The sequence below is a fragment of the Diabrotica virgifera genome, chromosome 1 (assembly GCF_917563875.1).
Source record: "Diabrotica virgifera virgifera chromosome 1, PGI_DIABVI_V3a".
In the NCBI taxonomy this organism is placed as follows: domain Eukaryota; kingdom Metazoa; phylum Arthropoda; class Insecta; order Coleoptera; family Chrysomelidae; genus Diabrotica; species Diabrotica virgifera.
Window position 1 is genome coordinate 31925013 of NC_065443.1, and position 144179 is coordinate 32069191.

Genomic DNA, 144179 nt, shown 5'->3' on the forward strand with positions numbered 1-144179 from the left:
GTCGGCCACGCAGCGTTCCGCCCCTGGAGATTTTACTTAGTTACGTCATGACCTACTTATTCCCAAATTTTGGTGCACTATCTCGATCATGAGCGTCATAAAAAAAATAATAAAATCCGCGACTTTGACCCCTTATACCTACCCTCGGCCCCAACTCTGGTTTCCGGCCGTTGGTGAAAGTCATGTACACAACTAATTCAACATATCCCCGTATAGTTTTTCCATATTACTTATCACGCACAAAATCCGCTTCTATCTCTCCGACTAGAATTGACATTCAACAATTAAAAACAAATTGTAGTTTTTTAGCCAGAACCAAACATATTTTTTAAAGTTCGAAGGTCATTTAGGTATAGTCCATTGACATGTTACATTTCCTAGTCGTTAGCTTGCATTTCTTAGAGGACGCAATTTTATTTTTTTAATGTATAGGAGGGATCAGTAGAAGCTTAAGTTCAAGTTTGTGGGGTCGCCACCCTTGTCACCTGGCCGCTGTCTTGGAAAAAGGGGTACAAAGGGTTTTTGCGCTGTATCTCGTAAACTAGCCACCCTACAGAAAATTTAATCAAACATAAAATGTAGAAAATCAAATGTTCTATAATATATTTTTATTAATTTTTATCGACAAGTGACCAACAAAAAAGCTATAAACAAAAATAAGTGAAATTTTTGTAACGAGTTTCCTTTTGGAGGTTATAACTTTTCTTTAGTTTATTTTACAATAAAATGACATCATAGTAATTTTGTAGAGAATTTTTCAAGGAACAATTTTAACTATAAAGTTGTTTAATTTTAAAAATGAATAACCATTTTTTATTTACATTTACTCTGTGTGGAGTATGATCTCGTTGGAACTTTACCGCGCTGAGCAGATGTGACGTGAATTGCAAATTGTAGAATTCCCTCATCTTCCTTAGTCTCAGCATCCGTATGGCTTGCAAATTGTAGAAGCCTCGGAGGTGTAACCAGAGAAGGTTCCCATTGTTTTCATTCTGGTGGGATGTAGAATAGCATTATGTGGTTTTATATGCCATTAGAGTGAAAACTTAGTCTTTTTGTTTAATTTTATTTATTTATCTAGTAGGGGAGTGCATTTAGATTTTCACTTCGAAAAAAATCAAACAAGATAAAACTTTTTGTAATTTTATTAAGAAATGTTTAATAAACAACATATCAAAAAGTTCTACTCGAGAAGTGGGTGCTTCATTTTTTATTAAACAAATGAACAGCGAAGTTAGATGTTTTTTAAATAACTCAGAAAATGTAATTTTTAGAAAAAAACTGACTTGACCATTGAAAAATTCAGAAAATTTTACAAAAAAAACCTCATATAAAGATTTTTCTAAAATTAAATCTCTAGCTTCTGTAATTTTTTATTTATAACGCTAAAGTCACACTTCTCACACACATTGGCACACTGTAAACTAGCGTTGGAAGAAGTGCACGGTTGAGTTTTTTTAATGTAATTCTTTAACTAATGGATCAAAAGAAATTTTACAAATTGGACCTGAAAGAAGATCAAATAAGCTATCTTCTGGTTGTAATAAAGAGAAATAAAATGTATGGACATAAGTACGGTGTGGGCGGAAAATGAGCCTTACATGAATTTTGTTTAAAAATGATTTAAAAATGTGTAACTAATACAATTTTACTTATAAAACTCTCAAATTTGCACAACTTACCTCTCAATCATCTTACTAAACGATGTTTAATTAAAAAAAAAAAAGTCTCAAAAATTTAATTGAAATAATACGATGTCTCAAAAAATGTAATTTTTGAAAACTTCGTAGTTTTACAGAATTCCCACCACTTTAAGATGGTATTACTCAAGCTTGAATAAATCTAATACAATTTTTTTGATATCTTTTTAAAGCTTATGATGTAATCTTTAAAAAGCATGGAATTATTTTAGTTTAAAAATCAAATAAATAATTTCTTTTTGAGAAAACTAAGAAAGATAACAAAAATGTAATACAAAAACCGAAAATTACCAGCTGAAAAAATGTATATACAGAGTGATCAAAACTTTTTTCTGTAAAACTTACCTAAAATACATTTAATAATAAGCTTCAACAATAATAAATGTTCAACAAAAAAAATTTTTTTAGCTCTTATACAGTATGTCTGCGTAACTTGGAACCTATTGATAACTTTTTTAATATCAGTTTTACGAAAAAAAGTTATTCTTTATAAAATACTCTGCATCGTATATAACATAAGATGCAACCATCAAGTATCAAATTTTGTTAATTTTGTACGAGGTATTTTAAAAAATGTGAATTTCACTCAAGAGTAAAGTACCTTTATATTTCACAATATCGAAAATTTTTATAAAGAAAAGTTTTTTGGAATTGAAAACTATGTTCCAATACGTAATTATATCCTTCTAATCGAAAATTTGTTTTTTTTTAATATTGTTTCAAATTAATTATACCCAACAGCATTAAATTTTCACTTATTATTTAAGATAACTGTTTTATTATTAATTTTATGAAGAAAGTTATTCGTCATAAATAGCTGTGCATGGTCTAACACTTAATATGCAAATATAAAATATTATATTTTATCAATATTATTCTCATTGTTTCGGACAAGACTGTTTGAATTGTCCCGTTTTAAATGAACAAGAAATTGAAGAAAGCGAAGATGTCAGCGTAGTTGTAGGTGATATTGAAGATATAGATTTTGAATAATTTGTTCTTTCTTTCTAATACATTTTAATTTTTAATATTATTGTGAAAATTATTTGTTTATCTTTTTTTTAAGAACGAAATTCCATATTTTTTTGATTGGATTCTACTTGTTTTTCATTTAAATATCCGCCATTTTGGATCCGCCATTTTGACAACCTGTTAAAAATAAAGACAATAAATGTTTTAGAAAAATGTTATTTTTTATGTTCTTTTTAGAAAATCCGCATTTTGGATCCGCCATTTTATAGTTTGTAATGTTAACATTTAAGTTAGGTTTATCAAAGCTCTCAGAAATAAATATATGTAGAAATAAATACATTTTGTAAAGAAATTATGATTTTACAACTATTTTTTAAGTTATCCGCCATTTTGGATCTGCCATTTTATAATTTAAATTATCAAAATTTGATTCAGGTTCAGCAACCTCTCAAAAATATCCACATATATGTAAACAAACACGTTTCATAAAAAAATTAGGATTTTACAACTACATTTTAAGGATTTTTAGGAAAAAATCCGCCATTTTGAATCCGCCATTTTGAATTTGCAAATTGTAATGTCAAATTCGGGTTCAGCATAATCAAAACTAAAATAAAAACATTTTTTTATCAAAATAAAATGTTGAATTCACCCATATTCTTAACATTATTTATACAAAACAATTGTTATTGTTTAAACAATTAATAAACAATTAGCGGCGAAATTTGTGAGTAGAACTTTTTACTTTAACATATTTATAAACTAACAAAAAAAGTTTTAGAAAAATATAACCTTGTTTGATTTTTTCCGAAACATTGTATCTTTTCGTTCTAATTGCACTCCCCTACAGGTTTCACAGTGCTTCCAACTTGACCAGATTCACGAATGCTTATAGCAAAGACAATAAAACCAAAACGTTAGGCTTACTTTTCTATCTATATATTTTTTGAAATTATACTTATTTAGCCGCGTTTGGGAGTAAATTTATATGTGCGCGAATTCATCAAAATTCTTGGTCCTGGGCGCAGCTCAAACGTTATACGGGCTCTGATTGAGTGTTAAAATGATCTGTCAATAATTTTTCAATATGGAGATTGTGGGTAAACAAATGTTGTGTATATTAGTTTTTATTGTTGTGAGGACAGAAACAAAAGCAAGTTTATAATTGTAGTGACTTTTTAAGTAGTTTTTAAAAGCAACAGGTACGTAATTGTAAATGTTTCAGTATTGTAATAAAAAATTATCTACATACCTATTTGGAAAATGTAAAAAATAATGTACTTACTTATTAATTTGCATAATTTGATTACGAACAAAATTTCTACCAATCTTCATCAAATATATTGTTTGCTTACTATATGTTTTGTTGTATTTTAATATTTTAATCAGAAGATTATTTATTTTTGAAGGAATCGAAAAATTGCGCTAAAATAGCAATTCCGCCAGTGGTATAGAATTTGGGATGGGCCATTCACTTTCCGCTGTTCCACGCCTTTCGTGGCGGCCAGAAACGTTTAATTAACATAATTAATTAGGGCGTTCAGTTCCTACATTTCCTGACAAATATGACAAGGATATGGCAAACGGTTTTAAAGTAGATACTCGATACAAATAGTTTTTAAATTTTTAAATAAGAAAACACCCTGTAACTCAGAAAAGAGCCACATTTTGTTTAAATAATTTGGATTAAATACTAATATTTTAAGCAGAGCAATCTGCAGTTAAAATATTTTCAATTATTAATGAAACACCCTGTATATCTTGTAAATATAGCAACGCGCACCAGAAAGTGCGTGCATTGTTCATTCATTATTATGAATGTTTGTGTATTGTAGATGTAGACTTTGTAGACGTAGACGCCGTAAATTGTTTGTATTATTGTTATGATTAGCTTTTAATTGAATGAAACTACCTAGCATAAAGCCAACATAAGGTTGTTATTAAAAGACAAATAGATGGAAAAATCTTTGGAGTAAAATTCCAGTAGAAAAATATGTAATCTGATTTTTTTTAAATTTGTTCTCATCGGATCATCAAAACACTAGGTACATATGTATACATACAAGAATTAATAGAAAGAGATCCTAATATGAGATCCGGTATGCAATATTATAGTTTATGTGAATATCCAAAGTCATTTTTAGACGATCCAATTTTACCACTCATGAAACATTTCCACTTCATCATTCTATCCTTCCGTGCCCACTGCTGAACATATCTCTCCAATCATATCTTGGTTTCCACTTCAGGATAACCTTTCACTATCTTGATTGTTCGTTTCGTTGATCCGTCAAACATTTATTTAATGTTTCTAGTCCATGAGGAAAAATGGAGAACACTTCATCCACAAATCTCCACCATACTGTGGATTATTTGTCTTGTTTGTGTATTATTCTGAAGCTATTTCCTTGTAGCATAATTATGTAACTTACTGTTTTCTTTGGGAAATAAAGTCACAATTCTAGTTTGAAATTAATTATTAACGTTATTGTAAATTAAACAAATTTTAAATAAATAAAAATGTATACCATTTTTATTCAGTTGCAATGCGAAGATAAAACAACCTTATTTTTCACTTAGAATACGGAGCGCAGTCCAGCACTCTGAATCGGCGATTTTCGACTCTTGTTGGAGTCATCCTCAGAGAGGCGTAGGCCTGCTGCTCCATACTCGAAGTGACCAACCATGAAAGCTTATCCCCACATTGAAACTGACGTGTAAGGATTAGTTGACTAGGGTCATCTGGCAATAGAAAGGTAAAGTTTTCAATCCTAATAGCAACATTAATAATATTGAAAAATATTAAAAATTTTACTAAAAGATTTTTAAATTGAAAACTTTTTGGTCCATTTCCCTGGTGACACCTCCAAGGCTTCTACAATATGCAAGCCAGATGGATGCTGCAGTGAAGACAAAAGGGAAGGAATTCTACACTATGCAATTCACAATCCCCGTCTGCAGCTTGGTAAAGTTCCAACGGAAAATGGGCTTTACCTTACCCCTCTTTAAACAAATTTTGTTTATGTTGCTTGGTAAAAAATTCTAATAGTATAGTTATTAAGGTACCAAGGGTATTATAAAGATAATAACGCTTGAGGTCAATGGTGTATAGTTGACCGAAAGCGTTATTATCTATAATACCCGTGGTGCCTCCAACGTTTAATGTCCGACTAAATTCTTCTTTATAATATGCAAAAAATTTGAATGCATTTTGAATTAATTAGTTTTCAAATAAGTACATTTAGCAGCAATAGTCGCAACGTAATTGTGGTAATCATAGTTTTACTTAGGTTTTTATTTGTCAACTTGACGGTATTTATTAACTAGTTATTTAAATTTAACGCCAAGGGCGTTATTTTTCAAAATACTTTAGCCCACATGCTACGGGTACGAGTACCGAGTACCTTATTGAAAATGTACTCGGCTACTGGGTACTGAGTACCGACAATGTACTTAGAGTACAAAATTTGGGTATTTGTAGACGGGTATTTCCCAGCTCTGATTCAGAGACATGTTAAAAATAGACCAGGCTAGGGATATGCCACTCAATGCATCGGGGTGTAACGCCAATATCAAGTACAGTGGTCTAGCTATCTTTGTCTGTCGTGCGAGTGTGAGCATATCTACCAAGAGGTGGGAGTAATGGAATGACACAGACACACAGGTGGCGGCCGTCATATGCTAGAGAGAGAAAGCTAAGCGCCGGCGCCGGTAGAGAGTTATAGATAGACCACCGACCCAAACTGCTCCGCGTTACGCTATTTTTCGGATCTGGCCTAATCTATGTGTTATTATATCTATGACTAAATTGCTCTCCCGAGATGTTGTTTCGTTTGATACAGTTAGGGTCGATTTCTCATACCTACGGTAATCTATGGTTCAGTTGAACCAGGTTCACCGGTGAACTTCGGATTTGTTTGGAATGCATTTCTCATTGCACGTTCATGTCAGTGCACGTTATACAGCGTTCGAGAAATACCAATAGATGGCAAAAGGTGAAAAACTGTCGCCATTTTGAACTACCTTTTTTATGCTGTTTTTGAATAAAGTTAAATTGAAATATTTATAGTAAAATAGTCATTTTAATAATTATAACTAAATGTTATAAAAACAAAAATAATGTTATCTTTTATCGTTAATCTTGATATAATAAAATAGTTTATATTATATTACGACAGCGTTTCGTGTTAATACAACGCATGCGTAATCCATGAAATCATCTGAACGGGGTTCAGAAATCTTGAACGGCCGAATAGGGCTTTTCATTCACAGTAATTTGTTTCGAGGTTCTGTCATATGTCGTATAATCCGTGTATATTAATATTATACACAGAGTATACAACATATGACAGAAGCTCGAAACAAATGACAATCGATGAAAAGCCCTATTCCAGCGTTCAAGCATCGTTCAAGTTTAAACTGCCATCGGTTGAACGTGAATTGAGAAAGACGATTTTGACTTTAAAGTGACGTTCACTAAAAGTTCAGGTTAAACTGAAGTTGAACTCGATATGAGAAATTGGCCCTTAAACGTCAAGCTGAAATATCAATATATAAATAAATATTATTTATTAATATTAATATAGTTAATGCTAAATGGTAGCCTACTATTTTTTTTATTTAAACTGTCTACCTAATGATATGTATTATGTATACTAAAATGCATATATTATACACAGAGTGTCTACTGAAGTTAAACACATACATATATTATGGGAAACATTTTTATTTTTAATTTTACGAACAAAAGTTATTCTTCAGAAAAAGATCTGTATGGTCTAAAATCTAAGATGCAACCATCATAATATCAAATTTTATCAATGTTATTCGAGGTAGATATGTCAAAAAATAAAAGAATATGAAATTATCTCAAGAATGAAGTACCTTCATAGTTCACAATATTTAAATGAGAAGGAAATAATAAATTGTACATTAAAACATAGTTTTTAATTCTAAACAACTGTTCATAAGAGGCTACATCAGCGCGTCATCAAAAAGGAAAACGCGTTCCAAGATTGCAACTTTAATTTTGAATATTTTGCTGGGATAGTTGGCACACATATTTGTAATATAGTAAAGAATGACGGTACAGAGCCCAATTTGAGAAATATGTTAGTATGTGCAAATTACTCTCTAATTAAATAAAATATTACAAAAACGATACGGTACCGCCATTATGAAGAACAAAAAAATACACTTTTTTCAAATAAACTTTTTATACCATGCATAGATTTTGTGTCACATTCGAACTACTAAAATTGATTATCTATAACAAGAAATCGAAAATAATATCACTAATACCTGATTAGGCAACATAGAGAAATAGTTACTGTCATTTTGACAAATCTTCGTCGGTTTTCTAAGTATAATAGCACGATTCTCTTATCTGTTCAGTGCAGCAGTGTATTATTTTCTAAGATATTGGAATTCGTTAGTGTTGATCCATAGGGAAGTAGTCTTTGTTTATAATTTGTATTTGAAAATATAGATTATTATTAATTGTGAGTTTTATAGGTACGTATATTTTACGTAAAAATAGTTCTAATTCTATTGCGAGTATATAAAGTTTTGGGATGATTTTTTATTCTAGAAATATCATCAATAGTTTAAAATTTAAAAATGAATAACCATTTTCAATTTCGTTGCAACACGAAACTACAGCCGCATCATAATTCCAGTTTAATCAGAGCAGCAAGCACCTATACCGGTTTCGAAACTTATTAGTCTCTCATCAGGAGGCACATATGCTGCTCTCTCTGACCCAACTAGGACAAACTCCGGTCACGAATTGCAACGAACGAAATTGCATGGATGCCCTAGCGGCAACTGCTATCAAAAAACTAAGTTTTCAATCTAATAGCACATAGAACAACATCCAAAAATGTCATTCTTACGTTATACCAGACTGAAAACAATGGGAACCTTCTCTGGTAACACCTTCGAGGCTTCTACAATTTGCAAGCCATAACGGATGCTGAGTCTAAGGAAGATGAGGAAATTTTACTGTTTTTAATTCACGTACAACGAGTAAACATAAATCAAAAATAAATAACCATTTTCAATTTCGTTGCAACACGAAACTACAGCCGCATCGTCATTTCAGTTCAATCAGAGAGTGCAGCAAGCACATCTACCGGTTTCGAAACTTATAATAAGTTTCGAAACCGGTAGAGGACTAATAATTAGTCTCTCATCAGGAGGCACATATGCTGCTCTCTCTGACCCAACTAGGACAAACCCCGGCGTCCAGTCACGGATTGCAACGAACGAAATGGCAGGGATGCCCTAGCGGCAACTGCTATCAAAAAACTAAGTTTTCAATATAATAGCACATAAAACAATATCCAAAAATGTCATTCTACATCCAACCAGACTGAAAACAATGGAACCTTCTCTGGTAACACCTCCGAGGCTTCTACAATTTGCAAGCCATAACGGATGCTGAGACTAAGGAAGATGAGGGAATTTTACAATTAATAATTCACGTCCCATCTGTTCAGCGCGGTAAAGTTCAAACGAAAATGGTTCCCTTCGTACTTCAATGGGAGTAAACATAAATCAAAAATGAATAACCATTTTCAATTTCATTGCAACACGAAACTACAGCCGCATAATCATTCCAGTTCAATCAGAGAGTGCAGGAAGTACCTCTACCGGTTTCGAAACTTATTATTCTCTCATCAGGAGGCACATATGCTGCTCTCTCTGACCCAAGTAGGACAAACCCCGGCGTGCAGTAACGGATTGCAACGAACGAAATGGCAGGGATGCCCTAGCGGTAACTGCTATCAAAAAACTAAGCTTTCAATCTAATAGCACATAAAGCAACATCCAAAAATGTCATTCTACATCCTACCATACTGAAAACAATGGGAACCTTCTCTGGTAACACCTCCGAGGCTTCTACAATTTGCAAGCAGCCATTTCGTTCGTTGCAATCCGTGACTGCACTCCGGGGTGTGTCCTAGTTGGGTCAAAAAGAGCAGCATATGTGCCCCCTGATGAGAGACTAATAAGTTTCGAAACCGGTAGAGGTGCTTGCTGCACTCTCTGATTGAACTGGAATGATGATGCGGCTGAAGTTTCGTGTTGCAACGAAATTGAAAATGGTTATTCATTTTTGATTTATATGTTTACTCTGATTGGAGTACGAAGGGAACCATTCTCGTTGGAACTTTACCGCGCTGAGCAGATGGGACGTGAATTATAAATTGTAAAATTCCCTCATCTTCCTTAAGTCTCAGCCGTTATGGCTTGCAAATTGTAGAAGCCTCGGAGGTGTTACCAGAGAAGGTTCCCATTGTGTTCAGTCTGGTAGGATGTAGAATGCCATTTTTGGATATTGTATTATGTGATATTAGATTGAAAACATAGTTTTTTTTTAATTTAAATTTTAAATTTAAATAAAAACATTCAAATACATGTTTTTAATAAAATTTTCACCCATTTTGGTTTATTTTTATAAATATTTATTCACTAATAATAAAATTGTTTCCGATTACTTCCATTTAGCGCGCCTATGAGTATATTGTCACAATGTTGAGCCTTCATAGATAGTGTCAAATACTGCCGATGCACTGTTGCAAGTTTCGCAGAACTTTTAAAAAATGGTGTGATATTATGTCCCGAATTAATATTGATGACACGCTGATGTGGTCTCTTAATAGCAATTTTTCATATTATGAATTTAAATACGTAAATAAACAAAGTTTTCGTTACGATAATGCTCGCATTTTTAGCTTGTTTGATTTTAAGTTAGATTATTTTCAGAGATAAGTAAGCCTTCGTGGGATACCTTGTATATAAATAAAAATACAAAAATATATAATAAAATTATTGTTCATTATTTAATACCTTTGTAAATTTTTAAAGCCAAACGCACATACAACCCAAAAAATTAAAATGTTCTTGTATCCACATTGCAAACCATTCGCCAGACAAATTTTAGACTGTTGCTTTACCGGCCTAATGTGAGATGCCAAAGCGCAAACTCTAATAGAATGTTTTGAATTGAACAAGGCAGGAAACAGGGAGGAACACCCCTTGCATGCTATCAACAAGGGTGCGTAATATTCTTTTGGTCTTACGCCGGGAAAGCGACTGATTTTCCACTACGGGAATACGGCGGATTTCCCTGGATTGACGGCCGGTAAAGAAAATTAAAGTGAGTGTCGCGAATGTACCGAAAATATTTTGAAAATTTCGTGTCAGTGATTTGTTAGTGACGGTTCAAAGTTGTTTATATTGTCGTACAGGGTGAAACTAAGAAAGGAAATTATTTTTTACTTGAAAATAGCTTTACGAGATTACTTTTTGTGTAATTTTATTTAAATTTTAAGATTACAATGTTTTTTCCTTTCTATATTTCTGCTTTCCCAGATTCTTTTAACAGGTATATTATCACTCATTCTTTGAAGGTGTCCCCACCAACCCAACTGTCTTTCTTCTATATAAGTTTCTACTGGTTTTATTTCTAATTCTTCTCTTATTTTTATATTCTTAACTCTATCTCTTCTTGTCACTCCCATTACTCTTCTTAGATATTTCATTTCTATTGCCTGCACGTTACTTTTATCTCTTTTTGTCAATATCCACGATTCACATTCATATGTGAGTACAGGTCAATACACAGTTTTGTATACACTCATTTTCGTTTTTCTTGATATTCTATTTGTGTTTTGTATCCTATAATTTATATCTATTTCTTGTTTTCCGTTTTCTTCAAATATTACACCTAAGTATTAATATTTACTGACTTGCTCTATTTCTACTCCATCGATTTGCACATTTATCCATTTCCTATTTCTATTTATTACCATTGTCTTTGACTTACTCTCATTCAATTTCATACCGTATTTTGTTAATACCTCATTCCATACTATCAAGCTTTCTCTTAGGTCTTTCTCGTTCCCTGCTGTAATAACTACATCATCCGCACATGTGCATCAAATGCACATTCTGTCATCCCTATTTGTTCTAATTTTCTATATCCTATGTATATTGGTTTAGTTCTTTGTTTTGTTTCTCTTATTATTTGATCCATAAATGTTATGAATAGAAGCGGACTCTTCCTCGGAATAGAAACCCCCTCCCTGTCTAACTCCTACATTTGTAGCAAATTTTTCTGATATCATATTATACCTTATTACACAGTTATTTGTTTCTTTATATAAACTTTGTATTACCCTTATTAGTTTATGATCTACATTTTTCCTTTTTAAACATTTCCAAATAATGTTTTAAACATTTCCAAATAATGTTTTAAACATTTCCAACTCATTCACTATTTACTATAAATAAATATAAATATACCTACACTCCCCGGCACAAAATTCCGTCTCTACAGACTTTTGATTAAGTTTGATAATTTCTAACTTTTTATTTGTATTCCGATTTTCAAGACCATTGCATCAGTTTGTAGGTACATGTATGGACATAGTTTGTTATTATTCTGGTAATAAACAATGTTTGCTTAGATGGCATTATACAGAGTTAATAGAAGCGTTGCATTTTCTCCTAAATTTAAAAAATTGTGTGGAAAAGAAACTTAATCAGCTGATTATTATCCCGGAGGCATCCATAACAATTTGTTTTTTTGAATTATCCGAATATTCCTTATCATGTAAGAGCTGCACAATTTCTTATAAATAAAAACATCGATTGACCCATAAACATGAATATTCTAAATATTGGTTGAATTGATACGATTGGAAATTGGTACGATTGATACGCACGTAGCCCAGATCTCAATCCTATCGAGCATTTATGGGATGAATTGAAAATAGCTACAGTAGGAAAAATGAAAGAATACCCATGAACGAACATATAAAACGCGCTGTATTTTCCTGTCACCATGTCACACAAAAAATTGGCCAGCGCAAGTACATATAATAATTATTATTACATGTACTTGCGCTGGACAATTTTCTTTGTGACACGGGGACAGGAAAATACAGCGTGTTTTATATGTTCGTTCATGGGTATTCTTTCATTTTTCCGACTGTATTCACCTTCATCCTAGGCCTCCACAAAATTTGGTACAGTTAAGGTTGGCGCTGGTAGAGAAATATCGGGCTATTCCCCAGGCAATGATAATAAATCTAAGTCATTCGATGCCAAACAGATTGCGGGCAGTCATTGCTGCGATACCCGCTATTGAATTGTTTTGTTGTTAATTTTGTTTTGGATTGATAATTTTAGTTAGTTTGCTATTTTTAATTAAATAAACCTTCAAAGCAATGTTTTATTTACAACTTTTACAAAAAAGAGATACTCGGATAATTCAAAAAACAAAATCTTAGGAATGCTTCCGAGATAATACGAAAGGGCTACGAAACAAAATCGGCCCTTCAATAATTATCCCACAGAATTTTTTAAAGTTAGGAGAAAATACAACGCTTCAGTTCACCCCAGTATAATGTCATCTAATCAAAAATTTTTTGTTACCAGAATAATAACAAACAATGTCAATATATGTACATACAAACTGAACCAAGAATCTTGAAAATCTGAGTACAAATAAGAAAGTTGTAAATTGTCAAACTTAATCAAAAATTTTTAGTGGCGGAATTTTGTGCCGGGGAGTGTATTTGTGTACACACTTTTTTTAGTTTGATAACGTATTTGTATAGGTAATTTTTCATACATTAATTATAGATTTATTCTAATTGTTGGTATCTCCGATTATACATTTAAGATTTCACTAGATACACTTTAGCCGGTTTTTTGAAGTTTTGAAGTTTTTTGAAGAGTCTTTAATAATCTTCAAAAAACTGTTTCCATTTAAAAGGTATCTGTTGTCTTAACTTTTCGCTTGTTACGAGTGTATCTATCTGTTCTTCTTTTTGTTTTGTAGGGGCATGCTTTGTCTCTTCTTAAATAATTTCAACGTGTGTATTTATGTTGTTTTCGTGGTTGTTCTACTGACTACCTTTTAGAAGATTAATCTGTTGCAATTTATCCAAAGCTGATCTTTTTTCCAAAGTATTCCAAACCATACTAATTTTTGTCAACTTCTTTTTGACAAACAAAAACTAAAAAGTTTGCAACACATTATTTATTATTAGAGGATTAGTTCCTTTTTCTGTCACTTATCATTATTTTATTAAATATGTGGTTCGTTTATTTCTTATTTACTTTTTTGACTACCGCATTTTTCTTTTCAGCGTGCTACTTAATAAATGCTAATACATCAAAAGAAAATAATTGCAGAAAAATATTGATTTAATATAATAAGTTAATATTTTTCTTTTTAGTTGCCAATACTCTTTATTTCTTTGTCAGTAGTTCCGGGTTTGGCTTTTGAGAGCATTTCTCAGCATTTCTATTTTTATATTTTTCAGCCTTCACTTATTTTTGGGATAGCTGTTTACATTTGTTTCTTCTACTGATCTCTCTCAAGTGGTTTTGTCATTCACGTTGTTGTTTTACAGTTTTGAGTTAATCACAAAAACTGTTTTTAAAGCGCTGTAGGAAAATAGTTATTTTCCTAACAAGTGCAGAAAGTCATACTTTTCCGCAGGCGACTGCAGTTTGACGACGCGAAGCGGGAGTTCGGCAAGCAGTCGAGTGCGAAAAAGAGACTTTCTGCAAGCGTTAGGAACAATATTTTTTCTACGAGTCTTTAAAAAATGACCAAATCTTAATCAACTTATTTAATTAATATGAAAATACATACACAAATTAATTCTTTGACAAGGATGTCAAAACCAAACTTTCAGCATAATTGGTTAGCATGACGACGATCTTGGTTTTCATGACGAGATTTAAAACCACTGTTATTGTCTACTGATTTGACTTTCGAATATTGTCAAAATTATTTTATTTCGTCGAATTCTCGCGTTAATTTCATTAAAACATGAACACTATAAGATATATTTGAAATAAATTAGTAAATAATATCTAAATATTAGTTTATTGCATGTATTATAATTACTTTAAGGCCATATTAAATCTAAATTAACACGCATGCGGAAAAGTAAAACGCGTGCGGAAAAGTAAAACGCGTGCGGAAAAGTAACACACGTGCGGAAAAGTAAAACTTTCTAAACTAATACGCGTGCGCGAAAGTAGACATTTTTGCACGCTCGTAGAAAAAATACTTTAAAATATTTTTTACAATAATATTTCCCAATCCTGTAAAATTATTATTATTATTATTTATTATTATTTCCCAAATTTCTCAATTCTGTTAATTTTTAAAATTATACCAAAAATGGCAATTTCATCAGTTATTCTTTTTTACATTTCTAAGATTTGATAATCTGGTATAATTCTCTTGTAATAAAACTTTTTATTTTTTCCTAGTTGAATACAGAGAAACCTGTTAAGTCAACATCGTAATTTTTGTACGATATGTAAGTACACTAGCATCTAATTCATCAAAACCAATCTTAACGCTGGTAAAATGGAATCACTATACCTAATCGTGATACTATTACTGGATGTTTTTGGCTGTTAAGTTCTCTACCTACAGCCTGAGCATACGGTACATACTATATTATATACCTATGTACTACATACCACGAAATCAGTTGCCTAAATTTATTGTAAACATATTGGGAGCCAAAACTTATTTTAGCATCTTATAAAATATATTTATACACGAAACTTCTTCTTCAACTGCCATCTCCGTGACGGAGGTCGGCAATCATCATAGCTATTCGGACTTTAGAGATAGCTGTTCTGAAAATTCACTTAATGTACATCCGTACCATTCCCTCAGGTTGCGTAGCTACGATATTCTGCGTCTCCCTACGCTTCTTTTTCCTTGAGTCTTTCCTTGCATAATCAATTGGAGCAAGTTGTATCTCTCTCCACGTGTAATATGTCCGGATATTCTAATTTTCTTGTTTTGATGCTATTTAAATTTCCATTTCTTTATTCATCTTTTTCAGAACCTCTCTGTTTGTAACGGGTTCTGTCCTCAATATTTTCAGAATTCTTCTGTCCACCCATAGCTCTTATGATTCTATTTTTTTCAAAAGACTAAGTTCTCAATCTAATAGCACATAAAATAATACTAAAAGCAATTACTCTACAACCCACCAGACTGAAAACAATGGGAACCATCTCTGGTTACACATCCGAAGCTTCTACAATTTGCAAGCCATAACGGATGCTGAGACTAAGGAAGATGAGGGAATTTTACAATTTATAATTCACGTCCCATCTGCTCAACACAGTAAAAAAATGAAATTGAAAATGGTTATTGATGCCGCATTCAAGGTCCAAGCATCCATTCCAAAAAAGCGAGTCGAGAAAACGTAGCACCTAGCCAACCTAACTCTTAGCTTTAACTTCAAATCTCTTGTGCAGAGCACTTTTTACAATTTGTCTTCTTGACTTTTATTGCTAGACCGTATACTTGTCCAAACTCCGCTATTCACGTCATCCGCATATCTAATGTTGTTAAAGGAAATTCCATTTACCTTTATTCCATCTGATTCGCCATCAACAGTTTTTTCAAGATCTCTTCCGAGTAGGCATTAAAAAGAATTGGCGAAAACACGCATCCCTGTCTCACCCCACGTCTGAGTTCAATTTCCTCTAACAGCTGTTCGTTAACACGTACTTTTGCTCGTTGCTTACAGTATAAATTTGATATAATCCTGAGGTCATTGTAGCCGATTTTCTTTGACTCCAGGACATGCATTAATTGTTCATGTCGTACTTTTTCAAATGCTTTATTACAGTCGATAAAACACGCATACATATCTTGATTGACGTCCTGGCACTTTTGTATTAGTATATTAAGTGAAAAAAGAGCTTCACGCGTTCCTAGTCCTTTGCGAAATGAAACTGCGTATTATTAATGTCTATGTCCAGTTTATCAAATATTCGGTTATGGAGAACTTTCAAGTAGCAAATTTAGCACATGGGCCACCAAGCTGACATGACGGTGCGGTAGTCACCGCATGTTCTTGAGTTTTTCTTTTTCTTTTGCGTTTTACTTTTTGAATGTATGACCATCCTTTAATATCATCCATTAGTATAATTTCTGGTTTGTAGTACACTTCTGTATTGTATTTGAGCAGTAACGTAACGATCCGATTGTTGTCATTTATTTCAATTTGAAAGTTGTTGTTACGATGTTTGTTTTACATTTTTCTAAATTGAATCGTTTATTTCCCAGCAAACAGGTTTGAGCCCAGTTACGTGATGATTACGTTAAATTTACGGCAAATTTCAACGAATACGTAACTCGTTGATTTATGACGGGAAAGAAACGTATTTCAGTGCCAAATCATTCACCTATATATTAGTGCTTCCTTTATACATGTTTGACATTGGAATAATATAAAATCATAATGACGAATATAGTACATGTTTTTATAATAGGTGTGAATGTCGGTTACATCGCAAAGGTACGTTTGTTTCACGTAATGATCACGAAACAGAAATAACTTCCTTTGGTTAAGTTTTGAGAAATATTTTGGAAATCAAAATTTTACAACGGTGTTGGTTAAATACGTATCGCTTGAATTTTACTCACTGTATTTTATGGACGTCGAATAATTAGATGTATTTCACGTAAAAGTAATGTAAATAATACCAATATTTAAACAAAAAGTTTATGATTTCGCTTTTCAAAATAATTTAGCATAACTATTTCAATCCAACCTTGATTTGAAGCTATTTTTGCTATTTTTTTTTCTTTAAGAATATCACAGGAGCTAAAATGATGTTGAGTCTAATTTTCAAATCGCGCGTGGTGATGACGTACTACCATGCCTTTCTCCTCCTTTAAATACTATCACCTGACCACAGTACCTGATTAACATAGTTGGTTCGAAAACTAAATTAATCGATTTATCGAATAATAGATACGTTTCGATAGGATTATTTTTTTATATTATTCTGGTATTGAAATAGATTTTTAGTAAGACCAAAGAATACAGCACCCAACGTAAGACCAATTAGTTAATAGAAGAAGTAATTTAAAAACAAAAAGAAAATACGTAATACTAAGTGAAAGTAAGTAGAATAGTTTAACTGTAATTTAAAAATAATCGATTTTTATAATCGATTATCATAACCTCTAATATCAGCTTCTCACATTTCTCACAACAAAAAGTGAAGTGAAAGTGAAACGTGAAGGGCTTTATTTCCCTTGTTTTATTTTTTATTATAATAATGTCTTTTGTATTAACGTTTACCTCACTGCTCGAGGGTTGAAGTGCCGATGATGCAATTAAAAAAAAAAAAAAAAGAAAGTGTCCTCCTCGAAATAAAAAGAGACCTGTGTTTTGTTTTGTGTTGGCAAATTTTTTAATGCGTCTTTAGGTCGGCACCATTTTTGGTTCATTATCTTGTATAATAATTATACAAGACAAATGTTTTAAAGTCTCTAAATTTTACTAAATAAATATATTGTTAATACTTTATATGCTTGTTTTATTTATATCATATGAGGATAATAATTACGTGATTCATAAGTTAATTAAGGTCGAATTATTTACGTGAACCGATGACGTATCTTTCACGTGAATACTTATATATAAATTGCCTAAAAGATACGTTAATCAACACGTATTTGCAACGTGAATTTCCCGAAACATTTTATTGCTATTTAAGGTAAATAACACGTCTATTGAAGACGAGTTATTCACGTCATTTAAATACGTATTTTCAATGTGACATTCCAACCAAATTTTCACGTGAAATTCACGTAAGAAATTTACGTATATTGGTGACAAATGTACCCAAAATTCATGTAATTAACACGTCGGTCTGTTTGCTGGGTTCAGAAAGGGGTCAAGTGACAAATCTTGACAAAATGAGTGCAAAAAATTAATTTTTTTTCTTAAACAAATTAACAAGATATATTTTTAAAAAATACAACACTTTTTGACAAATACTCCAGGTTGTTAGGTAGAATTTTATTTTATATAAAGTGATTGTTTGTTGAATGTAAACAGGGTGTAAAATTGATTTTCTCAAAAGTAGATACTTGTGACTTAACCCCTTTCTGAAATAAACGATTCAATTTAATTTTAAGCGCGTCGTATTCTTATTATCTTCAATTAGTTGTTCCAATTTAGTTTCCTGAATTTTTGTTTTATAGTCGTCGACCTAACATGGAAGGAGGCATATAGTGAAATTATTTATGGATCTGACTTCTTTGTACTACTTGCTGTTGATCTTTCCAATGGCATGCAAAAGACATAAATTTCATCATATATTTGTTTTTGGGGTATCTTGGTATAAAGCTTTAAATTTTAGAGAGAAATGAGAAGTCTCAGATCTAAACAACAAATTTGAAAATTCTCGAGGAACAAATTTCTGGTAACATCCATAATCTAGTCTTTTACAATTTATAAGGCAAGGAGACGACGAATGAAAAAGACGTAAGAGACTCTACAATATACAGTAACGTTCCGTCTATTCGCCTAGAAAAAAATTTCAACAAAAGTTGATTCAGTGTACTCAAAATATGAGTAATATGAACAATTAAAAACAGCTTATGTTTCATTTCAGTTCAGAGACGACCGACCCATCATCCCCATACGTCCGTTTCGGTTTCTCCAGACCTCTTCATCTCTGAAACGAAATGAAACATAAGCTGTTTTTAATTGTTCATATTACTCATATTTTGAGTACACTGAATCAACTTTTGTTGAAATTTTTTTCTAGACGAATACCTATATGGAATGTGACTGCATATTTTTTTTTATTTAAAAAAGACAAAGTCGCATCCACCCAAAGGTTATTAGCGACATTTCTGTAACATTTGTAACAATATTAAATCAAAAATTGGTAAAAACTAATTACAATTTGTAAACAATTAAACCTTTGGAGCAATAATTGGATTCCACGCACTAACACTTTATTTTTGAAATGGAATTTCAGATCGCTAGCGACACTCCGACACTCTCTATCTGATACATCATTAGTGATAGCGTTACGCGCACTAGTATTCTGCTTGTTCATATTTCCTTCTATGCCTATGTGGGATGGTATCCACAGGAAGTGGATTCTTCTGAAACTTTCTTGAGCTTCCATTAGTTCGGCCTTGATTCTTATCTCAATGGGGGTGTTTATGGTATATATTTTGCATAGCTTTGACTATGCTAAGAGAGTCGGAAAGGACTAGACAACAAGGGAGGTTTTTAACATTTACACGTTTGATGGCTTCAAGCAAACCAAAGAGCTCTGCAGTATAGATGCTGAAATTTAGAGAAAAATGTTGGAGCATAGCAAGGCGATGGAAAAACCCATCAATATTCTTTTGAAGTAGAAACTTGAATCTTAATGTTGACTTAATTGAGATGTGTCACTATCCCAGTCCGATGCCTCACTACCAAGGTGTTTATAAATGTTTTTCCTTAAGGACGTAAATTTGCATCTTATAGATCTTTCCTTTAAATGGGGTTAAACTTCAGTAAGCATATCGGTCAAGGCTGGTAGGTCTGTGGTATATTCTTGAATCGTGGCTATAGGATCTGTTGATCCCGTGATATTCGTTAGGAGCATGTTAAGTTGATCAAAGTTTAGAGGGAAAGGTAGAGGGTGATTTTCTATGAAGTTCTTGGCAGGGTCAAGTAAAAGAGAAAATGAGCGTTCAGAAGTGCTTGCTGAACTAATTTTAGCTTTTTTAAAATTTTGCTTGGACTTTAGGTGGTGGAAAAATGTTACGTTCTTTTGAAGATGGATCTGCTTCAGGTGAAATAATTTCATCAAAGTTACGTTTTGGTTGAAAAATTATGTGACTGTCCTTATTTGATGCATCTACTTTGTTCGATATCTCCGGGACATTAGAAATAGACATTTGTTCACACTGAGAAGGGTTTGTATCATTGGGTGCTCGCGAAGATATATTTGTTGCGCTGGATACCGATGCTTCATTGTTTTGGTTGGGGTTTAGTTGAGCTAGTGGTTCGGGGCACTGTGATTCAATGTGACCTGGCTTCTTGCATCTAAAGCAAACTAAACTGTCTTGAGAAATGAATATTTATATAAATATCGTGTTATCAAAAACAAGAGTAAATGACTTTGATAGTGTTAGACCGTGAGGACTGATATAGATTTGTCTTCGAAAACTAAGGATATGATTGTACTCAGGCATAGAAGCACTAATTTTGAGGAATGTTATGGGGAGACAGGAACTACACCGATTTTTTGTAACTCATTGATTAGCAAGTCGTGCGGTATTAAAGGACATACGCTGGAGAGCACAATTCGTTCTGCTGGTGTAACTAACCTTCTTGCTCTGACAATTTCACCTTGTATTTATATTTGACCATGATTATTCATAAAATCATCCACTATTTGTTTATTGGATAAATACATACATATGCGATTATTATTAGATAATCTAGAAGAGAGGATTATATTTTTCGGTTGGATTATATTTCCAAGTGGAAGAAGGTAGTCTTGAAGTTTGGTGTTTTCTAAGGCACTAAAGATAATTGCTTGGGACTTTAAAGAATATTGCACTCTCGACGCTGCCAAAGAGTATGACTGTGATGCGTTTATTTGACTTTGATGGTCTTGTATTTTAGAACTGTTGTGTGATTTCATGTTTGAATTCATTTATATAATATTGTTATATATGAAAGCATAATGAGAAGTAAATAAACATTATTATTATTATTTCGATAAACGTTAAGTGAAAAGTAAGTCCGACCCTGTACACCTGCTAAAACAGGTATATCGGTCTTTACCATAAGCGGTTATTTTGCTGGTAAAACTGGATTTGTTTATTGACAACAATAACAAATAATGGCAATTTGCTGGCTTTAATGCTAATTTAACTGGATATTATGTAAAGAGTTTGTACACTTAGAGTTTATTTCAATATATCACTGAGATTTACAATTTATAACTTATATTAAACTTTGTTAATATTAAAAATATTTGGAGCCCACATTGAATACAACATTATAGTTATCGATGCAGGATCTGTCTCCGTTACTGCATATTGTAAAGTCCCTTTTTTCGTCTCCTTTATTTCTAGTCTCCTTGCCCTATAAATTGTAAAAGGCAAAGATTAAGGATGTTACCAGAAACTGGTTCCACGAGAACTTTCAAATATATTTTTTAGATCTGGGACGTGTCATTTCTCTAGAATAGAAGTCACTACCGCTACTGCGTCCACTACGCAGAATTATTTTCATAATTGAGGCCATGAGAGCCAGAGTGGCCTAACTGATTTTAACATTACTTTACATAATCAAAGAAAATGATCAGAAGCTAACAATGTCCGATTGTTTTATTAGTTTTATGTTGACCAAAAATTATTATTGGTCAACATCCAATTACTAACACAATCAGACATTGATAGCTTCTCATCATTTTCTTTGATTAGGTATGTAAAGTAATGTGAAAAGCACTTAGGCCACTCTGGCTCTCATGGCCTCAATTCTATTTAAATAGACAGCTTGGGTTCGTTTCGATTCAGAGGTGTTTATGTAGCTCCACTGAAGAGGTCTGTAGATACCGTAACAGACGTATGGAGATGATGGATCATCTCTGAAAATAACTGAAACATTAGCTGTTTTTAATTAATACTTTAAATTCCTGAAAAATCAATATTTCGAAAGTTTTTTTCTATCACTGCCTTTTTACACTTCCATTGTAATAGTGCCACATTAATAGGGTATTTAAACTTTTACTAATCTCTTTACTTTCAGCTAAATGGCTGTTTATTCTTTCTGAGTCATCTTGGTTTAATAAATGTCACGAACCATATAGAAGCGCGTTGTAAGATCGTCTCCCGCAGAGCAAAACAACCCTCTTGATAGGTTACCATTTATTATCTCTCTTTATAGCATAAAATTTATACAAGGTGTTTAAAAAAAGCGTGACACTGTCACTAGGATAGGTAAAAAACTGAAAAATATTTGGGGTTTGCTTAGTAAAAAATTTTTGTAGCACCATTCTTTTTCAATATAAAGGACGTTAAAGAAAAAAATACACATTTTTTACAATTTTGCCGAAACTACTAGCAGCATTGTAATGTATTCCAAAATGTTTTGGAAGTTGATATATCCCATTAATTTGTTTTTATATCAGACTCTCATAGAGGGCGCTAGTTACAAGGTGCGTACTGAATATAATTTATCATAAATTTTTTCAGGGTAGAATTACTTAAACTTAAACTTAAACATCTTACAATCTCACACCAAAACGGTACTCTTGGTAAACTCGATGCGGTGTACCGTTTTCGGAATATTTTGATTTAAAAATTTTAGTTATAACCGATGCTGGTATAATGTAATAAAGTTCTAATTCACGATGTTAAGTCACAATGACAATCTCTCGTGTATTTCAGCTGAACTAGCTTCAAGGGTCTTTTCAATGTCAAACGCTGAGCGCACATGCATTTGAATCAAGTAGGTAATATTCATTATTGAAGTGAAAACTTCTTTAGGGACGTTGTGCGATTTTTGGATAGGAGAAAAAGCATTGAATTCGCAACCGTCATCGCGACCGTCACCGCGACCGTCATTGCGACCGTCATCACCTATATATTATTTGTATGTATAGGTATATAAATTTTATAGAAGTATTTAAATTTAAAATAAAAGTAAAACCTAATTTAGAATGGGGAAAAGGATTTATTTCGCGACCGTCATCGCGACCGTCATTTCTTCGGCGAAATAAATTTTTAACGTATCTATATTATGTGTATGTATACATAAATTGTATATGTAGAAGTATTTAAATTTAAAATAAATGTAAACCTATTTTTGGATGAGGAAAAAGGATTTATATCGCGACCGTCATCTCTTCGACGAAATAAATTTTGTACGTATATTTATTAAAGTGAAAACTTCTTTAGGGACATTGTGCACTTTTTGGATGGGAAAATGTATTAAATTGGCGACCGTCATCGCGACCGTCATCACTTCGAAGAAATACATTTTGAAGTGAAAACTTCTTGAGGGACGTTGTGCACGTTTTGGATGGGGAAAAATATTAAATTAGCGACCGTCATCGCTTCAACGTAATAAATTTTTGGAGTGAAATTTTTTTTTATTGACGTTGTGCACTTTTTAGATGGGTAAAAAGTATTGAATTAGCGATCGTCATCGCGACCGTCATCGCTTCGAAGAAATAAATTTTTGAAGTGAAAACTTCTTAAGGGTCGTTGTGTCCATTTGGATGGGGACAAAGTATTAAATTAGCGACCATCATCGCTTCGACGAAATAAATTTTTGAAGTGAAAATTTCTTTAAGGACGTTGTGCACTTTTTAGATGGGGAAAAAGTATTGAATTAGCGACTGTCATCGCGACCGTCATCGCTTCGGCGAAATAAATTTTTGAAGTGAAAATTCCTTTAGGGACGTTGTGCACTTTTTGGTTGGGAAAAAGTAATAAATTAGCGACCGCCATCTCTTCGACGAAATAAATATTTTAAGTGAAAACTTCTCTAGGGACGTTGTGCACTTTCTGGATGGAAAAAAGTATTAAATTAGCGACCGTCATCGCGACCGTCATCGCTTCGACAAAATCAATTTTTGAAGTGAAAATTTCTTTAGGGACGTTGTGCACTTTTTGGATGGGAAAAGTATTAAATAAGCGACCGTCATCGCGGCCATCATCGCTTCGACGAAATAAATATTTGAAGTGAAAAATTTTTGAGAGACGTTGTGCACTTTTTGGATGGAGAAAAATATTAAATTAGGGAACGTCATCGCTTCGACGAAATAAATTTTTGAATTGAAAACTTCTTTAGGGAAGTAGTAAATGGGGAAAAGTATTGAATTTGCGACCGTCATCACTTCGCTGAAATACATTTTGTACGTACATAACGTAATATACGTGTATGTATACATAAATAGCATGGGGCATACGCATCGCGTATATGATATAGGTGGGGAAACATCTTTTTGGATGGGGAAAAAGCATTGAGCTCGTAATTTATTTACTATAAGAAGTTTTCACTTCTATCGGCACTCCCACGAGTGCCTTCAATTTTTTTTATATTTACATATTTTGAATTCATTATTGGGTAATATAAAATAATTAACATTTAGTCTTTACATTTCAATAAAAGTTGGCATCAATGTTGTAAATACAATTTGTAAAAAAGAAACATGGAACAATAAATGGTGAATATTACCTACTTGTTTCAAATGCATGTGCGCTCTGCATTTGAAATTAAAAACCCTTTCGAAGCTAGTTCAGTTGAAATCCACGAGAGGTCGTCATTGTGACTGAACATCGCGAATAGGAATATCTCGATTTTCTCCAAGTTTGCCATGGAAACTGTCATTCATTGAATAAAAATGTATACCATTTTTTGTCATTTATTGATTTATATGAGGATAAGTCAACAATATTAAGATTATTGAAACCTTTTTATTTGCAAAATTCTCTGGTAACATAAAATATCTAGATCTGAAAGATTCTGTACAAGTATTTGAAAAATATTTTTACAGTGTGGTGTCGCCTTTGTTTTAAAATCCCATTATACTTCTCATCTGGAAAGTTGTTCCTAATAAAATTGCCCAATTTAAAAATTTCAATTTCGTCGTAAATATTACAGTATTGGATTTCAAAGATATTACCTATCCATTTACCTACAACGACTATAAGGCCAATTTTCATACATTGTCTCCTTTTTATAGATTTAAAATAATATTACCTTTTGATCAGCATTTTTAAATTTTAAGGTTATTTACGTAATATCACATTTTTTTTTCTAAATGTGTATGGCATTTTTGTCTTTATGTGGTGTTAATAGCCGAGTGAATATAGGATCGGCAAGAAATACTACTTGACGTTGAGGTGTAGGTAGGTAGGTAGGTAGGTATGTTTTATTGTCAAAAAATTTTTACAATTTGTGGACAAAGCTTATACAAAATAAAAAATACAATAAAAAACAAAAAATAATAAAAACAATAGATCTTAGTGAAAAAACTGCTTACTTGATGTATAAAAAAAGAAGACGATACGATGGTCAGAAAAATACAAGAGTATCAATAAAACCTAAAAACTAGCTGGAGAACATGTAAAAATAGATATTCTAGACAGATTGGAAATCTTTGAGTCTAATCTTTAATTCAGAATTGAACGGATGTCCACTTCTGGACATACCTACGTCCCAATTTCATGTTCCTCTCTTAAACTTTTTGGTGCCAATTCTCCCTGTATTAAAGAAAAGTCTTTAATGTTGTCGATCCGACTATTTTGTGGTCTTTCTAAGCGATAAAGCGACCGTATAATATGTGCTAGTCTCTATCTCTTGTCGTTTCCCCATTACTGAGGATCGTGATTTCTTCCAATATTCCTTACAATGTTTCTCCATTGGTCTCTATCTACAGCTGCTCTAAGAGCTTCACAGAATGAATTTCCAGCTGAATGCTTTATTTGGCCAGACCATCTATTTGGTGAGCGTCCTCTTGATCTTCTCCCCGGAACGTTTCAAGAAACAATTAATCTCTCCAAACTGTCGTCACCTCTGCGGACCACTTGACCAAAGAATTGCAGAATTCGTTGCAGACATATTGTGGACAGCCTTTTTTTTTAATTGAGTTGGTTTAGAATGGAGACGTTTGTCCTATTCGCATGCGCGAAGAGTCTAAGTCTCTGCTCTTTATAGAAATATTGAGAATACAAGGGCATTCACCAGTCTCATCTTGATATTTTGAGCTAGTGGTCGACATTATACATATTAGTTTCTTTGTTCACTTCTCTGCGCTCTCTCTTGTAATATGTCCAGTCCATTTCGACTTAGATTTTGCGATAACTTCGATAACACCTTCTACTTTGCTTTTTCTTTTAGATTTTCGTTTTTCATATGATCTTTTAAACATCTTTACCATGAATCTCTCAGTAGCTCTTTGAGTTGTTCTAACTATATAAATTGGAGAGTGGTTGGTAAGTGTCGTTGTCCCCATTCCATAAGTTATAACAGGAAGAATACATGTGTCAAAAACGTTGTGTTTTATATTAATTGGTATTTTTGTACCTTTTATATTAAAACTTAGTTTGCCTACTATTACTCAGGTAATGTCCCCAAAACAAAATACATTGAAAATCTACTGAATATTGAATAGTTAATAAGGTTTTTTTACTGAACATAAGAGTGATCATATTTTAATAAATAAAAATGTGTATCGGTAATTTGAAAAACATATGCAATATTTTTTTTTAATTAGAAGAATATGTTGCATATTAAAACATAGCTTTTTACAAACAACCTTTTACTATAAAAAATTCGATATTGTGAAATATGAAGGTATTTTGCTCTTTAGCGAAATTCATATTTTTTGACGTATCTTTTATAAGATTGATACAATTTGATATCTGATGGATGCATCGTAGGTTTTAAACCATGCAGAGATTTTATGAAGAATAGGTGACTCTTTTCGTAAAATTAATAATAATAGAGTCTCCCATATGATTACAATTAACGTAGACATACTGTATATACGTTTATATTTCAGCTTATACATATACATGCTTATACCAAATTTTTCAACAATAATATTGCTATATATCTTAACTTTCAACAACAATACTCAAATTTCTGTAATTGCAAAATTTTTGCTTTTGTTGCCTCTCATTACTCAACTGTTTTATAATGAAAGCAATAAAATAGTTAATTAGAAGATAGAGTACTTGGAATCGGATTCACTACGGTTTGCCAAACGACTCCATCGTATGTTATAATTCTTTTTCCTCCCTTTTCTCAACTTCAGTTAGTATTGAAAGTTAGAACTACATGAACATAAAAGCTTTCCCTAATGTCTCCGTTTATTATGCAATTTTAATTGATCTTTCATAGCATGTATGATGTCTTTTTTATTCGTATAAATTATATGTTAAATCGGAACGGTGGGTCATAAAAATCATAAGGATTTTGCATACCAAGTTGAAAATGTAACATGCATATGACCGTGTATTTCAAATTTGAAATTGTGTCTGGATGTGGCCAGCTTATATAATGACTAATGACTATCTGACTTTATTGAGCGTTTATGAAAATTGAATTGAAAAATTTGATCTGGTGATGCGGTTACTAAAATCAGGCAGATCATAAAAACCATTGGAATAGAGTATCATGCCTTACCGTTAACTGTGATAGATGTACAAAAGACCTACTTAATGATGTACCATTGTGGTGAGCCTTTATTCAAATAAAGGAAAACGTAACGATAACAAATCTTCTTCTCCTTGATGTGTCTATCCGTGATGAATGTTTGCGATCATCATTGCAGTTCTTATATTATCTGTAGCAGCGCGACAAAGCTGCACAGACCTCGCTTTCTAAATATTTTTCCCTGCCGGATGGTTTGTAGGAGGGCACATCTGGATTTATTTCACATAAAGTGTCCGAGGTATTGTAATTTTCTAGATTTGATGATGGTCAGTACTTAGGTATTGGTTCTTCTTCATTCTTATGAGGACCTCCTCATTTGTGACTCGGTCATTCGGATCTAAGTATTATCCGATATAGCCAAATCTCAAATGTGTCCAATCTTCAGCAAATATCTACGTTCAAGATTAACTATTTAACACTAAAAAAGGAAAAAAGACGTAGCATCGCAGCATTCTTCATTTTATAACAAGAGAGAGGTTGTGTCTCATGAAGAAGGTCCCCATCCTCTTGAAGGCGGATCTAGCTTTTCCGATGCGCGCTCTTATCTCTTGGTAATTGGCCCATTCTTCAACTATTATGGTGCCGAAATAGTTGTAGTGCGTCACTCTTTCTACAGGGATTTGCTTGATGTTGAGTTGACCTTCTCTTATCTTTTTCTTGCTAATGATCATAAAGTTTGTCTCCTTTACGTTTATATCGAGTCCGAGTATTTGCATCATCTTGACGTGCTGTACTCAATCAAATGCTTTCTCGTAATTTACCAAACATGCGTATACATCGTAATTGACGTCCCTGGAATAAGTCTTGTATTGAGAACAAACTTTCTCTCATACCAATAGCATTTACGAACCCGAACTGGCTGGGAGAAATTTGACTTTCACACAGCTTGTAAATTTTTTGCGGATAATCTTAACCATCTTAGGAGATGACGCGTTAGTCTTATCGTACATTATTCTTCGAATTTTTTGGCTCCTGATTTTTTGGAAGTTTAATAAACTTAGAGTTCAACAATTCTGTTGGTATTTCTCCAGTTTTAGGAGTTTTATATGTTGTCGGAGCGTTTCAATATTTCTGCTTGTTTATTATCGGGGCCTGTTGCTTTGCCATCGACAAAAAATAGTAAGTAAAAACTAAATATCAGAACCTATACCTACCGGTCCAATGTGCTTCTGTCTAAAGGTCTCTTCTATTTAACTTCAATATGAACGTAATTATTGACAAAAATATTGAAATGAAGTATAAGTTACTTGTAAATTTTACTAGCAAAATGGACAAGTAAATTAGTTCTAGTATATTTTATGTAGACAAACCGACACTCATTACAGATCATGAATCATATAAATCATTTAGATCAATTTAATCTAACACAAAGAAAATTAAATGTGATAATAACAATGAATAGGATAAAAATATGGTAACTATTCAAAATATCATAGAATGGAAATTAGAAGTAAATCGTAAAATATTTTAGCAATATAGTCCTGTCGCCAGTAGGGGTACAACGGACTCCTTAATTCAGATGGACTTACCCAAGTTTTCTTTATGTATTTTGACCCGTAGAACACGAATTTTTTGGGTAACAGTCGATCCGGATGTCGATAAGATTGTTATAAACAAAGAACTTGAGGAATCACATAACAGCGATTTTTCGCAAAACAAAACATGTTTTTGTATTCTTTGGGTCATTCTAAGCAAAAATTATTTTACAAATTTTTTGGTATGATGCATAATTTTCAGCATAAACGGGGTTGAACTTTCAAAAAATCGAAAAATTGCAATTTTTGAACCCGAATAACTTTTGATTGAAAAATAAAATAGCAATTCTGCTTACCGCATTTGAAAGTTCAAGTAAAATTCTATCGGTTTTGATTATTTTCATTGTTAGAAATTAATTTTTTTATTGTTAAACAAAGCTATCAACACATAGTGATTGAATGATGTTTTCAATGCATTTCTAATTTGAAATTGAACGAGTAGGCGCGCATACAGAATTTCTACGTACATTACGTCCATTAAAACGCATGCATTGGGCCCGGGAAACACTATGTGTTTATACCTTTATTTAACAAATAAAAACTTATTTTTTAGCAATGCAAACAATCAAAACCGATAGAATTTGACTTGAACTTTCAAATGCAGTAATCAGAATTGCTATTTTATTTTTTAATCAAAAGTAATTCCGGTTCAAAAATTGCACATTTTCGATTTTTTGAAAGTTTAACCGTGTTTATCTCGAAAACTACGCGTCCTACGAAAAAACTTGTAAGACCATTTTTTGCTGAGAATCACCCAAAAAATACAAAAAAATATTTTGTTTTGCGAAAACTCGCTGCTACGTAATTCCTCAAGTTCTTTGTTTATAACAATCTTATCGACATCCGGATCAACTGTTACCCAAAAAATTCGTGTTCTACGGGTCAAAATACATAAAAAAAACTTGGGTAAGTCCATCTGAATTAAGGAGGCCGTTGTACCCCCCTGGCGACAGGACTAATACTAAAATTCTTTGTTTAATACTTTGTTTAATGTTATTTTAAGTATTTAGATACGAATACTAGTGAAAGATTTATATGTAGAGAGACACTGATGATACCGATTGTGACATACAGGGACATCTTGGATATTAGTGCACCCTAATATGTCTGTGTAGATTTTGGCATTGGATCCGACCATCACTTATAACACCGTTGCCGTATCCTCTATTTTTTCATACTATCACGTTACAATTTTTTGTGATATTATACACGAGCGGGACACCCTCAAAAAAGCGCTTAGTTTTCGAGATACTGACCACGGAGGGGTGAATGGCTAATTTTATTCATACTTTATATTTTTGAGGGTGCTGAAAACGAAAATGAGGTTTATTTTGAATTTTATGTGGGGGCACATTGTCAAAATCGCAATTTTAACCTAAAAATAAAAAAAAAATGAAATCACGTTTTTTGCGTTTACCTCGCTACAACTCTGTTCCATTTTAATATTTTTTTCTAAATTTTTTACAGTATATAGCTCTAACATTTCTGAAGACAAAGGTATCTGCTTCAAGTTTTTATTCTTATAATGATAAAGGTTATGAATTCTTCAAAGAAAAAAGTGCGGATTTGTGCATTGCAAAGTTTAATCGCAAAAGTTGTGTGACGAAGTTTAAAATGTAGCTTCTTAATCACGTTTATTTGAAAGTAGAGAGTACAAAGAAGTTTTCTGGTAAGTTTTAGATCAAAATGTTTTATAGAAAAAAATAGTACAACTTTTAATGTCGACATTAGAAATCCCCAATATAACGCTTATTTTTTGAGGGACAGACAATCTAGGTCTAATTTCTCACCTTTAGTACTATTCTTGGATTATAAGCTTTCATTTGACACCTCATTTGTTATTCTACCTAGTATAATGACGGAGAAGTAAACGTTCTTATTATATTATTCTTGTAGGTACATTTAACATTGATTGAAATTATGAAAGAAATGGCATTGCAACACTGACGCACAAACATAAGATTCAGCTGTGCGTTACATAGGGTGCACTAATAGTCAAGATGTCCGACATATCGTGCAAAGGAAAGAACAAATTCGTTATTTCCTAAACCGGCCATTTTAAGGAAAAATCCCCGAAACAGGTCAATTTTTATTTTTACATTATGATATTTTGGCATATATATTAAACGAGTAACGTCATCCATCTGGGCGTGATGACGTAATCGGTAATTTTTTTTTTAGATAAAAACTAATGATCCCGTGCTAGCTAACTGAAAAGTTAATTTAATTTTCTATTCAGTAATATAAACACTAACGTGATCATTTATACAGGGTGGCCAAAAAAATTATTTTTTAATCAAATTAATTGACAAAAAAAGAAGAATGTATAATTTATTTAATTCAAAATACAGTTTACCGTTGTCAGAAATCAGAAAATATTGTTTATTTCACAAATAAACATTGCTTTTCGTTTAAATTAAATGTTTAAACTTCCAACAGGCAGGTGTCTGGCGGGAGCTGGCTTTAACATTAAATTTAAGCGAAAAGCAATATTTATTTGCGAAATAAACATTTTTTTCTCTTTTCTGGCAACAGTAAAATGTATTGTGAATTATTACATACATTTTTCTTTTTTTTGCTCACTAATTTAATTAAAATTTTTTTGGACACCTTGTACAAATATGTATGTTAATGTTTGTACTACTGAATAGAGAATTAAATAACCTTTCAAATGAGCTAGCACACCACCCCTATTTTCATTAAAAAATCATCGATTACGTCATCACGCCTAGATGGATGACGTCACTCGTATGACATATTTACGCCAAAATATCGTAATTTAAAAACAAGAATCTACCTGTTCGGGATTTTTCCTTAAAATCGTCGGTTTATGAAATAACGAATTTATTCCTTTCATTTGCACCATACTGTATATTGCAAAGAAAATGTGTGAAATACATGTAGGTAACCGCAGATATCTTAAGTAAAACACTATGTTGCAGTGATATTCTATATATACACACTATATAATGTTATATAAAATAATACTCCCAGGTAAAAAATAGTGTAACACATAACACTGATAAAAATAATTGGAAAGCACAATTTGTTACAATACCTTTAAGGCTTAAACATTACAAGAAGGCAAAGAAAAAGATACTGAAAATCTACTGACAATCCAAAAAGAAGATGAGTTAGAACCTCGATATCCAAAAAAAGATATAATACGAAGATGGAATTAATAGGTACAAACTTATCAAACAAGTAGAAGTAGAAAGATTAAAAATGATGTCTGTTCTCACATTCCATTATAACTGATTATTAGAAATTAAATCTGTGACAGAACAACGACGATAAAGGAAATTGACCTTTATTTACAAGAGCCAGCCTTTATTTACAAGGTTTTAAATCCGGAGATACGTATCATTGTTCAAATTAGTAGTAAAGGATAATGCATAAAGCAAAATAAAAATTATGAAATATATAAATTAACCACAAATAACTAAATGTAACGTCAGACAATTGAATAAATATAAAATAAATAAACAAAAGTGAGATAAAAACATCTTTTATCTGGTTCTGCTTTTCTGTTGCCTCGTGTATTCTAAAATTTATTTCCATGTCTGGATATTATTTTGCAAAAATATGTCTATTTTAGTACAGCCGATATTTCATTCATACACTCTTTTTTGAGTTATAAATAAGCCTCTTCAGGCTATTCCTTTTCCTTTACTTTTTCTATATAAAGGTTGATCCCCATTAAACTAAAAACCAAAATATATAAATTTTTGCTCTCAGCGAACTATTTGTTTTGTCACATAAACAGGATATTTCAGTAAAAAATCATCTTTATGTTGTTGTTCTTTGTTTCTTGTCTTTTATAATATATAGGAATTATCTCTAGGTCAAATCCAAACAAAGATATAATTAAGAATCCAAATATTTCATAAAATAAAATTACCTTCCCAATATTTTAATTGTTGTTTTTCATATCTTCATTATAATATCTTAGACTTGATCGACAAGCGATGTTTTTTAACTGATCACTTTTAAGCATTACAACATTGTATTGAAAAAGTAACGGAAATAGTGAAATAAAATACGTTGGAATTACATTGCCAAGCTACGGAGACCAGGACAAAGAAGTGAGGAATCAAATACAAAAAGCAATTAGACTGGCAGGATGTCTTAATAACACAATATGGCGAAACCGACATATTAATCTTGAGATGAAGTCAAGAATTTATAAAGACAGTGTAAGACCAGTAATAACGTATGCGTCAGAAATAAGACCCGATACAGCCCCGACACAAAGGCTGCTGAAAACGGCGCAGAGATGTGAGTACTGAGAAGAATTACAGATACGCTGAGAGATCGAAAGAGAAGTGAAGATATTAGAAGACAATGTAACGTACAGTGTATAAACGAATGGACACTAAATGAAAAAAGGAATGGAATAACCACATAAGCAGAATGGGGAAAACACATGTGGTCAATATAGCAAGAGATAAATCACCAATCGGTAGAGGAAGTATTGACCGACTACGCAAAAGATGGAGTACCAACCTTCCATAGAGGTATCAATCCGCCAATGAACAAGCAGAATTGCTTATAAAAAGGAAGAAGACTTTTAAGCATTATTTAAACATGAGCTTAAGTATTAAATCTTTGTTGTTAACTGTAGCTGGATAATACTAAGCTCTTTTAATCGAACTGGAACTTAAATCTCTTTCTCTTGTTACTGTTATAATATATTTTAATTTATTAAAATTTCCTATTTATTAATAATAATTGCAATAAGTATAACAACAGTTTATTTTCCTTTCAGATTGATATCATACTATAATAACCATTAAGAAAAATAATTTTCTTTCTTAAATCTTGTGTCGATTATTGTGAAACATTTTGTGCTGTGTGTAGTTTGAAACAAATAGTATCTAAAAACAACTAAAGATTACGACATGGGGTGCAATACAAGTAAAGAATCAGTACCAGCAGAAAATGAAAATAAGGAAAACCAAGACGGAGCAGGCGAATCAGCTGTTGAAGATAGAACCGAAATCAAACTTAAGGATAACAGTACAGGAGCAGTAGATAATCATGTTGAAGGTGAGTTTGCGATTATCAATTTTTATAAAAATGTACATATTTATTAAATTTCTAATAAAACCAAAAAAAAAATAGAACAAAGCCAAGATCATTAATTTGGAAACAAGCCATTTGGACAAGTGGAAACTGGCCATCGCTAGACGCGGAAATAGAAAAAAGTTTTTAGTAAAAGTAAGCTGAACCGAATGTGGCATTATAAAAGTATTAAATTGATACATATTGTTTAGGTTTGGATTAGAGATACTCAACTGAATTAGGCGCTAAAATTGGCAACATTGCTATCATTGTATAATGACATGATACAAAGAATACAGAAGATATAATCATGCGCATGACGGTAAAGTAGGTGTTTTTATGGTGTGACGTTGTGACGTCAGTGGAGAGTGAAAACATAACCTGGCTTAAATTTAGCACGCTTATTGCCGTAAGAAGGTGTCATTTGCTTTTATTTTGAATGTTTTCTTGTATTTTAAGAGGTTTAAATAGTGCAATTGTGTGTTTTTAAAACTTTCGATTATCGAACTAGTATTTATTAGTGAACTGTAGGTTTACCATTGAATTTTTGTAAGCGAAAGATACTCTTTTCGTTATTTCAAGATGAGGTGTTCAATAGCTCTATGCAATAGTGACAACCAAAGTAAAATGTTTCACAAAAACTTTATGTTTTTTCGGTTTCCAAACGATCCAAAGATGACAAAAATTTGGATAGATGCATGTGAACGAAAGGACCAGTTTCTTCCTAATTGTTCAAAACATTTTACTGCAGATAGTTTCACGAGGGATTCACCAGTGTTGAATGAACGATGGGCTCCCTTGCTATTTAGTTCCCGGCCCCAAAAAAATATTTAATCCGGCGTTTAATATCACATTCCTTGCAAAAAAAATAATAAAAACATTTAAACTGACGAAACTAAAGCAGTCCTTCCTTGTATTTTAAGAACGCCACTCTCCACTGACGTCACTGCGCAGAACAGGCGAGATTTGGTCACGCTGTTGACCATATCTTCGTTCTCATTGTATCATAGTATAATGACGAATGATTGAATGAATCATCGCTGATTAAAAACATATACCTACTTTTTTATCCTCTTGGTGGGAAGAGGGGACCGTCTCGTTCGTACGCGACGGTTGTACGACGGTCGATTATATTTTTGGGTTTTGTAAATAATGTAGACTTTGTTGCAAATCTGTTTAAGTGTATATCTCTTTGTTTCTCATACGTATTTTTATGTACTATAATGTATACTAAAAATGAATCGATCCAAATCAGAATTTCATATCGTATCGAAAAATAAATTTTCAATACTCCTCCAGGGAAATAACCTAGAAATAGACCATGTTCGGAACACTCAAAGATCGAGGTAGCTGACTACTTTTTAGTTATTGTAGACCTATAGGAAGAAAACCTACCTGTTTCCTGCCTAGAGTTCGCGTCCGTTTTTAATTATTAACAATTTAGTGCAAAAATCGCGATTTTTTCGATTTTTTGCACACCATTCAAAAGCTAAATAGTTGATATACAATTACAAAATTTAATGTTTTATAACATTGAAGAACCTTCAAAATGCCGATTTTTGAAAGTTAAAAAGTTAATTTGTTGCTACGCAAACTGCAAAATAAATGAAAATCGTTATTTGTTAATAACTTATACTAAAACTACCTTATAACTTTAGTGTTTTACGCAAAGTTGGGTATTGGGGTACTTAACAAACCATCAAAATTTGAGACCGATCCATTTATTAGTTTAAGAGTTATTATATTTGTTTATCTCATAGGCCCTTATTTTGCAATAATATAAGACAGAAAATAATGAAGATAGGGCAAGTCTGCGTATTCCAAATGAAAGTAGAAAACTGATGCTATCAAAATGTACCAAAAAAAGATAAAAAATTATCTAATGTAGTCAAAAATCCTAATACCAAAATTTTGAAATTTTGTAGTTTATAAACATTTAGAATACCTTTAAAAATATTGCCGGTAGAAAAAATCCTTTTACATATTAGAAAAGCTGGTATTTTACAAGAATTTTAAAAAATGTAGTTCAATTGGTGACTAGTCGTGGTAAATAAAGGGTGGGCTGGGAGCCGACAAATGCACGAGCTCAAAAACTAAAAAAGACAACTTAAAACTACTATCATTTTCTATATCTCGGGATCTACTGAATATATTTTGATCGTTCTTTTTTTAATTTGTATGTAATTTTTCTGTACATTACAAATATGAAATTTGTCTAGACATTTATTAATTAATAAACAGTCTATTAATCATAGAAAAAGTTACGGTATACTTTAATAAATAAATTATCTTCAATAAATAATTATCCAATAAAAATAATTTATTTATTAAAGTGTACTTTAACTTTTTCTATGATCAATAATCATACTATGATTAGAAAAATTGAAGGCACTCGTAGGAGTGCCGACAGAAGTGAAAACTTCTTATAGTATATAAATTACGAGCTCAATCCTTTTTCCCCATCCAAAAAGAAGTGCTATACCTATATCATATACGCGATGCGTATGCCCTATCCTATTTATTTATAGTTACACATAATTTATATACGTTCAAAATTTATTTCAGGGAAGTGATGACGGTCGCAAATTCAATACTTTTTCCCCATCCAAGAAGTGCACAACGTCCCTAAAGAAATTTTCACTTCAAAAATTTATTTCATCGAAGCGATGACGGTCGCTGATTTAATACTGTTTTCCATCCAAAAAGGGCACAACGTCCCTAAAGAAGTTTTCACTTCAAATGTTTATTTCGTCAAAGTGATGATGGTCGCTAATTTATGACTTTTTCCCATCCAAAAAGTGCACAACGTCTCTAAAGATTCCAAAAATTTATTTCGTCGAAGTGATGACGGTCGCGATAACGGTCGCTAATTCAATATTTTCCCCATATAAAAAGTACACAACGTCCTAAAAAGAAGTTTTCACTTTAAAAATTAATTTCTTCGAAGCGATGACGGTCGCTAATTTAATACTTTTTCCCCATCCAAAAAGTGCGCAACGACCCTCAAGAAGTTTTCACTTCAAAAATTTATTTCTTCGAAGCGATGACGGTCGCCAATTTAATACTTTTTCCTATCCAAAAAGTGCACAACGTTCCTAAAGAACTTTTCACTTCAATACATATACGTACAAAATTTATTTCGCCGAAGAGATGACGGTCGTGATGACGGTCGCGAAATAAATCCTTTTTCCGCATCATAAAATAGGTTTTACATTTATTTTAAATTTAAATACTTCTAGTCTAGTCTATAGTCTTCGATCTATGTAGACGGTCCAGTGAGCTGAGGCGCAATCGATCGACAAGTTTAGTGGATTTGCCATTTGCGATCGCTGGTTTGAGCCTCAGCTAGGTCATGAAATTAATAAAAGGCCAACGCCATAGTATAAAACTCAATAGAGTCTACGGCTTGGTCTGGAATATACTGGCGTCTGATTGGCCTATGGAGAAGCGGTACAGCAAGGGATAAGGGCTTGCGGCTTGGTGATACTCTTCCATAGATCCCTACCGAAGGGCGTTGACGCCTAAGAATGGTGTATACATATACTTCTATATAATTTATATATAGGTACATACAAATAATATATAGCATAAGCGATGACGGTCGCAATGACGGTCGCGATGACGGTCGCTAATTCAATGCTTTTTCCCCTATCCAAAAATCGCACAACGTCCCTAAAGAAGTTTTCACTTCAAAAATAGATTTTTCTAAAAAAATATTTTTTCAAGAATTGTTTAAACAAATTAGACTGTTTATTAATTAATAAATTTATAAACAAATTGCATATTTGTAATGTACGTAGAAATTACATACAAATCAAAAAAGAAAGATCAAAATCTATGGAGTTGATCCGGAGATACAGAAAATTGTATTAGTTTGAAATTGCTTTTTCGGTATTTTAACTCGGTTGATTTGTAGGTTTCCCCTAGTAATCGTTTAAACTACATTTTTGAAAAATCGTAAAGGGTGCTTTGAAGGTACAATGTTTGTGCAAATTTTGTAAGAAAATAAACAAATCCCATTCTTTAAAATGGCATTACTGAGATTCCTTAATTATTATAAACAAATTAGCTGTGGATTAAAAAAAACACATTGCTAACTTTGTCCCAAATGAATCCAGACTATTTTTTTTTATTTGAAAATTCGTGTTAAAATTCTAGCATTTTGAATATACAAAAATATTTTTTGTACGTACAGCATTTTTAAAGTTAGTCTAAATGTTTATAAACTACAAAATTTCAAAAATTTGGCATTAGGATTTTTGACTATACCTACCCAAGAAGCAATTGGACGTAATATTACGACGTCTTAACGTTGGATTAAATGCCCCAACGTTAATACGCGACGTTGCGACGACGGTCAGAAAACCGCTATTTGCACCTAAGTGGGGAATAGAAATACGGGTTGACTCGACGTCCCCCTCTCGACTTCTAAGCTCGAGATATTTTATCGTCAAATTACGTTAGTTTTTAGGACTTTGGTCTTGTAAAGTAATAGTATAAAATTCTCTACCACAGAAGTACGGCCGACACACTTCATTTTTACCAAATAGGTTAATAATCTTGGAGGATATTAAATCATCAGAAACTAAGATGCATGACGGCCTGTTGATACTTATTTAAGTAGGTTCCTACTCTATTCAGAATATAACCTAAGTGACTTGTATAATTATTTTATTAATCATCTGCCTCATTGAATAATGCGGTCGAAAATTTACAAACGCAAGGAAGTGTACTGTTAAACTAGGTATAAAAATTGCTAAAAACTGAAAGCGCCTCAGAAATTTACAGGTTAAATCGAACAAAACGGTAAAAATAGAAATAACCATCGTAATTAAAAAAACATATTATTATGTCTAGACCCATACAAAATTATCGTTGATTTATATATAAACAAAATTCGTTAATTAAAATCAAATATTCATTAAAATCTAGCAAAAAAATTGCCAAACATTATGTTTCAAAAAATGGCTGAACCATGGCGACCTTTCGTTAATGGCTGATTTGACTCGCGACCTAAATTGCACTACATTTTAACTGATTTGGACAAGGACACCCCCTGCCGACCTTTAGTATAACCTATTTTTACCTTGCACACCTCGAATCCAACCTATTGGTATACCTAATACGTCCTAAAGTAAGCAAAAACAACCTGGTCTTGACGACAGACTTCCGACGACCGGTCGTTGTCGGTTATGTTATGTAATGTAATATCTGTCATATTATAGTCATATAAGTCAAGATGAGTCAAGTTAGCTAGGCCCTAATCAGCAAATTTTTACGTCGTTTTGTAGTTGGAAACTAAACAACCAATTGTCGAAAATTTACTTTACGACGTTGGATAGTCGTCGACGTTTTTTAGTAAATTACAGGTATCTTATAAAAAAAAACTTTGACGTCAGGTTAACGTATACAACTTTACTTAAGTACTACGTTGTTATTACCTACGTTGTATTGTCGTTCTCACCTTCCCGCAAGTACATGCAAGTACCATATACCTAATGAGAAAACACCCGACGTCTCCTGAACGTTGGGTTCGATACTAATAAATACTCTGTAATCCCCGGCGTTGAGCAGTCGTTAAATGTCTTCCAGTAAATTACATTGTAGTATAGAGGTTATACCCGACGTCAGCTTAACGTTAAACCTTAACCTAATAATTAACGTTGGTATTCTCAACGTTGGATTGTCGTTGTCGTCTTCCCGAAAAATACGTCTACCATACTCGATAAAACACCAACGTCCTCTGAACGTTGGTATCTATCCTAAAATATACGTTGTAATTCCCGACGTTGAGTAGTCGTTGATGTATGCCACTTAATTGCACTTATACTACAGATAGGTTAAGACCGACGTCAGCTTAACGTCAAACCTTATCCTAATAATTGACGTCGTTATTCCCGATGTCGGTTGGTCATCACATTATATTACTTATTAGCAGCAACGTTGGTCCATAGGAAAAACAGACGTTGTCCTTGGTTAAGGCTTATTATGAACCAATTTTGTCCTTAAATTTAACGTCCCATTAGGACAAAATTGGTTGCAGGTCGTAAAATTGCTACTTGGGTATTAATTAATTTTTTTATCTTTTTTTAATAAATTTTGATACTATCACTCTTCTACTTTCATTAGGCAGATTGCCATATCTGTATTATTTTCTGTCTTATAAAATGTGATTGCAGTTATTAACAAATAACGATTTTCACTTATTTTGCAGTTTGCGTAGCAACAAATTAACTTTTTAACTTTCAAAAATCAGCATTTTGAAAGTGTTTCAATGTTCTAAAAAAATTAATTTTGTAATTTTATATCAACTATTTAGCTTTTGAATGGGGTCCAAAAATCGAAAAAATCGCGTTTTTTGCACTAAATTATTAATAATTAAAAAACGGACAGGTAGGTTTTCTTCCTATTCGTCTACAATAACTAAAAAAGTAGTCAGGCACCTGGATATTTGAGTATCCCGAGAAAATCCTTATTTCTCTAGAATATACTTACAATGTTATGTTCAAGTAAAAATAAGTTTAACTTATGGAACTGTAACATTTCTATCTGATCATCGATAAACTGGTTCTACGTAAAATATTTGGTAACATTTCGGTATGATATTGTCCCTACATCTTCTTAAAAATTTAACTGAGTTTTCAATATTTGTCAGTGTTTTATACAAAATTAGAAGTATTGATCTGCCGATGAATCTGCTCAATTATTATAGAAATTAAGAAAACAAAGATACCATAGAACAAATCAGAAAACCAAGAAGTTAACGCAGAATACTGTAAGTGAAAAGCTATAGTATATTATCTGAAGGAAATTTCCTGGAACAAAAATTCAGAACAAAAGAAAAGAAGAAAAACTATAATCTTTATAAAATTCTGGAAAAAAAAATTCTATTATAAGATTTTTAATGCTTTATTCATCATTTCGTGTATTCAATTACCTACTTTTCCTAATTAATTCATCATCACATGGATCTATATTATTATCTAATTTTCTCGTTTCATATAAAATTTAATATTTTTAATTGAAAATAACAAAAAAAAGCTATAGTATATTATCTGAAAGAAATTTCATGGAACAAAAATTCGGAACAAAAGAAAAAGAAGAAAAACTTTAATATTAATAAGATTCTGGAAAAAGACAATTTAGGGGAGTGCAATTAGAACGAAAACGTGCATTATTTGGAAAAATTCAAACAAGCTTATATTTTTCTAAAACTTTTTTTGTTAGTTTAGGTATATACAATAATATACATGTGAAAGTAAAAGGTTCTACTCGCAGATTTGGCCGCTAATTGTTTATTAATTGTTGAAACAATAACAATTTTTTGTATAAATAATTTTAAAAATATCGTTAAACTCATCATTTTACTTTGATCAAATATGTTTCTATTTTGTTTTTGATTATGCTGAATCCGAATAAGACATTTAATTTGAAAATTCTTATACAGAAGCTCTTGTACAGTATGTCTGCGTAGCTAAGAACCACATAGAAAAAATTTTTATTATCAATTTTACGAAAAAAATGTTTTTTTATAAAATGTTCTGGACAGTCAAAAATCTAAAACTCAACCATCAGATATCAAATGTTATCAATTTTATACGAGTTATGTCAAAAATATGAATTTCGTTACAGAGTAAAGCACCTTTGTATTTCAGAATATCAAAAAATGCTATTATGAAAAGTTGTTTGAAATTAAAAACTATGTTTAAATATACAACTCCATCATTCTAATCGAAAAATTTTTTTCAATTTATTCTCAAATTACGGATAGGTACTCATCATCATTTTATTACAATTATGATAACTACTATTTTATGATCACTTTTACGAAAAAAAGTTATTCTTCATAAAATGCTCACCCTGGTCTAAAACCTAAGATACAACCATCAGATATCAAACTTTTTTAATTTTATACGAGGTATGTAAAAAATATTAATTTTTCTTAAGATTTAAGTGCCTTTATTATTGACAATATTTTAATTAGAAGGATGTAATTGAACACTAAAACAAATTTTTTAATTCCAAACAACTTTTCTTAACAACAATTTTCGATATTGTGAAATATAACGGTACTTTACCATTGAGTGAAATTCATATTTTTTGACATACCTCGTATAAAGTTAATTAAATTTGATATTTGATTATTGCATCTTAGATTATATACGATGCTGAGTATTTTATAAGGAATAACTTTTTTTTCGTAAAACTAATAATAAAAAAGTTATCAATAGGTTCCAAGTTACGCAGTCATACTGTATAAGAGCTAAAAAAATTTTTCTGCTGAACATTTATTATTGTTAAAGCTTATTATTAAATGTATCTTAGCTAAGTTTTAGAGAAAAAAGTTTTGATCACTTTGTATAAACATTTTTTTAGCTGGTAATTTTCGGTTTTTGTATTACATTTTTGTTATCTTTCTTAATTTTCTCAAAGAGAAATAGTCTATTTCATTTCTAAAGTAAAATAATTCAGTGGATTTTAAAGATTACATCCCAAGCTTTAAAAAAGCACTTATAAAACTGTAATAGATCTGTTCAAACTTGAGTAATACCGTCTTAAAGTGGTGGTAATTCTATAAAACTACGAAGATTTCAAAAATTACATTTTTTGAGACGTCATATCATTTAAATTAAATTTTTGAGATTTTTTTTGAATAAAACATCATTTAGTAAGATGCTCGAAAGGAAAGTTGTGCGAAATTTAGGGTGTTATAAGAAAAATTGTATTAGTTACACATTTTTAAATAATTTTTAAACAAAATTCATGTAAGGCTCACTTTCCGTCCCAACCGTACTTATACCCATACATTTTATTTTTTTTATTATAACCATAAAATAGCTTAATTATTCTTCTTTCAAGTTGTAAAATTTCATTTGATCCATTAGTTAAAAAATTACATTAAAATAACTCAGCTGTGCACTTTGCCGTACCCTAGTTTACAGTGCGCCAATGTTTGTGAAAAGGGTGACTTTAGCGTTATAAATAAAAAATTATAGAAGATAAAGATTTAATTTTAGAAAATTCTTTATATAAGATTTTTTTTGTAAAATTTTCTGAATTTTTCAATGGTCAAGTCAGTTTTTTTTTTAAATTTATATTTTCGGATTTATTTAAAAAACATCTAATTTCGTAGTTCATTTGTTTAATAAAAAATGAAGCACCCACTTCTCGAGTAGAACTTTTTGATATGTTGTTTACTAAACATTTCTTAATGAAATTACAAAAAGTTCTGTCTTGTTTGATTTTTTCCAAAGTGAAAATCTATATGCACTCCCCTAATTATATTATAACATTTTTAATGCTTTATTCATAATTTCGTGTATTTCGTGTATTCAATTACCTACTTTTCCTAGTTAATTCATCATCACATGGATCTACATTATCTAGTTTTCCTGTTTCATATAAAATTTAATATTTGTAATTGAAAATAAACAAAGCTGCGTTACGTAGTTGAAGAATGCCGCAGTCATATTTATCTTTGCATCCAATCACGATGTTCCTTTTACCCATTGTCGTGCTAACTAGAGCACCATTCAACTTTTACTGTTTATTTGAGATAAAACCAATACCTACCAGAACATTTATTTCTGTGTGTTGTTTGTGTTTGATTCGTAGATAAAAGTTCTCTTCTACAGAAATGAAACTCCACGATTTTCGTTGTGCTAGGCACGAAGTGGCTTTCGTTCAACTTCTCGATTCGATAATTATTTTTATCACTAAGGCCTAGGTTACTAAACTTGCATGCATTAAGCAACCTTGACAGATAAATTGCATTAAATATGGATTTTTCTGTTCCAGTTAGGAAAACAATGACAATTTTCATAATTTTAAAGGTATCCAAAAAGCAGATGAAAGGTGACGATACAAGTGATTATCTCCTGTAGGTATTTTTCCTGCTTTGATGTTTCGACTAATATTTTTTTGGATTATAAATATACTCAGTGCTGTTTTTGTAACAATATATGTTCGGGCACGCAATGTTCCGGTGTGACTGGGGGGCATTTAGAAGGGGAGTCCGCTCGCGGGAAAACTTTTTTAAATTTAGCCTCAAAAGGGCGTTTTAAAGCTATTTGGGAGCAAAGAAAAAATTCATAAATTTGTCTATAATTTGTCCTGAACACGATAAAAACTCTCCATCCCTACTTGGCTAAATCAGTGATAAAATAAGAGTATATTCTTAAAAGTTACCACCACAATATTTTTTTTTTGTTTTTTGTCCCAAGAGGTACCGGTACGGCGTACCGGCGCGTACCGTTACAAAAACAGCACTGAGTATACTTGAGTAAAATTGAAATCTTAGTAAAACCTGCTAATCATATAGTAAATGGACAGTGCTTTACTTTACACAAGAAATTTGTTTAGATTCTGAAACTTTTTTTTGAGGAATGTTTCAACCCAGAGGCCTACCGCCGTATCAGCCGTATCAATTATACGGGGCCCCCAACATTCAGGGACCCCAACGAGACATGTCGAAACAAAATTCCATTTAAAAACATTGAACAAAATATTCTAAAATTATATCACTATTATAACCCTTTGAAAGAGTGTATTTTTTTGGATATCAACACTTTCGTGTAATGGATTCTTTATCTATATGAACTTTATTTATGTACAGGTACCTATCTATTTTTGCCGCTGCCGTTCCATAACAACAGAGCTTTTTTGTTTTCTTTTTATTGTCTATTCACCGTTGGCTCTGTCTGAGACATTGTATAATTTATAATGAGAAATTGCAATATTTGTAATCGCTTTACCTTTGAATATTTGAAACACTGTGTATTGTTTGCGTATATTTTTCGTGTAATCTGTCCTTTATCTATAAAATTATTGTGTTTAGGTAATATAACTTATTGCCGGTCGCTCGCCGTTAAAGAACAGCTTCTTTGTTTACGCTTATTTTGAATGTCGATTCATCCTTAGCTTGAAAAAACTGAATCTGTTTTTAAACAATGAGTCTCAACAATTCAAATCTATTTTTCGACTTCGGTCTGTGTCTTTTTAATTGAGCAAAATTTTTCAAAATTCTAGTACCGGTCATATCCATCGGTTTTGGGTAGGTCAACGGTTATTTTATCGCATTATTTTTGTCTTTAATTTTGAAGTGTTTTTGACACTAGGTTATTAAATTATAAGGTATTCTAGTACTGAAAGTTACTCTTGCTTTATGTCTGTAAAACACACCGTTTTTTTTTAAATTTTTTCAAATCTTGTTCAAATTAAAAAAAAATTCAAATCGATTTCTCTAGAAAACGGTGTATTCTACCGTCTTAAAGTAAGAGTAACTTTTAGTACTAGAATATCTCACAATTTATTAATCCAGTGTCAAAAATGCTTTTAAATTAAAGACAAAAAGTTGTGCGATAAAATACCCGTTGCCCTACCCAAAGGGAACACATAATATGACCGGTACTAAAAATTTGCAAGCTATGAAATCGATTTGTCTCTGGAAGATAAATAGTCGTACCAGTTTTCGTTTTTCTAAACAGAAGTGTTCTAAAGGTACTTAAAAAAGATAATTAAAAGGCACCATCTTCAAAGAACTCCAGATTTCTTAGGAAACATTTTCGGAGTAGGTGATTTGGGTTAAACCTTAATTATTTGAGCCCAGGTATCTACAGTTAAAATATTTCCAATAATTAATGAAACACCCTGTGTTGTTTTGTTTTATTTCATTATCTTTTATTTTGTAATAATATTGACGCTTTATGTAATTTCAGGAAACTGTATTTGTTGGTGGTTTTTTCCTACTCCTTGTAAGCTTTGTCCATAAAATTTTAAAATTTTCAGTGACAATAAAGCATATTTATATTCTATACTGCGAGGCATAAGTTAGGGATATAGAAAATTATGCTCATTTTCTTAGTTGCGTTTTCGTGAACATATTAACGGATTCCGCTAATTTTTTTATTATTTTAGATTTTTTTTAGTATTTAGACAGGTATGCAAAGGTTTACTCAAACTTCTTTTTTGTACTTACACTTTTACTTATACTTATACTTATACTACTTATACTTATACCTATACTTATACTTATACTTATACTTATACTTATACTTATACTTATACTTATACTTATACTTATACTTATACTTATACTTATACTTATACTTATACTTATACTTATACTTATACTTATACTTATACTTATACTTATACTTATACTTATACTTATACTTATACTTATACTTATACTTATACTTATACTTATACTTATACTTATACTTATACTTATACTTATACTTATACTTATACTTATACTTATACTTATACTTATACTTATACTTATACTTATACTTATACTTATACTTATACTTATACTTATACTTATACTTATACTTATACTTATACTTATACTTATACTTATACTTATACTTATACTTATACTTATACTTATACTTATATACTTTGTACAAATATGGGTGAAAGAAAAGAAGTGTTTTTCTTATGTTAAGTTTGAGACACCCTGTAGGGAGAACGAGGTACAAATGTGAGTATACATCGCAATCATATTGTAGTTTTATGTTTTAAGAATATTTTGGCGTCTGAATGTCTCTGATATCTTTAGAAACAAAGAAAATATACAGTTTTGTAGTTTAACATGTGTGTTTTAACCAAAACAAAAGTTTGAGACATACTGTAGGGAGTAAAAGATGCAAAGATACATCGATATATGTTGTAGTCTCACATCTTGTGAACATTTTATTTTTTTAATTTCGCCTATATCTTTAATAACAAAGAAACAAACGGTTTTAGTCTTTAATATGTGTTTTAACTGATGACATTCGATAAGTAGGTGGCCATGTCTTATCATATCACTAACTTGAAATTATTTCCTATATATAGTGCGAAAGAAACAGAGTGTTCAAAAAAATATGTGTAATTTACCCCTTGCTATTTAAAGAGCATCCATCTAGATACCAAATCCGTACTTACTGTCAAGGAAATTCTTCCCCAAAACATCACAGAGCCTCCATTAAACAATCTCGTCTCTCTTATATTGCGCTGTACATACCGCTTACCTAGTCGACAAATAACTTTTACAGGTGTCGAGAAGAACTGTTTATATTCTGTACCTTTCTGTTTTTAAAGTTTTGTTAACTGTTATTTTTTATTTTTAATTTAGTTTTGTTTCAGTTAAAACAAACGTTTTTCTAAAAATTCTTTAAAGAGCAAAATTTTCTTTATTTGTAAATATATCAGGGAGATTCAGAAAACAAAGTGTTCACAAAACGTAAGACTACAATCAGATTCCGATGAATACTCACATTTGTACCTCGTCCTCCCTGTCTCAAACTTCACATAAGAAAAACATTTTATTTCTTCCACCCGGTATAAGTACAAAAACGAAGTTTGAGTAAATCTTTGCACAACTGCCTAAATATTAAAGAAAAATCTAAAATAATAAAAAATTAGCGGTATCCGTTAATCTCTTCACGAAAAAATCAACTTTGAAAATGAGCATAACTTTCTATATCCCTAACTTATGAATGGCAGTGTATTTTGTACAAGTGTTTAGCTTCTTTTGTTAAACATTTTTTACCACTATGCCAAATCAGTGGTGAAAGAGGGCCCCGCGACAAACTTTGATATGGGTCTCCTGTGGGGCTAGCTACGCCACCACTGAATATTTTATACAATTTCCACCGCTTTCTATCTCACCAGTCATCCTCCTGTAGATTGCTTTCGGTCATTGTCTGTCTGATCTCTTCCTGCTATGTCTTTTTCGGACGCCCTCTTCTTCTTCCATGCAATGGTCTCCGCTCTATAATTTTCTTTGTCATTTAACTTAATTTAAAGAGCTTTGTCCTCTTCAGTCTTCTAATTAGTCCTGTGTTGTCAAGAAGCTGGATAACATCAACCTTCAAATGGCTATGCAGTTGTGTTTCATGGCTGTCTGACGTTTTCTTGATAATTGCAGTTATAGTTTCCGTATCCAGGACCTAAGGAAGATCGCTGTTAATCATGCACCAAGGAGCATTCAGAAGTTTCTTAAATATCTGGATTATTTCTATATTATTTTTCTTGACACACTCCCATAGTTAGCTATCATAAGTCCAAGTAGGTCATAGTATTTATTTATAAAGTAACATTTTACTGTATATAGGGTGAGGCAGATAACTGGCCTATTAGACATATCTTGAAGTTTTGAAGGATAATCTATTAAATGAAAATATACCGGAAGTTGCTTATAACTTCGTTTTTTAAAATGGGACACCCTGTATATTTTTGCATTTTTGGATTCTCTTCGATGTCTTCTTTCTTAAAATATGAGGTTTTGTTATATTATACAGGGTATTTTAAAAGATAATTACGTTTTTTTATTAATTTCGTAGCAAAATTAACACCCTGTAGAATTGTAGTAGATTGACATCTAAAACTCTACTTACGTTCAAATGATTTCTAATATACTTTACTATTGTTAAGAATCATTAGTATAGCTAACTTTTTAATTTGAGTATACAGGGTTGGTCGAAACCCGGAATGAGTATTTTCAGAGTTCTCTTAAATGGAACATCCTGTATTTTAGTATTGTAATGAAATGATATTTTATGGTACTTTTTTATTTCTTAAGCATTCCCTATACCTAACTGCTTTAGTTTGTGAATTATTGGTGATTCAATCTAAACATTAATTGCAACAAAAAATACGTAAAATTTCATTAGGTTGACCGTGAAAATACTCAATCCCAAATAATTTTTCAGAAATAAATACATATTAATCCAGACTGGTCCTTAAAATTACCAATAATGGTTTAGCTATCAAAATACCTACATAGTTAAAATTGTTGGTGCGATTAACAATTAAGCACAAATTACAGCAGTTAGGTATAGGGAATGCTTAAGAAATAAAAAAGTACCATAAAATATCATTTCATTACAATACTAAAATACAGGGTGTTCCATTTAAGAGAACTCAGAAAATACTCATTCCGAGTTTCGACCAACCCTGTATACTAAAATTAAAAACTTAGCTATACTAATGATTCTTAACAATAGTAGAGTATATTAAAAATCATTTGAACGTAAGTAGAGTTTTAGATGTCAAACTACTACAATTCTACAGGGTGTTAATTTTGCTACGAAATTAATAAAAAAACGTAATTATCTTTTAAAATACCCTGTATAATATTACAAAACCTTATATTTTAAGAAAGAAGACATCGAAGAAAATCCAAAAATGTAAAAATATACAGGGTGTCCCATTTAAAAAAACGAAGTTATAAGCAACTTCCGGTATAACTGGAAGTTGCAAAGAGATGAAAATATTTTCATTTAATAGATCATCCTTCAAAACCCCTTTATTCCAATTTTCATGATTCTGTTGCCTTTAGTTCTCGAGATATTTCTAATAGGCCCTTTATTTGCCTCACCCTGTATAGAACTGTGTATAAATAGAAAAGAGCTCCTTCCAAGCATCCAATATATTTTTTTATTATTGTTCTGAAGCTAGTTCTTTGTGGTATTTATGTAATAAATCTATTCTAATTGGCAATAAGTCACTACCTAACTTGAAAAATGATTTTTCCGCAAATCGCCAGGAAATTTTGACATTCCTGTCAAAATTTCTTGAAGAAAAAGTCAGGACTTCCTTACTGTAAGGAAATGTCATTTCCTTACTGTAAGGAAATGATATTTCCGTACAGTTGTTAGTGTTCTACATAAATGATAGAAAATTATTAATAATCCATAACACGACTGTATGCATTTTCGTACTTTTCTTTTGATTTCTTTGGCAATAATTCTAATGAAGCAGTATTCACTGCCTCAACCAGCTCTGGAGGACTCCCAGGAATGGAAATTTCATCATCACTTATCATTTTACTTTCGAGAACACCAGCAATTAAATTTATAAGCGTCAAGTTTGACAATTCAACCTCAATACGTTTCCATAGTAACCCAAGTAATTTTATTAGGAATTTCAAAGCACCATTTATTTGGGAATAAAATTATCGCGTTTCTTTTAAATCAATCAATATCTGTCGAATTTTAAACGATTTGCGGAAAAATAGTATGTTTACCTCGTAGGAAAAGCCACATTCCTGGACTCTGTGTTGCTAAGTCTCGGCTTGCGCCTCGACTTAGCAATCTTCACAGTCGTCCAGGAATGTTAAGCTTTTCCTACCCGGTAAACAATGTACTATTATTGTCGTTTCGATTTCCATTTCAAACGTCGTTATATTATATAATAAATTAAACAAATATGTTTTTGCTTAGTAAAAAAACCCTTCTAATAATTTAATTTAATCTGACTCATTTATATCGGCAATTCAGACATATATTATACATTTTAAAGTAGAAGACTTTAAAATGATATTGTCAATATTTATGAGTTGCATTCCTGGGACGACTTTAATGAAAGATTAGATTACATGAAATCAACTTTAACTCAAGCATATCCGTCATAAAAAAAATCATAGCATCCCTGTAAAAAGAAAACCACTACATGCAATGGTGACAGTAAAATTCCCGTGTCAGTGATTCCATCGTAATTCACGAGGAAAAACCAGGAAAAAACCTCATGATACTGTTCCGATATTGTAAGTATTTGGTCTTACATTCAGTTTACCTTCAAAACTAACATCATTTTTATTTTTAAATTATAAATAATATTAATAATCCATAGATATATAAATAATAATAAAATATTAATTATGTAGGTACTATCCTCGATATAAAATAAAAATAAATGGTTTCGTTTTGATTTAAATCGGGTCTCTTGCCATCCCTCGACACGTATTTCTAGGTCTACCCGTTGCAAGAAAACCGATCTGAATCAAAACGTTCGTTTTGCTCGGTATAATTAATGAAATATTTATACCGGAGTATGGTTAGAACGACCTCTAACGGACCTAAATATTTCATTATTTATACCGATCAGAACGGACGTTTTGATTCAGCTAGGTCTTCTTGCAAAGCTCTCTTGATAACGGGTAGACCTACAAACACGTGTCGAGAAATGATAAGAGACCCGGTTTGAATCAAAACGAAACCGTTTATTTTCATTTCGTTTTATACCATACTCTGTATTTATTAGAGTACAAAAATGATAACCTTTCATACGGGTAATCTGAGATGCAATATTGGAATATTTTTCTAGCGTCGCCCGTTGGTATTTTAGTACTTGGGTTAACAGGTTACTTGATTTGTTGTCGACATTCATTTCACTCATTTTATCCTCGATATATTATTGACTTACTAATTGTGGTATTTTCTTTCTATTGACTTCCTCTTTTAATAACATTAAATTGTAGTAAGTCAATAACATATCGAGGATAGTACATACATAATTTATATTTTCTTATTATTTATATATTTATATTATACTAATATTAATTATAATTTAAAATAACATATACACAAAATCAAAATTTGGTGTTAGTTTTGAGTGTAAACTAAATGTGAGACTAAGCAAGAGGAGGAGCATATGTGACTACTGACGAGGAGCAAAAAAGCCCCGAAACCGGTAGACACTCGCTGTACTCTCTGATTGAACTAGTATAATGCGGCGGCATTTTCGTATTGCTTTTACCGCGCTGGGAAGATGGGACCTGATTTGCAAAGCGTAGAAATCCCTAATCTTCCTGTAGTTTCTACATCCGTATGCCTTGCATTTTTTAGAAGCCTCGGCGGTGTCACCAGAGAATGTTCCTATTGTTTTTAATCTGATGGGATGTAGAATAATATTTTAAATATTATTTTATGTGATATTAGATTGAAAACTTAGTCTTTTTTTTGTAAGACCAAATACTTACAATGTCGGGATAGTATTATGAGGTTTTTCCTGGTTTTTCTTCGTGATTTACTATGAAATCACTAACATGAGAATTTTACTGTCACCATTGCATGTATTGGTTGTCTTTTAAAGATATATCACATGCTATGATTTTTTTGTGACGGATATTCTTGAATTAAAGTTGATTTATTAAATCATAAATATAGGCAATATCATTTTAAAGTCTTCTACTTTAAAATGTATAATATATGTCTGAATTGCCGATATGAAGGAGTCAGATGAAATTAAATTATTAGAAGAATTGTTTTACTCAGCAACAACATTTTTGTATAATTTATTAATATTTTGTATTTTGATAACGACGTCCGAAGTGGAAGTCGAAATGCCAATAAAATCATTTTTCAAGTTAAATTGTGCCTTATTTTCTAATTAGAATAGTACCTATATTTTTTTATATTTTATGCAACGCTATATCCTTTTTTTAATGTTTTACCTAAATATTTTGCCTTATTTAAATTTCTAGACTGTTCATTATCAGGACTCGATGGTAAGGATGTAAGACTCCTCTCAAACTTATATCTCTAACAAAAAGCAACAGTTCGATTTGAAAATGAAAAAAATATCCGAAATCTTCACAGTCGAAAAAGGAGTTAGACAGGGTTGCATACTGCCATCAGCATTATTTAACATATACTCTGAAAACATCTTTAGATAGGCCTTGGACAAATTAGAAGATGGTATTGCAGTAAATGGACAACTTATAAATAATATTAGATATGCAGACGATACAGTATTTCTGGCACTGCCATCAGCATTATTTAACATATACTCTGAAAACCTCTTTAGATAGGCCTTGGACAAATTAGAAGATGGTATTGCAGTAAATAGACAACTTATAAATACTATTAGATATGCAGACGATACAGTATTGCTGGCAGATAGTGCTCAGGGGCTCCAAAGGATCATGGATAATGTTGTAGAAGCATGTAACAAATACGGCCTAAAACTAAATTGTAAAAAGACAAAAATAATGATCATTAGTAAAAACACCAACATAAATGCCCAAATTACCGTAAACAATACACCTCTAGAGAGAGTACAGAAAATATGCTATCTGGGCTGCAACATTAAGGATACTTGGGATCATAGCTACGAAATAAAAACTTGTATTGAAAAAGCCAGAAGCTCTTTTAACAGTTTTAGGAAGATTCTGTGCAATTTGTCTTTAAGTATCAATATACGCATACGAATTCTTAGATGTTACGTCTTTAGTGTTCTACTCTACGGAGTTGAAAGCTGGTGTCTGGCAGAAGATGCCATAAAACGGTTAGAGGCGTTTGAAATGTGGTGCTACTGACGTATGTTGAGGGTCGCATATATACACCACACAACTAATATAATTATAACTTTTCTCCAGATTCTAAGAAAAGATAAAGAAATAATTAAAACCGTAAGGAACAGAAAATTGGCTTACTTCGGCCACATTTGCATTTTTCCAAGAATTCAATAAGGCCAATTCATTTTGTAAGCTCTGATCATTTCTTGAAAAAGAGAATAAATGATGTTTATTGCTAGAGAGCGGAATATATGCAAAGTGCATATAGATGCATATATTGCATATTTTCAGACAACAAACACAACATTGCATATTTAAGCTAAACACGATTTATTTTGCATATTTTAAAAATAAATTATATAAAAGTTTAAAATTTTCTTTTCTTAGTTGGAATTTTATAATTTCGATATGAACGAGCTCGTTATTTATCTATTTATCCCTCATTATTATCTATCTGAACTTTCCCATTACTACCTGAATTTAACAATTATGGGTGTTCCCAGAAAAATATTATTTTATTAGCGTAGCAAGTCGTAGGTACCTACCTGCTTTTAAGGGTCTAATATTTATTTTGTCAGTTTCCGGCCAATATTTGTTTAAAGTAAACGTTGTATCGTATTTAGTGTTTTTGAAGTGATTGGTATATGTTAAATTTAAATATGTCTACCATTCAAAAAAGTGCTTGGATAAAGTGTTTTCCCGAGTTAAAGCTAAGTGGAGACAAAGTATTTTGCAAGGCCTGTTCCAAAACCGTAAGTTACATTCATTTTCACATTTCATTTTTTAAATGAGGAACTGACAAACAAAAGCATCATGTCCCACAAAAGAAATTTTTCTGGAAAGAGTGTTTTTATTCGACAAATTGGCTTTTACTTCTATAAAGACGGACATAGAGATAAGCATCAAAATACAAAAATCCATCAAATTGTAGACAATTCCGCTTTTGTTCTTCAGCTTCTCGTATGAAAATTGATTTCTTTTTGGTGCTTGAACATTTTTTTCTTTTACAGATTTTCTGTGAGAAGAAGTTTCAAGTCAACCAACATTTAAAAACTGCTACTCATAAGTTGAAGCTAAAAAAGATTGCATTAGGACCCGTTCAGCAGTCCATTCATACATCTCTTCAAAATGTTCAAGATCAAGATAAATCAAAAAAAGAAAAACGTTTGTTTAATCAAGACCTGTGTAAAGCTTTGTTGGCAGCAAACATTCCGTTATAAAAATTACAAAATATACATTTTAGGCAATTTTTGCAAAAATATTGTAACTTCAATATTCCTAACGAGGCAACGCTAAGAAAGGGCAATGTGAATGCATTGTATGATGGAGTAATTGAGGAAATTAAAGTTTCTTTAAGCGATAACACCTTTTACGTAATTGTCGATGAAAGTACAGATGCATGTGGTCGATATATGGTGCATCTTATAATCGGCGCCTTAAAAGAGGATGAACCAGGGAAACCTTATTTAATAGCTGCAAAACAACTGGAGAAAACCAATAATGTGACTGTAACCCGTTTCATTCAGCAAACACTCTCTGCTTTCTTTTTGCCAACAGAAATAAAAAGTGAACATTTTTTAATATTTTTATCAGATGCCGCTCCGTATATGGTAAAGGTGGGACAAAATTTGAAAATATTTTACCCAAATATGGTACACGTCACTTGTCTTCTACATGGCATAAACAGAGTAGCAGAAGTTCTTAGAGGTGAATTTGATTTAGTCAATAAATTAATTTCAAACGTTTAAAAAGTATTTTTGAAAGCACCTTTACGTATGTAAATGTATAAAGAAAAATTACCAGGTGTAAACTTGCCTACAGAGCCCGTAATTACAAGATGGGGAACATGGATTAAAGTAGCAATTTTCTACGCAAATCATTTTGATGCCATAAAAGACGTTGTGTTAGATATTCAAAATGACTCGCAGTGTGTAACTGAAAGTCAAGAACTTTTAAGTAACGTACAAATTGCTAAAGAACTTATGTTCATAAAAGTTAATTTTAGTTTTTTACCAGAACAGTCAGAAAAGTTTTAGTCAGAAAAGTCATTAGAACAAAGGAATTTACAATTAAGTGATTCGGTTAATCTCGTTAACACTTTTTCTGCTCATTGTCAAAAAATTCCCGGAAATACAGGGGTTACAAATAGAAATAAATTAAAAAATGTTTTAGAAAAAAATGAGGGCTTCGATTGTTTGAGGAAAGTTGTACGTATTTTTGAAGGCAACTTTTCTGAAGATCTTACGACTTGGCAAATTAGTTTACTGCCTAAATTAAAATATTGTCCTATAACATCAGTAGATGTAGAACGAACTTTTTCTGTGTCCAAACACGTTTTTAGTGAAAGAAGGCAAAAGTTGCTAGTTGAAAATTTTGAAAAATATTTGATTATAAATTCATACTATAATTTAGATTCTCAATTATTTAATTATAATATCAGTTTTTGTGTGTCATTTCATTTGTTTTTATGTGAAAAATAAATATGTATTAAACATAAATGTAGGTTGAATTTTTTAAACATAAATGTTTATATTTAATATATTGTTTTATTTTTGAGTATTTTTAATATGCATTTGCATATTTAGACAAATTTAGAAAAAATACCTGCATATTTGTAGTAATGCATATATATGCGCATATTTTGGTAATGTTGTGTTGCATATATTCCGCTCTCTATATTATCGCATTGCTTTTAGATAAGATGGCTCTCGCACAAACAACCTTACCATTCAGATGCGAAATTAACTTTAACTATAAATATAAAACAAAATATAAAATCTTGTTTTTTAGTTTCTTTATAAAATGCAACTACTTTAGCTATGTTTTTGGATTTACGATCCAAATGGGAAATATTAAAGCAAACCATTTATTTCCTTCAACAAACATCCAAAAAATGTTATTAATTAATATGTTTTATTTGTATGGTATATGATCTTAAAGGATATAAGTGATGTATTTTAACTTTTTCTTTAAGAGGAGAAACATTAGTTTTTCCTCTTTTCAGTTTCAATAACTATAAGTTATGGATTTTTGTATATTATTTACTGTATACATATTATTCCATGAATTATTAATGCATGCCAAGTGTACATCATAATATCGAAAGTATCTATTTTCGTATAGTATGTTTGTTTTTCGCCTTAACTCTATGGATATTTTATTGATTTTTCCCGAATAATTTAATACACATTTTAATAGTAATGATGACTCATATCATTCAATGCGTATATATGTAGTATTATGACTATTATTCACAAGAGAGAAATTTGCAATACGAGCCGTAGACAAGTGAATAATATTCATTAGGTATATGCGAGTAGAATACTACATTTCGTTCACTGCTAATAGGTATCCATGACATTTATTTTATCACTTATGTATAACATGTAATAAATGTAATGTCTAAATTATTACAAGAATAAAAAAACCGCTAAACGCCGTAAAAATGACTGGCGCATACAATATTCCAGCTACAAAAGAGCTGATATGAGTGTTACGTGGCCCGAAAATGTATTTTCATTTTGATGGAAAATAAAATTCTAGTTTTATTTTGAAAGATTTTTTCCATAATATTTGATAAATTTGAAGTAAAACGCGCCACAAAAGAGTAACTTTGATACAGTTTGCATTTTGAGGCTCTTTTGTAGCGCGTTTTACTTCAAATTTAGCAAATATTATGAAAAAAATCTTTCAAAATAAAACTAAAATTTTAGTTTTCATCCAAATGAAAATACATTTTCGCGCCACTTACCACTCATATCAGCTCTTTTGTAGCTGGAGTATTGTATGCGCCTCTCATTTTTACGGCGTTTAGCGGTTTTTTTATTCTTGTTTCAGGAGTTTTTCAAAGTTTTCTATAAATTAGATGTATGAAGTTGAATGTAATGGTTCTTGATTATACGGTAAGCGTTATAAATGGTCGCCTTCGTCGCATTCTCTCCCAAATGATCTAGTAGTTACGACAACAGACTTGTGATAAAACAATCCGAGTTCATATCCCAGCAATCCTAATAATTATGGCCCGCAAATGAACTCGGATTGCACGATCAACTTTAGCGTCGTAACCACGACAACTAAATAAACCATTTCGGCGATAATGGTTAAATGGATAATAATTTTGAGCTCGATTACTTCTGAACGGCTTAACCGATTTGGATCATTCCACATGAGTTTGAAACGTATTGATAAGTAGTATCTGATGCATCCAAGGTCAAGTATGATAACTGAAGGTATTACACGAATTATTGAACTTAAAAAACCGTTTTCCCCATAAGAAATAGATTTGATCATATTATTGAAGCCTATAACTTAAAAATTCGAACTTTCCCAGATATGAGGTAAACACCGTTAGACGCGTCTAGAGTCCTCCTCCAAACGCTCAGTTATTGGCGTAATTTGTAGGTTGAAATTTTGAGTAATTGTAAAATAACCAAAAATGTTTGAAAGTTTAGTTTTTCAGTTTTTCGGCTATACTGACTGAGCCGTGTGTATGTCTGATCCTAACCGCTTAAACACCATTTGAAAGCTTAACTGAACGCTATTCATTTGTTGTATTTGCGGTTTTCCTGTCTCTCCTTGAACCTAAGATATATACGACCAAAAAATATGCAATTTTTCATCTACCAAGCCCTATAGCTGGCTTATGGGTGGCCAAAAGTCACAAACTACACCGATTCTGAATCGGCCCTGACCCCTTCTTGAAACACAGAAAAAAATTCAGATCGGTATAGCTTTTCCACACACATACATACCTACATATCCACAAACATTTTCCCCTTTTTAAATAAAAATTGAGTCATATTTCTGAGCTCGGTAACTTTTGAATGGTATAACCGATTTTCAAAATTAAACATGAGTTGGAAAGGTAGTGATCAGTACTATCAGAAACTGTAAAGTCCGGACTTAAATTATTGCAACTATTGGGAGTTTTGGGGACGAGAACCAAAAACAGAGCCTAAATGGGAAGGGCCGTAAAATCCACACCCTTGGACCAAAATGGAGATTTGACATATAGCTAGGCGAGTCTTTTCCTAAACTTTAAGATGGGATTTCGTTCGATTTTCAATTTAGTCAGATTTAGAAAATCTAAAATATCGTGTATATATAGTGTCGCATGTAGGGGTGGGTATTGTGCGCCACTGACGAGAACTGCCGTTCTCTGGTAATTCTGAATATTTATACAAATATATTGATCTGCCATAGGAATTAAATTTATGTGTAGAGCTTGATATTTATCTGCTTATCTGCTCTTATCCCTGCGGGACATTACCATGGCGTTTCAAATCCATTATCTCACTGATGTACCAATAAGTAGATATAATATAATGAGTAACAGTGTTGTCGGCTGTTGCACTAATTTGAATATCTTCTTCTTCTTCTTCTTCTTCTTCTTCTTCTTCTTCTTCTTCTTCTTCTTCTTCTTCTTCTTGTCGAAGCACTACAACCCAAGGTGGGTCTTAGCTGACTGCAAAACTCGCTCCCATTTCAAACGGTCGTACATGTTAGTTGTGTCAGTGGGTAGCCCCATTGTTCTTAAATCTCACCATATGTTATCTCTCCATCGCATTCCTGGACGTCCTAAGGGCCTTCTTCCTGTGGGGGTTTCCTCCAGAGTAGCTTCGCAAGGCGGTTATTAGGGATTCTATTGATATGACGTGCCTATCTTACATGTATAAAATAGTCTCCCGTTTTACATACCCGATGGTGAATTGGAACACGGGCCATAGGAAACTCAATGTAAAATTCTAAACTGTTGAAATCCTGCTTCCCTAATTATTTTACATCAAAAGTCATAAGAAACTATTTGTAGAGAATTAAAATCTGTATTAAAAACAACTGTTAATATTGTTCTACGAACAATAATTATTCAAAATTTTGTAAAAATATAATACAATCTTCAAAAAAATACGACAAAATTACGCCACATACAGTGCAATAATGTGTATAAGATTGCATTCGGTGACAATGAATTTATTATATTAACAATTTGAACTGTCAATTTCTTTATTTATTTTATCATTTATTGTTTAAAACACAATAAGGTTGATCAGATATCCTCAGTTAAGGAGAAAGTATTAATAATAAAGATTTTTTCTTCAGTCAATAGTGTGCTCACTGTCAGTTAAATAGTAACGTGTGGCCTAACATGCCCACGCATACCTACTGAGGCAGCTTATGTTGTTGGCTTACTGTCTCACTAACTATTACCTTGCAGTCCTTGCATTCACGTATGTCTTCTTTCCTTATCATGAAGTAGTCTATTTGGGATTGATGTTGTCCACTTTTGTAGGTAATAAGTTGAGTTTCTTTCTTTTTAAAGAATGTGTTAACAATCGCCATATCCAATGCTGTTGCTAATTCAAGCATGTCATCTCCAGCTTTATTTCTAGTTCCAAAGCATAATCCCCCATATATTGTTTCATATCCTGTCTTGGTTTGGCCCACATGTGCATTAAAATCACCTCCTATTATAACTTTCTCCTCTGCTGGAATATCACTCAGTATGTCTCCTAATTGATCATAGAAAACTCTTCTTTCATTCTCACCCAGACCTGTTTGGGGAGTATACACACACACACACACACAACATTCAATACCTCTTTAACAATTACAAATTTCACTGACATCATTCTGTCACTCGTTCTTACAACTTCTACTACGTTATCTTTCATTTCACTATCAGAAATTATACCAGCTCCATTTCTAGTGTTACTACTCCCTACATACCACAATTTGTATCCTTCACTTAGTTCTTTCGCCCTTTGTCCTTTCCACCTAAGCAATTTGAACTCTTCTTCGTTTGAGCGCATCCACTAACTCCAGACTCTTACCTGTAGGACTACCAAGATTCCACGACCCTATCCTGATTTTTCTAACCTGCAATGATGTTCCCCCTGAGATAGTCCTCACCCTGAAATCCGAACGGAGGCTCATTTTACTTCCGGCACATTTTACCTCAGGAGATGCCATCATTTCAGTATAAGTTTTTTGTATCATTGGAGAACGTCTTTTCAATTATTATGGCCTGAAAAGATTTTGTTTGGATATTTGATGCCTGAATGCCTTTTCTATCAACACGCCTTTTCTAATACACGTATTCACTATTTTTGAAAAATCTATCGAATGACACCAAACAAGACCCCCCCACGGAGGTGGGGTGGAGGTTACTTTAAAATATTAAAAATAAGCCCCCATTTTTTATTGCAGATTTGGATTCGTTACGTAACAATAATTAACTTTTATGCGACACATTTTTTTAAAATTATGGATAGATAGCGCTATACGAGTAATTGGAAAAAACGATTGTTGGAAATGAAAAATTAAGTTAAAAAATAAAGAGTCTCCACTTAAATGGAAAACTTTACTTAACAATTTTTGGTTTTAGGACCTAATATTACTCAATAGGTCCCCGTAACGCTTGAGTAACTGCAAATTTAGCATACTTTCCTCCACTACTATTCGCAGCAGGAGTGGAAATACGTCTTATTAAGCAAAAACGGTTGAACAATTGCGATTTTTAGAATTAGCGATTTTGTTGTTCATTGTTTTAAGATTGTGTTAAGTTTATGAATATTGAAGATGGTTACCGAAAACATCACCAAATCTGTTTGTTTTACAATGTAAAGTAATACGAAATAAAATGCGTTTCATTTCAAATAACATTTTCATGTTATGAAAGGCTTTAAAGTGGTGCGTTAATTTGTTGGAGCAGTTGTAGTTATGGCTAAAAGTTTGTTATATTTTTTCTATTTGCTTTAAATCTCTGGCGTAGGACTAGGAGAATTCACCATCCGAAAGATACAGTTTATTCCAAGACCTGCGCGTGTTTTAATTAAGTATTTTCTCAGAGCTCATTATTACTCATAAATTTTTAACATATAATGATTACTATTTTGCATGTGTCGAATCGTTGATATAATATACTTACTTTACTTTACTCCTCTTAATTCCATTTGGAACATAGGGCATCTACAGTCCCCCTCCATTTATCTCTGTTTCTGGCCAGGGCTTTCACCTCCTTCCATGTTAACCCATTGTCTTCTAGCTCTCTGCTAATATTTCTTCTCCAGGATGTCATTGGTCTGCCTTGTTTTCTTTTTCCAGTTGGTTGGTAATCCAGGGCTTGTTTGGTTATATCATCTTCATTTTTCCTTAATGTGTGTCCAATAAACTTCCATTTGCGTCTATTTATCGTTTTGGTTATCAGCTCTTGATTAGTTTTTCTCCAAAGTAAGGCATCTATTTACAAATGTTTGAACCTTTTGTATAATCTGTTTTTCTATTTTCCAAGTTTCTGCTGCATATAGCAAAATGCTCTTTACATTTGTATTATATATCCTGATTTTGGTTTTGGTTGTTAATTTATTGGACTCCCATGTTTTCTTCAGCATATAGAACGCATTTTGGGCTTTAGTTATCCTTCCATTAATTTTTTATTCTATTCCACCGCTAGCGTCAATTATGCTTCCCAGATAGCAAAATCTCTGTACATTTTCTACTTCTTCCCCTTCATTGAATATACCCATTTCTCTTTCCGTATTTATCTTCATAAGTTTGGTTTTTCTAGTGTTAATCTCTAATCCTATTTTTATTGCCTTTTTGTCACCTTTTCTGTTTATTCTGCATATGTTGTCTTTTTTCGGACACCAGACATATATCATCCGCAAAGTCTAGATCTTCAAGCTGACCGAAAGCATTCCATCTAATTCCTGTTTTATTCTTCGTTGCCTTCTTCATGACCCAGTCGGTTAAGATAAAAAAAATATGGTTGGAGATAGAATACATTTCTGTCTGACTCCACTGTCTATGTTGATTGGTTCTGTGAGTTTCCCATTGTGCATGATTTGTGCGGTATAGTTTTCATAGAACATTTTGATAATTCTTATGTGTTTTAATGGAATTCCATATCTCTTTAATATTTCCCACATTTTTTCTCTGTTAATCCGGTCAAGGGCTTGTCTAAAGTCAATGAAATTTATATAGATTCTGCTCTGCCATTCTATTGTTTGTTTCTACAATGTTTCCATGCTTTATTACTTCTGAAGCCCGCTTGGTTCGGTCTTAACAACTGGTCTATAGTTTCTTTAATTCTTTCTAGTATCATCCTTGTCATGACTTTACCCACTGTAAAAAATAGTGTTATTGCTCGCCAATTGTTGTAATTCGTTTGATCTCCCTTCTTGTGTATCTTTACAATTATACCTTTTTTTCTAACCGTCAGGTATTCTCTCCTCCTGCCATATTTTGTTTATTAGTACATACATGATTTTTTCCGATGTTTCTCTATCTGATTTCAGTAGTTCTGTGGTAATGTTATCTATTCCAGCTGCTTTCCCTCTTTTCAGCTGTTGTATTGCTTTACTTATTTCTTTTTTGTGAATTCCGATTCGGTGAAGCTTATTTCTTCCTTTATTTCTTCATTTTTCCCTTCGTGTTCTATTATTCTGTTGGCATATACTTCTCTAAAATGCTTCATCCATCTCTCAAATATTTCATTTTCATTCTTCAATATTTTCCCGTTTTTGTCTTTTAAATGCTCAACATTAATTTTTCCGCGCGAGCTTAGTTTTTCATCGTTTTATATAGAGTTCCCATGTCGTTGTTTTTGGCTGCTGTTTCTGCTTCTATTAACAGTTCTTCGTTATATTGTCTTTTGTCGTTTCTCGCACTTTTTTAACTTCTTTATCTTTTTGTTGTTCTGAAGCTATTTCCTTGTGGAATTTTTTTAATCAACTATTTCTAAGGAGAATAAGCCACAATTTTACCAAAAAAAAAATGATTTTATTAACGTTTCGAAGCTTAAATCGGGTTTCGTTGTCAAAATACAAAATACTACTGTATTTTGTATTAATACAGTAGTATTTTGTATTTTGAAAACGAAACCGGATTTGGGCTTCGAAACGTTAATAAAATCATTTTTTTTTTGGTAAAATTGTGGCTTATTCCCATTAGAAATAGTTGATTTTTTATCTCTCACTCTATATTCTCTCTTCATTTGTTCCCTATCTCTTAGATCATTTTTTAGCAGTTTACATTTAAGTAGTTTCTTTTCTTTTATTTTTCCCCACGTGCTTCTCGATAGCCATGGTTTATTACTTCTTTTTGTATTCCTATCATTTCTGTTGCTGCTTGTGTATATACATACATACTTGCATTTATCCCACAGCTCTTCTATCGTGGCATTTTCTGTGTTGTAAATTTTATTATATAATTCTCTTAACTTGGTCTTATATTCTTTAGTACTTTCATTTCCGTCTTTCTGCCACTGAACTTTATATCTTTATCGTTGTTCCATTGGCGTTTCCTTACTTGGCTAGTTTGAGTTTGATTTTGGCTCTAATCAACATGTCGTCGGACCCTATGTCTGCCTCTCTCATTGCTAACATTGAAACCCTCTCATTGAAACATCTAACAGTGAGTGCCTCCATGTCTTATTTATGGTTATGTGGTCAATCTGATTGTGTGTTTGTCCATCAGGGGATGTCCATGTTACGTTATGTATGCGTTTGTGTAGGAATATACTTCCACCTATGACTAAACTGTTTTGGGTGCAGAAATCTATAAACATGTTACCACTCTCAATAATTTGTCCCAATCCCTCTTTCCCCATTACAGTTTCTCTTCCACTATTATTCGTTTCTATTTTGGCATTCATATCTCCGATTACCATCACAATATCTTTTTTATATTTAAAATTATAGTATATTAGTTTAGTATATAGTATATAGTATATTAGTTTAAAAAGCCCCTATAGGGCTAAAAACATAGAAACAAAACGTTTTCGCTCTGTAACAAGAGCATCATCAGTGTTACAAGAACATGGTGAGACAACCAAAAAATAAAAAGGTCAAAGCCTTTCAAAAACAGTTTAAAAGTCTTATATAGTTGCCAACATGGCAAAATCCAAAGGATGGATAAAATTCCTATGGCTACGGCCCTAGGGCAACAGCCGTAGCCATAGGAGCTTAGGGCCGTAGCCATAGGAATTTTATCCATCCTTTGGATTTTGCCATGTTGGCAACTATATAAGACTTTTAGTCTGTTTTTGAAAGGCTTTGACCTTTGTATTTTTTGGTTGGCTCACCATGTCCTTATAACACTGATGATGCTCTTGTTACAGAGCGAAAAAGTTTTGTTTCTATGTTTGTAGCCCTATAGGGGCTTTTTAAACTAATATACCTTTTACCGTCGGTCTTGACGGTCCAGTTAGCTGGGGCGCAGTCGATCGACAAGTTTAGTGGATTTGCGATTTGCGGTCGCTGGTTCTAGCCTCAGCTAGGTCATGAAATTTATAAAAGGTCAACGCCGTAATATAAAACTCAATAGAGTCTACGGTTTGATCTGGATAAACTGGCGTCGGATCGGCCTAGGGAGGAGCGGTACGGCAAGGGATAAGGGCTTGCGGCTTGGTGATACTCCTCCATAGATCCCTACCGAAGGGCGTTGACGCCTAAGAACGGTGTATATATACCTTTTACCAAGCCAAAATTTTTTTATTAAATTTTACTTGTAATTAATGGTATACAGCCATCTACAGGAAATTTTTCCTAGTGGAATTTTTTATATTTATTATGTATTTTATCATATGTTATAATATACGCATAATATACGCGTATAAATATATTTTCTTCTACTAAGACCTCAGTTGGATCTAGACCTCATATAGTCCGTAACTGCATATTTCAGTCCAGAATAGCTAAAAGGAAGACGAAATTTTTTAGTAATAAAAGGACGAACCGGGAAGGAATGTAAACAGCTTAGCCGAGAAGCTTGTTAGGAATTATTAAATTTCATCGAGTTGAATCGTAGTAGACTTGCTGTAAAGTTCCAACTTCCAGGAATATTTTATCGCTAATACAATATTTTACGAGTAAAAGAAGTTAATAATTTAAACGTGCTTTATAAGAAACTTATTTTATAGGAGTGATAATTATGTCGAAGTTAAAATTAGGTGACAATATTGAGTGTAGTTTGAAAGCCTTTTGAATACTGTAGCTGTTTGAGACTGAATCCCGCAAGGTTCTTACTAAATAATTAGTACATTTTTTCGGCAGTTATTCTTGGTTTTAAAGATTAAAGATTTTCTAAGATTGTATATCAAGAACATCGAAAAAATAATAATAATGATCGTAGACAGGACACAAAAAAACCATTTTTGTCTGTAGAGTAGAGGAGTCAAGCCTCACAGCACTTTGGCCACAATTGACCCATTGTGCATCCTCCCAGGGTGTTGTCATCCTTAGCTCATTGTCCATCCTGCCATTTATAGGAAGGTAGAAAAGTCACCAGGGGACATCTTTCCTATATCGGCAGGTGTAGACCAAGGCTCGCCAAACGTATACTCCCGTATTGACGATAACTCCGGATATTCACATAGGACATGATCGAGAGTTTCGTCTTCTCGTTCACACTTCTTGCACAGAGGTGTATCTACTAGCCCCAGTGCGTGAAGGTGTTTGCTTAGTTGACAATGGCCAGTTAAAAAACGAACTGATGCAGATTTCCCAAGATTCCTTAGTGTTACTTTGGCAAGTCTGCATCCTGGCCCTTTTGCAATATGTTCACGGTGTGCTTGTGGGAATGACATTTATTTGACAATTTCCGCGATTGTTGCAGTTGACCAGCAAAAAAGATCATAGTGTCTTAAGAGTCTTAGGCCTACTTCCTTCCTAGTTAGCTGGTCAGCAACGCGGATGCCCTTATTTTCATTGTGTCCTTTAACCCACCTCAGGATGATGTTGTTACCATCCGAAGCTGGGGCTAGTGACTCATGACACTCTATTACTAGCCCTGATATGACAGATGGTATATTCAGGGTTAGTAGCGGTTGTCTGCGCAGATTATTATGGTTTTACCAACTATACCTTTTCGTGTTATCTATATTGAGACTATGGAAATACCATCCAGTTCAGTCTCAACTACGCTAATATTTTTGCCCATACCCCATTTTGTACTAAGGTTCAGTGATCAGCCTTGTTCCATTTTGGAACCATCGGCGTAGATGAAATATGAATTTGCCACGTTTGACTCCCTATGTTGTTTTGTTTCGATTTTGTAGGGTTTGTCGAAGACAAACGTAGGTATAATTCAGTCGCCTCCATGGCCTGCATGTAGTAGCGGTAATGCCTCCAGACAAACTGTCTGGCGGCACAGATTCGCTGACGATATTGTGATTATAGCGAGCTCATCCGAGTAGCTGCAAATTATGATGCAGGAACTCGCAGGCAGCTCCCAATACGTCGGCCTAAAAATGGATATGAGAAAACAAAAATAATAACCAACACAGATGACCTCTGACGTATATAAATGGAAGTGAGATAGAAAACTCCAGATATCTACCTAGGTCAAATCTTGAAATTTGACAGAGAGAAACAAAGTGCGGAAATTACCAGGACAGCGAGACTACTATGGACAGGATTTGGAAAACTTAGTTGGATACTTAAGAACCGCAAAATACCCCAATACTTGAGGAGCAAAGTGTTCAACCAGTGCATCCTTCCTATCATGACATATGGATGCCAAACCTGGATCCCAAGGCAAACATAAATAAACGATCCACAACAGACAGAGCAATGGAAAGAGCAATGTTAAGTATACTTTCATATAAAAAGGGGAACGCCTGGGTAAGATCAAAAATAAAAGTTGAGGACATAACAACAAAAGTTGCCATACTTAAATGGAGTTTCGCTGGACACACTGCTAGGAAAAAAGAGCAACGTTCGCATGCAAAAATACAACACTGGAGACCTTACGAAAGTAAACGACCACCAGGAAGACCACAGATGAGATGGGTTGATGATACTAAAAGAGTAGCTGGAACAAATTGGAAATATGTTGCTCAGGATAGAGACCGATCGAAGGAGTTGGGAGAAGCCTATGTCCAAACGTGGAGGATAGAAGGGTAAGAATAAGAAGAAAAAATAAACTTTTAAGGACAAGTTATTGTTGTCTTTAAGCAATATGTTATTAAACTAGGTAAGTTACAACCGAATCTTAAATCATATCATATTCGTCTATAGTAAGAAGTAAATACCACTCTTTTAGTTTACAGATTTCTTTTTGAAGTATTAAATTGTTTTATATTTCAATTCTTGATTTTTGTATTTCTCGCTTCTTAGACGTTCTTATTTTTGCCCTCTTTTTTATTTCATTGATGTTCCAATATGGACCGAGCTACGTTATCCAAATATTGAGCGTTTCTTATTCCAATTTGATTCGAAGTTTCCAAGTTTGGCACCCAAATTGATTCTTAATTACGACTGCACTAATTTTTTTTCAACTCCGCGATAATCCCTATAGAGAACTCTATAGTGTCGAAGCACTTATCAAGCCGTAATACGATAATAACCCAGTTTTGAGTAAAACTGATTCATCTGCTCTGAGACAGTCAGGTTAAGTTGTATGTTTCATTCGTTTATAAGAAAGTCTAATTATCGATTTCATCTAAAGAGACTGGATTAAAAGTACGACGTAGTATTTAATGCTCAATATCACTTTAAGACTTAAGCAAAATATTTATATTATTATTAGTTCATGTTGATATTTTTTTATTCTCTATTTTAACTAGCATTAAAGGTAAAACGAATCGACCAAACTTTAATTTTTTGTTGCTCAAAGATAACTTAGAGTAAGTTACAAGTTTCTTTTATTTGCTACTGTATACACATAAAGTTATGGTAGTTCTTGTGTAGTGAACAGTTTCACCCATTTTTTTTGTTTTCTTTGTTGATTTGTGTATATTTTTTATGTGTTTCTCATTTTCATAAACTGCCCTTCCTATTATCTACAACTACTGAGCAACTGTTCCTTCAAGTCACAAAGTTATCAGAGTTCTAAGCCTACTGCCTAACATTTTGTTCCACTGACTGTCTATGGTACATTACATACATAGTTAGCAAAAATGATGAAATACATCACCAATTTTAAGATAACGATACTAGTAAACACTCGAAAAAGTTACGTATCTAGATTTCAGTCTAAAAAAAGAATAGAGTTACTTATTTATAAGAGATTCAATATAATAGAATAGATAAGAGCATTTTTCAACCGATTTAGAAAAATCTAATATGCATATGAACAGTAACATAAAAACAGGAGGCTTGAGATGCTTTGTGTTTTCCACCTTTCTCTATAGAGTGGAAGCCTGAACATTAACGGAAGCAACATCTAAACGACTAGAAGCTCTCGAAAAGTGAAATGGTCACCGCTCGCTCAGAATTTCATACATTCGTCAAGTCACAGTCAATACGGTGATCCAACGTATGAAAAAAGATTTGGATGCTGTCTCTCTCTCTCTTGTCGTTTCCCCATTACTGAGGATCGAGATTTCTTCCAATATTCTTAACAATGTTTCTCCATTGGTCTCTATCTTCAGCTGCTCTAAGAGCTTCGCAGAATGAGTTTCCAGCTGAATTCTTTATTTGGTCGGACCGTCTAGTTGGTGATCGTCCTCTTGATCTTCTCCCCGGAACGTTTGCACAAACAATTAATCTCTCCAAACTGTCGTCACCTCTGCGAACCACGTGACCAAAGAATTGCAGTATTCGTTGCAGACATATTGTGAACAGCCTTTTTTTCATCTTGAGTTGGTTTAGAATGGAACCGTTTGTCCTATGAGCTGCCCAAGCCATGCGCAGCATTCTTTTCCAACATCACATCTCTAAGGTATCATTTTTTTGACGCTCTCAACTTTATTGCTTTCGTACTCAACTCTTCGCAGGAGATCAACCATTTCTTGCTCATTTGCTGCTATAAGTGTAGTGTCATCAGCAAATCTTAAATTGGAGATTTTCCTACAAGCTACTGTTACTCCAACAGCCCATCCTTCTAAAACCATCCTCATGACATGTTCACCATAAATGTTAAATAAGTCAGGTGACAACACGCATCCTTGTCTAACATCTCTCTCGGTCTTGAATTGGTTTGAGAACTTATGATCTAGTCGTACTGTCGCTATATTGGATTGGTACAGATTTGGATGTTATGCATACTGTGAAAATCAAAAATTATGGCATGTGACGCGCAATGAGGAGTACCAATTAATTTAACTGACTTTTCAAGGGAAGATAGAAGGCACATATTCAGGACGTCGAAGCACATCATGACTCTAGAATATCAGACCGTGGCCGTGGTTTGGATCTATGACCATATATGTATTCAGAGCAGCTGCCATGAAAGTAATGAAGTAATGTGTACCAACGTGATTTCCAACAAATAAGTTAATTTTTTACAGTCGCAATTTATCATTGAACGGCTGGTGTTTTAAAATTACCATCATCATCAGACCATTTTAAGTCCACTGCAGGACATAGGTCTCCCCTGTTTGTATCCAGAGTGCACGATTTTATGCAGTATGGATCTAATTTTTCGTCATTTTTGCAAATAATCTTGCCATAGTGTAGGTGGTTTTCCTCTTTGTTTTGTTTACCTGTTAGTGGTCTCCATTCAGTTAACTTGCGCATCCACCTTTTATCCTTCATCCTTGATACCGTGACACGTGCTCAGCCCATCTCCAAGCTCTCTGCACAACATCTGTAATCTGAATGAAGAACTAATCCATCACGAGTGTCCATTGCCGCTAAATTACAGCTCTCCTTTCTTCCTCAGATAAATCGGTACTAGATTCCATCATTAATTTTATCAGAAATGTAAAAATAGCGGTATCGTTTAAAGCAATAGACAACATGAAAACATTTAATATAATTAAGAATTTACATGTTTTGTGGCAAATAGATTTTGTTTGATGCCAGAATCTCACAAACACACACAGATTGGCTTGAAGTCGTTGCAGGGACGGCAACGCACAAACGAACGAACGAACGTACTTTGCGAGTTTATAAAAAAAAAACAAGATTTTCGTTGAAAAATATATATAATAATATGTAAATTTTATATTATAATATCATCCTAACCCTAGCCTTACATGACCTGCAATTTGTAAAAAATAATGTTGACTTAATATAATTTAGCTTAAATAATTTGTTAACTTATTTTAATATCCGCTCATAATTTCGGAGCTAACTTGGAAATAAAATATTAACTTACCCATAGGTGATATACAAGTTAGTTATAAGTTCAAACAGATAAGTTTTCAAGTTGGTTCTAATTTCCTGAGTTTGTTTGCACAGAAAAGTTGTTCTTTTCCCCATACCGTTTAGATTGCTGAAGTTTAAAACTTTTAAGCATTACTTCAGAAAATATATTCTTTGAATGTGATATAGTTGAAGATGCAGATACGTTCAAGGTTTCTATAATTTTTTAAATATTATTCTGAAAATATTTCCTTGTGACATCTTATGTAATTTACTATTTTATTTGGGACATAAGCCACAATTTAAGTTTGAAATTAAATTTATTTGACGTTTCGACTTCCACTTCAGAAATCGTTATCAAGATACAAAACAATATTAAATTAAACAAATTTTGTTTTTGTTGCTTGGTAAAAAAATTCTTCTAATTTAATTTTATCTGACTGATTCATATTGACAATTCCTACATATTGTTATGATCTGCTTCTTATTAATTTTATATTAAGTATTACTTATTTGATTAATTATTTAATTGTCGCAAATCATACATAAAAATTGAATAAAAATCTCAGGGTGCCTTTTTATACTATAAAAAAAAATCCAAATTATCTTACGTTATATTTATCTTCTCTCGTGGGTTCAGTATCTCTGAGTTGATCCTAATCGGGATAAAATAAGGAAAAGAAATAAAGCAAAATATTAAAATACAAATACAGAATTGTCTTTTATTTATCAAAATCAATACTCTGAAATCTATCGAATCTAAAAAACCTGTGGACACAGATGTCCAAATGAAATTTTTACCACTTAAATTTATTATAGTTAAAAAAAAAACAATTTATCGGTTTGTTCCCGATGACTGTGGTAAAACAAACTAAACAAAAACAAATTTATGTATTCGCAAGATTACCTATATTTACTATTTACTTTTTGAAATATTGGAATTTTAATTCATATGCTTTTTACTCAAAAAAATTTAGTTTCCGAACATAAAAATCTCTTTCACATAAATTGACTGACCTTTTGCTTCACTCACTCTGATGTCTTCTCGTGACCCAAAACAGCTCTCCCTCGTTGACTATGTTAAAGGCTACTCATCAAAGCCTCTCTCCGTTTTCCAGCTTCAAAACTATCAGCATACCAGCACCAATTCTCCAACAAGCCGGGTCTCTTTTGACACGTACTCGATTCAAACAAAACTCCAAAAATTCTCTGCTCTCCTTCTCACAATAATACAGAATCAAAGAGGTATTTCGTCTCAATTTGATCTGTCTCTCATTCCACTTTTCAACACTATTCTCCACTATCAAACAGCCACTGGTATCTGCTAACTATCTATCCACTTAACACGTCGAACCGCTCCTTAGCGATGCCAAAAACATAATGACTTCTTTTTCACACTCCTCAATCATTCTAACTACTTTTCCATTCGACAAACAAAACAGTCATTTTCAAAATTATTCCGACAATCCTAATTACTTTCGGAGAAACTCTCCAACATATACTCGTGTTGAAATAAAGATATTAAAATTCCAACTTTCTTTTCAATTATCAATTTTGAGAAATTTATAATTACCTATACCCTAAACAATCTTTTTCCATTTTAAATCTAAATACATCGTTATTTTCACTTTAATTATTCACAAAAGTCATTAATGGTTCATCGGAAAGCTCATTAAAAGAGAAATCTACTTACATCCAAACTACATTCTAAGAAATATCTACAGCTCAATATACAGGGTGTATCAAATTTATGTGCCCGCCTTATTTAAAAAAAAATTTAATTTAATTTTCATTTTGCTTTTGATTGATAAATTGAAAACACAATAATATATTATATATTTTAAAGTAGATGACTTTAAAGTTATATTTCCAATATTTATGAGTTGCGTTCCTGAGACGACTTTGTTGGAAGATAGTTCATTCGAGTATATGAAATTAACTTTAACTTAAGGAGATCCGTCAGAAAAATTATATGAATTGTCTTTAAAAAGACAACCATATGCAAAGATGAGAGTAAAATTCTCGTGTTAGTTATTCCATAGTAAATCACGAGGAAAACCAGGAATAAACCTCACGATAGTATCCCAACATGATAAGTAGTCGGTCTTACATTCAGTTTACTCTCAAATATGCTATTTTAAAATATAATTGATGTATCGTCAATATGTTATTGACTTAATAATCTAGTCCTAGTCCATTGAAATGTTACATTTTTTAGGCCTTACCTTGCATTTGTTAGAGGAGTCAATTTTATTTTTTTTAGTGTGTAGGAGCGATCAGTAGAAGCTTAAGTTCAAGTTTTTGGGATCGGCATTCTTGTCCCCCGGCCGCCATCTCAGAAAAGGGCAGCAAAGGGATTTCGCGCTATATCTCGTAAACTGCTATCCCTACGGAAAATCTAATAAAACATAAGCTGTAGAAAATTAAATTTTATACAATTTTGTTTCTATTACTTTTTATCGTCAAGTGACCAACAAAAATGATATAAACAAAAATAAGTAAAAATTTTTAAGATGTTTTCTTTTGGAGGTTATAACTTTTGTTCAGTTCATTTTACAATAAAATATTATTTTTGTCCAATAAGTTGTTTGAGAACAAATTCGTAGGTCCAGAAGAAGAATGACGCAACCGCAAAATTCTTCAGAAGAGCAAAAGAAAAAACGATTTTTAAATATTTGAAATAGGGACTAAATGAAAAGTAATCGTCCAGGAACATTGGTATGTCGTTTGTTTTTTGACAACGATGGCTTTTATTTTCATCGATATTGGTTCGAATTTCATTATCTTAATTTAATTGCCCCATTTTCAACTCTACTTACAGTTGCGTCATCATGCATCTGAAACAAGGTCTAACAGCACGTAGGTACTTCAGTAACGACGCAACTACCCTATTAGACAAGGCGGAAACGGCGGGTTCGTTGGGAAAAATATTCCCATGAGATATTTTTGCATAATCACATTCGTGAGACATCCCAGAATAAGGTTCAAGAAGTCGCCCACGAGAAAAGTGGGCCAATTTTTTTTTAACAATTTTTTTTAACCAAATTGCAAAAATTAATATTTTGGCCCGGACTAATTTTTTTTGGGTTTTTTGGACCATTCTGGACAAAAAAGGTCTCTTATATCTTTTTCGAGTTATAAGCAAGTTAAAATTTGAAAAACGCGAAAATGGCCATTTTTAAGGCTTAATAACTCGGTCAAAAATTATTATTTTGAAAGTCAGAAAGTGACTAAATCAAAGTTTAAAGTCGCCGTTACATGATCCTGAAGAAATCTGTGTCATTAATTTACTACTAAGCTGTTATTTTTAATTAATAACAATGAGTGGTTGTATCGTATTGACGCTGCTGTAAATGTGAGTGCGAGTAAGATACACAATTGGACTGCTGGAATAGCTTCTCTCTCGCACTCATCATTTACAGCCCCGCACACGTGCATGGCGCTTATTATTTTTACTTAAAAATAACAGCTTAGTAATAAAATAATGACAAAAATTTCTTTAGGATCTTGTAGGGGGGGCTTCAAACTTTGATTTGTCATATATTGACTTTCATAATAATAACTTTTAACCGAGTTATTAAGCCTTGAAAATCGCCATTTTTCGTTTTTTTCAATTTTAAATTGCTTATAAGTCGAAAACTATCAACTTTAGGGAAAAATTATAAGAGACCTTTTTTGTCCAAAATGGTCCAAAAAATTAAAGAAAAAATTGTTCGGGCCAAAAATATTGATTCTTGCAATTTGATTAAAAAAAAATTGTTAAAAAAAAATTGGCCCACTTTTCACTTGGGCGACTTCTTGAACCTTATTCTGGAATGTCTCACGAATGTGATTATGCAAAAAAATCTCATGGGAATATTTTTCCCTTCGAACCCGCCGTTTTCGCCTTGTCTATATAGTGGCTCAGCACATTTTTACAGTTCGGTCGTTTCTGTATCATATGTACATATTATTTTAAAAGTTAAATACGCAATAAACAGGAATTAACAAAATTTGCACTTACGTCATTCTTCTTCCCTACCGGACTGAATATCTGCCTGCTATTACTTTTTTATTATCATTTATCCTAGGTGGCACAGCAGTCGGTTCCCCTCTACTTAACTTATTCTTACAGTTGTGCTACCTATTTGGTCACGTGCAGTCGTATTAAAAATTGTGAAAAGTATTTTAAGTTTTATAGAAAATACGATTGAGAGTGGATAAAATTTATATTTTTGTAAAATATAAAGGAAAAGATTCCTCTCATTGGCTGTATACCATAATAAAAACTTACTAATGAAGTAAAAACCTCACATGTAGGTAGGTGGTATATAATTTATTAAAAAATTTTTTCTAAAAATGATCATGACAAAATGACATTTTTAGAAAAAAATTTTTAATAAATTATATACCACCTACCTACATGTGAGGTTTTTACTTCATTAGTAAGTTATATTTTTGTGATTAGATAAGCATTTTGTGTTTTTTAAGCGCTCATCATGAGTGGTGGTTGTTTTAGTTATAAGACACTTCTGGAGAAAATTATTTGTCAGTGGGAAAGTCGAGCCATCTTTACTCACTGTTGTCAAAAAACGTTTTTCATCTCTTTATATGGCGGAAATAAAGACGATTCTCTGGAAACCCTGAGATACAAACGATTCGATAAAACAGTTACAAAAAATGCATTTAATCTCTTCTCACTTCCTTTAACACAAGATGAAGCCCATTTCCAGAAACTCCGAGTGTATCACCAGATTCAGTTATGACTAGGTAAACATTGTGATCCAGAATATTGTGACTGGAAAAAGAATGGAAAATTTTGGATGCCAATCCAAACTTCCAAGCATCCAGTTCCCCGGAGCTTATTAAATTCATCTTTTGCAGATGCAATGGAAACTGGAAGTGCATGTGGTTGCCGAAAAGCTGACCTCAAATGTTCAGCAGTGTGCCTCCATTGTGTTAATGAAAGTTCCAGCAAAATCGTGGACATATCAACATTAATTATTGAAGAAAATAAATAGGAAGATGAATTACCGACAATGACGCAAACTCTAATTCTCATTATACCACAAAAATTCACCTCGGATACCGATTCAGATCTTGACTCGCAGCCTTGACCATAAAAAATGAAAAAATAATAACTATGATAGATCTTTTTCAACATATAATAATAAATAATATTATTTTGTCTAGAAATTTTCCGTGGATTAGGCCTATTGGGGATACCACACAAAAACGCGCCTACAGTCTCTACCTCTTAGGTGGCGGGAAAAGGGTCAAAAATAGCTTAATAATAGCATAGGAATATTAAAATTATAGTAAATAAATAAATAGATATAAAAGTAAGCCCAAGGTTTTCTTTTTATTGTATTACTATGAGAATTCGAGAATCTGGTCAAGTTTGGAGCACTGTAAAACCTAGATAAATAAATAAAATTAAACAAATTTTTAGTGAAAATTGTTGTTTGAAAAATCCTCTACCAAATCGCTATGATGTTATTTTATTGTGAAACGAACAAAAAAATGTTATAACCTCCAAAAAGAGACTTCGTACAAAATTTTCTCTTCTTTTTGGTTATAACTTTTTTGTTGGTCACTTGACGATAAAAAGTAATCAATTTAAAACTGTAGAAAATTTAATTTTCTACATTTTCTGTGAAATTAAATTTTCTGTGGGTTTACTAGTTTAGAAGATACAGTGCGAAACCCCTTTGGGTTTTCGTTGCGTTTTGGAAAAGGGTGGCAACCCCAAAAACTTGAACTTACGCTTCTACTGAACCCCCCTACACAAAAAAAAACAAAATTGAATCCTCTAAGAAGTGCAACCATAAATGTAACATTTCAATGGACTAATCGTGGTATTTTCTTTTTGTTCATTTTCTCTTTTAACATTGGTTACCACATCTTACTGCATTTTGCCGAGGAATTTGCGACACAGTTGGTTTTATTTAACATATCAAAATCCGCTTTGTGGATTTTTTTCTTTTTATTTTCTGTTTTCTTCAGCACTATACTTGAATCTCTCCAATGAATTCTATGTTCATTGTCCCATGTGTATGTGTTATTTACAAATTTGAGAATTTGAGATGTATCAAATCCTAAAATTTGAAGCATATGGTAAAAAGAGAAAAATCAAAAAAGCGGCTCTAATATTATGTTAAATGAAATCAATTGTGTAGCTAACTACTCGGCAGAATGCAGTAGGAAGTGGTTACCCATTTTAATAGAGAAAACCAATAGAAAGAACATACCACGATTGGCAAGTCAATAAAATATCGGGGAGATATCATTTATATTTTAGAATACCATACAAATAAAACCAGAGTTTTTTATTAATTTTGATAGTAAACTGAATGTAAGACCAAATACTTATCATGTCGGCATAGTATGTATAACTAAGATTATTGCTGTATTTTCTCATGATTTAAGTACTATGGAATCACTAACCCGAGAATTTTACTGTGATCATTGCATGTGGTTGTATTTTTAACGACAACTTATATTGCTATATTATATACTGTTGTGATCTTGATTATTGATATGAGATAATATTCTTATATGTCATTTAATTTAATCAATGCATTAATAATAATCTAATTAATTTACCAGATCACATATCAATATGTTTTCAATCTCAGGGCTTTTTATAAAATTAATTACTTACTTACGTGGCTTCTAAGTATTTCTCAATGGTTTCTAATCGGGATAGGAAAGAAAAGAGTAAAATAATACACACATATGGGTTACAATTATAATCAAAATATTGTTTATTTTATTTAAATGGCAATCACTGCTTAATATTTGCTATATCTTATTATTCTTAAACATAACATTTACACATGGGAATCTTATTTCCTTTTGGTTTCCAATTGAAAGTTTTTATTAACATTTAACTATTATGATTTATTAGCAACAATTCTATTTAAGTTTGATGAAGCTTTTCTGATATTATTGATTATGTTCTTCAATTTTAAATGTGGTATTTAATACGAAAAACCCATACATTCATGTCCAAACAAATGAGACTGACCTTTTTCTGGTGAACTGAGAATGTCTTCACACAAGACCCGTTTCCTGCTATCCTTGGCTGCGATCAAAACCTCGTCCTGGCTTCCAGTAATGTTCTCCTTTGAAACTAGCTCGTATAGCTCTCGTTCCTGCTTCTGTCGTGATGCTGTGTTCTACCTTTTTCGAAACTGCAATCAGCTACCGGGAACTCTTGGCTCAAGGAGGTTCTTTACTCTCAACCTGGCCTACCTCTCGTTCCACGATAGATACTCCACACTCACGGAACTACACCGGCTTTCTCACTCTCCGTACACTACCGTCTACTACTGGACTTCACTTCTCGACAGCTCAAAACATTCTGATCTATCTTTGTCATTCATTTCCCTACTTTCTAAATATCCCTTCCAGATTCACAAATCAACCTTCCACCACCAACTCTCATTCGCAGTATTCCTCAAAATCAATTTTTAATCTTTCTAAATATGCTTAATGGATTTCAAAAAAGAAATAGTTAATTCCCATTCTAAAATTACTTTCTACTATTTACAAATTTTAATGACCTATTCTCTATTTCAACTGAGTCTTATTTAGCATAGGCTAATGATCGAACCTTCCGCGAACAACGATAATGGTACGCGCCATTCACTTTGTTTATTCTAAGCGCATTGTCCCGACTTTCGTAAGCTTCGTCTAATCACTTCTTAAAATTAAACATAACAATTTGTTGTATACAGGTTGTTCTAAATTTATACGCCCGTGGTTGAGAAAATTGAAAATATTTTATATTAAATTGAATTCTGTTTATAATTATCAAAATTTAATTTTCAGATCAAATAGAAATATAACAATACATATAATATTATACAGTGCATTCGTAAAGTGTGAAAACGATCTATTATCTCATGACTTAATTATTTTCAGAGTTAAAGCTCTGACAGGTCGATTTTTATTTTTAAATTATGATTTTTTGACATATATTCCATAATAGTGACGTCATCGATTTGGGCGTGATGGCGCCATCGATAATTTTTTTTAAAATGGGAATAAGGGTCGTGTGGTAGCTCATTTGATTAAGTATATAAACATTAACATCATTATTTATACAGGATGACCAAAAAATAATTTTTGAATTAAAATGATTGACGCAAAAAGAAGAATGTATGTAATTTATTTAACTCAAAATACATTTTACTTATGCCACATAATATAAAAAAAGTTTATTTCATAAATAAACATTGCTTTTCGCTTAAATTAAAGTTCAATCCGCCAAGAGGGAGGTGTGTGGCTGTTTGACATTTAATTTAAGCGAAAAGTAATGCTTATTTATGAAATAAATTTTTTTTTTAATTATGTGGCATCAGTAAAATGTATTTTGAGTTAAATGAATTACATGGATTCTTCTTTTTGCGTCCATTATTTTAATTTAAAAATTATTTTTTTGGTCACCCGGTATAAATAATGACGTTAATATTTATATTACTGAATAGAGAATGGAATCGCCTTTAAAATGAGCTACCACACACCCCTATTTCCGTTAAATCATCGATGACGTCAACACTCCCAAATCGATGACGTCACTATTACGGGATATACGTCAAAAAATCATAATTTAAAAATAAAAATCGACCTGTCAGAGCTTTACCTCTGAAAATAATTAAGTCATGAGACAGTAGACCGTTTCCACATTTTACGAGTGCACTGTATATACGTATTTACACATTCCTTTATAGAATATTCCTTTATAGACCTCCTGGAGCACCTGGTGCCCAAGGTAACTGCTTAGGCACGTCATCTTCTGGAGTTTAGAAGGTTTTCAGCAGTGAATGCATGCAAATACATTACTAGGTGGTATTTGACTTCGCTGAATACGAATATGCGATCCGAACCGACATCCGGATCAGCTGGTATCCAAGGTCACTGCTAAGTCGTGTTACCTTTTAGAATTTGGTGGTTTTGGGCACAAGGTTTACCGATCGTCGTGTCTGATGGCGTATTCATGTTCATCGACCCCAAAAACTCCTAGTAACAAAATCTGTCCCTTAATATACTGATCTTGACATGTTTATGCAATTTTGGATGAATTTTGTGCACTTTAAAATGTATTTATGCATTTCCACCCATTTTTATATTGTAGACTGTTTTTCTAAAGTCATCCAGAACACAATGCAAAAAGCTGCAAGACGATAGGTGCTGTATTTAAAAATCGATTTATTTTTTCCTAAATGCCTTGGTCCAATAAGTTTGCCAGGCGGACGAGTCATATTGTATTGTTACAATGGATCGATGGCTTAAATCCTAGATATTTTTTATCTCGTTTTTTATCGTTTTTATAAAATTGCGTTATTTTATCCATTTCATACAACTAAAGCCTTTGTATCAGCGTCTGAATGGAACCGATGCGATGAATTAATCTCTCATTCGCATTTTAATACTTTCTGCGTTTTTACGAACAAAGCTCACAATTTTCCTTTTAAACTGCCAACGCACTAATTGGATATCCTGCGTATTTACCACAATACAAAGACATGTGCGAACAGTGATTTCAATATGCTGGCGTGGTTGGTTTGATTAAGTTGTACGTGAATGAAATATCTACGAGATTATAAAAACTGATGTAAAAATTATAATTTTCATAATAACCAATTGTGGCTTAATCTTATACTTATAAACACAATATTTTTTAACTTGGACATTCCAGAAGAAAACAGTTTCACATCATTCTGAAAAACACTTCTCTTTTTTTATACTGACTTCTTCTTCTTCTTCTTTTTGTGTAGACATGAGTCTGTCTGTTTTTCAATGTGCCTCCAGTAAGTTGTCGTTCCATCGTTTTTGTGGTGCTCCCACTGATCGTCTTCCTATTAGGGAACCGTCTCTCGCCGTCATTCTATTTGCTATTTGTTGTCATTCTGCTTTTTACACTAACAATATACTAAAACATTTTAAAAAAATATTTGTTCTTTTGAGTCTGCTTTTGAATCCAGTATTATCGACAAGCTAGCTTTATTTCGAAAGAAAATAAAACTTTTAATGAGATCAAGTTTATGGTTACGCCTTCGCGGTTTCTATTACTTGAAAACCATACGATTGTTGAATTAAAGCAGACTAATGGAGACATTAGTTAGAAAGTGGTAGGACACCCTTTTGCCTTGAGGTTGAGAAATCGGCCCCGAAGGCGGAAGAACCAAGTAATGGTCAACAGCATAAGGATGTAAAAGGCAAGGGGAAACCACTACATTAAAGATCCATACGGATATCCCTAGTACAATCATCATGGTGGGAGAAACCAACAACAGTGATACTGATTATGGCCCTCGAAATAAAATTGGAACCTGGAATGTTCAGAGCATGTTTCAGCCCGGTAAGATGCACAATATCATTCAAGAGATGAACAGGTTGAATATTGATGTACTGGGTATCAGTAAAGCCAGGTGGCCTAACTCGGGCTGCTTCTCAACAGCAGATGCTACAATATATTATTCAGGTAGCGATGACAACCAACATAGACACGGCGTGGCAATAATTGTTAATAAAATATCTAATAGAGCAGTGAAAGGGTTGTCCCCATCTCAGAAAGAGTAATGTTACTACAATTAGAGACATCTCACGCCACGTTGAACCTGATACAAGTGTATGTTCCTACGACGAATGCCAATGAAGAAGAACTAGAATTATTTTACCAGCATATCGAAGAAGCACTGAAAAAAACAAAAAGCAGAGAAATCACGATAGTCCTAGGTGATTTCAATGCAAAGATTGGAAAGGGGCAAAGCGGAAAGTGTGCAGGAAAATATGGTCTGGGAAATTGTGTGATCTTGGAAGTCGTCTGTTGGGTTTTCAAACTACCCAACAGACGACTGTATATATAGCGATCGCCCGCAGATTCATCGGAGAAAGTAGTTAGGAACCAGATAGACTACACTATGATAAACGAAAGATACCGTAATGCTGTTTAAGCCGTAAAGCATATCCCGGAGCAGACGTGACCTCAGATCACAACCCTCTTATCGCCAAAATTACACTCACACTTAAAAATATTAAAAGACATCAGAGAACCGCTGCAACAGACATAAGCAAGCTTACAGAACCCAACGTAAAAGAATGTCTTCAACACGAACTGCATACGAACTGTAGAGAGCTGAACATAGACACCAATGACATTGACGAGCACTGGGATTAACTAAAACATTGCATACTAGAACCTTGTAAAGATATAATAAAGACCTCCACAAGAAGAAAAGAGGAATGGATGAACGACGAAATACTGAATATGATGGAACAACGGAGACAATTTAAGAACAAAGATGACAACAAATACAGGGAGATTAACCACGAGATAAGGAATATGATAAAGCAGGCAAAAGAAAAACACTTTGAAGATAAATGCAAAGAGATCGAGGACCTCCAAAAAAGATACGATCTATTTAACCTATATAAGAAAGTCAAAGAAATGGCTGGACTAAGAAAGCAAAATCTCACTGGTGCACTTCTGGATAGACACGGGGTTGCTATAATAGAGACCGATGAGAAAGTACAACTTTGGGCAGAATACATCGATGAACTGTTCGATGATGAAAGAGGGTACCTGGAACACATAGTACTTACTTCCGGAAAAATAGGTCCAGATATTACAAAGGAAGAAATAATACATGCGTTAAAAACAAATAAATAACAGGAAAAGCCCAGGACCTGACATGCTTCCTATCGACCTTTTAAAAATTTTAGATGAGCAGCATATTGATGTTTTATTGGTACTCTTGAACAAAATTTAGAGCTCAGGCACATTACCCAAAGAATGGTTGACGTCGATCTTTATTTGCCTCCCTAAAAAGAAAAACGCAAGCGAATGCGGCGACTACCGCACCATTAGTTTGATGTCCCATGAGCTAAAGTTGCTACTGAAAGTCATCCATAACCGAATATATCATAAACTGGACATAGATATTAATGATACGCAGTTTGGGTATCGCAAAGGCCTGGGAACTCTTGAAGCTCTTTTTTCACTTAACATACTTATACAAAGGTGCCTGGACGTCAATCAATCTATATATATATATATATATATATATATATATATATATATATATGCATGTTTTATTGACTATAATAAAGTATTCGACAAAGTACGACATGAACAATTAATGCATGTCCGGGAATCAAAGAAGTTGGACTACAATGACCTTAGGATTATATCGAATTTATACTATCAACAACGAGCAAAAGTACTTGTTAACGACCAGCTGTAAGAGGAAATTGAAATCAGACGTGGAATGAGACAGGGATGCGTGTTCTCGCCAATTCTTTTTATGGCTACTCGGAAGAGATCTTGAAAAAAGCTCTTGATGGTGAAACAGCTGGAATAAAGGTAAATGGAGTTCCCATTAACAACATTAAATATGCGGATGACACTGTAATCTTACCTGAAAATATTGGGGATCTTCAGAGACTGGTGACCAGAATAGCAGAGTTTGGACAAGAATACGGGCTAACAATGAATGCCAAGAAGACAAAGTTTATGAGAATATCGAAAACTCACAGAAATAACGAAAATCTCTTCAATCAATATGCATACCTTGGAACAATGATCAACTCCACAGGAAATTACTTAGAGGAAATCAAAATCAGAATAGAAAAGGCTAGAGCAAATTATAACAAAATGAGAAAAGTGCTCTGCACAAGAGATTTGAAGTTGGACCTAAGAGTTAGGGGAAGTATGCCTGAGACGGCATACTGGCTGAGATGGCATATCACGCGTTTTTCGTAAACTATTCCAAATTTGATGCCTAGTGTGACAGTTTTCAGTTCCTCAAGTTAAAATTTGTCAACATTGTTGAACTTATGCATGTTAGTTTTATTTTGACAGCAGTAGCCTTTGGAATGTTAATTAAGTAGGACAAAATATTTATTGACTTTTTTTGTATCACATTATATTTCGCGAGTCTTAACACCTGAGTTAAGTTTTTAAATTTTGTGATGTTCTTTTAACTTATGCCTATCACGCCTGTATCGATTTATATCTTAAAAATACGCTTAAGAAAAATTAGGTTATAAAAACGGTATGATTGCAATGTTGCCTGAGATGGCATAGTAAGCATGTGGATTAGATGGCATAGGTATGCCATCTCACCCTTATGCGTTTTTACACTGCATTAATTTTGTTATATGATTGAAGTTTATCGTTACAGTTATGAGTCGTTTTAAGAGGAACTCGAACCGACAAAATCGATTCCGTCGATGTTGAGACAAGTGACGAGGAAGATGATGCTTGCATTTTTTGTAATGGCCTCTTTTCATTATCTCGTTCTCGAGAAACCTGACTAAGATACCAAATTTGTGGCAAGTGGTCATATTCCGAATGTGCCGGTGTACCCAAGACTACAAAAAAAATTATTTGTGACTTATGTCGAGATTAGTGCCTTTATTTCAAGGGTATGCCATCTCACCCACATGTATGTGGGTGAGATGGCACATGTAATACTTTACAATTTATTTTTTCAGAAAAAAACTATAATATGTAGGTTGTTAAAAAATAATATTATATTTATGTAAATGGTCCTAGCACTGACTTTGATTTTTATTACATGTCTAACTCTATCGGTTATCGATTACAAAACATTTAAAAAAAAGTATGCCGTCTCAGGCATATCTCCCCTAGGTTGACTAGGTGCTACGTTTTCTCGACTTTGTTTTATGGAATGGAAACTTGGACCTTGAATGCTGCATCAATGAAAAAACTAGAATCATTCGAGCTGTGGGTGTACAGAAGAATTCTGAAAATATCGTGGACAGAACACGTCACAAACAAAGAGGTCCTGAGAAAGATGAATAAAGAAATGGAAACCCTAAATACTATCAAAACAAGAAAATTGGAATATCTCGGACATATTACACGTGGAGAGAGATACAGTTTGCTCCAATTGATTATGCAGGGAAAGATTCAAGGAAAGAGAATCATAGGGAGACGCAGACTATCGTGGCTCCGCAATCTGAGAGAGTGGTACGGATGTACATCAAATAAACTTTTTAGAGCAGCCGTCTCTAAAATACGAATAGCTAATGATTGTCGACCTTCGCCGCAGAGATGGCACTTAAAGAAGAAGAAGAATGGATACATGGGTCTAGGGGAGACCTATGTCCAGCAGTGGACGTAAATTGGTTGGATGATGATGATGATGGGAGGTCTATAATTTGCGCCTCACTTCCCGTCTGTTCAACGTGGCAAAATTCCAACGAAAACATGGTCTCCATACTCAGTTAGGAGTAAAATTATTATAAAATAATTTCGCCGTGAAACGAAAACAAGAGACGTATTATATTTCAGTTTGTATTAGTTCTACTCCTAACTGAGTACATAGACCATGTTTTTGTTGAAATTTGTTCATGTCGAGCAGACGGGAAGTGAGGTGCAAATTATAGACCTCCCCTGGTAGGTCTCCCCCTCATTTTTCCATTCTTCTCGGTTCAGTGCTAGTCTTCCTTTAGACTTCCCTTAGTCTTCTTTAATTCAACATTCATATGGTTTGCAAGCAATAGAAACCGCAAAGGCGTAACCAGAAACTTGGTCTCATAGTTTTATTTTGTTATGTAATAAAACATTGAATTGTTTTAGACATATGTCGCTACAGCATCCATATATTGTTATTTTGTCGCGATTCGATACTGGTAGGCTCGGTTTATTTCAGATTGTTCAGAGATATCCATATATTATACACTTTCTGACGATTTTTTTTTAAGAATAAAACTAGTTAGAGTCAGTGGCGGCTCGTACCACTTTAAGAAGGTAGTACCACAACTCGGGCAGCCGCCAAAATTTTTAGTGACGGATTCACGATATTGTCAAAAAAAGGTATACTGACAACAAAAACTAAAAAAAATATGCGCGGATACTTTTATCTTATGTACATATCTTAAGTTTATTGATCTGAGGTGCCAAGCAATTGTCCAACATTGATCAAAACAGTTCCGTAAATTAATTAATAATAAAAACCTTTTAACCTACCACCAGCATTTACTGCTGATAGTGCTTGAAAATTGTTATTACGATTTAGTCTCTATTTACCAATTTATAAAAATAATACTATTTCATTATTCACACACATGCACAAATTTTTGTAATGTCACTTTTAAAGTTTACGATATATGAAGTTCATTCTTCTATTTTTTGGTTGCAAAGTTTTCAATGACTTTATAATTAAAATTATCAATACAATTTACAAAATGCTTTTCTGCAGATAGCATACCTAAAGCACTAGGTTTCGATGTAAACATCGAAAAACAGCGTTCTGCTTCAGATGTTCATATAGGAATGGTAACTAAAATACTTAAAAGTTTAATAGTTTCTTCAAATGTGCTTTTTGAACCTTCCCTCTACAATAAAACCGATAGCGAAACAGCCCCAGAGGTAGTACTTAATTCGTCTCGCTAATACAGTACCTACGTCTAATTCAGTTTTAAACAGAGTTTTGCTTAAAAATTAAAATTGTCTCAAGTCTCCATGGTTCATTAAGAAATGATTCGGAGAACTGATGCTTATAAGCAGAAAACTTCTCCGACATAAATAAATTAGAAGCAACTAAATGTCCGGAGAAGGTAGACCTTTGAAAGATCTGGTACTTTGAATAATATGAACCTTTAAGTCGTTGTCTAATTCGGCGCTAAAATTGACCAGCTCCTTAAATATGCCTTTATTTTCTGAATTTTCTTTTTCGTCGTGACCTCTTAAAGCTAACTCGAAAGCTCCACAACACCTTATAACATTTGTAGTTTTTTTCTAGCGAAAAACCACCAAAAAAAATTTTAAAATACTAATCTTTATTGTCAATTAATAAATTAAACTTAAGAAATAATCAAAATATTATCAAAATACCCACGATCATGATGCACCAAAAGTTTAATTATAAATACAAAAACTTTTTAACAGAAAATATACATAATAAAAGCGACAAACCAGCACGTAAAGAAACTCAAAATAAATAGACCTGGCTTCATACCCTCGTGCCTGGCACAGAGATTCTAATGTTAAGGTATACTAATAGTCCAATATAGCTCTTTCTCTGTCACTTACATATAATGCTCGTAAAATCTTTCTCTCTTTACTCGTGCCAGTACTGACTTCGGCGCGAAGGAGATTCTCCTGTCGAATACTCTCCGCTGTCGGCAGGGATTGTATTGCGCCCATAGTTGCCATATTTTATATAATTTATGAAGATCAAAAGAAATACACACAAAAAAATTAATAGGAATTAAAAAGTTTTAAAGATAAAAAATATGTTTATGGATAGTAAGCAAGGTAGTGCCATGGCTCTATGGCACTACCTCACGGGCCGCCACTGGTTAGGGTGTTTATGGCACTCTCTGAAAGAACTGAAATATAATACGTTTCTTGTTTTTGTTTCACGGCGAAATTCTTTTGTATTATCTACTTCTAACTGAGTGCAGAGACCATGTTTTCGTTGGAATTTTGCCACGTTGAATAGACGCGAAGTGAGGTTCATTATATACCTCCCCTAGTATTTTTTAATTCAATATTCGTATAATTTTCAAGCATTAGAGACCGCGAAGGTGTAACCAGCAACTGCGTCTCATTAATTTTTAAATTAAATTAATTAAAGTTTTATTTTCTTCCGAAATAAAACTGATTGATTTAGTTTTGAGTTTTCCCAGTATTTTAAAATTGATAAATAATAAATATATTCAAAACAAATGCAAGCTTGATATTCCTAAGTAGTATAATTTCAGCCAGCAAATTACCTATAATATTCATTATGGTTATTGATTTTATGTACGTGGTAAACTGGGAAAATGACTGGTAAACCTTTACGTAAACTATTTTAAGAAGGAAGCCTAAAGTCTAAGCTCAAACCAAAATAGGGATCAGATACGTAGACGACTTACTGCCAACGTGACTAAAACATCTCAATTTTTAACAACACTTAATTTCATCAACAAGAAAATCTAAGTCACTTTTGAATAAGGCTTATATAGCGAACTTACTTTTCTTGACGTTATGATCACGCAACGCAGCAAGAGCTCTCTGAGACACACTGTATACCACAAAAAAATCCACACTAATAAGTAATTTAGCTGATATCTTTTAACATCACCTAAAGCAAATACATATATGGATTGGTCAAAACTCTTATTAAAAGATCATTCCGAATAAGTAAGTTATGATTTCAAGAGACAGCAAGAAATGACAAAAAGAAAAGTATAAAAGTTAAGTCAAAAGATTTCCTTTGGCATGATATTTTGGTTACTGAGTCTAGCTATACATGACAAGCTTCCACAAGCCAGAAGATAAGACTTCTGGCTTGTGGGGGAGGGGGATATCCTCTAGCTACCGGTAATGACACTGTATCGTCTCAAAGTCGCGCATATCAGACGGCTCAACATATCAGCTACTCAGTATATCTATATATAGTTTGTTTCATCTGTTCCTTTTGGATGAATCGCCCTTGTGATTTATTGGTAAGATATATTTTATCATTACCTCTTGGTTTTACGGAACCTACTCTATCCTCTGTAGAAGATGATGCCGTTTCCGTGGAAAATCTGGTTTATACTCATACTACTTTTCACTTCTCATACATCTCGTCTAAATAACTTGTGAATTTTGAACTTCACTATGCATCTAAAAGCTAGAACTTGATTATATTATCAATACCAATAACTAATTTATATCCGAAATAAAAAATGTTCTAAGTTTTAAATATATTTTTTGTAATTTCTATAGTTCTATAAAACTTCGGAGTATATAATTATTTATTAAATAAATTTCAAGATAAACTATAGGCTATGTACTTGACCTTGTTAAATATTCATATTACTAAGTATGTATTTATTATTTTGTTTAAATTTTAATATACTTTAACTTATACTTTGATGACAATAGCCAAATCGAATAAGTTGATTAAATAATAATGAATGACCTATAAAGCCCCATTAAACATTATAGAAAAGAGAAATGTTAAAAGTATATACAGTGATGAGCGCGCTAATAACCTGCTAAATAGCTCAAAAGATGCAAAACATAATATATTGCGAAACAAAAAGAGATGAAACTAGTGGGGATGGAAATGACCGTTATAAACGTATAAATTAACATTACATTACATAATCCCTTAGTTTCCCACCTTTCATCACTCAATTTCACTCCTATCACGTCTGTGGCAGGAGTATTTTATAAAATTCTACTGTCACAGTGACAGTTGTCATACTCCTCTGATACGTCTAAAGGTGGAAAACTATGTAATTTAATGTTAATTTATACGTTTATAACGATAATTTCCATCTCCACTAGTTTCATTTCTTTTTGTTTCGCAATGTATAATGTTTTCCATCTTTTGAGCTATTATGCCGGTTATTAGCGTGCTCATCACTATATGTGATATTCACACAAAAACACTACACTTTTCAATATCCCCTAGAGATACGAAACCTTAGACTCATAGGAAACAGCGAATATCATCTATCTAATCAAAAAAGACAACAAACTAAACAGATAATCTAAGGGCCTTGTTCCACCAAAGCTACGCAACAGCGACGTGACGGCAATACGATTTCGATATGGCACAAGCAGGCGACATGGAATTGCCCCATCAAAGCAACGTGTTTTCTACATCTATACTACTACATTCAGTGTAGTGAACAATGTCGTCAAGTGAAGACGATGATAATATGATTGTGATGTACTGGTGCTTACGAAAAAGGAAAAAGTTTAAAAAGAGGAAATGGTGAGTGCTTCTTTTATTGCAAAAAACTAAACAAAAACACAATGTTTGTTGCTGCTAAAGAACTCGACATACATCCAGTGAAGTTTAAATTTTTTTTACCGGATGTGAAAAGAAGTCTTTTTCGAGCTGGTTGAAAAAGTCAGACCTCACTTCCAAAAGAAAGATACAAATTTTCGAAAAAGTGTGAGTGTTGAAGAAAGGCTGTAAGGTAAAAAAAGAAATGAATAATTTTTAATAATTGTATAAGCACGGATATAATTATACACCATCTATTAATTTTTCATTATATTCCTGTTCATGTTATGCGATGATTTCCCTTTTACGGATACGATACACCACGCACTCAGCTTGAATGTCGCTTTAAAAACTGACCTGTCGAGTTTTCTCGGCAATAAAGTACCGACCCCTTGCTTGAGTGTCGCTTTGCCGGAGCGTTGCCGGGAGCACGGTATATACAGGGTGTCCGCAAAAATAGTGCGTTCCTTAAAGGTATAGGTAGAAGGCACAATGTAGAGCAAAAAAGTCTTATAACATTTTTTCTAAATTCATCCGTTTGACCAAAAAACGAAAATACATTTTGATATGCAAATTGAAGTCTGGCAACAACGCGCAACTCAAAAATCTAGATTAAAAAAGTAGGTTTGTAAGTCAGTTGCATCTGGTAGGTAAAATAATGTAAATATCAACCAAACTCATATCCATTATTTTGCAGGTAGGTACCTATGATGTCAACAACCCCAAAAATCACACCTTAATAGTAAATAAACAAGGGGTTATTAGGTTAAATTTCCACAGTCACAGTAAGTTCTTCTAGGCTACGTTGCCATGTCATTCAAATTTATGAAAATAAAAATTCACTTATATGGAGAACAATGTATTTTTTTTCTTGAAAAAACGGTTAACTTTGGAAAAACATGTTATAGGATTTTTGGTCTAAATTGTATATTATATCCATACCTTAAAGGAACGCACTATTTTCGGGGACACCCTGTATTATAAACAATAAAAATACATCGCGACGACATCGTATCGCCGTCGCGTAGCCTCGATAGGACAAGGCCCTAAGAGATACAATAATTGTGCCAAATACCACATACAAATACATACAGAGAAGCATATATACAGGGGTGTGACATCTAACAGTGGCCAATACCAACTTTATTATTTCACATACATCCTGTATACTACTTAATTTGTTTATTACTCAGAATATTATAAGAGTCTAATACAATGTCCAATACCTATCTTTAACTTTTTCTGAGATATTATAGATGTTGGGAGATGTTAGTGATAGCAAGTGAGTACTTGCTGCCATACTGTCATCATGTGAATAAGTCAAACCATAGCTCAGATGTTACCTGGGGCGTATTAATGGAATATTTTAAACATCCATGCTTAAGTTCGCATTTTTAACCGATGTTTCCTTGACGGATTACTTTTAAAGGGTTTTTACCCACATATTTTGTAATACTATATCTTGGTGGTTAGCATGCAAATTTCACGTAAACACTGACGATGTCAACCAATCGAAAACTAGTTCTGCGATGTAGCCCTTTTTAGGGATTTTAAATATATACCTTTTATAAAGGATTTTATTGTTTTTTGTATTACATGGTATACAGCTAACTACAGGAAAACTTTTTCCTTGTGGATTTTTGTAATGAAATAAATTATAGAAAATCACATTTTCAACAATTGTGTCCTTATACTTTTTATCGAGAAGTTTAAAATGACGGAGGTATTGAGCAAAAACGGTTCCCGTTTAAAATCAAAATGACGGTTAACACAACGGCGGAATTCAGTCGAGATTTTAAATTTACACTACTATTGACCCTCCCTAAAGATTAGAGAAATAAAATTTGGGGCAGCTTGGCATGCAAGGTTAGGCCTGTTATTCGTCTAACCCGACTGTACTATCCCTGCTATCTTTGTTATCTACCACATATGGAAATTGTTGTAAGGAAAAAAGGTGGGCGTCTCGTCAAAATGAAGCTACTCATGAAAAATTTGCTTGTTAGTAGTAAATGGTGAAAGTAGGCCTGGGATCCCTGACTATAATTAATCTTTAGCGATAATTTTCGAAAATAAGACTTCCTAGCTTCATTATGCAAATTCTTGCTCCGGTACAGGAAACTGTTTCGGTTCTGTTTCTTTCGCCACCGTAAAGAAATGAACGAGTTGGTCTACAAAATTTCGATCTGTGTACAGTCAACAGTTCACCTTGATTTGTTGCAACTTGTTTAGCATGTTGAATGTGAATGTATTTAGTTGTTCAGTATTAGGATCTTAAGGCAGGCCCCACATCAAAGAAACATGAAACGTAAATTACGTTTCATGGAAATAAACCACTGCTAAACAAATATACGTCCGGCCATTTATGAGACTCTCCGAAAATAAAAATGTGTCATGAGCATGAATCACACTCGTTTCATTGATAGGCGGACTTTGAGATTTGTTTAGCAGTGTTTTCTTTTCATGAAACATGTTTTTCGTTTTATGTTTCATGTTTTTCGTTTCATGTTTCTTTGGTGTGCGTCTTGCCTTACAGTGCTGCTCGTATGTTTTTTATGCAAGCGAGCTACGCTGCCCAAAAATTAACTAAATAAACGTTTTCCAAAGCAGTTGAAATACGTTGCTTAAAATATTGACCTTTTACTGTAATGGATTTCAATTTAATCTGTTTCTTATGAAACCAAAGTTAATATTTTACATACAACACCATGAATCATTTCGATTTCAACCATTTTATTTAAGCATGGTTGATATTCTGAAAATATAGAAGAAGTTAGGATAAACATTTCTTACAAAGCCTTACGACCGTTAATTGGAAATTTGCCTTCAAAGCCGAATTCTGACAAGAAGTATAGATGCGTTATTATTAGCTAACTTCATATTCAGCGCCTCATGCTAGAGTAGGAATGAAACTCGGATGGAAATCAGTTATTAGATCCCTAATATATGCTAATCAATTCATGTCACCCTCGAGGATTATCTTTGTAGAATATGTTCTAAGAAGGTTTAAAAATATCATGGCAATTCGTATTTTTGGCACCGCTGCTCTAATCAAGACAACGGATCTACATTCAAGCCAGCTCTCCAAATTGTAGAATATGTCACATTCCTAGCCTCTTTTTTTCTGCTAGACTTTGCATTTTTATCTGAAAAAGCAAGATATAATATAGGGTAGAGCATATAGATTTTCACTTCTGAAAAAATCAAACAACATAGAACTTTTTGTAATTTCATTAAGAAATGCTAAATAAACAACATATTAAAAAGTTCTACTAGAGAAGTTGGTGCTTACTTTTTTTTAAATAAGGGAACTGCGAAATTAGATGTTTTTTTAATAACTCCGAAAATATAAATTCTCGAAAAGAACTTACTTGAGACCATTGAAAAACTCAGAAAATTTTACAAAAAAATCGTATATAAAGATTTTTCTAGAATTAAATCTGTAGCTTCTATAATTTTTTATTTATAACGCTGAAGTCACCCTTCTCACAAACATTGCCGCACTGTAAACTAGGGTACGGCGAAGTGCACGGCTGAGTTATTTTAATGTAGTTATTTAACTTACGGATTAAATGAAATTTTACAAATTGAACATGAAAGAAGAGCAATTAAGCTATCTTTTGGTTATAATGAGAAGAAATAAAATGTATGGGCATAAGTACCGGTGTGAGCGGAAAACGAGACTTACATGAATTTTGTTTATAAATAATTTAAAAATGTGTAACTAATACAATTTTACTTATAAAACTCTCAAATTTGCACAACTTACTTCTGAAACATCTTGCTAAACCATGCTATATTTAAAAAAATCTCAAAAATTTAATTCAAATGGTACGACGACGTCTCAAAAAATGGAATTTTTGAAAACTTCGTAGTTTTACAAAATTGCCACAAATTTAAGACGGTATTACTCAAGTTTGAACAGATTTATTACGTTATAGTTGCTTTTTAAAGCTTAGGAAGTAATCTTTAAAATTCACTTAACTATTTTACTTTAGAAATGAAATAAACAAATTCTTTTTGAGAAAATTAAGAAAGATAACAAAAATGTAATACAAAAACCGAAAATTACCAGCTAAAAAAATGTTTATACAAAGTGATCACAATACTTTTTTCTGTAAAACTTACCTAAGATACATTTAATAATAATCTTCAACAATAATAAAGGTTCAACAAAAAATTTCTTTTTACCTCTTATACAGTTTGTCTGCGTAACTTGGAACCTATTGCTAACTTTTTTATTATCAGTTTTACGAAAAAAAGTTATTCTTTATAAAAGACTCTGCATTATATAGAATCTAAGATGCAACCATCTTATATTAAATTTTATTGATTTTATCTTATATAAAAAAAATATGAATTTCACTTAAGAGTAAACTACCTTTATATTTCACAATATCGAAAATTGTTATTAAGAAAAGTTTTTTTTTAATTAAACACAAAACCACATCAGCCGCGCAGGGTTATTAGTGGGTATAACAATACAAAAATATTACATTAAATAGTTATACAATTTGGTGTCTTTTAAATATGTTAACACTGATGAAATTTTTTTGGTGAGGATTGTCTTGAGGTCATCATCTGTGATTCTATGGGACCTTCTTTCTTTCTGGAATTGCGGACACTCAAGAAGGATATGTTTGACAGTCAGTGGATCGAAGCAGTTGGAGCAGATTGGTGGTGGTTCTTTTTTTATCAAAGATGGCTACTCCGCCACTTGCCTGTTGTGATATTCTGTTTTTTGGAAAACATTGGTAGTTTCGAAGATTAATACTGGATTGCTTAAAATAAGTTTTTTGAAGACATAAGATCTTAGGATATGTTTCATTTATTAGAAGTTTTAATTGTTCTAAATGGGTATAGAACCCATTAATATTCCACTGTAATATAAAGGGGTTAGACATTTTCGAGTTCTGTCTGAGAATGTGTTTCATCGGTCTCTCCTGTGGAAGAGAAATTATTGGGGCTTAGTTTCTTTCTTAATCGAGTTATATTATTTTTTAACTTTGAATTGTGGGTATAAGCGTGAACAAAATTAAGGATCTGAATTAGTCCGGTTGTTTCGTTTGAATAATCTTTTTAAGTTATTTCAGGATGTTTCGCGTTTAGTGTGTTTTCCAGAAAGTCACATATTTCGTCGTAGTTAAGAACAAATGGTGGTGATCTATTTGCAATTTTGTCTTTAATTGTCTCTAGAGAAAGCAAAATTTCTTCGCGAGAATTTCTTTTTGACGGTTTTGTCTTTTTCTTTGCTTTCCTTGCTACAGGAGAAGTGAAGATCTGTGAATCAGTCTGTGTGGTATTTTCATTAATTTCTGGAGAAGATGAGATGAGCCTTTTTAGTTGTTTGGTGACGTTTGGAATAATTGGAGGTTGTGGTATTTCTAATGGAGTAGGATTGCTGATATTGTTAGAAGTTGATGATGTTGGGATTTTTAAAGTGTTTGTTTCATTTGTATTATGTATAGATCTTGACGTGTTGTCAGTTTCCATGGTAGGTTCTAATTGGTTATTAGAGACCTGTACTGTAGTTAATATGTTTTGGAAAGTTGCTGGGTGTTCGTTAGAGGTGGATATTAAGGCTATGTCAGAATATTTTTGTTCTGTTTCTTTTTATAAGATATATTTGTTGTAGATTGTGTGTTTTCGGAGGTTTCTGGAAGAGCGTTACAAGTGGTTGGATTAGAATTGGTTGGGTCACGATTGGTTGTATTAGAAGTGGTTGGATTAGAATTGGTTGGGTCAGGATTGGTTGTATTAGAAGTGGTTGTATTAGCATTGTCAGAGCATTCTGTTTCCTGGTGACCAATAGTCTTGCATTTTGAACAGTTGAATCCTTGTATAGAAAAGGTATAATCTGTAAGTGGTATTATCATGAGAGATCATGAAAGAATCGGGAATGGACATATTTTCTAAAGGTGTGATTAACGTTTGCCTTCTAAAACTCAAGACATGGCTGTATTCGCTTTCAGGCATTCCTACCCTAAGAAAAGTCATTTTAGAGACGGCATTTATACCCATTTTACGTAGTTCTTGTTTAATTAACGTGGTTGGAACAGTAGGGCCAGCGTTTGATATTATCAGGCCAGTCTTTGAGCTGGAGTGATAAGTCTTCTTATTTCTACTTGAGTTTCTTTTATATTGACATATTTGTGGGAATGTAGCAATTAATCAACCATATTTTTAGAAGAAACATATATACATATTCTATTATTGGCGATTCTGAAAGCGAAAGATACGTTACGTGGACCAACTATTGAACCGACGACTATGATGTACTCTTGAACTTTGGTTCCTTCAATACTAGAAAGAACTATGGCTTCGTCTTTTGTTGGTTGTTTAAACGTGTTGACAACACTGGAATATGAGATGTGAGATGAAGTGTGGGTATTGTTCATGGTGTTATTCGAAGTCATGATTGATTAATTTCGGAGACGTTGCAAGGCCGGCCCTGTCGCCGGTTCAAAAACTGGTGTGGATCTTGGCCCAAAACTGGTCGTATTTATATTTCTTGGATATTTTATAGGTTATATTATTATTAATATAATTATAATATGATGTGGTTTTTGGTACTCACGTCAGGTTTGCAAGGTTTACATGGTGTTTCCACTATAACTGTGTGGAGGAACTAACAAAATAATTTTAAACTGTGTTTTTATCATTTAAAAATTGATAAATTTCGCAGCGGTTTACAACGTGATATATATTATCCTAAGAAAAGTTGTTTGGAATTAAAAACTATGTTTTAATATTCAATTACATCTTTCTAATTGAAATATTGTGAAATATAAAGGTACTTAGCTGTTAATCGAAATTCATATTTTTTTACATACGTCGTATAAAATTGAGAATGTTTAATATCTGATGGTTGTATCATAGATTTTAGACCAGCTGGAGCATTTTATGAAGAATAACTTTTTTTAGTAAAATTGATAATAAAATAGTTATCATAATTGTTGTAATAAAATGATAATGGGCATCCGTAATTTGAGAAAAAATTGGAAATTTTTTATTCAATTAGAAGGATATAATTATATATTAAAACACAGTTTTTAATTCCAAACAATATTTCATAACAACAATTTTTGATATTCTGGAATATAAAGGTACTATACTCTTTAACGAAATTCATATTTTTGACATACCTCGTATAAAATTTGATATTTTATGGTTAACTTTTAGATTTTAGATTATAATAAGCATTTTATGAAGAATAACTTTTTTTCGTAGAATTGACACTAAAAAAAAGTTTCCCATATAGTTCCTAGCTACGCAGACATACTGTATAATACCTTCTGTATAAGAATTTTCAGCATAATCAAAAATAAAATAAAAACATATTTGATCAAAGTAAAATGATGAATTCAACGATATTTTTAAAATTATTTATGCAAAATAATTGTTATTGTTTAAACAATTAATAAACAATTAGCGGCAAAATCTTTGAGTAGAACTGTTTACTTTAACATGTATAATATAAACTAACAAAAGAATTTTAGAAAAATATAACTTTGTTTGATTTTTTATGAAACATTGCATGTTCTCGTTCCATCTTGACTCCCCTAATATTCAATTCTCAGATTTGATCAATATATTTTTATTTTAATATTTGGTGTTTCAAACTTTGACTTTTCCCATTTTTGATAATGTCACCATTTTAACCCCATCTACACAGCTTATTTGCAGCATTCTGCGTGTATAACATCTGTGTAGTGTGTCTTGCATCTTTTAAGGCTGCCTATGATCTACATTATTATTTTTCCATTTTTGTCCAAGAATATGTTACATTTTTTTTGTTTGTACATGTTATTACTTGGCTTTTGCGTAGATTAAAATTATATTTTTTCCTACTAATTGGTCTATTTATTACTTGGTCTATAAATCGGAGGTAATATCACTCATATCCACCTTCAGTGACTGCACTATATGGCTTTAACTTGATCAACAAAAAATATAACGCATACATAAAACTAATTACACCCACAGTGAGTAGATATGTAGTTCGCCTACAAAACGTGCTCTTCAAACAGACCTTTGTTCATGTTAAGCTAACATTTGTTTTCGAATACATTACTTAAAATTAACGCAAAATAGAGGCGCGGCTATTGATGTGGCCACGAAAATAGCGAAAAATGTGGGACGGTAAATTAAAAAGGTCCGAATAATTGCGATATCAAATCTTTATTTACACACAAGTAGCTCTGAAGCAACATCAAAAATGAAAATGATTCTACAAGTCAGAGGCGTTCCTCTTCAATTTATATCACGGGGTCGTTTTCTATCTAATTATACACAGGTACAGTGTGTCAATTTTAAAACTTACAATGGGCTATATCTCACGAAAAAAAGCTGATATCGAAAAATGCTTGAAACCGTTTCTAGGAAAGTACGGGGGAACTAAAATGACATGAAAGAGAACTCACCCCCATCAAACCCCTAGGCCTCACCCACCACAACTAAAAAATTTTAAATTGCAAACCCCTACTTGTGATACATAATTTAAAAGGCTATAAAAATTATATCCAATGGTATAAATAATAATTATACAGGGTGTTAATATCAGCCGGCTTACTATGACTTTTATATTTGTAATCCTATCTCCCGGATTATTATTGTGAATGATAAATGTCCGTCGCGTCGGTACATTTTTTTGTATAAAATCTTAATTTGCCGTTTTTGCAAAACAAGTTAAAAACGCCCTGTTTTTTGGTTTCTGTCAGATACAATAATTTTTGGTTTATTTGAGACCTTTAAATGTTTGAGAACTTTAAATTTAGTTTTCATAATTTGTACGATCCCCCAAGATTACTGAATGAAGCATCCCAAATTGAGGTCCTTGGAAATTTTGCAATAGAGCCTGCTGCATCAACACGTCAAGTATCTGCAATGACAGGACTTTCATATGAGTCGGTTATAAAGGTGTTGAAATTACATAAGTTTCACCCGTACAAAACACAAATTCTTCAAGAACTAGGCGATGATGATCCAGACCGACAATTTGAGTTTTGTGAACTCATGACTGAAAGAATTCGCGTTGAACCGAGATTGTTAAAAAATATTTGTTTCACTGATGAATGTACTTTTATGCTGAACGGTAATGTAAATAAACAAAACTGTCGGTACAGTAGTGATTTGAACCCGCATCGATTCAGAGAAGGCCACACTCAATATCCTGAAAAACTGAATGTTTGGGCAGGAATATTAGGCGATGCTCTAATTATTGGCCACCTGTTCACACCAGGCAATTTAAGTGGCGACATTTATCTCGATATGCTGGAAAATACCATCGAACCTTTAATTCTGCATGAGTTAGAGAACCAAAGGGACGACCAAGGCAACCTATCTCTAGACTAGACGAAGATTTGCTGCACCTCCAACAAGATGGATCACCTCCTCACTATGTAGCTCCAGTTAAGCACTGGTTAGATACTAATTATCCGAACAAATGGATTGGAAGAAGAGGTCCTATTGAGTGGCCACCGAGATCAGCAGACTTACCGCCACCTGACTTTTTCTATGGGGTTACCTCAAGTCAGTTGTTTATAAAACTCAACCTGCGTCACTTGAGGAATTGCGAGAAAGAATTACGCAAGCATGTCGCGCTATTACAAGAACAACATTTGCCAAAGTTCGTGCAGAATTTGTATTATTGTTTACAAAACAACGAAAGCCACTTTGAACATTTATTTAATTGACATTTTTAACAAATTTTTAGTTGAACAAAAACCTTATTAAATTTTTCATTTAAGCCAAAGTTTCACAATTATTGCTTCGCCCTGTATAACTATTATTTATACAATTGGATAGAGTTTTTTATAGCCTTTTCAATTATGTATCACAAGTAGGGGTTTGCAATTTAAACTTTTTTGGTTGCGGTGGGTGGGCCCTAGGGGGTTGATGAGGGTGAGTTCTCTTTCATGTCATTTTAGTTCCCCCTTACTATCCTAGAAACGGTTTCAAGCATTTTTCGATATCAGCTTTTGTTCGTGAGATATAGCCATTGTAATTTTTAAAATTGACACACTGTATATGTCATCGAACTATTTAGAAATAGGTATAAACCACAATAATTTGCAATAAAAAATACATTTTTTTAACCGCATTAACCTCTAGGGATATTAGCGGGGTGGTTTAGTTTATTTTAGGAATAGTTTTTTATATATGACATATTTACATAGCAATTTTGAAGACTACATGTTGTGGAATTTTACAGTTTGTTATACAGTTTACAATTTTTAAGGTAGTTTATTGTTTCACTTATGTCTTCTGTTAAAGCTTCTTTCAGGTTGGGTTGCATTTTCGCTGTGGATCTTGCTCTTGAATATACTGGACTATCATTATATGTTGTACTGAAATTGGTATCTAGCAGTTGTGGCACATCGGCTGAGGGTCCTTGGAAATGATATATCCATGTGTAAATTTTGTATGATCTAGCCGCAATATGTTAAGGACTACTTGGTTATGTCTTTGAGCTGGGAGTTGTAATAAAGCAGAATCAATCTCTGGTTTGATAATTTTTGGTTTTTCTTCTCTTTTGCTCCATTTTACCTACCAGGTTTTGTTAAGGTGTGTTTTTATTAATGTTTTTTGGTCTGAAAATGGTATGTTTTCCATCATAGGAATTGTACTGTTATTGGCAGTTTTTGTTGCTGCTTTATCAGCCCCTTCATTGCCCATTCTCCCTACGAATCCTATGTTTTTGTCGCGTGTTTGAGCATTGTAAAGCATGTCTTTTATTTGTGTTAAATTGGCATGAATAGGATAAATCTGTTTGATATCCTTTAAAACACTCATAGAATCTGATATGATGACCGAGAAAATATATCTTTGGTGGTACACAGGCTTAGTGCATTGCAAATTGCTTGCAGTTCTCCATTATATATGCTACACCCATTGGCAAGCGGTTGACAGAAGTACTATATTCGAAAATAAAATTGTAAATAATTGCTATCCCATTATAAAATAATATATGAAACATTGTAACAACGGTTACAGAACCTACGTATATAATTTTTTTTTTCGGTTTGCAGTTGGGTATCTAAAATAAATTGTAATTAGGGGAGTGCAATTAGAACGATTATTTCATTCATAGGAGATTCTGACCAATAGAATGCTACAGAAATGCAAACTAAAGTGATAATTTTTGATAATATTCCGTCGTTAAGCATATTACGTCAGATGCCCTTCGTTGCTACGAAAAAATACATTCAGTGACACTAATGACAATTAATGTTTTAAAAATTATAAAAGTGATGACTTGCAATGGTCATAATATATTTATAAAAACTGTGTGTTTAATGGTACTTTGTACTTACATAAATAAATTACAAATAATTTTGGTTTTGAACAGTTTTATTCATGAAATAATCGCAACAAATTGCACACGATCTCTGAAATTAATATAGAAATTTTGCTCTCGTGACACTTTGACATAATTTCACTCGCCTTCGGCTCGTGAAATTAAAACTGTCATAGTGTCACTCGGGAAAAATTCAATAATTTCAGAGCTCTTGTGCATTTACTACTGATTATTTGATTCATAGGAGACTCTGACCAATAGAAAGCTACAGAAATCTAAATTAAATCGATAATTTTTGATAATCTCCCGTCGTTAAGTATGTTACGTCAGATGCCCTTCGTTGCTACGAGAAAATACATTCAGTGACATTAATGACAATTAATGTTTTAAAAATTATAAAAGTGATGACTTTCAATCGTCAAATATTTATAAAAACTGTGTGTTTAATGGTACTTACATAAATAAATTACAATCAAATTTTGGTTTTGAACAGTTTTATTCATGAAATAATCGCAACAAATTGCACTCGACCTCTGAAATTAATATAGAATTTTTGCTCTCGTGACACTTTCACATAATTTCACTCGCCTTCGGCTCGTGAAATTAAAACTGTCAAAATGTCACTCGGGAAAAATTCAATAATTTCAGAGCTCTTGTGCAATTACTACTGAAAATATGCATTGTTTCGGAAAAATTCAAACAAGCTTATATTTTTCTAAAACTTTTTTTGTTAATTTATATACTTGTTAACGTAAAAAGTTCTACTCGCAGATTTGGCCGCTAATTGTTTATTAATTGTTTAAACAATAACAACTGTTTTGCATAAATAATTTTAAAAATATCGTTAAATTAATCCTTTTACTTTGATCAATTATGTTTCTATTTTGTTTTTGATAATGCTAAATGCGAATATGGCATTGAAATTCGAAAATTCTTATACAGAAGCTCTTATACAGTATGTCTACGTAGCTAGGAACCATATGGAAAACTTTTTTATTATCAATTTTATGAAAAAAACTTATTCTTCATAAAATGCTATGGATAATCAAAAATATAAAACTCAACCATCGGATATCAAATTTATCAATTTTATACGAGTTATGTCAAAAATATGAATTTCGTTAACGAGTAAAGTAGGTACCTTTATATTCCAGAATATCAAAAAATGATATTATGAAAAGTTGTTTGAAATTAAAAACTATGTTTAAATATAGAATTACATCATTCTAATCGAAAAAAAAATTATTCAATTTTTTCTCAAATTACGTACACTCATCATCATTTTATTACAATTATGATAACTACTTTATTATCACTTTTATGAAAAAAAGTTATTCTTCATAAAATGCTCTCCCTGATCTAAAATCTAAGATAAATCATCAGATATCAAACTTTTTTAATCTTATAATATGTAAAGAGGTATGTAAAAATATGAATTTTTCTTAAGAGTTAAGTGTAAGGATGTAATTGAACACTAAAACAAATTTTTTAATTCCAAACAACTTAATAACAATTTTCGATATTGTGAAATGTAAAGGTACTTTACTCTTAAGCGAAATTCATATTTTTGACATACCTCGTATAAAACTAATTAAATTTGATATTTGATTATTGCATCTTAGATTATATACGATGAAGAGTATTTTATAAAGAATAATTTGTTTCTTAAAACTGATATTAAAAAAGTTATCAATAGGTTCCAAGTTACGCAGATATACTGTATAAGAGCTAAAAAAAATTTTTTTGCTGAACATGTATTATTGTTGAAGCTTATCATTAAATGTATTTTAGGTAAGTTTTAGAGAAAAAAGTTTTGATCACTTTTATAAACATTTTTTAGCTGGTAATTTTCGTTTTTTTTATTATATTTTTGTTATCTTCCTTAATTTTATCAAAAAGAAATAGTTTATTTCATTTCTAAAATAAAATATTTTAATGCATTTTAAAGACTACATGCAAAGCTTTAAAAAAGCACTTATAGAACTGTTAATAGACCTGTTCAAGCTTGAGTAATACCGTCTTAAAGTGGTGGTAATTCTATAAAACTACGAAGATTTCAAAAATTACATTTTTGAGACGTCATATCATTTGAATTAAATTTTTGAGATTTTTTTTGAATAAAACATCATTTAGTAAGATGCTTGAAAGGTAAGTTGTGCAAAATTGAGAGTTTTATAAGAAAAATTGTATTTGTATTAGTTACACGTTTTTAAATCATTTTTAAACAAAATTCATATAAGGCTCACTTTCCGCCCACCCCGTACTTATGCCCATACATTTTATTTCTTATAATAAACTATTTCTAATGGGAAATAAGCCACAATTTTACCAAAAAAATGATTTTATTAACGTTTCGAAGCCCAAATCGAGTTTCGTTGTCAAAATACAAAATACTACTAAAATAAATAAAAATGTTGTTGCTAAGTAAAAAAATTCTTCTAATAATTTATTTAATCTGACTCATTTATATTGGTAATTCAGACGTATATTATACATTTTAAAGTAGAAGACTTTAAAATGATATCGCCAATATTTATGAGTTGCGTTCCTGGGACGACTTTACTAAAAGATAGTTCATTCGATTACGTGAAATCAATCCCAACTCAAGAATATCCGTCACAAAAAAATCATAGCATGTGATCTGTCTTTAAAAAGACAACCAAATGCAACGATGACAGTAAAATTCTCGCGTTAGAGATTCCATAGTAAATCACGAGGGAAAACCAGGAAAAAACTTCGTGATACTATCCCGACATCGTAAGTATTTGGTCTTGCATTTAATTTACTTTCAAAAAACTAATACCAAATTCTGAATTTAATATGTTTAAATTATAAATAATATTAATAATATATAGATATACAATAAGTAATACTAAAATATAAAATTTGTACCAACTCGATATGTTATTGACTTACTAATCGTGGTATTTTGAAAGAGGAAGTCAATCGAAAGAAAATAAAATTTAAAATTTAATCTTTAAAATTTTTATGGCACTGCAGTTCGTATTGACTGTATAGGCAATTTTGATGCAATGTCAAAAAAATATAAAAATGGAATGTTCAAGTAAAAGTTTTTGTAGATATTGTCCTGTAATTACGTTTGTAGAAAAAATATTGTATGAGATGCGTGTTAAAAAGTACATTTTTAAGGCACTCATGTGAATTGCAGAACTTGCTATCGCTCAATCTGCAAACTTTCACATGCGTGCCTTAAACGTGTACTTTTAACACTTATATCATAAATAACTATTAAGCTTTCAACTTCTCTATTTAGTTTGTCATATTTATGTTCGTGTCATTATTTTTCATGAGTACCATTGTTTCTCTTTTCTTTGCATTAACTTTACGGGACATAATTTTCACCCCCTCTCAATACCTTTTTCAGCAGCTGTTGTAGTTCTTGTTCGCTTTCGACAATTACTTCCGTATCGTCAGCATGGGCGTTGTCCAGGCTCTTACAAAGATCACCTCTTAGCACAGTTTAAATAATAATGGAGACAGTATATAACCTTGTCTAACTTCTCCTTGGGTTTCATGGTCTCAGTGTACCGATCTCCGTTCTAGTAACTGCATTTTAATTGAAACAAAGTTTACCTGTTTAGGATGTCTATATCAATGGTATCGATGAGAAAGTGGATTGGTTGGCCGAAGATGCAATAAAAAAAAATGAGATGCTAACTCAGATTTTATCGACAGATGCAATAAATGACGTCAAAGTTAGAATAAATAAAATATGGAAAAAACAATGGAAAAATATTTCAAGCATGTCAAAAAATTTATATTTTTCTTTAAATCAAGAACTTCCTTTGCCACCTGAATATACAGGGTGTTAGTAAATAAGTATGACAAACTTTAAGGGGTAATTCTACATGAAAAAATAATAACAGTTTGCTCTATAAACATATGTCCGCAAATGCTTCGTTTCCGAGATTGGGGTGTTGAAATTTTTATTTTAAACTCCCAATATATTTATTGCTCTAAGACTGGTTGAGTTATGAAAATTAAGTTTGGTGGGTTTTAAGAGGTAGTTATTGCGCATGTTTTGACATACAACTGCGAATTTTGTATTCATCAATGCACTGTTTTTATGCAAAAAAATAAAATATCTTGACGTTTAGAAAGTATTTGAAGCAAGTTTCTCCGCGTATGGAAACTACCTCAAATACTTTGTAAGCGTTAAAATGTTATATTTTTTTGTATAAAAACGGCGCCTCATATGAACAAAAGGAAAGATACATTTTTTGTCAAAATTTATACGAGGAACTCAAAAACAATTTTTAGTTTAACAAATTTCAGTGGCGTACTATTTTTTTCTTCAAAAAAATTCAGAACACTACCCGTACGCGCGCAAATGATTAATATAAAATTCCTCTGTTACCAGCGAAGGAGGTCATTTTGAACATTTATTGTAGCTTTGCACCTAGTTAAAATCTTATTAGTAATATTTTCTGTTATGGTTCTAGGTTAGTATTATTATTTTGGATAGTTCTTGATAATGTATTAAGAAATAAAAAATTCGCTCCTAGGTGTTTTATTTTTTTTGCATAAAAATGGTGCACCATATGAAAATAAGAGAAGAAAGGTGTTTTATTGAAAATTCCACACCTGTAATTTTGAACCAATCAAAACACGTTATTTTGACAGATCACCATGGCAACGGAGGTATTTTATAGGAAATTTTTTGCTCGTGGGGTACCCAACAGCGAATTATAGTGGAAATTTTTTGACGTTTACAATAACAGAACATTTTTGACAGACTGGTTTTTATTTGTTTACATAATTTAGTTTTGATTCATTTTCTATCACTTGTAGTTACTCAAAACTTATGTAAAATTGAAGAATATACTATTTTCTATCTTGAAATGGTATTCCCATGCAACTCCAATGAGTAGAAATTACGAATTTGAAAGCCTAAATAATTGCTGACAAAGCTATGGCGCGCTATTAATCTGTTCATGCAGCTTTGGATTTTCAAATGCAAATTTGGTGTGGAATTTTCTTACCGAATAACACGCGAAGTCAAATTAATATCCGGAAATTTTTTTTTGATCATGAATATTTTTAGAAAATTTCCCTCGTCTGCGACTCGGGAAATTTTCAAAATATTCATGATCTCAAAAAAATTTCCGGAAATAATTTGACCTCTAGTGGTATTACTAGTGAAAATTTTTTGCTCAATTAGAAATCCAATGAAATCAATTAATTTGTGGTCATCTGATTGAATACAACCAATAAAACCAACATTATACGGAAAACTTATCCCATGGGCTGTTTTCACTCAATCATGTAGCTATGGATACCTACATTTCGTTTCATTTCGATTTTGACATTTCAAATATTCAATATTTCAAAATGTCACGATTTGGTTGTAATACTGATGAGAATATTAATGAAATTATCTAATCAAAATCAAATATACCAAAGAATACTGTTTACAGTAAAAAATTTGTATGGAAAGCGTTTATGGACTTTTGCAATGATAGAAAATATGAATTAGATGGAAATCGGACGGTGGAAGAATTGTTAATTGCACATTTGAATAAATTGTCTCTGCTCTGTATTTTTTTTTTTCATAACCAGCAAAAAATTTTCTATCCGAATAACCCTCGAACATTAATAAATGCTCAAAAATTTTTTAACAACTTTCTCAAGCTTGTTGCTTACGGGCAACAGACCTCCGCCTACGGCGTCGGTCTGTTTCCAAGCAACAAGCTTTCCAAATCTGTTATAAAATTTTTTCGAACAATTATCAATGTCCTTGGGTTATTACTACTGAAAATTTTTTGCTCAATTAGAAATCCAATGAAATCAATTAATTTGTGGTCATCTGATTGAATACAACCAATAAAACAAACATTATCACATTCGCGGACACGCTGTCATTTTATACACGTATTCTTATGGAGTAAATGACTTCATATGCAGTGATGACCGCGAATGTGTTATACTGAAAACAGATCCCATGGGCTGTTTTCACTCAATCATGTAGCTATGGATACCTACATTTCGTTTCATTTCGATTTTGACATTTCAAATATTCAATATTTCAAAATGTCACGATTTGGTTGTAATACTGATGAGAATATTAATGAAATTATCGAATCAAATATACCAAAGAATACTGTTTACAGTAAAAAATTTGTATGGAAAGCGTTTATGGACTTTTGCAATGATAGAAAATATGAATTAGATGGAAATCGGACGGTGGAAGAATTGTTAATTGCACATTTAAATAAATTGTTTCTGCTCTGTATTTTTTTTTCATAACCAGCAAAAAATTTTCTATCCGAATAACCCTCGAACATTGATAAATGCTCAAAAATTTTTTAACAATTTTCTCAAGCTTGTTGCTTACAGGCAACAGACCTCCGCCTACGGCGTCGGTCTGTTTCCAAGCAACAAGCTTTCGAAATCTGTTATAAAATTTTTTCGAACAATTATCAATGTCCTTGGGTTATTACTACTGAAAATTAAACGTGGAATTTAAAAATTTAAATTTAATATATCTCAGTGCGTACTATTTTTTTCTTTAAAAAAATTCAGACCATTACCCGTAGGCGCGCCAATGATGAATACAAAATTCTTAATTGTATGTCAAAAAATGCGCAATAACTATCTCTTAAAACTCACCAAATTTAATTTTTATAGCGAGCAATACATAAATTGGTAGTTTGAAATAAAATTTCAAAACCCCGTATCTGGGAAACGAAGAATTTGCGGACATACGTTTATAGTAAAAACTGTCAATATTTTTTTATGTAGAATTTTGTCATACCTATTTACTAACACCCTGTATATTCAAGTATAACCTGCAAAAGCGAGATATTTCTACTATCGTCAGATTAAAGACTCGACATGGAAAATATGAGGCGTATCTGCGCAAATTAGAAATAGTTAATTCATCAAAAAAGTACCAATCAACGGTACTGATCTGGCTTTTATTAAGAGGTGGGTTGAAGAGCTACTTTATAAGATAATGCTTCTGTTTTATCTACGTCAAATGAGAGTAAGTTAGAGTCAGACCAGGTTTTTATTGTAAGTAGATCAGAAGTTATGGTAGCATAAATAATTGCAATATTTGAATTGCTCCAAGTGATACTGGTATCATCAGGAAAAAGAAATAAAATTCCATCGATTTTTAAACTACTAAAAATTCACACTTTATGTAAATTTTGTTATAAATTATCTTCAGAAAGAATTTTAACATAATATGGGACATGAGACCTCTCACTTTAAAATCGTTATTTTTTTGCGTTGTGTATTTAACGAAGGGTATAATACTCTGGGCTAATTAGCAAAATACAAGGAATAGTTATTTACCAGCAATTTTATTGCTGGAATCGAATCTAATTATTGTATGTATTAATAATATAGATATGCAAAGTCCGCAGATAGTGTGCTACTTTTTTTATAAACAAAATGGCGCCCGAAAATCGTGTTTTTTTCAATTTTTGCTCCATAACTCCAAAGATTTTAACTTTATACCAAAAACACCCAAATAAAAATTCACCGCAATTAAATTCTGCATAGAGACTTGTTTTTTCCGATTTACTTCGACGAAAACTTTCCCCGGAAAAAGCGGGTTTTTCCAACAAAATCTTTAATTTTCAACTAAACTCTTAGATAAGTAGTTGTTAATCAATAATTAAATAACTTGGTAACATAAAAGTCCTTTCCCTATGTATTATAATTCCAGAAGTTTATGGAAATTGAATCAACAGTTTAGCAACAATTAAAATGTCAATTAAAAATTTACGGTCGCTATAATAACGACAATAATTATGATGCATAAGAATAACTATAATTTTTCCATAAAAACATACTATACCTATCTAATGTACTTTACAGAATTGAAATTGGACTATTTAAGCGGCCTCAGGAATATTTTAAAATTATAAACAATTTTTTGGTTTATAAACAAATAGAATATCTCGGGAAATATTAAACTAAATTAAATCGTGAAAACGGTATTCGAAAAACAGCGGCAGGACGCTTCTTTTAAAAGACTTTTAAAAAACCTTTTAAAAACGTTTAATTATGACGAGTGGTTCCTGAGATACAATCAGTCAAAGTTGACCGGAATTTACGGCAAAGATATAAACAAAAGGATCATAATTTTCAAACCATCACCTTTTTATTTTTGTCCTCTTTCTCCACACCAATTTTCATATCTTTAAAATCCTCATAACATATATTATTATAATAAAAACTATCGATAATACGTGTGAAAATTGCCAAAAATAGCAAAATTCCAATCAAAAATTAGGTTGGAGAAAATGTAACCCTCAAAGTTCACAATCGGTATACGTTAACAAAATGCATTTTCTCGACTTCCCATGGAGCAATTTCCTTCATTCTTTTTTTGTTCCCTAATAACTCGAGCAGAGCCATCGAACTAACGCATTATTAAATGTCAAACTTGCTTTTGTTTTGTTATAATAGATTAATTTATTTATAAGAACAGAAAATTACGTATTTTTTCCAGTTGTAGGCTTTTTTTTAGTTAAACTGACTACAAGTGTACCTTTTAAAGTTAAAAACATAAATATTCTCATTTGAAAGCTGTATAGTTATTTAAACAATTTTTATTTAAACAAATTAAAATATTGTGTTATAATAAAAAAATTAATTTATTATAACAAAACAAAAGCAAGTTTGGCATTTAATATTGCGTTAGTTCGATGGCTCTACTCGAGTTACTTGGGAGCAAAAAAATAATGAAGGAAATTACTCCATGGGAAGCCGAGAAAATACATTTTTTTAACGTACATCGATTTTGAACTTTGAGGGTTACATTTTCTCCAACCTAATTTTTGATTGGAATTTTGCTATTTTTGGCAATTTTCACACGTATTATCGATAGTTTTTATTATAATAATATATGTTATGAGGATTTTAAAGATATGAAAATTGGTGTGGAGGAAGAGGACAAAAATAAAAAGGTGATGGTTTGAAAATTATGATCCTATTGTTTATATCTTTGCCGTAAATTTTGGTAAACTTTGACCGGTTGTCTCTCAGGAACCACTCGCCATAATTAAACGTTTTTTCTTTTAAAAGAAGCATGCTGTCGCTTTATTTCGAATACCGTTTTTACAATTTAATTTAGTTTAACATTTACCGAGATATTTGATTTGTTTATAAGCCAAAAAATTGTTTATAATTTTAAAATATTCCTGAGGCCGCTTAAATAGTCAAATTTCAATTCTGTAAAGTACATTAGATAGGTATAGTGTCTTTTTATGAAAAAATCATAGTTATTCTTATGCGTCATAATTATTGTCGTTATTATAGTAACCGTAAATTTTTAATTAACATTTCAATTGTTCCTAACCTGTTTATTCAATTTCCATAGGCTTCTGGAATTATAATAAATATGGAAAGGGGTTTTACTTTGCCAAGTTATTTAATTATTGATTAACAACTACTTATCTAAAAGTTTAGTTGAAAATTAAAGATTTTGTTGGAAAAACCCGCTTTTTCCGGGGAAAGTTTTCGTCGAAGTAAATCGGAAAAGACACGTCTCTATGCAGAATTTAAGTGCGGTGAATTTTTATTTGAGTGTTTTTAGTCTAAAGTTAAAATCTTTGGAGTTATAGAGCAAAAATTGAAAAAAACACGATTTTCGGGCGCGATTTTGTTTATAAAAAAAGTAGCACACTATCTGCGGACTTTGCATATCTATATTATTAATATATACAATCATAAGATTCGATTCCAGCAATAAAATTGCTGGTAAATAACTTTTCCCAAAAATGGCCTATTCTCCGATAATCAGCCCAGACTATAAGCATTGATTTCCATATCGAATAGAAACAGAAAAACATATATGTATTTGTTAAATAACAATAAAAGCAATTTCTATAACATAAAGTCAACACAAAACTAATTTATTCAGAATAAATTCAAAATTAGAAATATTATTCGACTATTTTATCAATAATAAAAATTTCCATTGCGTTAACTTCAATGAATAATTTTTTTATTCTTAGAAATATTTCTTTACTGTTTTCACCTTGACCAACTTCTACAGCTATAATTATCCACAGGCAAGTAAAAGTAATTATTACTTTTTATTTACTATTTCAGAATTGATCTTAAAAATCAATTTTCTTAATAATTAGTGTGTGTCAGTACCAAACATCAGCAGATCAATAAAATTAAGCGTGGCGTGACATCGTTTATTTCTGAAATATATCTTTACGGTAATTATTTCAACGAGAGCGCCAGAATTTTGGTAAATACTGTTATTTTTTTGTTAAATCTGATGGATGATTAAAGGGCGGCCGAGACATAAATTTCTGTGTTTTTCTTATAATGTCAATTTACAGATAATAGTAAAAATATTTTATTTCCTACTTTTAAGTAGATTATTGTAAACCAGGTCATTTATGAAAAAATAAATCGATTGTATTTCGGGATGACGCGACATTATGAAAAAAACCTAATCAGACTTTACGTTCTTCTGACAAAGACACTTTCAAAACTCTCTCTTGAGTATTTTCACAGGTTTTTACTAAATAATCGAATGATGGTAATCTACCTCGTATTAGGTGTAACCGTGTTGGCGCATCCTTACAGCGAGTCAAGTTTACAGTGGATCATGTGAAACAACACTTAACACAGAAAGTCTGGTTTAGCATACCTACCTAGAAAGCCCTAAGGGATCATTTTGACCTTAAGTTCTTAAATCAATAAAAAGCAAGTTCATTGTTTAACATATTCGCTGCCTATCAAAAACATTTGGAACACCATACAGTTTGAAGTTTTTGAAATTTGCCACACATTGCCTTGTTACAGCCCCGGCACTGATTAGAAGTATGATTTCCTTTAGAAAATATTTTCCACTGATATTTTTTTCGTTTTTCGATAGTAATAGTGCTGGTTGTTGGCAGATCCGGTGTTGCTGGGATCCGGTGTTGCTGCTTCACACAGTCGACGAATAAACTTACGAAGTCTCAGTCTACTTCCAGCTACTTCTTTACAGACATCTATGCATTTATTTCTCCTAAGTCAAGAGTATTGCATGGGCCATCGTCTTGAAGCAACTTATGTATTATAAAGACGCGCCATTTGGTCGTCTACACCAATCCCATATTTGGTTTGTTTATAAAAATTTACTCTTTCAGGAAGTTTTTTTCCATAGGCAGCAACATCCACTTATTGATGTAACAAGATCAACAAAATCACATTTTTGTTACTCTTTCCTTGGTACTCAGTAAGTGTTATTTTTTCGTCACTCTGGAATATACGGGTAACATACAATTATCTATTTTCACATTTTACGCTTAAAAAATCTTCCTTTATGTTGCAATTTAAAGTACCCGCAAGATTTGTTGATTTCTTTTGCAATGTCTTAGCCAAATTCAACGAAGTGAAGTAGTTATCTGTCGTAACATTTTTTTGCCCTCGCCCAGTAGATTTTCCATTATCCGCAAAACAACGCGTTCACCAATAATTGTACCTTTATTGTGTAGATTATCAGTGCCAGTATAATGGTAACCATTTACAATAAACAAACAACTAACATAGGTAAACATTATTTTAGCCGTCCGACAGAACTTTGAAAGAAAGTCGAATTTCCGAGAAACCGCTAATAATTTACACAGGGCCAATTTGGCCCTTTAAGATTTCTATGGTAGACTTATTAGAAAAGCGATTAAATAAATTTAATAAGCAATATTTTTTGTGTTACACAACGCTTTGGATCAAAATATTAAAAGTCATAAAATATGAAATTATTATTGCCCCAAATAAAAAACTACAATAACTTCAATTCGCAATAGAAGACAAATTGTCCCCTACGACTTTCTAGTGTTAATGAAACTTCGCTTAGTCACTTCACCTGGTTAGATGGTTTAACACCAAAACTGTTAAAAAGATGCGCAGACACGTTGGCAATATTTTTAACCTTAATTATGCAGACTTCTTTTATCCAGAATTCCTTACTCCCTAGTTGGAAATTAGCATCCGTCACTCCTATTTTTAAAAAACACAACGAACTCGATCCCAACAATTATCTTCCGATTAGCTTGCTGTCAGTAGTTGGCAAAGTCAGGGAAGCCATTATTTCCTAAATGATGATTCAATTTCTTTTCCAAGAAGATGATATTCCACCACAACAACATGGGTTTGCGTCTGATCGCTCTACTCTAACCAATCTCCTATATTGTGTTAACGACTGGACATTATCCCTTAATAGTTCGCAGCCCGTCGACGTTGTTTATCTAGATTTGTTTAAAGCCTTTGAACGTGTTCCTAAGCGCAGAGTTCTACATAAGCTAGAACATTTCGGAGTTCGCGGTACTTTACTTCGTGGGATAGATGAGTTCCTGACATGTCGACATTACAAAGTTAGAGTTGGCGAATCTTTCTCACAGGACAGGCTAGTGGAAAATGGAGTGTTGCGGGGTTCTGTTCTTGGACCTCTGCTTTATACGGTTTATACCAACGATGTTCTTTACTATGTTTCAAGTAAAATATCATTATATGCCGATGACACAAAAATATATGCCAATCCCATCATAAACCAGTTAACCCTCCAAAGGAACTTGGACCCTATTTTTACTTGGTGTTCCTAGTGGTTACTAATCTTTAACGCGGAAAAATGTGCAGTGCTTAGAATTGGTAAAAATAACCCACCCACTTGTGCCGTACGTTGTTAACGGGCAACCATTAGATTTAGTGTTCTCGTATAACGACCTCGGTTTTATTGTAAATAGTAGCCTAAAGTGGTCGGACCATGTTACTTCTATTTTTAAACATGAGAACTCCAGACTAGATCTTATTTGGAGGTGTTTTTTGAGAGTTTCAATGCAGTCATTCTGTAAATTTTACACTATTTATGTTAGACCGGTTCTTCAATATGCTGGTCAAACGTGGTATTCTGATTTTATTCGAGACAAAACTTGGTTGGAAAACGTCCAAAGAAAAGCCACTCGAATTCCATTGGAACTGAGCAGACCCTCCTATACAGAGAGACTCAGTATGGCTAACCTCCCTTCTTTTGAACTTCTTTGACAACGTGGAGACTTAATAACCGCATTTAAAATAATAAAATTCAATTTAGGAAATCTAGATGAAATGTTTACCATAAACCAAGACGAACGCCTCAGAGGTCACCAGTTTAAATTTAAAAAAGAGAACTTTTATACGAGATTAAGACAGAAATTTCTACCAAATAGAGTTTTCGAGAGTTGGAATAACCTTAGTGAAAACATGGTATCGGCCCCCTCTAGCAACAAGTTTAAAAACAGACTTGACCGTTTTATATTATAGCTGAAATATTGTTTTCCACCTACCTCTACCGAAAGTATACTTTTCCGGACCTGATTGTAGGGAGCAAAGTTGTACTTTTCCTCCGTAGGGAGGAAAATATTTTTCTTCCCTAGGGAGGAAAAGTAAAAGTGACGTCAGGGTATTTCACTCATGAAATATTACTTATTGATGCCCTGTACAATATCTATTTTCTATTACGTAAGTATCTATACATTTTAACGTTTATTTATAAAACACTCTGTATTTTGCAGAATGGTAAAAAACAGTAAATTGTTATTTTGATTTAACAATGTTTACATAAATAATTTGACTTATATTTGACAGTTGACAGTTATATTGTACCTACTTGTTAGTTTTAGTTTTAATACATTTTGTTGGTTATTTACATAAATAAATTAAGTAAAAATGAAAAAATGACTTGTTATTTGAAGAAGGTGGAAAAACCATATGTATAACATGGGAGTAAAGTGCCTTTTTCTCCCTTGAATCCTCCGCTACGCGTCGGGCAGTAAAATTCATTCTCGGGAGGAAAAGTAGCACTTTCCTCCCTTGTTATACAAATAGCTATTTTTTACGAGCGTGCAAAAATGTCTACTTTCGCGCACGCATTTTAGTTTAGAAAGTTTTACTTTTCCGCACGCGTGTTACTTTTCCGCACGCGTTTTACTTTTCCGCACTCGTTTTACTTTTCCGCACGCGTGTTAGTTTAGATATGTTAATATGGCCTTAAAGTAATTATAATACATGCAATAAACTAATATTTAGATATTATTTACTAATTTAATTCAAATATATCCTATTGTGTTCATGTTTTAATGAAATGAACGCGAGAATTCGATGAAATAAAATAATTTTGACATAATATTCGAAAGTCAAATCAGTAGACAAAACCAGGGTTTTGAATCGTCGTCATGGAAACCAAGATCGTCGTCATGCTAACCAATTATGCTGAAACTTTTGTTTTGACAACCTTGTCAAAGAACTAATTTGTGTGTATGTATTTTCATATTAATTAAATTAGTTGATTAAGACTTGGTCATTTTTTAAAGACTCGTAGAAAAAATATTGTTTTTAACGCTTGCAGAAAGTCTCTTTTCCGCACTCGACTGCTTGCCGAACTCCCGCTTCGCGTCGTTCGGCAAACTGCAGTCGCGTACGGAAAAGTGTGACTTGCTGCACTTGTTAGGAAAATAACTATTTTTTATGTAAACCTAATTTATTTTATTGTATTGCATCCAAAAGTGCATAAAGATCAAAACCAGTATACTAATGGCCATATTTTGTTAGTATGGTGTTTTCCGGGTTGCTGAATATAAATACGCCATCAGGACTGACTCCCGGAACATCTAGTGCCAAGGTAACTGCTGAGGCACATCATCTTCTAGAATTTGGAAGCACCAAATTAATGCTAACAGATTACTCAGGGGGTTTTGGGGTTGCTGAACACGAATATTATATCAGAACGAACTCTCAGAACACCTAGTCTGCAGCGTGCATACTATGCACGTCCGGAACCAAGGTGCTCCGGGGTTTGTTTCTGATATCGTATTCATGTTCAGCAAACCCAAAAATATCCTAGTAATCTGTTTGCATCAATTTAGTTCCGAATACCCTCGTAACTCCAGAAGATGACGTGCCTAAGCAGTGAACCTTGGAAACATACGCTCCGGGGGCCATGGCGTATTCATGTTCAGTATAATCATTGTAATTGTCATCACAAAGGCTAAACTATTACACGTTTAAAATTGTTTGCACAATTTTAATCTCAAAAAATTTAATAGGGATCTTAAACTGTTCACTTTTGGCGTGTTTAAGTTAACATTTAACTCAGAATTTATTAAAAATGATTTAAAGAAAAGTGCATTCATTTTATTTTCCAAATAAGATGCCTAGGTACGTTGGACAAACTTTTAGGCGACGCTTAATAATAACGAAGTTTTGTCCAATTCAACAAGAGAAAATGTTTGGAAAGTGTTGCATAAATTAAACTTAGTTTGTAAGAAGTACGGTATCAAATCTGTGCTTATAGAGAAAGAAGAAATAATTAGTTGGAAAAGGTGATATTCAAGAGAAATTTGAAAACTGGCTCCAGAAGGAACTAAATTTTTTTCTCTGAATTAATTTTGAATTAATAAAGGATATTTTGTAAGGAACTTTTGGACAAATAAACAAGTTACAACTGCTCCTCGGACGTTTACGTACTGAAGGTTTACCTGAATATCACTTGAGGGATAGGCAGGATTTTTTGATCAAGGTGTGTTAGAATTTGTTTAAAATTTTATGAAAGACTACCTCTTACAGAAATGACGGGTGTTTTCGAATATCATTATTTGATAAAATGATTTATCATGTTACCCATCATTTCTACCGTAGTTATTGACAATGCCAGTTACTATTCAAGATTATAGCAAATATTATCTAACAGTATTTGGAAAAAGAACGAGCTTTTTTACTGCTTAACAAGAAACGAGTTAAATTTAGAAGAAGGGATACCCAAAGAATAGTTTTACAGTTGTTCAGTCATTAAAAATTTAACGTACATTCACCAAAATTTTAAACTGCCTTCACCAAAATTTTAAATACATTCACCAAATTTTATAATAGTGTAGTCTAGAGTAATAATAGAATAGTGTTTTCCAAACTTTCTTAGATCGGGAGCCCTTTTGACAAAAAAATAGTTGACGATCGTTTTGTCTTATCATATCAAGTTCATTCGCCATTTTAATAACAATGCCAAATTAAGAAGAATATCTAATACGCCGTCTAAGATTTGGTACACTTGTTTAATACAGAACAATTTTTTTACTTGCACCATCTATGAGCCAGCTACGCTATTTCTTGTTCCTTATGTTGTCCAACCATATTTGACCAAAATAAGACGCTACATTAGTGCCTAGATTTTTCAGAAATTGTAAATTTGACTTTATATAATCGGGAAAACCTTAAGAATGTGCATAAATTATTTGTATTACATTAGTCTTTCATCTTTGCTATTTTATTAAACATAGATCAATTTTTAAAAAGATTGTTACAACCGCCTAGGTTTGGAAATGAAAATAATAAAAGGAACATGGATTGTACAGTGATGAATATCGTATGGCTTAACAGTTATTTTCGATCAGCCACGGTGTCTCATTTGTGTAGAAGTTTGGTTAAAATAAAGAAGAAAGCACTTAAAACTCCTTCCGGTATTTAAATAATTTAAATATCAAAGATCCAGCTAAAAAAGAGAAGCCTATAGAATTATTTCAAAGAACTAAGGTCTCTTCACAATCAACAATCGAATTTTTTCATCGTCAACCACTACATATGAAAAAACTTTACTAATTAGTAAGCTATGAGTGGCATATCGCATTGCAAAATCATTGACCCACCTACAAACCTACAAATTTTTTTCTGCTCACAGCTGTTCATACAGTACGTAAATCGCTCAGCTACATAGGGCATAGGGAATATAAATTGAGAGAATTGTGGCAACTGCGCTAACCTGTGTTAGTTGAAGCTTCTGTTCGAGTACGAGTTTTAGGTGCAATAGAGCTGTTAGAACGAAAAGAATGAGTAAGTTTTGAAGCAGGCTGTCCATAAATAAATCAAATACAAAGTTTATGATTAGCGAGTTAAAAATTTTACTTTAATTTTTAATAGTTATTTATGAAGCAGTTCGTGAAGTATGCTTTTTGCGAACGCACGCGATGTTTAGAGCACGAGCGACAGTGAAGCGAGCGCTATACATCACGTAGGTTCGCAAAAAATACTTTACGCACAGTTTCGTACAATATTTTATCAACAGTAAACAAATAAAAAAACTGTAACACTTCGTCACTGGGGTGAGAGCACGCCAAATAAAATTATATTTTAGTGACGTCACGTTGCCTAGCAACCGTCGATTCTCCCATTGTGAAATTCGATTTTGTGACGTCAGCAAAATAGAATTTTATTTGGCGTGCTCTCACCATTGGAATTCATTTCTATTCTATAATTTTTAGAACTTTGACATTTAAAAATTCTGACTCCTTTAAAACCACAAAACTGACAAAACTTCTGTTGTAATTTATTGCTCATTATGTCATCACCATGACAACGCTAAAGTTAAGGATATTTAATTATATGAAAGTGTGCTAAAAAACAGTGCGAAAATAAATCCCATTTAAAATACATTATTACTTCACGCACACTTTAAATCCTTCACGCACCGCTGTCTATAATGACAGGGTTCACAAACTAAAAACTTATACATAATATGACATAGAGTAGATAAAATATTTTTTTTCTATGGATGCTATACAATGTGCAACTTCTCTCACTACGTACATACATTCAAAACGAGCAATTTCTCAGGCTGTGAGAAAAGTCGGCCATTGCAGTGATAAATATTTTTTCTCACGGGTTTCATACGTAGAATCGCGGTTTCCATGGTAACATGCACAATACAAACACAAATATTTTTGCCAAATAAAATGTGTCAAATCAAAACTTACCGGGAACTACATTTCAAAACTGTTCAAATATAACTGGTAACTATAATTTTAAATAAAAAAAGTATATAAATATTAAGAATATTGAATACCTATTTATGTGTATATGTATTTTATTTCAATTTGGCATATACGTAATCTACATTATTAAAAGCACCTAAATTATTTAATTTTGAAATTTGAACTCTTGGCAAAAACGCATCCATAGAAAAAGTACAGTGTACAACACGTGAGAAAACGACATATTTCTCCCTCGCTTGATTTGCGGCACTCGCCTCGTACCTCGGCTCGTGCCAACAAACTTCTGCGCTCGAGAGAAATATGTCTTTTTTCTCTCTTGTTGTACAATATACTATTATTTAAAAACTAATTTCAAAACTAAAAAGTTTTCCCACTCCCTTAGGCCAAAAATATTTAGCTACTACATTGTCATATTTTGAGGTTTATTTGTGTCAGTCGAAATCATTTTTCAATTTTGAGGTAAATGCCCATTGAGAGCTCAGTTGCCACAATTATCTCAATTTAATACAATGTATGTATTTATGTATCTAGATATATACAATGTATGTTCCCTATGTCCAGCTGAACGATTTACGTACTCTATAATAGAAATAATAATAGGTTGAAAGGAGGCTGCAAAAATAAAATCTATATATTTCTCATAAGACAAAAAGAAGAAAAAAAAGGAACATGTGGAATAGTAGGAATAATTTATAATAATAATATCCAAAGAAGAATAAGTAACAAGGCAGAAGATATTCGGGAAGAAAATATTGAAAATATGGGAAATTGTACATGCTTCACCGTATAGATGGATGAATTTACCGATATTTCCAGCTGTATCAAGTTTCTAACGTTCATGAGGTACAACAAAAAATATAAAATAAAATCTAATAATAAAACACTGAAAACGTTTGTTTTCTATACTTCCACAGAATTTATTATAACTAAGTGACTACAGCTGTTTCGGCAGAGTGCCTTTCTCAAGTGATATAGTTTACAATGTGTTCGCCTTTTTAAGTTTTCAACTGAAGAGGTCATTCAACATATTCAAAATAAAGGCCTTAAGCTATCTTTTTTAGAATCTATGGAAATTAATAAACTGAAAAATACAGATATAATTCTGAATGACCAACTCGAGACAAACAGGTCCCCACTCCTCAACCTCTTCAGTTGAAGACTTAAAAAGGCAAACACATTGTAAACTATATCACTTTAGAAAGGCACTCTGCCGAAACAGCTGTAGTCACTTAGTTATAATAAATTCTGTGGAAGTATAGAAAACAAACGTTTTCAGTGTTTTATTATTAGATAAAATGAACTTCCATCAAGTAACGGTCGAATCCATCAATTATAAAATAAAATAAAAAAATGGTTTATTTTCCATTGAAAATAGTTGATTATAAAAAAAATGCCACAAGGAAATAGCTTCAGAACAACACAACGAAAAAATGGCATCACAGAGGATATTTTAATTTATTCTCCACTAGAAACCAATTGGTACTTCGGGAAAGTATTTGTTTAAAAATTTTATGCAAAGTACATTTACCATTATGACTGGGCTATATGCAGTGCTGTATATGTACTCATAGTGCTAAGGCTATGATAGTACATCGAGCGGGCCTTATTGTTAAAATTGCAAAACATGCCAAAGTATAAATGGCTATACGGTTACAGACTGCCTCAAACTATTTATCTTCCGAAATGGATTGTGTTTTAAAGAAGTGTCATTTAAGTTGTAAACTGCATCAAAGGAAAAGCGTTACAAACTCGCATTTCCAGAAATATTTGTGAAGACATGGGTTTTTATATGTAAATTTTTCTTACCACTTTTCCAATTTAATTTAAAAGAATTTTTCAGTTATGAGAACAACTTGTCATGTAATTAAAAGATGACCATTCGGAACATAAAGATGTATTTTCAAATTCCCTTTAGCTTACCAAGCTTCTCAAGCTAGCTTTCTTTTCCGATTAAATTTTTAATTACTTGCCATAGTAAAGACTTACAGGCCATAAGGTTAGGCCAGGGCCAAGCCTTTTGTATTGTAAGCGTGCCTCAAGTTCACACGAATAATAGATGATTTGCTATATTGCTAGCCATTTTGTTTTTCATTTAGTTGGGTTAAAATGTATACAGGGTGTTTCATTAATAATTGTCCATATAGTAACTGGAGAAACCTTAGCACAAAATACGAAGATTTAACCTAAAACTCTTAAATAAAATGTGGTTCCTTACTGAGTTACAGGGTCTTTTATCTAAAAATTTAAAAACTATTTTTGCTCAGCATTTTTAAACTATTTGACGTATCCTTTTCATACTTGGCAGAAAGTGCGACTACTAGGCACCCTACTAAATTATGATAAACAAACGTTTCTGGCTATTACCAGAGGCGTACTACGGGGGAAAGTGAATGGTTGACCCTTTCCAAATACTACGCCACTGGCGGAATTCCTATTGTAGTTCAATTATTGGATTCTCCAATACTTTCTATCAAAATAATATACTCTTCATTCGTAACGATAAAGTCATTAGTTTTCGAGATCTTTGAACTTAAAAATGAAACGACACAGTTATTTTGATTAATGTATTGTGTCGCTTCATTTTTAATTTCAAATATCTCGAAAACTAATCATTTTATCGTTTCGAATGAAGAGTATATTATTTACATAAAAAGTACTAGAAAATCAAAAAATTACACTAAAATCGCAATTTCGTCAGTGGCGTAGAATTTGGGAAGGGTCAACTAGCCACTATCCCATGTCGTACGCCTCTGGTAGTAGCTAGAAACATTTATTTATCTTAATTTAGTAGGGTGTATAGTACTTACACTTTCCGCCAAGTATGATAAGGATACGCCAAATAGTTTTAAAGTACTGGGTACAAATAATTTTTAAATTTTAATCATATGAATCATATCATAAATTAATCAAAATAACTGTGCCGTTCCATATTTAACTTCAACTATCTGGAAAACGAATGACTTTATCGTTACCAATGAAGAGTATATTATTTACGTAGAAAGTATTGGAGAATCTAAAAACGGTACTAAAATAGTAATTCCTCCAGTGGCGTAGAATTTGAGAAGGGTCAACCATTCACTATCCCCTGTCGTACGCCTCTGGTAGTAGCTAGAAACGTTTGTTTATCATAATTTAGTAGGGTGTATACTAGTCGCACTTTCTGTCAAGTATGAAAAGGATACGTTGAATAGTTTTAAAATGCTGAGCAAAAATAATTTTTAAATTTTTAGATAAAACACCCTGTAACTCAGTAAGGGACCACATTGTATTTAAGTGTTTTAGGTTAAATCTTCGTATTTTGTGCTAAGGTTTCTCCAGTTACTATATGGACAATTATTAATGAAACACCCTGTATAATATGATCTATGCAAGATCGTTCGACTTAAGAGGAAACAGTAGCGATCAACAGGTAGCAAAAACGCGTTCCAAGATTGCGGCTGTAATTTTGAATATTTTTTCGAGATATTTGGCACACGTATTCGTAATATAATAAAGAATGGCGGTACAGAGCCCAATTTGAAGAATGTATTAATAAATGGAAATTACTCTGTCATTAAATACAATATTAAAAAAACGAGCCTGTACCACCATTAAGAAGAACAAAAAAGACACTTTCTTCAAATAAACTTTTTTATCCGATGCCTAGATTTTGTGTCATTTTGGAACTACTAAATTTTTTTATTTCATTAGTAGTTCCAAAATGACACAAAATCTAGGCATCGGATAAAAAAGTTTATTTGAAGAAAGTGTATTTTTTGTTCTTCGTAATGGCGGTACAGGCTCGTTTTTTTAATATTTTATTTAATTACAGAGTAATTTCCACATATTAATACATTCTTCAAATTGGCCTCTGTACCGACATTCTTTATTATATTACGAATACGTGTGCCTAATATCTCGAAAAAATATTCAAAATTACAGCCGCAATCTTGGAACGCGTTTTTGCTACCTGTTGATCGCTACTGTTTCACCTTAAAGTCCTGGTGGTTATTCCAGCTCTAGTTTTATATACATACAGGGTGAGTTTTTAGTACGGGATCGGTCGATAATTCCATTATGGTATATAATATCGAAAAATGTTATTTAGAGAAAATGTAGGTAATGATATTCTCCAGGCTTGGAAAATATGTTCAGTTCTACAGAGTGATCAGTAACTGCGTGGTATATCAAATTATATAATTTTTTAAATGGAACGCCCTATATATTTTTTCATATTTATATTCCTCTCATAATACCTGTTCATAAAATATAGGGTTTTGCATTAATATACAGAGCATTTAACAAGTTATGACCATTTTTATTTCGAAATTCCTATGAGATTAACACCATGTATTTAAAGAACTAAGTCATGAACAATAATTTGTTTTCTGTAGTAAGATAAACAATGTACTGTAGTTTGTAAATTAAGTTTAATTGATTTCATTGACGAATATTTGTATACAGGGTGAACTACAAAACCTAATTACGATTTTCTCAATTTTTTTAAAAGGATCACCCTATATTTTATTTTTTAGACATATTGTACTTATAATATTCTTTCATTTTTATATAGCATTCCCTATATCTAAACTCATCACTTTCCGATATATTTTCAGTTATCTTCAAATTTCGGCAACACATTCAATTTTTCTTCTAGAAATAAGTTAGTATTGATTGATAATATTAACACAATTATTTTTATTCAATAAATAACTAACAAAACATATAAACCATAACAATATGCAATGAACGTGTTAATAAATGTGATATTAAGGAATTATCATATTTCCCTAATATACAAGAATCGTAAAATTCCTACAAAAAAATATGTCTTGTGTATAATAATATAACAAGATTATTTTTATTTAATAAACAACTCACACAAAACATAAATCAAGACAATATACAACTGATATAACAGTTTTTAGATTGTTATATTATATCAACAGTATTCTAAGCAAAGAAGGTTTTAGTAACACGTTCCTAATTGCAGATTGTGACGCTCAGTTATTAATAGGTACTATAATTTTCATACTAATTTTCATTAATATGCATCAAGAAATCCCTACTTTGTTAACACTCAAAGTCAAACTAGGTGATCTATTAATGTTTAAGGTGCTATTGTTGGCGATTATTTAATTGGACCACATTTTTTTGACCATTGAGGTTTTTACACGAAGCTGCTCCAGTTCTTCCAAAATTGATTTTTTCGTGTGGGGCTATATAAAAAAAATTGTATATCAGAAGCATCCAACAACGCCTGATGATATGAAAAATAGAAGCTGATAGAATAAGAGAAGCTTTTAATAATATTGACTTACAAAAATGTTAAAAAATGTGGCTCGGTCATTTTATCATCGGTACAAAATTGCATAGACTGTGAAGGTAGACATTTTCAACATTTACTTTAGACTTATATCCTTAACATCACATTAATTGGTACATTTATTAGATAAAGATTGTTATGGTTTATATATTTGTTAGTTATTTATTGAATGCAAATATTTGTTATATTATTACACTATACTTATTTGTTAACTTATTTTTATTTATAAAAATTTTAATGTATTTCCGGCAAATGAAGAAAACTAAAAATATCTCAGAAACTAAGAAGTTTAGGCATAGGAACTGCTATATAAAAATGAAAAAGTATCATTGATACAACATTCCTAAAAAATAAATACTAAAATCTATTTAAAAAAATTGAGAAAATCGTAATTTTGTTTCGTAGTTTAAGAGCTTATAAAATTGAATGTTTTGCTAAAAATTTCTTGGCTTAGAATACTGTTGATATAACAATCTAAAAACTGTTACATTAGTTGTATATTGTTTTGATTTATGTTTTATGTGAGTTATTTATGGAATAAAAATAATCTTGTTATATTATTATATACAAGACAATTTTTTTTGTTGGAATTTTACGATTCTTGTATATTTGGAAAATATGATACTTTCTTAATATCACATTTATTGGTACATTCACTGCATATTCTTATAGTCTATATTTTGTCTTAGTTATTTATTGAATAAAAATAATTTTGTTTAATTATCACTCAATACTAACTTATTTATACTAGAAAAATTGAATGTATTCCCAAAATTTGAAGAAAACTTAAAATATCTCGGAAAGTAATAAGTTAGGTATAGGGAATGCTATATAAAAATGAAAGAGTATCATAAATACAATGTTTTAAAAGAATAAAATATAGGGTGATCCATTTAAAAAAATTGAGAAAACCGTAATTTGATTTTGTAGTTCACCCTGTATACAAATATTCGTCAATGATTTCAATTAAACTTAATTTAAAAACTACAGCATACTGTTTATCTAAGGGCCGGTTGTTCGAACGTTAATCAAAAATGATCATTATCAGATATTTAATTACTGTCACAAGTGTCAATGTCAACTTTGATTTTGTTGCTGAAAACATAATTATTGAGTACAATTATGAAATTAGGTTATCAATTATGTTAATAATTGTTATGTTAATTAATTAACTAATCTCATAATTATAATTAATTATGTTTTCAGCAACCCAACCAAAGTTGACATTGACAGTTGTGACAGTAATTAAGTATTTGATAGTGATCATTGTTGATTAGCGTTCGAACAACCGGCCCTTATTGTATAAAACAAATTATGGTTAATGAATTAGTTCTTTATATACATGGTGTTAATCTCAAAGGAATTTCGAAATAGAAATGGTCATAACTTTTTAAATACTCTGTATAGTAATGCAAAACCCTATATTATATGAACAGGAATTATGAGAGGAATATAAATATAAAAAAATATATAGGGTGTCCTATTTAAAAAATATATGTTTGATATACCAAGCAGTTACTGATCACCCTGTAGAAATGGACATATTTTACAAACCTGTAGAACATCATTGCCTACATTTTTTCTAAATAACTTTTTTCGATATTCTATACCATAATGGAATTATCGACCAATTCCACACTAAAAACTCATCCTGTATAATTAACTGAGAGCGTTGATAACTGAGATACATTGTAGTTCTTGCCTTGCAGTCTGCTTTAAGGTCGCAGCACATTATCCTGCCCGTAGCGTTTTCAGCACGTAGCGTAGTCTCCGAAAAACCTGATTTTACAAAGAGGTGTCTGATACGATACTTTCCGGACAATATGAATTGTTCATATTTAAAATCATTAAAATCAATATTTTTCGTAAACTACACGCTACGTGCTGTAATTCCTACCTGCATGATATATGCAGCGATCTTTATCCTCTTTTTTATGGATCGGAGTATACTATCTTCGTTAAAGTATTTATAAAAAGTTCTGTCGGCTTATTAACAAGAATTAATGTTAATTTTTTCGAAGTTCAGCTGGGGTTCATGCTGACACATAGACAATTTTATTTATTTATATTTTAGTTTGGTATATAGTTAGGTATTTTCCGGTGATAATTTCTGGTCCATAGATCTGCTATCTTCTAGATGTTTGTTGAAGATATTTAAGACAGGAATCTTGTATATATTTTTTGCGTATTGACTTTTAAATAGGTTAATGTTGATGGTTTGTAGGTTTGTTTTATCTACGTCCTTCCACATTAGATTTCGTATGAACCTCCAGTCCTACGAATACTTGCCTGTTCGGCGATTGTGACATGCTCGTTGCTTTATCTGTTTCTGTTATTTGAGTTTATCTTTTCATAACATGTTCATCATAACATCTTCATAACAGCCCGGTAGTGCTCGTACCGAAAAAGGCTCTAGATGGAAATAAAGCATGGATGTTATGCTTAGATAGCATAGATAAATTCCCATTACCAAGAATAGACTCAATATTGGATCAATTCGGAAGAGCAAAATGGTATTCAGTTATAGACCTAATGTCAGGTTTTCACCAAATACCACTAGAAAAATCATCGAGTAAATACACATCGTCTAGTACGGAAAAACGCTGGACGGAAGGGCCGCCCGAGAACTTTATCGTACCGATCTATTATCGTTATGGTACTAGATATTGGCATTCTATAAAAATAACAAAATTACTCGTTATTTTGATATTTTAGAAACACATTCTGTACTTGAAAGTATATTGTGGTTCTACGCATCATTAATTCCTGCATTTGAGAAAATGTTCGATGCCATATTTCGGGGACACACTATAGATGTATAGATTATTGCATAAATCAATAGAATATTATAGTCATACTTTCATTTCAAATTAGTTCATTTTTCTGAGAAATTAATAGTTTACAATATTTGCATTTCATTCTATTTCGATTAGCCAGTCAATGCGCGAGATTTATAAGAACAAGATATTTTCTCCGAATTCTATCCTACTGCATGGATTTTAATGAAATTTTGGGAGTAGCCTATTCTCCTAATTCAAAGTATATCCTATATACTATGGCGCTTTTGTCATGGGGGAGGTTCCCACCACTTCTCAGGGGTGAAATATTTTTATTTTCGAATTACATGGAGAAAAAGGAAGATTTTAAGAAAATCTAAAAATTTCTATAATTTGATCACATGTTTTACAAAAACCATTCATTTTAAACCCGTTCAACTTTTTGAAAGTAGAAATAACACTATATTAAAAGGTATTGCAAAAGAAAAACAATGCATTTAAATTATGGCGGATGGCGAGTTAAATGTATATACTATTCATTTTTCCTTAAAGTACATTAGTCATATATTTTTTTTGCACCATATCTCGCTTAGTTTGTATGTAACCGACATTTAACGGTGCTCGTTTTAAAGGCCTTTTCAAACACTGCAAAAGGTGTTGGTAGCATTATACACCTAAAACCTACCGTTCCTCTGTTATTTCAAGTTGAATACACCAATTTGAGCATGCACCAAAAAACAAACTATTTTCACCTACCATATCTCTTTTTGTATTATAAATAGAACATTTACGAAGGAACGAATCTCTTTATTATTTAAAATCTAAAAAACGTTTTCTATAGTGTTTTTAGTTCAATGCATAGTTTTTTAGCCTATTCACAAAAAATCCGTCCGAAAAGGTGTCATTTTTCAATGAAAATGGCAAATTTTTAACTACGCATAACTAGAAAAGTATTGAGTCTTCTGAAAAGTATATACCAGTTTTTGCTTAGAAATAGGTTCCTTAGCCACTTCCGTGCTTATTTTGACCAACAAATTTTCCACCCCCTTGAAGAAGTGGGAACCGCCCCAAGATAAAAGCGCCATAGTATATAGGGTAGATTTTGTTTCTTGAGCTATTCCCTACTTACTGTGAAAATATCAAGTACATCAGTGTAGTAGGATGGAGCTCGGAGCCAAACACCCTCATTGACTGCCCTACAATAATGCTCTGCTATGATCGCGTGAAAGAGGACACACATAAGATTATAGCAAAATTTCTATTTACCGTAACTTTTCGAGTTTTTGAGCTAGAGCAATGAATTTTATATCATTGGATAGGTAATTTTGCATTCTTTCAAAATATGTAAAAATATATAGGGCGTATCTAAAAAAATTAAGATTTTGTATTCATTTCCAGTTCAACCTGAAGCCATATTTTTGGTAAAATTTATTGTGATAATAGATAATAGTACCGTAAGTACCATATATGTCTGCAAAATTTCAAATTTTAGTTTCTATTAAGAAGGAAGTTACGGGCACTTGAATATTTTTTCATAAAAAATTCATAACTCCCCTCCTATGGGGAGTTTAGAAGTCTGACTAATGTCATTCAATTTACTGATAGCATATCAAAAATATATAAAAAAATAAAAAAATTCCTTGGAGCCATTTTTGAGAAAATCTAGTTCAAATTTATGTCAAATTTTGACCCATTAAATATAGACAACCTGTAACTTTTTGTGAAAAACGATAACATCCTTCTTATAGCCCCATCTTTAGGCTATATAACAATTTTTTCAAATGAAACTTATCTTAAACACATTTTTAGACAGGTAGGGAAATATGTCGGGTGGGCGGTCGGCAATGCTGGTCGCCATGTTGAATTTGGAAATATCAAATTCCGTATTTTTATTTACCTATTGATGAGCTTACTTTGAGTTGAATTTCATTCATTTCGGTCAACATTTGCAAAAATGGGCCCTAAATAACCCCCCTATTTCGGCCCCCCTTTGAGAGTTTTTTTAAAAGCTTAGTTTCTCGACAAAATTCTCTTAGACTTACTCATACCGAATTTCATCAAAATCCGTCGGGTAGTTTTTGCTGGGCGGTGGCGACATACGTACATACTTCCGACATGTTTTTACTTTATCGTACTATATAGGTAGTATAGTATAATAGATAAAGTTATAGGATCGTGAAAAAAAAATTTTCAGATTTCACTTTTTTTCGACGTTTTGAGTCCCCCTGAGTCTAAAAAGCAAATAAAAAAAAACATGTCGGAAGTATGTACGTACGTACGTATGTCGCCACCGCCCAGCAAAAACTACGGGACCGATTTTGATGAAATTCGGTATGATTAAGTTTAAGAGAATTTTGTCGAGAAACTAAGCTTTTAAAAAAAACCTCTCAAAGGGGGGCCGAAATAGAGGGGTTATTTAGGGCCCATTTTCGCAAATTTTGACCGAAATGAATGAAATTCAACTCAAAGTAAGCTCATCAATAGGTAAATAAAAATACGGAATTTGACATTTCCAAATTAAAAACGGCGGCAAGCATGGCCGACTGCCCACCCGACACATTTCCCTACCTACCTAAAAACTTGTTTAAGATAAGTTTAATTTGAAAAAGTCGTTATATAGCCTAAAGATTAGGCTATAAGAAGGATGTTATCGTTTTTCATAAAAAGTTACAGGTTGCCTGTATTTAAGGGGTCAAAATTTGACATAAGTTTGAACTAGATGTTCTCAAAAATGGCTCCAAGGAATTTTTTTATTTTTTGATATATTTTTGATATCTTATCAGCAGCATTAATGACATTAGTCAGATTTCTTAACTCCCCATAGGAGGGGAGTTATAAATTTTTTATAAAAAAATATTCGAGTGCCTGTAACTTCCTTCTTAATAGAAACTAAAATTTAAAATTTTGCAGACGTATATGGTACTTTAGTATCTATTATCACGATAAATTATATCCCAAAAATATCGCTTCGGGTTGAACCGAAAATGAACAAAAAAACTTAATTTTTTTAGATACGCCCTGTATATTTTTACACATTTTGAAAGAATGCGAAATTATCTTTCCAATGACATAAAATTCATTGCTGTAGCTTAAAAACTCAAAAAGTTACGGTAAATAGAAATTTTGCTATAATCTTATGTGTGTCCTCTCTCACGCGATCATAGCAGAGCATTATTGTAGGGCAGTCAACGAGGGTTTTTGGCTCCGAATTCCATCCTACTACACTGATGTACTTGATGTTTTCACAGTAAGTAGGGAATAGCTCAAGAAATAAAATCTACCCTATATACTATGGCGCTTTTATCTTGGGGCGGTTCCCACTTCTTCAAGGGGGTGGAAAATTTGTTGGTCAAAATAAGCACGGAAGTGGCTAAAGAACCTATTTCTAAGCAAAAACTGATCCATACTTTTTTTTGAGAACTCAATACTTTTTTAGTTATGCGTAGTTAAAAATTGGCCATTTTCATTGAAAAATGACACCTTTTCGGATGGATTTTTTGTGAATTCCTTAAAAACTATGCATCGAACTAAAAACACTATATAAAACATTTTTTAGATTATAAATAATAAAGAGATTCGTTCCTTCGTAAATGTTCTACTTATAATACAAAAAGAGATATGGTAGGTGAAAATAGGTTGTTTTTTGGTGCATGCTCAAATTGGTGTATTCAACTTGAAATAACAGAGGAACGGTAGGTTTTAGGTGTATAATGCTACCAACACCTTTTGCAGTGTTTGAAAAGGCCTTTAAAACGAGCACCGTTAAATGTCGGTTACATACAAACTAAGCGAGATATGGTGCAAAAAAGTATATGACTAATGTACTTTAAGGAAAAATGAATAGTATATACATTTAACTCCCCATCCACCATAATTTAAATGCATTGTTTTTCTTTTGCAATACCTTTTAATATAGTGTTATTTCTACTTTCAAAAAGTTGAACGGGTTTAAAATGAATGGTTTTTGTAAAACATGTGATCAAATTATAGAATGAATTTTTAAATTTTCTTAAAAATATTGCTTTTTCTCCATGTAATTCGAAAATAAATATATTTCACCCTTCACCCCTGAGAAGTGGCGGGAACCTCCCCCATGATAAAAGCGCCATAGTATATAGGATATACTTTGAATTAGGAGATTAGGCTACTCCCAAAATTTCATTAAAATCCATGCAGTAGGATAGAATTCAGAGATAATATCTTGTTCTTAATCTCGCGCATTGACTGGCTAATCGAAATAGAATGAAATGCAAGTATTTTAAACTATTAATTTCTCAGAAAAATGAACTAATTTGAAATGAAAGTATGACTATAATATTCTATTCATTTATGCAATAATCTATACATCTATAGTGTGTCCCCGAAATATGGAATTAATGGTACGTAGAACCATAAAATACTTTCAAGTGCAGAATGTGTTTCTAAAATATCAAAATAACGAGTAGTTTTGTTATTTTTATAGAATGCCAGTATCTAGTACCATAACGATAATATATCGGTACGATAAAGTTCTCGGGCGGCCCTTCCGTCCAGCGTTTTTTTTATTTGCTTTTTAGACTCAGGGGGATTCAAAGCGTCGAAAAAAAGTGAAATCTGAAAATTTTTTTTTTGCACGATCCTATAACTTTATCTATTATACTATACTACGTATATAGTACGATAAACTAAAAGGAGCATTTCAATTCACCAGATTACCTTTGGGATTAAACGTAAGCCGGAATAGCTTTTCAAGAATGATGTCAATAGGGTTTCAGGTTTAACACCAGACAAAGCATTTCTTTACATGGACGACATAGTAGTAATAGGGATCTCGGAAAATATCACTTGTACAACCTAAAATAGTCATTTGAGACATATCGTAAATTCAATTTCAGAGGCTACAGTAGGGCGTCATCAAAACGGAAAACGCGTTCCAAGATTGCGGCTTTAATTTTGAATATTTTGTCGAGATATTTGGCACACATATTCGTAATATTGTAAATAATAGCAGTACAGAGCCCAATTTGAGAAATATGTTAGTATGTGGAAATTACTCTATAACTAAGTACAATATTAAAAAAAACGAGCCTGTACCGCCATTAAGAACAAGAAAAAATACACTTTCTTCAAATAAACTTTTTTATCCCATGCCTAGATTTTATGTCGTATTGGAACTACTAAAATTTTTTATTTCTAACAAGAAATCGAACATAATATAACTAAATAACTAATTAGGCAATATAGAGAAATAGTCTCTGTCATTTTGACAAACCTGCGTCAGATTTCTAAGTGTCACAGCACGATTCTCTTATCTGTTCTGGTATCTCTATCGATATCTCTTAAGTGCAGTAATGTATTATTTTACGAATTCGTTAGTGTTGATCCATTGAGAAGTAGTGTTTATTTTATAATTAATTTACTATATTTTGTGCAATAGAATCAAGTTTTTGGACTATTTGAAAAAGTAGATTATTGTTAATTGTGAGTTTTGCTTTTAGGTAAGTATATTTACGTAAAAATATTTCGGATTCTAATGCGAATATATAAAGTTTTAAGAGGATTTTTATTCTCAAAAATATTAGTAATAGTTTGAAAAATAGGAAAAGTCATTTAAAGTTTAAAGGAAAAGGAAAAGCACAGTACATCGCCCTGAAAATTTTTCTGGAATTAATTAAGCATTTATAAATTCAGATTTAATTAATTCAATTCAGTTTTAGTCCTAAATTTTTTTTAATAAAAATAATTTAATTATTGTTCAGTACCATTGTTTATATTAGCTTCTATACTATTAAAAAATAATATGTAATTGGACCACGCGCATCTGCGACTTTGACCCAAAGAAATGAGCAGAGTAAACAATAAAGCATATTACTGTATTTACAATTTATGATATTGAAACTGAATACATATCAGGAGCTTGGAAGGTAAACAAACACATATGAGTTAAATAGATACAAAATAACGGTAAACAATAAATTTATCATTATTAAATATAATCGAGGAACGCTACATCATCTGTCAGCCGAAGACACTTTTGGACATATTTTGGACACTTCAGCCGAAGACATTGTTGGACGAAGAAACGAGATATGGATATTTAAGTGTATTCATAATCATCAACCCTACATAGGGGATAAACTACCCCAAAAAGCACCATAATTTTAATAAATATATTAGTAACTTACAGTCAGTTGCTGATTTTATTGACTTTTACTTTTAGATTATTTTTCGCTCTGTATAAATTGTTAATAATTTACGTTGTTTGGAATTATTTATTATATATGTAGGGTGGAAACCACATGGAATAAAATTATTTTTGTTTATGTTTAAAAAAATTATAAAATACGCAGAGACTCGTTGATTTTTAAAATAGCAAATTTTGTTAAGATACTACAAGAAAATAGCTTCAGAACAATATAAATATAACTAGTGGTAATTGACATCTTGCAGTTCGTAACACATTTTTTAAACTTTTATAGAAAGATATGGCATGCAAATTAACCTATAATTTTCAACAATTCCAGTCGTATTAGTTTAACCATCAGTATGGATTTTTGTTATAAATATCAACCTTTAACTTCCAAGTTGCGTGACCATTTGAATAAAAACGTCGATGTATACAGAGTAGGTATGGTTTTTAAACAGACAAGTTAGTTATGACCTCCGAATGATTGCATTATAAAAGAGCTCGATTAAAATCATAAATAAATTATATAAAAATAGTTGTAAATAATTTATAAAATATGTATATTTCTGAAGAATAGTATGTTTATTGATTATCAATACAGTGATGAGCGCGCTAATAACCGGCAAAATAACGCAAAAGATGGAAAACATAATACGTTATGCAATAAACAGAAATGAAACCTGTAGAGGTGGGAAAATATCGGTCTTCTTCTTCTTCTTCTTATACTTGTAGATCTATCGATCTGTTAATTCCGACGTTGAAGTATTCCTTGCGAGGTAGACTGCCACCTATCTCTCCATTTTTTGGTGGTCTCCCCGGTCTCCCCGCCTGCTGGTTTTCCTTCTAGCGCAATTCTTGGTAGTCTGTGCTCCTCTATTCTTTATACATGATTGAACCATTCTCTTCGTCTTTTTCGTCTTTGCCTGCCCCATCTGACTACATCTTGCACGCCACATTGTTCACTGATAATGTTTTTTCGTATTCTATCTCTTCTTGTGTTCCCTGCTATTGCTCTTAGTGTCTTCATTTCGGCTGTTCATAGCATGCTTTCGGTTTTATTGGTGTCTTCTCTTGATTCAATGCCATAGGTCATAACAGGTCTGATGCAAGTTTTATAAATTCTAACTTTGCTGTCCATTCTCATTTATGGGTTATTCCAGACCACATCTCTCAAACATCCGGACAAGGCAGCGGCCTTGTTAATTTGTCCTCTTAGGTCTCTGGCTGGGTCATGATAACTTGATAACTCTACACCTAGATACTTGAACTGGTTTAGCTGTTCTATGGGTTTCCCCTCTACCACGAGCTTGCATTTAATTGTTTCTTTTGCAATGGTAATGCATTTTGTTTTCTGCGTGGATATGTTCATGATGAGTCGTCGACATGCTTGATAGAATCGATAAAGTTGTCTTTGTAGGTTATCCTCGTCCTCTGCAACGAGGGCTGCATCTTTCGCACACTATACTGATTCTGCTGTGGCCGAGTCTGTATCCTTGTTGTAGCGATTCCAAATCTTCTATTATTTCATCCATTAGCATATTGAATAGAAATGGACTGAGGCTGTCTCCCTGCCTGATTCCTCCTGGTGTTGGTATGGCCGTAGTGGTGTCGTTTGTTTTAATTTTGTCGTGTTGTTATTGTTCATTTGTTTTATGACTTCAACAATGTTTGCCGGAATCCTTTTTGCTTAATTTTCTTTATTATATCGCTAAGCTTGACTCTGTCAAATGCTTTCGTTAGGTCTACGAAGCAAATATGCAGGTTTGTTATATTCTATCGATATCTCTTTCACTTGTTTCATGACAAATATTGCGTCCGTCGTCGATCGTTTTTTATGAATCCTTGCTGTTCTTCTCTGTTTTTATCTGTGATTCCAATTTATCCTTGAGTATGCCTGTGAATAACTTGGACCGCGTTATGTAATAGCGGATTAAGCGCCAAAATGTAGTTTTGAGATAAATCGGTTTAAAGATTTTAAATTTGTTTTTGGTACTATTTCTAAAATATAGTACTGACATGTTTCATATTTAATATATTAATGCAAATCTAAATAGACTTTTACATGTGTTTAAAAATTTTAAAAAATAATTTATATTTTAAAAGTTATTCGATCAAATGTCGCTTAATTCGTTAATAATTTTTTAAGATATGTATGAGTTAAGATCCGAATACCGGATTAAGAGACATATTTGGCGCTTAATCTGATGTTACCTGACAAAGGATGTCTTGTAATTCGATATCTTAAACATTAGTAAATATATTATGTTTTGTAATAAAGAATTAACCGACTATTCGTGGCGCTTGATTCGTTATTACACTAACAAAGATGCGGATTTTTGTTTATGACAATGGATTATGTACCATTATTGGCGTTTAGTTCGATATTACAAATCCTAGTGTGAGATTTTTTTTAATAAAATAAAAAATGTCGCTTAATACAGGCATTTAAAAACAGCTTTTTTTAATTTTTTTTTTTCAAAAAACATATTTTTATACATAGATTTGCACCCTAGCTGCAATATGGCACTAATATCTCGATTTTGGACTTTTGGCGGTTAATCCGTTATTACATAACGCGGTCCACTTAATTGTCGTATTTAAGAGGAAACAGTAGCGATCAACAGGTAGCGAAAACGCGTTCCAAGATTGCGGCTGTAATTTTGAATATTTTTTCGAGATATTTGGCACACGTATTCGTAATATAATAAAGAATGGCGGTACAGAGCCCAATTTAAAAAATATATTAATATGTAGAAGTTACTCTGTAATTAAATATAATATTAAAAAAACGAGCCTGTACCGCCATTAAGAAGAACAAAAAATACACTTTCTTCAAATAAACTTTTTTATCCGATGCCTAGATTTTGTGTCATTTTAGAACTACTAAAATTTTTTATTTCATTAGTAGTTCCAAAATGACACAAAATCTGGGCATCGGATAAAAAAGTTTATTTGAAGAAAGTGTATTTTTTTGTTCTTCTTAATGGCGGTACAGGCTCGTTTTTTAATATTGTATTTAATTACAGAGTAATTTCCACATATTTATATTTTTTAAATTGGGCTCTTTACCGCCATTTTTTATTATATTACGAATACGTGTGCCAAATATCTCGAAAAAATATTCAAAATTACAGCCGCAATCTTGGAACGCGTTTTGGCTACCTGTTGATCGCTAATGTATCACCTTAAGAGAGTTGTTCCTTCTGTAGTTTCCCGGACATGATCTTTGTCTTTTCTTACGGTAGAAAACATATTGGTAGAAACTTATAATTCAATTTAAATTACATTACCACTATCGAGATTTTCCACATTTAGGGGTTAACTTATGAGCTCGTTGACTTCAGTCATAACTGTACATATACGACAGTCCAAGACTGACGTTTATAAAACCGCTAGGAAGGAAACTGTCAAATATTGTGTTCGTTTACATTATTTGTATCACATTGTTTCTTAAGTTTTTTACTTTTTTAGTTGTATTTTTCGATCATTTTTTGTAGATTTTTTGTAGTTTATAGTTGTAGAAGTACTTGAACGACTTCATTCAATTTTAAGCAGTGAACAAATAAACATGAGTGCAAATAAAGGTGTTCGTAGACAATACAAATGTTGCTAGTAGGATTGTAGCAGCAAAAGATTGGCAAAATAAATAATATAGATCCACTTTCCCTCAAGGGGTCTGAGTTAACTTACGCACGGTTTAGACAGTTTTCCCAGCGCAAGTTACAAGGACATAGATATTTAGCATTTTTATAGGATGTCTTGTAGCATTTAACCATTGAATTTGTCTCTCAGATAATAACTTATTTAGTTTTTTTATGTTTTTGTTTCTCAGATGATAACTTATTTAGTTGTTTTATGCTTAAAATGTAGCACTGATGGTAACTGATAAAACTGTACTTTATCATGATACTTCGCATTCCACACTTAAAAATGCAACAGAAATGAGGCATCTTTTTAAATTAATTCTTCCAGTGAAAATGTTAAACTAATCCTTGTCCAAAACAAAATTACAAAGGAGCACAACTAAAATGTCAACTAAAATGATCTAAAACGTATTAAGAGGAAACAGTAGCGATCAACAAGTAGCGAAAACGCATTCCAAGATTGCGGCTGTAATTTTTAATATTTTTTTTCGAGATATTTGGCACACGTATTCGTAATATAATAAAGAATGGCGGTACAGAGCCCAATTTGAAAAATATATTAATATGTGGAAATTATTCTGTAATTAAATACAATATTAAAAAAACGAGCCTGTACCGCCATTAAGAAGAACAAAAAAATACACTTTTTTCAAATAAACTTTTTCATCCGATGCCTAGATTTTGTGTCATTTTGGAACTACTAATGAAATAAAAAATTTTATTAGTTCCAAAATGACACAAAATCTAGGCATCGGATAAAAAAGTTTATTTGAAGAAAGTGTATTTTTTTGTTCTTCTTAATGGCGGTACAGGCTCGTTTTTTAATATTGTATTTAATTACAGAGTAATTTCCACATATTAATATATTTTTCAAATTGGGCTCTGTACCGCCATTCTTTATTATATTACAAATACATGTGCCAAATATCTCGAAAATATATTCAAAATTACAGCCGCAATCTGGGAACGCGTTTTTGCTACCTGTTGATCGCTACTGTTTCCTCTTAAGAACTAATAGAATAACATTTCCCTCCCAGCCGCCATATTAATTTAATTTTGACAGCATGTTGGAATCATAGACATATTAAGAGTAGACAAGGCATACTGAGTAAAAAAGCGTAAGGCGGAAGCAGTCGGTAGGTGGTCTATCTATCTCTTTTAAGCAAGCGATCCCTCGCATGCGACAGACAAAGATGGCTAGACCACTCAATCCTTAATATTGTACTATTTATTATATCTATGGTTGGAATGCCCTATAGGCCATTCCAACATGCTGTCAAAGTTAAGTCAACCTGACAGTGAGGAGGCAAACGTAAATGTTATTCTATCAGTTCTTAATGTGTCTTAAAATAGACTTCTTCTTCTTCAGGTGCCGTCCTCGTTCCGAAGTTTGGCTATCATCAAGGCTATGCGTATTTTTGATACCGTAGATCTAAATAATTGGCAGCTGCTGCACTTGTACCAATGTCGTAAATTCTTCAACCATGAATGTTTTCTTCTGCCAATGGATATTTTACCTATTATTTTTCCCTGAATAATTAATAGTAGTAGCTGGTACTTTCGTCTCCTCATTATATGTCCCAAGTATTGCAGGTTGCGCTTTTTAATAGTAAGCGCAAGTTCTTTTTCTTTCTGCATCCTTCGCAACACTTCCATGTTTGTCACTCTCTCTGTCCACGATATTCTCAGTATCCTGCGGTACATCCACATCTCGAATGCTTCTATTTTCCTTGTATCCTTGTAATATTTAATTTTTAAACAAGATATGCTTTTTCAAACTTTGACATATACACATGCAATAGGTCCCACTAAGTTGGAACCATATATGGAAAACTTTTTATTATTAACTTTATGAAAAAAATTATTCTTTATAAAATGCTCTGCATAGTCTAAAACCTAAGATGTAATCATCAGATATAAAATTGTATCAATAGAGTACGAGGTATGTTAAAAAATATAAATTTCGCTCAAGAGTAAAGTTCCTTTATATTTCACAATATCGAAAAGTGTTATTAAGAAAAGTTATTTGGAATTAAAAATCATGTTACAATATGCAATTATGTTCTTCTAATTGAAAAAAATAAAAAATTTTAAAATTTTTCTCAAATTACGGATTCCCTTGGATATCCTACGGATATCTTGTTTAAAAATAGTCCTAGAGGTAATTGCAATACGGGTGGTTCGCCAAAATAATCGGCATATTGTGTAACTCGCTTTTTTCTTAAGTCTCTTACATACTGTGTTTCAAATTATGTTTCCAAAGTTAAGTTATACAATAGATGAATGTAAGCCACTTAACATTAATTTAAAAAAAGTATTTTTACAAGCATTTTATGCAATTTTAATGTCAAAATATCAACTCCGAGGCTGTAACCCACCTTGTTTTTTGACCTGTTTTATAGTATTACACACTGAAAAGTTACAAAAGTGCAGATTATTTTATCAATAGTTAATTAAAAACCCAATGTAATATAAAAATGTCAAATTAATAACTTTCATTTTTAAAATTAAACCATAAAAATCTACTACTAAAAACTGTAACCAACTTTGTGCATCAACACCGAGGCTTCATGAAAATATATGAAAATTTAAGCCAAATTGCACTAAACTGTATTGCAGGCAGCTTGACAAGAGAGGAACGCTTCAGTCTAACCCAAATTGTGGAAGAAAGTGGACGAACATGATATGGTTAAACGATAGAAAATTTTTCAAAGTGTCTTAAGCTAAGCGTATGTTTTTATACAGTCAACACCGAAGCCTTCGTAAAAACTTAATTTTGCTAATTTTTTTAATAAGTTTTTCTTTTAAGTATGCGCTATAAAGTTTTCTTGACACCCCATGAATAAAGCAGAATTATTTTTAATATTTGTAGAAAGTAGAATTAAAAATGTATGAAATCATCAACACCGAAGCCATAAACTCCGAAGCCCAGTCGTGCCTCGGAGTTGACGAACGTGCCTCGGAGTTGTTGAAAGTGTGTGAGTGGTCATTCTTAAACTAAAAAAATACAATTTAAATTTAGTCTGATATAGGAAAAGGGTTACTGGGTAAGCTCTCAAGATGTTTCGGTCGGTTTGGTAATATTATCTTTTTTTATATAGAAAATGGCTCGTATACACTGGAGTACGACGGAAAAATGAAGGCGAAAACCCCCAAAATGGTTAAATAAAGATATTATGAAAGAAAGTGATATTTTATGCAGCTATGCTTATTTCTGTAAGAATATACCATTTTGGGTAGTCTTCTCTAATGTTGATAAAAGAGACATCTGTCTATGTATCAACATTATGTGAAAACATGTAGCTCATGCGTGGAAACGGATAACAAATCATTATGTTGCGCAGAAAAGGCAGAAGAATGCCAAGATTGTGTTTAAAAGCAGATTAAATTTTTGAAGTTTAATTGAAAAGACACGGCTACATATTGGAAAGTTTTGTCAACATACGAAGACCGGTCTAAATCAACTCCGACGCAATTGATATTTTACCCATTTTTCATGCTTTTCTGTAGTAGTTCATATCAAAATGGAAGTGTTTTGTTTAGTTTTATTACATACCAATTTTTATTTAATTGTTACGATCATAAATTTCAATTAACAGAGAATTACGTCAACACCGTGGACACTTAGTCAACTCCGAAGTCACATTTCCGTTTTTCGGAAAATATTTAGAAATGATCTCTGCTGGTATCATGGGTAAGTTGAATAGCTCATTTTATAAAAAATATTTAAAAATGAACTAATTCTAAACCATGTTTTAAATTAAATTTCTCTACCTCGAAATTCCCGTCTATTTTGGCGAATGACCCATACACCATTTTAAAGTAAAGAAAATAAGATTTTTTTTGTTCCAGAATGTATATACCTAAATGTACAAGAAAAAAAGTCATAATGTGAAATTTAAAAAATAATCATAAAAAATATCAAAAATCATTAAAAGTATAAAACCTTGAAAAAGCATAACTTGTTTAAAAATAGTCGTACGGCCTTATGCAGTAGGCCATTTTAAAGGTAATTGATTTCTCTTTCTACTAAATGTACCATTGCGTATACCTAGAAATGCGTAGAAAAAAGGTACAGAACATTATTTGCGAAATAATGGGGAAAATGTCTCAAAAATTCTGTGAGCAACAAACTTTGAAAAATCCTATTTCGGAAACTATAATCTCTAGAGACTTCTACCACACGTCATTTCAAAGAGGAATGATGGAAATTATTTTTCTGTGAAGCAATGCCTATACCAGTATCCCTGTGGAAAAAACTATGGGGCAAAAACAACATTGATTTCTTTCGTGTTTTTTTCTTAATTTTCTTTTGAATGTCTTTTTGTAAAATAATACTTTTGAATTTAAAATATGGTATTCCGATAGTAAATTTATCCTGGAACAATCTTCCTGTAGAAGTGTTTGTACCAAGAGTGAATGGAACTCACCTTACTTCACCCTGTGCCTAGGGACTAAATCACCCCTTTCTCAAAAACGCACCCATTTAAATATTAGCACTCCTCGGTTTTTTCAAATATAGAGATCCGTTGACCATATGCCACAATAAAATCCTGTTAACATTGTAGTTCCTTTTAGCTCTCTTATTTTGAACATAATCAATAGCCTATTATAACAAGTTACTTTGATTCAAAACAAGTTTTTGATCAAATTTTACAGTGTAGAAAACGTTAAAATACCGTTTATCTACTCTATGTCATATTATGTATAAGTTTTAATTATGTATAATTTAGTTTGTGAAAACTGTCATTATAGACAGCAGTGAGTGAATTGTTTAAAGTGTGCGTGAAATAACAATGTATTTTAAATGGGACTTACTTTTTCGCACTGTTTTTGACACACTTTCATATAATCAAGTATCCTTAACTTTCACGTTGTCATGGTGATGACATAATGAGCAATAAATTACCACAAAAGTTTTGACAGTTTTGTGGTTTGAAAGAAGTTAGACTTTTTATATGTCAAAGTTCTAAAATTTGTATAATAGAAATAAATTCCCGTGAAGAAGAGTTACAGTTTTTTAATTTGTTCATCATAGATAAAATATTGTATGAAGCTGTGCGTGAAGTACCTTTTGCGAACTTACGCGATGTATAGCACTCGCTTCGTTGTCGCTCGTGCTCTAAACATTGCGTGCGTTCGCAAAAAGCATACTTCACGAACTGTTTCATAAATAACTATTTTTACATTTTTCTCCATTCCCAAAATACATTGGCTGAAAATTTGCCCACAGATAGCCAAAACATAGGACTTAAAGTGGTGAGAAGCATTTGAATTATATTACAATACCAAAAAAGTTACATGCAATATTATAGTCAAAAATATAGGCGTATACTGTAAGTACAATTTACTCGAAAATATCGACCTCACGACCAAAACTGTTAAAAAGAAATTGTAACAACTGTAAATACGATTAATTTGGAACAATTTCATTTCCTAACATTTTTGTCGAAAAGTTAAAAATGGCGGATATATTAAGCAAAACAGGTTCTCCTTTAAAATCAAGATGGCGGCTAACGTCGCAGGAATTTATTCGTGATTTTAAATATAAACTACTATTGATTTCCCTAAAGATTAGAAAAATAAAATTTTGGGCAGCTCGACATTCAAGGTCAAATGCTATCCCGATTGGACTAATATACTTTTGAGTCTGATATTACTGCATGTAACTTGTTTGGTATTGTAATATAATTAAAATCCTTCTAACCACTTAAAGTCTATATTTTGGCTATCTGTGGGCAAATTTTCAGCCAAATCGATGATGATGTATTTTGGCAATGGAGGAAAATGCAAAAAACGGTATTTTAAAATTTTCTGCACTATAAAATTTGATCAAAAACTTGTTTTGAATCAAAATAACTTGTTATAATGCCATACATATAATGACATTCTTGAGTCCCTTGTATTAAAATATTATGATATTCATTGATACTTTACGATAGAAAATGCAAATTTGTTTAAATAAACACCAAATCAATGTAAAATCGCATAAAATAACATTTTGAGAAAAAAAGAAGAAGAATATTTTTTGAGGTTAAATATCTTATTTTTACGTCCCGCACAAGCTATATACCAATTTTCAGAAAAATCGGAAATCCAAAATGTTTTGCCTGAGTGATTTGACATGGAATGTACCAAAAACAGATTCTACATACTAGTGGAGTCACTGAAGGTGGATATGAGCTGTTACCTCCGATTTCGTTGAACCTCCATCGATTTGCATGAAAATTGGTGAGTAGTTAGAGGATATCTCAAGGAACAAAGGTGATATGGTGCCAACTTGCGCTTTTACCCTGGAAGTGGATGCCACCCCTTCTCGGTGGTGAAAATTATTTTATTAAAAATAGCCCCATAATTCGATAGAGGGACAAATTTCAAGCAAAATTTGTTATATAAAGTTATTAAAATAAATCAAAACTTTTTGAGTTATTAAAGATCAAAGATTTTAATTTTTCTTGAGAAAAAAGCATGCTTTTAACCAATTTTTCATCAATAACTCAAAAAGTGTAAGTTTTTACAAAACAGTTACTATTATCAAAATTGAAGCTAATAAAAAACGAAATAAACTCCTTAATAGAAAAACCTTTTAATGTTAACTAAAAGTGAGTTATAGGTAATTGAATGTATATTTTTTTCGGCGAGTAAAACACTCTAAGTATTCAAGCTGAAATAACGGGAAATTGATGCATTTTATAACATAAACTTATTAAACTTTTGTCAAAGTACTTAAAAATATATATCAAATGAGCCCCTAACATGTTGACAGCGTTAAAATTTATGCTCCAAAATTTTTTCAAAATTTATCTTTTAAAAATTTTTCCAAAAAAGTCATTGTTTTTTTTAATAACCCCGTTCGTGTTTACGATATCAGGTTTGTCTAAAAACTGTTAATTCCAAGTGCTATTTAAACTCGTTGAACCTAATCTTCTAAACCCCTTACTTTTTTTAAAAATAAAAGGGTAAATGACCCTGGTTGCATGGTTCCCACAGCAAAATTTAGGATTTAAACGATTCTATCTCGGTTATTTTTTACCCTATAGAAATAGTAAAACAGGTAAAATATTTGGAATAGAAAAAACTAAAATTTGGTTATACAGTGTGTCAATTTTAAAACTTACAATGGCTATATCTCACGAACAAAAGCTGATATCGAAAAATGCTTGAAACCGTTTCTAGGATAGTAAGGGGGAACTAAAATGATATGAAAGAGAACTCACCCCCATCAACCCCCTAGGCCCCAGCCATCACAACCAAAAAAGTTTAAATTGCATACCCCTACTTGTGATACATCATTGAAAAGGGTATAAAAAATGCTATTTAATGGTATAAATAATAATTATAAAGGTGAAGCAATAATTGTGAAACTTTGGCTTAAATGAAAAATTTAATAAGGTTTTGATGAATTACAAATTTATTAAAAATGTCAATTAAGTAAATATTTAATGTGAATTCCGTTGTTTGGTAAACAATAATACAGCCTATTTTCAAATTCTGCACGAAATTTAGCAAATGTTCTAGTAATAGGGCGACATGCTTGAGTAATTCTTTCTCGCAATTCCCCAAGTGAAGCAAGTTGAGTTTTATAAACAACTGATTTAGGGTAACCCCATAGAAAAAAGTAATATACTATCCTACTATAAAAAGTACTATCCAATGTATAAATAATAATTATACAGGATGTTAATATCAGCTGGCTTACTATGACTTTTGTATTTGTAATGCTATCTCCCGGACTATTATTTTAAATGATAAGTGTCCGCTCGTACTTTTTTTTGTTAATTAAAACTTAATTTGCCATTTTTGCGTTAAATCAGTTGCTTATAAAACTTAACTTGCGTCACTTGGGAAATTGCGAGAAATAATTACTCAAGCATGTCGCCCTATTACTAGAAAAACATTTGTCAAATTTCGTGCAGAATTTGAAAATAGACTGTATTATTGTTTACAAAACAACGGAACCCACTTTGAACATTTACTTAATTGACATTTTTATCAAATTTGTAGTTCAACAAAACCTCATTAAATTTTTCATTTAAGCCAAAGTTTCACAATTATTGC